Source organism: Camelus ferus, chromosome 2, assembly GCF_009834535.1.
Source record: "Camelus ferus isolate YT-003-E chromosome 2, BCGSAC_Cfer_1.0, whole genome shotgun sequence".
NCBI lineage: Eukaryota > Metazoa > Chordata > Mammalia > Artiodactyla > Camelidae > Camelus > Camelus ferus.
Window position 1 is genome coordinate 15603471 of NC_045697.1, and position 144179 is coordinate 15747649.

The following is a 144179-nucleotide window of genomic DNA, read 5'->3' on the forward strand; positions in this document are numbered from 1 at the left end:
CATTGTATAGTTTTTAATGCTAAAAGTTCTTAATTCGTAAATGGTGCTAAGGAGAAGAGCCAGATGGCTACTCCTGTGCTTCTGCAACAAGCACCTCGGGTGTCTGCAGCATGTTGGGTCAGTTGTGCCCAGAGAAGGACCCTAAGTAACCTGTGTGGGTGTGATCAGGCACAAGGTCAAATAACTGCCCAAAAAGTCTGCCCAGGAAGCTTCTGCAGTTAACCAGAAAGAATTTCTGTATTGCAGCTCCTTTAAAAAGTGGGAGGAGAAATCTGTTACACTAAGCACAAAGAAAGCAAAATAAAACCTGGCTTTCCCATGAAGGTTATGTTGTTTTTTAACAAACAAAAAAAGGAGATGAGCAACTCCCTGCATTCTGCATTAATTCATTCTAGTTACACTCTGATAACAGAGCTTCAAAAGCAGCTGTGTTTTGGGGGGGGGGGTTCCCCTCAGGTATATATCAGATTTCTCAAGTTCTCCACAGTCTCCCTTTTGAGGTATCTACCAATTCTCAAGATTCTAAAGCTTAGTTCCTGCCCACTTGTGTGAAATTCTGGGATTAAGTTCTTGCTTTTTGCTTGAAATTTCTTTGCTCTGTTAAACTTCTCAGAAACAACCAACAATTTACGTTTTTTATTGTTGCTTTTGAAGCAAAGAAATGCGTCGCTTTGATTAAATAAAAGATAAAGGTAAATTTTTTTTCTAAAAAAAGAAAATTTGAAAGGTCAATGGGATATCAGTTCATTAACTGTGACAAATAACCACAGCGATGTAAGGTAGTCACACAAGGAAAAACTGGGTGTGAGTATAAAGGAACTCTCCATACTATCCTTGCAATGTGTATTAATCTAAAAGTATTTTATCAAAACATATCTTTTTGACAAATCTCAATGGGTACGAAGAGCAGAGAGATGAGAGGTAAGAACTGTGAGACTTTTGAGGTTACCTAGTCCAACCAGCCGCTAAGCACCGAAATCTTTTCATCAGCATCACCCAGAAATGTTCATCCAAGCTAAACGCACTTGAATTGTTTTAGGCAGAAATACCTCTAAGCCAGTAAGGACATTTTTCGAGACCCCTTAAAGAAAGTTCTCCTCTTTACCCAGTCAAAGCTGTCTCTCTGCAGATTCCATTCAGGAGCTCTCCTGGGGGTCCAGCCAGGTCACTAGGTCAGGGGCAGGGGCTCCTCTTACTGGTACTCTCCGCTCAGTACCTGATGAATATGAAACCAATCTTAGCCCTTGTCCTAGTTTTCCAGTTACCATAACAGAATGCCACAGATAGGTGGCTGCAACAATATCAACGTATTTTCTCACAGCTCTGGAGGCTGAGGTTCAAGATCAAGGTGTTGGCAGGTTTGGTTTCTCTTGAGGCCTCTCTCCTTGGCTTGTGATGTCCACCTCCTGGCTGTGTCCTCACATGGCCTCTTTTCTGTGTACACGCCCCACAGAGTCTCTTCTTACAAGGACACCAGTGCTGTTGGATTAGAGCCCCGTTCTGTGACCTCACTTCACGTTAATTACCTTTTTAAAGGCCTGTTTCCAAACGCAGTCACATTGCGGGTTAGGGCTTCAACGCACCAATTTGGAGGGACACAATTCAGTTAACCTTCCTTTTAAGCATTAAAGCCATTTAAATGTTGGGAAACTGCATGAGATATCACAGGATACCGGTTAGGGGTGTGGACCCGGGGTTATTCTGCCCGATTCAAATCCCAGCTCCAGTCCTCGTCAGCAACACGGCTGACCTTGGGCAGCCACTTAACCTCATGGAGTCCTCACTGTCTCACACGGAAATGAGGATAATAATGCTAACTACTTAACTGGTATTGTAAGGCTTCCACTCACAATTCATGTAAAGCACTTCACGCAGTATCTAGCACATGGTAGGGCTTTGTTTAACACTCACCATGATGATCATCCCTCTTGAATCTCCTCTGGAGTAAGAAATCCTTACTTTCTATTCGATGTGGTTTGAGCCCCGTCAGCCTAAACTGTGTGTCCTCCAAGTGACCATCTAGGTGTGTCCTTGCACACGGGTCAGACGAAGCCTATTACGTCCTAGCATGAGAACCTAAGAGCTCATTTACTCTCTCCGCACTCAGACCACAACACCTTCATGTTAATTTGTCCAGTAAAACCCTCGAGTTTTGTTGACTCCTGAGTCTTTTTCTTTGGAGATTCCTGCTAAACCAGGTCTCATTCTCACCTATTTTGGAAGGTCCATTCCCTGTAACAAAACTCATAATTATACATTTAAATTTTACCTTGTTAGCATCTCATCTTCAGCTCATTTGTTTTGTGTTCACAAGTCATTTCACTTCTTATCAATAATACACCCTAGATTTTTCTCTAGATCCATCCGAGTTTGTCAATTTGCATAGAGGAACATCTCTGTACCAGTGACCCTGCAAATATCCGTGTGAACAAAGCTTGAACCACAGCTTACCTGAGTCCTGGCAGAACACCATCCTGGAATGTAGAGAGGATTGGAGGCCTCTAAGGAGCTGCTATGAAGCCATCTCCCACTCACTCATCTCCCTGAAAGGTTGCTATGAGATCGATTCTCATCATCTCCTGGGTTCTGATGAAGCACAGGCAACTTAGCAATGGGGTATCCCACAACTAGTGCTGCAATCATTGCCCCCTCCTGCTTTGATATCATCCTGTTCAGTGTGTGGTACACGGACTTGGGAACCAGCCCATCGACTCACTCTTCTTCCTGCTGTCTGTAAGTAATAGACTGCCTAAACCTAAAAGTGCCTCATTGTATCTTGACGAGTTGATCAGTGAGGTCTTGGCTGTGCCTTGTCTTCTAAGTCTGGGTGAGCTTGACGGTGTGTAGAAGTTTCCTTTTTAAAAAATTAGAAATAAACCTATCCATCTCTGATTCTTCCTGAATTCTCTATTCCTTGGAATCTCTCAAACAGCAGTTTGATAGTTTCATTCTTAATTGCATTCGATAGAATGTGTTGCAAGTCGCTGCAGCCAGGAAGCAATAATTTATAGCAGCTGTTTGTCGCTAGTTGCTTTCTTATCTTTTCATCCATTTGAACTTCTTTTGACTCTCAACTAAGTTCATTTCACACTGGGTAGCCTTTGTTGCCTATGTAACCTTCACCCGCCATTATCCCATTGGACAAATACTTTAACTCTGGAGATTCCCAACCTCTGACTTCCAGATAAGTTTTTTTACACTGAAGCACACATTCATTCTTTTGTTCAAACACTTACCAAGTGGTGACTAATAAGGGGCACTAAGACACTAAGTAAGGATTAATGCTGATCTAAGGTCCTTAATAGGTGTCAGTTCTTTATACATGTGAACCTTTTTGATCCTCACACAGGCTTATTTGGTATGTTCCATTATTATTGGGTCCATTATAGAGATAAGTAAAATGACACTCCCAAAGGTCAAATACTTTCTAGTTGTCAAATCTGATTCTCAGGGTTCGCACCATGATTCTGGAAAAACTTATACTAACAATTTATTCATTCCAAATATTTACAAATACTGGAGCTTCCTGTTTCTTAAACCAAATTTTGCATGAGTGCAACCTCATGTTTATCTAGGGAAAAAAGTCCTGGATGCCTCAGAGTAATAGCTCTTCTCATTTCCTTCTGTTGTTGGAGAAACCCACACTCCCACATGCACTCTTGTTTATGGATATTTGTATTCATTAGCTTTCGCTATGTAACAAGTCACCCAAAACTTTATTATTCATGGTTCTTTAGGTTTGCTGGGGAGTTCCTCTGTTCTGTGCTGGCACTGATGGGGTCGGGTGGTCTAGGGTGGCCTCATTCATGTATCTCATGGTTGGTAGGCTACTGGTATGGCAGGGGCTCCAACTGGGAAAGCCTGCCTCTGGTCCAAATGATCTCTCCTCCTCCTATACTAGCCCATCCTTCTCTCCATGGTGGCCAGGGTTCCAAAGAGAAGCAAGAACAAGTAGACTTCTGCTTGTGTCACTTTTGCTAATTTCCCATTGGCCAAAGCAGGTCACATGATTAAGCTTAACTTCAAGAGGTAAAGACTCCTTTTTAAAAATAACATAAAGATGGAATTTCCTTTCAAAATGGCAGACTAAGCTGACATAGCAAATCTCCCCTTCCACCTCAAATAATTAGATACATTTTTTAAAATGTCTCTTTCATGAAGATTCCAGTCCCAGACAGTTTTAGAAAGGGGTTTAACAAATGTTCAAAGATCATCTGGTGGAACTTGTTTCTGTTCCTGATTCTGATTTTGATCATTCTTGGATGACTGTGTCCTTAATACTAAAAGCACAGAAAGTGGGTTTTAATATTATGGTCAGTTCATTAAGAGCATGAGATGTCAGGAGTGGGTATGACAGGAAAGGTAAAATCTGATACACTCATTAGCTTTTTTAATGTTTATATTTGTTTAGTATCTTCAGTAACATGCGCTCTCTTAACTCTAAGGATTCTACTCGCTCCATCCAAAAACTCCAGTCTTTTATATTTTCACTTATTAGCGGTCCAATATTGTTAGAATTCGTGAAAACACAATTTCCAAACTAAAGATAAAAAGAAATTAAATCTCTCACAGGCTTTCTTTGATTTCTCTAAATGAATGAATAATTCCAAATTAATGTCCCTTCGGGGTTTTTAAATGAGGCTAAAGAAAAGAGAGAAGAAATTTATACCAATTCAAATTAGACAAATTTATCTAGAAAAACAAGTTTCTAAAGCCATGTAAACCAAGAATTACTGGGTCCCCAAAATACAACCAAGTCCAGCCTTTTTAAAATGATGAAAATCAACATTATTACAAGGTACATGGACAACAGAAAAAAATATTTTGCCAAATTCAGAAGAGAATAATGAAATTGCACAGATCCTCAACAACCATGCTCCTCTGACCAATCTAATGGTACTATTTTCTATGACTTTGTCTCATTAACTGAAAAATATTAATAGCTACTGAGACCTCCATTTCTACATTAAGACCCATAGCTTTATCGCAATTAGCGCCTGTAATTTTTTTTTAAGAGTTGATAAAATTTCCATTATAAATAGGAAATGCATTTTGGGCAAACAGTTTGATATACCTTGGTTACCTCTGGAGGAAATTAAAAAAGCATTATTTGTTGATACTGTCATTGTTCAATTAGTATCTTAAAATGTATGCTGCAGAAATAACTACATTTCCTTTGCATATGAACTCTCATTAGATCTTTAACCATGGTCATTTGTGGTCCTTTGTCATTCACAGTTACTGTTTTACACTAATTCTTCTCTGAAAGCATTTATAATTAGCTACACATGAGAATGCTTCATAATGGCATCACTTCAATAACTTTAAGACCATACCAAGGGACTAAAAGCTTCCAGAACTGATGAAGAAAGTGATGGATTCCTGTAACTCCCAGCCCAAGATCAAGCAGAATATTATTTACATGAGACTAAATGAACTGATAAGGATGATTAGAATTTTTACAATATAACTTCTTGTTTGAAAAAAAAAAATCTAATGGAGTGGGGTCTTCAATTTTTGCTAAGCTAGAATTACTGGGACCAGACCTGCCCACCATCATAAAGAACTAGAAAAATGGACAAAATATGTGAAACAACTGTTTCTGGACTTTGGAGAAATGCAGCAAAGAACTAGGACTCCCCAAGAGAGAAACAATCAAAGTGAGCACCACAGTCACCCCAGCTTTCTGTCTGGAAGTACAGACGTGCTGGAAGGAAGCACAAGTAGAGCATGGGATTGCCACTGAGTTCATGGAGGGAAGACTGGAATTCAGGGAAGCTGAAGTGGTTGGAATTTGTGGGAAAGAACCAGAGATGAGGACACCATACAAAGAGCGAGCTACAGGAATCTGCACAGGAATCTGCTCCAGACTCTAACTGAACACTACACACATAGGGTGAATCAGGAAAGAACAACTGAGAAATTATCAGAGCTCATGTTAGACTGAGAGATGTCTGAGTTTAATGGCCAGTGTGGACATGCCGCTTTGCCCCTTGAGAGCAGTGCCCACTGTGAATAGAGACCTGAGAATATCACTGCTAAGGGGTAGGGGTTAACTAGTCTTACAGCAACAGCTACCCAACAGAAGCCTTTACAAACAAGCCTTCAAAGAATCGAACAAACCCACAAGTAATTTAACTAACTTTCAGGGGAAAAAAAAGCTCCTTAAGACAAAAGAATCAAATACTCAAAGCAAAGAATCACAATGCGCAGGCTTCAGTTAAAATTAGTAGACCAAGAAGCTGAAAAATGTGGTCCAATAACTAGAAAAAAAAATCAGTCAGTAGAAAAAAATCACTAGAAATTACTTAAATGATGGAATTACAGAGACTTAAAAGAGGTATTATAAATATCAATATTTTTTTAAAAAACATGCACATAATGAGAAATTACAAAGAAGGACTAAATAAAATCATGGAGATATAATATTCAATATCTGAAATGAATAACTCACTGGATGAACTTAAGAGAGATTAGAAATCTTAGAAGATCAGTGAACTTGAAAATACAGCAATAGAAATTATCCAAACTGAAGAACAGGGAAAAAAAAACAGACAAAAAAATGAACAAAACTTCAATGATTTGGAGGCAACTGTGGGCTAAATTATGTGTAACACAAAAAAATTTCAAAGGAATAGGCTGTGGATTTTGTAAATTTTGTGAAAATAAACACACAGATCCAAGAAATATATACACATTGAAAACCACACCAAACACATGACATTTCTGAAAATCAATGATTTTTGAGGAAAATCTTAAAAGTAATCAGAAAGAAAAATATTTTACAATAAATTAATTCATCAAAGGACATAACAATCTTAAGTTTGTATGTACCTAATTATAGAATTTCAAATACATGGAAAGCAAAATGACAGAAAGGAAAGAAGTAGACAAATCCAAAATTATGGCTACAGACTTCAACATCCCTCTCTCAGCAAGTGACAGAATAATTAGAGAGAAACCAGTAATATAGACATCTCAAACACCACCATCAATCTAACCTAGTTTACATTTATAGAATGCTCTCTCCAGCAACAGTAGAATGCACATTCTTTACACATGCTCATAAAACATTCAACAAGATAGATCACATGCCGAGTATAAGTTAATTTTTTAAGGACTAAAGACATACGAAGTGTGTTCTTTGATGACAAAGGAATTAAATGGAGTCAATAAAAATAAAGATAACTGGAAAAATCTCCCAACGTCAAAGAATAAATGACGAGGAAAGTTTAAAATTATTTTTAAATGACTAAAAATGAAAAAAAAATGTAATGAACAAGCTAAAGCAGAATTTAGAAGAAAATGTATAGCTCTAAAAGCTTACACTGGGAAAGAAGAAAAATCTAGTATCAATGGACAAAATTTCCATCTTAAGAACAGAGGGGAATAGTCTCAACTTGATGAAGGCATCTATAAAAGTTCTATACTTAACCCAGATTTAATGGTGAAAGACGAAACGCTTTTTCCTTAATATTGGAAATGAGGCAAGAAAAAGAAAACATATGCAAATTAGGATGAAAACTGTCTTTATGTACAGCCAACATGATCAGGTAGATAGAAAATTCTAAAGAATCTCAAAAAAGTTACTATAAAAGTAAATTTAGCAAGTTTGCAGGAATATAGTTTTTCTATATACTATCAATAAACAATTAGGAAGTGTTCCTTCTTTCCTTTCTTGTTAACCCTGTCTTGCTTTGTTCCACTGCCAGTTCTCAACTGTTAATTTGTTAACCAGCCTTAACATGTACTATATGCGGAACAAAACCCTCAGTTAACCACAGCTCAGGAAACGCCTGACATTATGGCGGTAGATTACAAAAATGGCCACAAACTCTTCCCAACTTGTATGTACGCTCCTTTGAAATACAGACATTGTAGCTCTTCCCATCAAGGGACAGAAGCTATTCTTCACCCCTTGAATTTGGGCTTGGCCACGCGACTGACTTTAGGGGATGGGACATTAGTAAATGCATCAGAAGGAAAGGCTTAGGAAGTGCTTCTGCATTAGAGTTTACTTTCTCTTCATGCTCTTTGGAACTCTGGGACCACTCTATGAAGAATCCAAAGTTAGTGCACTGACCATCCCAGCTGAGGCCCTCCTACACCAGCCAGCCACACATACAGCTGCCAGCTGACCACAGAGATAAGCCAACCTGTCTCAAACCAGAGGAAATGCCCACTCAACCCATAGAATTCTGAAAAATAGTGCTTGTTAAGCCACTACATTCTGAGGTGGTTTGTTACACAGTAATAGCTACCTGATACATGTTACTTCTGTTTTCATTTCATTAGTAAAAACAAATCACACACCCACAGCTCACTTCAACTACCAGCACATGCAGCAGGTTTGGGAAGAGAGATCCTAATGGATGGTAATTATACCTCAATGGTCAGTTTGTAAAAATCACATTTATTCTTTAGAGATGTATGTGGATATGTTTAGAAGTACAAATCATATGTCTAAGTTTGACATGAAATAGTCTTCATAGATTGGGCAGAAGGGAGGAGGGTGAAGAAAAAGGGGAAAACAGATAAAGGAAGTGACATATTGAAGGCATCTGAGTACAGGAGAGGGACAGAGGGCGTATTCATCTGCTTGGGCTGCTGTAGTAACACACCACGGACTGGGGGGCTTCATGTGTCTTCTCACAGTTCTGGAGGCTGGAAGTCTGAGACCAGGATGCCAGCATGGTTGATTTCTGGTGACAGCTATCTTATGGGCCTGCAGGTGTCCATCTTCTGTGTCCTCCCACGACCTTCCTCAGTATGTGCATGTGTATGTGGTGGTGGTGAGGGGAGAGATTGCTTTCTCTTCTGATCCTAAGGGGTAAGACTTCATCCTTATGGCCTCAGTTAGCCTTAATTACCTCCCCAAAACCCTATTTTCAAATGCAGTCACACTGGGGGTTAGGGCTTCAACATATGAATTTGGCAGGGATGGAGGAGACACAATTCAACCCACTGCAGAGGGGAATTCACTCTTATTTCTAATTTTTTACATGTTTGGAAGCGTCCATAAAATTTAAAAGATTTAACAGTATTTTGTTCCCTATCGTCTGCTTAGACTTTATTTAGAGAGACATAAATACTCCCTGAAAGAAGATTCTGGAAGGTTCTACAGTCCCTTTGTACCATTGAAAATTCTTGACGAAGTGGTTAGAAAGTCCAGCGCAAGATAATCAAGCTGTGAATTTGCTTTGACATCCAGTCTTCTGCTCTCTTCCAGGTGGTTCTAATGACAATGGTTCCAAGCCGGCAACAGGAAAGGGAGGAGACTGGCTTCTCCATGTCTGCCCCTTATCTCCCCCATCTACCTGCTGGGGGCTGCTTTAGCTTCTATCAGAAGTGACATGCTGGGGGAAGGGCTGAGAATGTATTTACTTGATTGGAACTGTCGTAAGTTGGCCTTGAGCTCCCTGGGTCTTACTCTGCTGCAGCTTTGTTGACAGACAGATGCACATGGTCACCTGGAATTCCTTCCTTAGTGACGGGAAGTCAGTGGCATATTGCAGACTCCTCCTGCTGGGACCTCCTTGCTCCTACAGAGGGCACTACTGGGTAAGCCTAGTGAAAACCTCTTTCCTCTGAGGTGCATGTCTCCTCCGTGGGAAGTGCTCACGCATCTTCTCCCCACATTCTGTGCCCGCTGCCCTCACAGCAGCAGCACTGTCTGAACTCTGTCACCAAAGCATCAGCCGGTGTATTAGTTTCCGATCACCACAGGAACAACTTATCACACATTTATGACTTCACAGTTCTGGATATCAGTAATGTCCAACATCAGTTTCACTGGGCTAATCAAGGTGCTGGTGGGGCTGCTTTACTACTGAAGGTTCTCAAGAGAGAGATCTCGTTTCTTGCCTTTTCCAGCTTCTGGAGGCTGCCTGCATTTCTTGGCTCATGCCACGCTGTTTCCATCACCACATCTCTGACCCTGGTGCCTTCCTTTCAAAAGGATCCTTTTGGTTACACTGGGCTCACCTGGATTATCTGGGATAACTTTTCCACCTCAATTTCCTCAGCTCAACCACATCTGCAAAGACCTGTTTGCCAAGTAAGGTGGTAACATGTTCACTGGTTCAGGGGATTAGGATGTAGACATCTTTGGGGGGGGGGCCCACAGTTCTGCTGTCTTCTACATTTCTTGGGGGTAGGGGTGAGCTGGACCCTAATTCATTATGCCTCAACTTCAAAGGACACATAAGTAACATTGTAACTGACTAAACTTCAATTGAAAAACAAAACACACACATAAGCAGTCTTTCCAGGTTTCCTCATGGAAATCCCTCCCACTAGGCTGGAGGTAAAGAAGGGAGTCCACCCCACTCCTTACCAAGAATGACAACAGGTCCTCCGAAGATCTCTTCTCCAGTCTCTTCACAAACGTCTACCTGACCTTTTCTTTGGTCCGTAAGCCCTAGACTTGTGGAACACGGTCGTTCACAGTTCTTCAGTAAACCTGACATGTGATGCTTTTCCTCAGTTTGGTGTCCTGATGTTCACCAGATTGGCATCTTAGCTGAAACTGAGGCAGAGAACGTTCGAGTCTAACGTCCTATACGGGACTACTGCCCTAAAGCAGAAACATGAAATTACAACTAGATCTTCATGAATTGTTAAATTCTGAAAGCTTGTCTTATTCTGTGACAGAATGTATTTGATGAGTCAAAAGGAACTTCAGTATTCAAAGGTGAATATTAAATGAGCAACATTCTATAGAATGCAAAAATATTTTTAGAAGAGTGTTTTTGCTTCTGAATAGCTTTTCAGTCAGTTATACTGTTCCTTCTTGAATTAAGAACTATCACTCAACCAATCTTCTGTTCATATGAAAAAGAGTAACTTTAACTGGAGAGCAAATCTCACCTGCAAAATATTAAATGTGGTATGTGAGGTTGGCGTACTGTTTTGCCTGAAGAAATTTATTTTTTCATTTTTAAACCTCTTTCTATTAGCGTCATGGCTAAACTCATTTATAAGATCCACAAAATAATGGTGCCAATATTATGTTCACATTATTATGCATTTTTACTCAAATGATGAAAACGAATTAACATTTATCCAAAAGTGGAATTGCAGCTTTTGCTTGTCAGATCTAGAGTATTTCTTTCATCAAACATCCCATCAAAAGAGATGTCTCATCTTTGGGAACATACCAAAAAATGAGATGGAGGTTCTATTGCTATATCAGCTTGAACTCTTTTGGGGTGTCTGTCAACAGAAATCAACTATAGCTTCAAAAAGGAAAAAAAAAAAAGCTGGTGGGAAGGAACTCAGTGATAGAGGATTCAGTGACAGAACGTACATCAGAGAACTCACAGGTAGGGAACACAGCTAGACTCTAAGGTAATTCTAAACCCAGGCACTCTAAAGCATCTGGGCCTCTCTTTTTGGTCTCCACCCTCTAGTTTTCTGCATCATTCTTTCTGGCTGCAGGATTACGTGGCAGAATACATGGCAGCCAAAGGATCCTCAGTCTTCTAATTATCAATCAAGTGGCTGGAAAAGACGTCTTAATTCAAATTCCCAGGGAAGAGACTGCCTGCTCTGGCTTGGGCCATGCACTTGTTCCTGGAATAATTAACTATGGCCAGATCACGCTGCACCAAGATGGTATCAACATAAGGTGAGATGAGGGGTGCAAGAAAGACAACAATAGCAGGTCATTCCAATAGCATTTGGATAGAATGATGCAAAATACCGAAGAGATGGTTCACATCTGTGCACATGAATCCTGTAGGTCATGGGAAGTGTGTACTTTCCACACTGTCATGTCTGCTTCTGCGTCTGCAGAAGTGGCACCTAGCAGGGCCATGTTTTATGCTACCACCTCTGGTTGGCAATAACCATAGAAGGATGAAGGCAATAAAGATGTCAACACTAAACCTGCATGGTTATAAACTTGCAGAGGCAACAAGCCAGAACTCAAGCCATGGCTGACATACTCCCTTGTTCTCTCTCCCTGCATGTGGGTGGGATTTATTCTCCTGTGGGTGTAGCACACTGAAGGGCTCAGCTTTATGTGGGTCATCTTGGCTGCAAACCCCTGTCCTCTAGGCACCAGGCTTTGTGTCCTGTCCCTATATGATGTCAAGAGCCAGTCCTTTAGTCAACAAAACCAGCCGGACCTGCCAGGCCTGTCATGGCATCAGGCTGCCAATTTAACCCTGAAGGCAGTAAAATGTATGGAAACCTCATATAAACACGACTTATCAAATTGTTTGCATTCAATGTTAGGGACTCTTAAGTTGTAGTGAAAAACCCATGTATCTGACTCAAACTAGTCTTTCAAAGTTTCCTTTCGTTGTTGATTATAAAATTCTGAAGTTACAGGATTTTCTTCAATTTTTCCTAAGGCTAAACTGTGTCGGGGAGTATCCTACGTGAGATGATCTAAATGTCTTCGGAAACATGGTTAGAATTGCTCTACAGCAAGATCCTCTTAGTGTCCTGTCTGTACTCAGGGACACTCATGGAATGTATCCTCAGAAGGAGCACGTTCAGGCATCTTTACCCCCATGGAATTCACGCCCACAAAGTCCTAGTGGCATGGAAGGAAAACCACCAAAACAGGAGTCATGAAATTTAAGCAGGTAAGGGGATCCTTGGTGGGAGGGTTAAAAACAGAAGCAATGAATAAACTTCAAACAGTATAGTAAGTAGTTTCTCACCTCACTCTAGGACGGACAGAAATAGCATATGATTTCCTTCAAAATAAATAAAAAAGGTTTATATATATACCTTACAAGGTTTAGATGGATAACTACGGTCTTCATTGTTTCCAAACAACGTGCACAGAGAAACGTACAGCTCTCGATGTGTATTACATAAAAAGAAAAGGTTAATCCCATTTTAAAAGGCTACAGAAGGGACAGCAATGTAAACCCCCCAAAACATGGGAAGGAGTAAAGAACGAAGAGCAAAAGACAACAGCAGTAGACAGCAAGCACACAATGAAGAAAAGGGACGATGCCAACGCTGATTTTCTGAAAAGGTTAATACAAGTGACAAACCTCTGGGAATACTGAATTTTTTTAAATGGAGAAAACACAAAACAGCATTATCAGGAATTCTGCCAGACCAAAATGTTCTGGAGATTGACTGCACAACTGTGTATGTATTTAACCTTTAGGAAATGAGCCTTCCACTCCAATCATTTTTAAATAGGAATATTAAGGACGTAGTTCAGCAGAATGGGCACTGAATTTCCATATATTCATTGAACTCTTTTCAAAAGTGACAATCACATAATTTGCAAACGGACATAAAACCTAGCATTTTTGTTGGGAGCCCATAATGGATCAGTACTTAAAAGTAAGAGTTTTTAAAAATGTAATGAAGATGAGGTGGGAATTAAGCTCACTATTGTCTATACCAGGAACTTATCCGTGCGGTAGTCTGGTTACTTGTTCACCAAACCGTCTACCTTTCCTCCCTGGACACATAACTAGACTACATTTCCTAGATTCCTTGCAGTTAGGTGTGGCCCAAACTGTGTTTCGGCCAGTGGATTGTGAGTAGAAGTAATTTACACCATCTCCGGGCCTGATCCATACAACGCTCCCTTGAGCTTACCCTCCATCCCCCGAGGAAGTACCTAGAGAAGGGCGGAGTCACGGAACAGCAGGAAGCTGGGTGAGAACCCCTGGGGAGAGCTGCCATGCCAGGAATACACCCACCAGACCATCCCTCCAGCAAGAATCCTGTACTGTGTTGAGCCTCTAAAAGGTTGCATTTTTATAAAAGTTAAGTAAGAATCCTGTACTGTGTTGAGCCTCTAAAAGGTTGCATTTTTATAAAAGTTAAGTTTACCCAGACTCAACATGAAAGTTTAAAAACAAAAACAAACAAAAAACTAAGCAGTAAAAATTGTTCATCATGGTTAACTACCGAATTGACATTTTTACTCAGTTTCATAAAGGAACAGACTCTGACAACAAAAACGCCTGTTTAGTACTGGAGCTCATTCCTTTCACGTGCAGCACACACTTTCACGAGACACGGTACGCATGATGACACCTGGCCTGGCAGGCAAGCATAGCTTGCATATGTGCTTGCTCATTCGAACGCTCTAAATTTATCTGTACAAGCAAAACTTCATCAATATTATATGCCAAGACAGAATGAACACAATGATTGCAAAACTGAAAACGTGATTAGCTGGACTCTTTATATTGTTGGAATAACTCAGTTAAGGAATGTATCTGCAGGGCCCTCTGAAAATATTTTGAACTTTCTGAATAGACTTGGGATGCTCTGATCAGAGTCTTCATCAGTATCTTCTCAAACTAGGTGGCGGTAGCAGACAATGGAATTCAACACACTCTTTTTCTACACACTCTGTTTTATAAATATGACACGGTTAGAAGGACAATACGTGTTTCAAACAGAATAAAGCATAAGTCTGTGGAAAAAAAAGTTTAACAAGATTCTGGCTAGGAGTTAACTCTAAGCATTCCAACTCTACAAGAGCAAAGGTAGCGGTCCATTGCAGACTACATAAATGAGGGTTTCTTAAATAATACGGTCCTCTCCTTCAGTATCCACCTGAGTCATTGATATCCCTGGTTAAAAGATGCTGAAAAAAAGCTATCACCAAAGGCTGCCTGGGACTTCATCACACACAGAGCTGGGTACACCAAGGAAGACAGAAAGGACTCCTAAACCTACAATGATTACTCCACATGTATTTCTCAGTTGATGCCTCCAGTGTTCCAATATTACCACTGGCTAGGAGCCGCTAATGGCCAATGTAAGACATGGTTCTACACGGGAGACCCACAGGTAGGCGGGGAAGAAGATTTAAGACAATACCAAAACTAAAAAAATAGAACCTTTTTACTGACTGCAATCTCATCTTGGTCTAAAACCAAGCAACATTATAGTCAGATTTTTATTATTGACAGATTTATAAACAGTTACAAATTTCTCTTGAAGAGTTTGCCATACTTATACAAATAAATCTACTGGTTTTATTATCACTTATATTTCAGTGGGGAGAAAAAAAGTGAGTTGATCCATATGACAGTATTAATATAAATTTAGGGAAAATATGGCAAAATTAGCAGAAGTGATGAAATGACTTAAGTCCAGGAAACATCATAATACTTATAAATAATCAAGTTCTCTCTCAAGCTAAGAGCATTGAAGTGAATATTAAAATAATTAAATGATTTGGGGAATCTGGAAACACAGAATTAACATTTGTTTTAAGGGGGGAGGGTACAGCTCAAGTGGTAGAGCACATGCTTAGCATGCACAAGGTCCTGGGTTCAATCCCCGTACCCCCTCTAAAAATAAATAAATAAGTAAACCTAATTACCCCCCCAAATAAATAAATAGACATTAAAAATAAATAAATAATAAAATTAAAAAAACATTTGTTTTAAATTTCAGATTGCTGTTGTATGCATCACTTTCCTTGATGATTTAATTTAATTCCTGCATTAAATGCATTCAATTAATTTTTTTTTTTACTTCCTCATCTTTTATGGCCTCAATCAACTTCAGTCTGGGTATCTGAACTCAACGCCTGAAACATGCAGACCTAAATGCTTAAACACCTATGTCTCAATAATGAACACAATCTAAACGTTAGCATCTACACAGAAATTGCCATCTGTTTATAAGATTATATTTATTCCTATAAATAGACTGGACATGGATGTAGAATATAAGTTACATGTGCAAAAAAGCCTGGGATTTAGAAATAAGCTGCCACCTACTAATGACCTGAAATAGTGACAAATGTTTACACATGTATATAAATCTAGTCAGAAAAATACTCATAAACCTAATTTCTATTTGTTACCTGAAAAATAGGTTAGCCTGTAACACTAGCACAAAACATCAAATTATATATATATAAAATGTGTACAGTACACACATTACATATAACAGCTTGATTTTAAAAAACTTTCATGGAATAAAATAAATCATGTGTGTTTCCTTAAGTAGAATATAACCAGTTATACCTCATTATGAAATTAAAATTCAGATAACTGGGATGAGAATAAAGTTTGGGAAAATTAGAGGTAACAGTCACTGAAGAGCACAGGTGCTTACCTTTGGAGAAGCAACACACGTACAAAGCACACTGGCCGTGGCGCCAGCTAACACGGTCCTGGTCCCAGATGCGCCATCACCTGCTGGTGTGTTCAGGTTCAGCAAGTCAGAAACTCTTTGAGCCTCAGTTGCCATAATTTTTTAAATGAGGAAAATGAATGAGCTGATTTTTAAGAAAACTGGAACATATCCTAAAAATTTATGATTCTATGAGAAATAGAGAAACCTCAACTAGCAACAAGTCACACGTTATAAAAGACAGACATGGGGAAGATGCAATGTTTTATTCACTTCCTAGACACAACATCAAGTTTCAATTCAATCAAATGCTAAGAAGGTAATTCATCACCTATGCTTTATGTTTCAAAACACTGAGGATATTTTCAGTGGATCTTCATTTTATTCCAAATATTTGATTTTATTCCACTCCCCCATTCTCCCAGTCCCAGGTTTCTCTTCTTTCTGTTACCTGTAAGGAGCTATATTTAAATTAATAAATGCTTACTGAATGGTGAACATTTTCAGGAAGGGAAATCCCTCACTTCCTGTGGAGCTAGGAAAAAGTAGAAGAACAAAGTTCTTTTCCTACGTAGAGTTGACCTATGGGTCAAAGAAAACATATTAAATATGGGAATGATGTATTGCAAAAACACAGAGCAAAATTTAATAGCAATTTAAAAATAAGAGTTACTTACTTCATATCTTACTAGCTTATATCTTGGTCATTTCTAAACATCCTTCTCCACAAACACTTACTAGGAGACCCTGGGCCAGGTGGTACTTTAATGCATACATGGCAAACCTTTCTACTTACTTGCCTTGTTTCCCCAACTGTGCAGAATGCCTTTAAAACCAACACCTAACAGAAGGCTTAAATAGAACTACCAGTTTTATTATTGCAAAGTGAAATAATTTATTTCTAAAGCACTAACCCAGTGAAAAGTGGACATTTACACTATCCTGGGTGATCAGCTGGTGTCGTCTGAGAAGTACTCGATGTTAAGGAGTAAATCTCAGGTTTTGAGGTTTATCAAGCTTTACTCCAGCATTTCTTGAATCTGATCTCACTCAAACCTTGAGACTACTGCCTGAAACAGATCTAAACTAAGCCGTACCCATCTTTTCCGGCATTGTCTTGTGTATCAGAGGAAACTGAATGCACAAAGCAGTCAGGGCAGACCCAATCTAACTGTCCCAGAAAAGACCCAGTGAGACTGGAGACAGGAGACAGGTGAGGACTGCAGTGCATCGACGACCAGTGATTACTTTTGGATCTGACCTGCTTTTGCCCCTAGAATAGAATTTTAAAATTAGTACTTTAGCATGAATCTTGAGCAATTTTGCCTGTTTAATAACAAAGCAACAGCCAACAATAGCAAAGAATCCCCCCAAAATAAAGGAATGTGAAACTTACATGAACTCTTCATTTACATTCATATATGTGAAGGGGATTAAGAGGTACAGACTTCCAGTTATAAAGTAAGTCATGGGGATATAATGTACAGCATAGGGAACAGAATTAGTAATATTTTAAGACCCGTGTATGAAGACAGATGGTAACTAGACTTACCGTGGTGATCACTTCATAATGTATAAAAATATCAAATCACTATGTGGCACACCTGAAACTAACAAAGTATTGTAAGTCAAATATACTTCTATTTAAAAAGAAATAACATATGGGCTGGAAAAAAAAAAAAAAGAATGAATAAGAAAACTAAACCCAAATATAAACCACTGAAAAGCCACTCAAAAATAGTATTAGTGAGACAAAAGTGGTATGGCAAAAAGCAGTGCAATTTAGGAAAAGCTTTTTAGGCATTTCCATTTTCAAAAAAAGAGTTCTGTGAGATCGTCTTAAAAATGCGTAGCACTTAAAACCATATTTATAAAATACATCCATCCATAAGCCCTTTGGTGTATATGCCATAATCAGTGGAGCTAATCATGTAAAAAACTGGTAACTGATTTACGTATAATTCTCATTAAGCTGTCCCAATGCACAAACTTCATTAAAACAGAATCAAATGCTTCTATTGTAAAGTATAAAAATGTAACATTGACATAATGACAAACATCTGTTTATTGTATTAAATACAAGCCTGAAATGTTAAGTAGACGTTACAGATTCTGAGAAAATTACATTTCGGATTCCAAAAATGTCCTGCTGGTGCTTTGACCACTTAAAACAATGCTTTAGAGGTTTTTTTTTTTCTTTTTTCTAAATTCATAAAAAAGCAACACTTAGGGGATATACAATACACAGAATCCCAAACTTAGAAGTTTATTCAAAATTCCTTTGAATCCCTAAGGCGGCTGTAAACTGTTTTCACACGTTCATAGCTGAAAGGAATGTGACTATCAGTTTGCATGGACTTCTGCCTTGCAAGCCCACCAGCGCTACACAGTCGTTTCGTGTTTCCATAATCCAGTCCTGACATTGCCAGTGCTATCCGTACCCAGCAGGGGTCCGTCCTGACCGTTGCTTTTGACTGGTCCGTTCTGAATGGCCAAGTTGAGGCCATAAGACTTCTTTTGACCTTCCAGCTCAACCACAGTTGGCTTCCTTGATGCATCTTTTTTACTGCTAGTGGAAACGGGCTTGTCAAAATTCCTGCCGCTTTTGGGAAGTGTGCTACCAGCATCACTGCTGTCTTGCTGGGGTGGGTTGCACTGTCTCTCTCTGTAGGCTAAATAAGCCCTTCGGCTCCGGGAGTGTCCTTCTCCGCTGGCCGGCCGGCTTTTGGGCAAGCCGTTCTGCACGCTGCCTTCCACGCTGGTGGGGACGTCGTAGGCGTACTCCCGCAGGACCGTCAGGCGGCTGGCCCGGTGCGCTTTGCTTCTGTTTTTATGGTGGCGGCTTGGGTGCACGTTCGTTCGAAACTGCACTTCTAGGGGCGCCACGTGCATTTTAATATCATTGTCCATCGAGTGTTCCGTCAGACTGTTGTCCAGCTGAGGCGTGGCGTTCAAGGGCAGGGAGTTGGTTTGGCACTGAGCAGCAGCCGCCTGCAGGTTCGTTAATTTGCAGCCCTGGGAGGAGTTTTTGAAGCTCGACGCACTCTTGTTGGTGCAGGAAGACTCCGCGCTGCTGTTGGTGCACTTGGGAGCCTCCCCGCTCGGCCCACTGGAGCTGGGGGGCTGCACGTTGACCTGGACTGAGTACGAGCTGCGGCCCGGGCAGCAAGTCATGATCCACGCGAGCCGGACGTCCTCCCGACTGACACAGTGGTGAACCACGACGAACGCACTGAGGCTCAGACACGTGGCTCCAAAGAAGAAGCTGAAAACCAGGTCCAAAGGGTAATACAGAGAGACAGCCAAGGCCCCAAACATCCACAAAGCCACATATAAGAGCAAAGTAAGGCTGGCCCCCAAGAGTTGAGCATGGAAAGTGTGCTCATTTTCCAAGGCTGATGTCGAAATCAGGGACAGGGACATGGAGTCCTGATGACTGACTTCGCCATTCTCATTGGCGGCCAGCCTCTGCTGCTCCTCCGTGGGCTCCTTCAGCTCGTATTTCCGCTCAGGGTGTCTTTTCAACTGAATAAATATGCTCAGAAAGTACATACAGTTTACGAAAGTGATGAAGCTGGCAGGGCCGTAGAAGGCTCCCAAGGAGGGTTCCCACGCCATCCAGCAACTAGGAAGAGAAAACGGGGAACCAGCTCAGACGCAACACATGTCAGCAAAGTGCTTAAGAAACTGCAGGAAACTTTAGTGCCTGGGAAACAGTTTAAAGAGAAGCAACTGACTCAGGTACACAGAGAACGTTAAATACTCACTAGGGCGCGTTTGGCCGACTGCCGTAATTCTTGATGTTCGCGGCCGCTGTAATGCCGCAGACTATGATAGGTATCCCGCCGCCGATCAGGTAAAACCTAGGAGGAATGACGGAAATAACAGTTCATCGTTCCAATTTATTAAGGTGTACACGTTGCAGTCTCTCAGTACTGCAAAAGCTATTTATTCCTGAAAGATTCATTACTATTCCTATTCCAATAGCAGAACAAAGGTTAACTTTTGGAGGCTTCTTTGCTAACTATAACATTTAAAACAATTTTTAAACTTACGTTGGATTTCTTTTTTAAAGCATAAAGTCTACTGAGTTTCTGAGTTTAGGAAAGCTGATCAGCTTCTGCCACCTTGTGGACAGGCGAAGGAACAGCTTCTGCAAGTAGGGGTTTTAGTTTAAACTTTGTTTCTGCTCAGGGAGGAGGGAAATGGGCTTCTTGCAGATGTAGCTGATAAACCAGAAAAGCAGTCCATTACAAAAACGACTTTAAGATCTCACTGTGCCACAGCTCAGACTAAATATGCAATGGTGTTACTTATGTATTAATGTCCGGCTACACCTGCATATTCCGGGATGTCCTACCGCTGTGCTGTGTCTGTTTACCCTCAGGAACTGGGGGCTGGGCGGGGGGTGGGGGTGGGGTACCCGGATCCCAGCAGCTCCCTGCACTGCCCAGGCCCTTTCTGACCCCCTTCCCACAGACCAGCAGTGGGGTGGGACCTGAGGGAGACAGAGTGGTGGCTGGTCCTATGGGAAAAAAAAAAACAACAAAACTTTTTTTTTTTTTTTTTTTTTGGCTGCAGCTTCTTTGAGGTCTCTGAAGAGGAAAGGGGAACTTTCTACCCTGGCTAGTTACTACGGGGTAGAGTCCATCTTAATTCTGCATTTGCCAGTTTCAGAGACAAAGTCCAAGTGCTGAATTGGCTGGATAAAGGCAATATTCATAACACACCTTTACACACATTTTTTTCTTAAGTCCTGTTCACAGGTACTAAAATCCTTTAATATGATATTATTGCTTTAAAAGACAGCTAATGACCCTATAACACCACAGGCCTGTCTTGTATCTCACAGATTAACGGGAGGCCAACATACGTGACGCTTCCCTTCCTCCTGCTAGACTAATTCGTAGCTGCGTCCAACCTGGAAAGGTATCATTTCACCCAAATTCATCTTGGGCTCCGCACTCCTCCGTCACTCCTCCCCGGTCCCTCCTCCGGGACTGCCTGTTATTAGCCCTTATTTTTCAGCTTTCATCTACTTCCCCACTGCTTCTGACTTTCAGCCTACAAATATGTTCCCATTCTCCCCATCTTCTGAAGCCTTCCTTCAACTACCACCTACTTTCCTTCCCCTTCGGTGACAAACTCCTGGAAACACCAGCACCATCACCTGCCTCGCCTTTACCAGATTATTGTGAGGTGAGGCTGCTTCCAGCTCCCATGCTCTCTGGGGCCAGCAAAGACTCAAGGAAGGGCCCCTGCCAACCCTCCAGGTATCCCTGATGCTGAGGGTTCCTTAAGCTCAGGGACATGGAGGAGGGAGGGCGCCCTAAAGGGCAAACCTGCACTGTCTAAAGCGGGTCACTGGGAACTGCATACGGTCTGGAGCCCAAGCTGACTTTCACTAATTTTGTGGTTTTAATCATCACCTAACAGAAAGGAACAGCTGCACGAGGCTTGGATTTCCAAGTCTCTAGGCCAAACCATCTCTTGGTTCCTTTCATACCACTGACAGAGGCGTCATATCTCCTGTAATCTGACAGTGGCCGAGTGCTCCAGGGAACCACTCTCCACTGAATCTCTAATGTTCTCTTTCAAACCTCTTTATTTGCTATGGCCCATCTATGCGACTCTGGTATGGCCCACGGATCACTCTTAACTAACTTCCCCCTGGGAGAGCTTGTTCATTATCATGGCTTCAACGAACACATGTGAAAAAGTCTCCTGTCTCGTCCAGAGTACAGGTAGCTCGCCCTCTCTGCTGAGCATCAGGCTCCCAACATGTAAACTTTCCACAACAAAGTACTGGTGAGCCTGCCTCCCCTGTGCTTACTTGCCCGGAGCCCACCCCGCCCCATCTTCTTTTCCTCTATGCTTTTCTCAGTGGATAGAAGCATCGTCTGCAGAGGGGCCCTAGCTAACTAGAGCAGACGGTCTGCAGCCGCCTTCGAATTCTCTCCCATGTCTCTTAAAGCCAGCAGGTCATCCACCGGGGAGAAACTGTCTCAAGTCTCTGACCCTGTATCCCCTCTATTCTTTATGCCCCTGTTCTACTTTCATTCCTCACAGGGGACCATCAATGACCCCCACAGAATTATTCTTATATGCCCCCTACTCTTGGGTATTCCAATTTATAGCTCACATTTTTTTAATTGACGTATAGTCGACTTACAATGTTGTGTCAATTTCTGGTGTACAGAATAGTGATTCAGTTATACATATATATATATATATTCCTTTTCATATTCTTTGTCATTATAGGCTATTACAAAGTACTGAATATAGTTCCCTGTGCTGTACAGTCGGACCTTCTTATGTATCTGTTTTCTATATATACAGCCCACATTATAATGCAGCCTCCCAAGGCCCAAAAATCACCTTTCACCCTTAATTCCTGCTACTCTTACTCTTAGGTTGTAGCCACAGCCAAAATGTATTTCTCCAAGTGCACTCAGCTCAGCACATAACCCCGTCCCTGGAGTACTACCTCTGCCCTTTACACTTGTCATCAAGCAGTTCCTAGGAACCCCCCATCGCCCCCCCAGAATGGATGACTCCTCCACTGTTGCTTTCACACAACGCACCTGCACAACAGCTCGTACCCAGCTGCAGTCAGCTCTTCATACCCTGGCTTGTAAAGCCCTCAAGGACGCAGGTCTGCCTTCAGTCCCTGCCCTAGTGCCAGGTACACACCCAGCGTTCAACACAGAGACACTGATCATTTCTACTCATCCAGCACAATTATCCACTGACGATTGTTAAAATTATAATGCTAGGAACAGCGTGACCCCAAAACTGTTTTGTCTTTTGTAGAGAATAACTACACTGAGCAGATTAGTATCTATCACATGACCTCAAGGAAATTACAGTTATTTTCAGAGCCTATTCTATGGCCAGCACCATCTTAGCTGCTTTATACACTAAGTCACTTATTCCCCACCACAACTGTATGAAGGAGAATCATTCCCGCTTTGTAGATGAGTCAGGCACCAAGAGGATACAAAACTTCAAGAACACTATCAGCCGGCAGGGTGCACAGCCAGTGTTCAAAACCAGGCGGCCCGGTTTACAAGCCCATTCTTTTATTTTCTAAAATTCCCTCAGCAATTTTCTGTTACGATCATGCTTCATTCAATGTAATATCTGACGAACGTTTAACATAAGACAGTACATGACGGTATCAGATACCTGAGCATCGGTCTTGGTGGAGGTGGCAGTTCATCAGGATCCTGGCATCTCTTAGCTTTTTTAGTGACTTGTTTATAGATATTTCGAGCTGTCACTCCCACCCATAGTACTGTAGCAAGGGTGGAATAATGAAGAATTATTCCAACCTAGAAAGAAGATTGAAGAATATGTAAACTAAGAGGGGGAAAAACAATTACCTTTAACAGTCATCAAGTGTAGCAGCTGCCAGTAAGCTTTATCAGAAAGACTGGGAAGTTACTTTCAAAAATCTGATTCAAAAACAGTATGGAGTATTCTCATGATCAACCCCTCTGCCTGCTAATGAAACACAGAAAGCAATCTAACAGGTGTGCAAACAGGCAAGCAGGTCCTCTAACAGACTAGCCGACAGCTGGATCCAGGAGGCCCACGGACTACAACTTACACCGAGATGACTCAATACACCACAGAATTCGCTTTGAAAAATAATAAACCAAAGGCATGTTTCTCCAAGATGCTATGCTATAAATTAGAGTTGAGTTCCTCCTTTTAAGGAGGAATGTAGAGGTCAAGGGTGACTGGGGTGTGAAAGTCACAGCACACAGAGGATAGGCTTTAGAGTCAAAGACCTGAACAGTTCTAATTCAGAGCTTTCACATACTGAAATGGTAAGCGAGTCACATAACAGATTGGTGATTAAATGAGTGAGCTAAAGAGTCAACAATTTTGCCTGGTTTTAAAATCAGAATCCACCCCTTGTGATACCTGAGCAAACCTGCATAGCAACTCAGGCACTGCCTTCCTCATGTGTAAACTGAGAAGAATGTGAAACCATTGTTGAGGTTTTCAGTAAGATCGTCTATATAAAGCATTTAGCACATTGCCTGGTACATGATAAGCAATTAATTGAAAAATACAGCAACACTTTTATTATTACTTATTAGGAGTATGGTTTTAAGGAAACAGTGTCAACCTTTTTGAAATTAATGTTCCTCATTTGCCTAGTGGATTATCAACCATCTCCTGTGGTTTCTGTAGGGACTGAATGGACACAATACTTGGGACATAATAAGTGCTCGATTAACGACGGTTAATTGCAACACACGTAAATGGTCACACCGAGTTTCCTCCTGGAGGGGTGATGGGGGCATGTTTATCACGTGATTTCTGTTTGAAGCAACACCAGTTAAAGATAAAATTCCAGATGAAGGCAAGCAGTGGGCAAAGAGACGTTTAAAATTTATTTTAAGAAAAAATAAATACCTGTGTGTCATCAAGGGAATAATTTAGCTTTCTTATCTAATTACTATCTTCTTATTGTTTCTTATACAATTATCACAGGTAAACTCCTATTAATAAAAATGTCCAAGAAAAAAGAAATATTCTAAAAGGATGGCTCTCCAATCTCAAAAAAATGAAATGGACTGACATTATCAAACGTAGGTCAGTCACAGAAGCATTCAGACTGCTGCCAGAGGTTCATCTTAATGAGAGCCAATCTGCAGTTCAACTTAGTGACATGAAGGCGCAGGGATTACTTTGCAGGGCAGAAAGCTAGGGTGGTCACGGTCCCTGCAATGACTGGAAGCGCTAGGAGGGTGGCTCCAGCCTGGCCAAGCCAGAGCAGTCAGAGTTTTCTTCTTAGGAAGAAAAGTGGCTCCTTGGTTCCCGCTAGGTTTTGCTGACTGCACTAGAAAAGCAAAATTTACAGATGTTTAAGTGGAACAAAAAGCATAAAATAACCCTTTGAACTATCCGGTGTCACACCGAATACTGTAAATAAAAATAGTATAATTGGATTTGGTGCACAGAAACCAAAACATTCAAAACAAATCACTGTTACTGACTCAAAATGGCAGGCTCTGCGGTTCCTGGAGTTCTAACGCAGAGGTCAAAAGTCAGAGGTCAAAAGAACAAGACGGGGTTGCAAATGAGTTTAAAAACAGAAGCTGAAAATTCTCTGAACACAGGAGGTGCAAGGTGGAGAATTTTCTTGTTTTGGATCCAAGTAAAATTCAACCTTTAGATTCTGAAGTGTTTTCCATGGCATTTCAAAGCTCGCAGAGAAGTATTCACACTTGAAAGACACCGAACCCCTCTAGTTAGACAATTATTACCAATAGTGGAATTTTAGGAGACTGATGTCACCTGGTAACAGTCACACAGGCAAGTCACCAAATATTCCACAAGAGCCAGAATAAAGGAGGCCCTGAGGTCTAGGAGTGAGGGTGCTCCTGTATTTTGGAATGAGGTTCTTCCTATTTTATTCTCCATCAGACACTTGGGCTATACATGAAATACAGCCTCACTGTCACAATGTCTTCCAAATAAATCAGAAATACATGTGGGAAGTTTGTAAATAAGTAAGATAATTCCTAAGGCAAGTAAATGATTTATTAAATGCAACGATTATAACTTAAGAAAGTCACCTTACCTTAGGACATCAATTTCCAAAGCTGCAAAATGGATTCAAAATAATGATCCTAAAGAGTTGTACTTACATGTTAACCTAACCATACACAGTCACATACCAGAGACTAGACATCATGACAATTGGATTTTTAACCACCAGTAAACCTACAATAGTGCAGCATTCACATCAAAGTGTTCAAAAAATCTTTAACACTCGCATAATCATATATGCATACAAAAACCATACAAGAGCTTCCACTGCTGAATGCCTGTGATGGACCCCAAAATGGATAACACAATTTTGTATGTGCTTCCATTTTAGCCTCTTAGCATCACCATCTGGCTAGTGTTACAGTAGAGGAGACTTAAGCTGAAAGAGGTCCACCAGAGGTCACATGGTCAGTGGCAGGGCTGCAGCTCAAACCCAAAGCCTGTGACCCTTCTATTATGCCCTGCTGGTCCTCACTAAACAGCAAAGCACCGTCACTAGGGAGGGCTGGAGAGGAACACTCAAGAGTCAAAAGAGACTGGCATTTGAATCATGCCTCTGCCACCCAAAAGCCCGAGTGATTTGGGGCAAGTTATTTCAACTCTCTAAGACTCAATTTCTGTACTTATAAAATATATGAGTAAGAAATACCTCCTGGGGTTAATATGAAAGTTAACACACTTGCAGTAGTTGGCAAGTGGAAAGCTCTTCATATCCATGGATTGAACCTTTCCCAATGCATCTCATGTGCCCCTGCAGCAGTCCCCTGGATAACAGAGGACACCTGAGAAGGTCACCGGGCACTACATTTAATAGATTCAATCACGGAGTGGTAGAGCAACAAGGTAGCTTAAGTAAGATGAGCCAAATCCCATCACTGCGTAGCTAAGGAAACCAAGACCCAGAAAATTAACAATCAATTACTTGGCAGCACATCGTGCTAGATGTGCTAGAATCCAGATCCCTTCCAACCTTGAGTCAACGTCCCTTCTCCTCTGTCACCCAGCTTCTCAATTCTCCTCTGGCTCCTTTTGCAAAAGGGAGTGAAAGGCTACAGAATGCAGCCATGGTACCACCTGGAATGGACAACGTAACAAGCAGAGTGGGCAGGACCTGGCTGGTGGGGTCTTTAATAACCTCCACCAGTCACTGCAGGGTGGGAACCTGCTCACACTCTTCCTAAAATACGTGAGCCCTAACAGTGAGGTCATGTCACACCGATCATGTGCACTTAAAAGACTGCATGTAAAATATGCACGCTTCAAGGTTCAGTTTTAGAGATGGAAGAACAGCCCATCCCATTATTTACAGAAGAAACAGTAAGCCCCTAGTAGGTTAAATGGCTGGTCATACGGGCTGTTCCGGCAGACCCCGCTGGCTGCTAACTGAATTAAGTAAGAAGCAAGTTATGTCTGAGTCAGAGATAACAAGAATGATGTTATGTCTTCCATAGGGGAAGGAAAGAACATGGTCAAAAAAAAAAAAAAAAAAACCAGAAGAAAACAACATACAAAAAACATCTAGAGACCTGCCCGCCCCGCTCTCTGGGCAAATCTTTAACTAACAGATACTCGTTCTAGAGGCCCTGAAAACTCAGTGCAATGCCTGTCCTTTTCATTCTAGAAATGGCATAAAATACCATTCAGGATGATGAAAGGCAGTCATCTTTACTATGGCCTCTTTCTATTCATTTCCTTAGTGAAATAAATTTATGTGCCTACTCTAAGGAATCAATGAATATTTTTAGACAGAATTGAGACGATTACTACCATTGTGTCCTGGGTATGCTCTTAATAGTCTACGCTCAAAAAATGGCTCCAGGGTTGAATGATTTCTGCTATTTGCAACAGAGGCCTTTTTTGTTCATTTACCCAATATTTGCTGAGCACCTACTACGTGTCAGGCCTTCTACTGATCCCTGGATAAACATCGGTGAATCAGATCAACATAATTCCTGTCCCTGTGCAGAGTCCAGGGACAATGAATAGTAAATGACAGTCAATTACAAAGTTCTGAAGGTACCATGGAATTTTAATAAGCACCACAGGATAATGAGGGGAGGGGAGGCGAGGGGAGGAACTGTTTCTCTGAAACCATAACAGTAAACTGAGACCATGTGAAGAAGGGGCGAAAGGCTGAGAAAAGAGAAGCAGTATCTTGTGTGCATCTGTCAAGCTGATTTTGTAGACTCCAAACCAGTTTGTTTTCAGATGTATAGTAACGGCCTAAATATTCTGCACAGTTAAGAGGTAACTGTGTCAATAACAGTAGCAGAAATAGCTAACATCGTTGGGCGCCTACTGTATGCCAGGTACCCTGGAGTCATTTAATCCTCTCAACAATTCTTAAATACACACACACGTATTTTTAACTGGATCTCCTGAATACAGTATTGGATTGATCCTCAGCCTTAGGTTAATGACATACTGTAATGATTGGCCCAAGCACAGCCTGTCTTTATTTAGTTATTTAATAAGTTTTTGTTAACAATAAGTGTCCAAGAATCTATCGGTAAGACAGAAGACCTTGACAAAAACCTTCATCAAACTTTAAGATCCCCATCAGCCAAGATAATCATCATCCTATCTCCTGCACTGATCATCTCTCTGCTTTCCTTTTTTACAGTTTTATTGCACCTGTATATTTTTGTGAAAAGTGTGCTGCTTCATTTCAGTTACGTTTATCTTTATGAAAAAAGCTAGCGGGGCAGGGTGGGGGGGTGAATGTAATTTACAAGACTTATTTTTTTCACTTATATTCCTGGGACTGACTCGTACCACTGTGAATGCCTTGTTGTAATTCATTAATTTTGACTCTTGTATAATGCCACAGTTTACTCATTCACTCTCTCAGTGATGGGCATCTGGGTTGCTTCCAGGTTTCTGCTACTGTGCGGAGTGCTGCTGTGAATATTCATAGGCACATGTCTGCTCCAGATGGGTAAGCTTGCTCCAAGCCCATGAGCAGGGCTGTGGGTCCCAGGGTATGTGAATGTTCAACTTTAGAAGGTAAAGCCTTGCAGAACCATCCACTTACATTCCCACCCACTATGTATAAACCATGTGGCTCCATATGTCCTTCAATACTTGGCATTGCCAGGCTTAATTTTTGCTGCCAGAAAAGGCATAAAATGGTAACTCTCTTAACCTGCATGTCCATGACCACCAACGCTGAGCATCTCGTCAGGGGTCTACTGGCCCCCTGGGTTTCCTCTGCTATGAAATGCTTGTCACCCTCACCACCAGAAGAAATTCTGGGCTGTCTGAGGCATTCTCACTGATTCTCACAGGTTTTAATCTATTTGTTTATTCTAATGCTCTGTCAGTGGTATGTATTGAGAATAGCTTCTTCTAACTTGGAACTTGTCTTTTCATTTCCTTAGCAATCTTAATTTTTTAAAAAAGATCTTACCTTTAGTTTAGTCAAATATATCTCCTTCCTTTTCTAGCCAGTGCCTTTTAGTGTCATATTTGAGAAATCCCTCCTTATCCCAAGGATTATGATATTTTCTAATAAAAATTTTAACACTTTGGTTTGGACATCTGTTTAATCTACCCAGAGTTGACTGTTTTAATATGGCATGTGGTAGAGATCCATTTTAATCTTTTTCCAAATGGATTTTCCCCAGTTCCCTTAGCTGTACAGTGGTCTCTCTCCACCCAGAGGATGAGACGTGCGACCTTGGGTCTTACACCAAATCTCTGCAAGGGTCTGCTTCCCAGCAAGCTATTCTGTTGTGTTGGTTGATTTACCTATCCCTACACCAAATGCCACACTTTTAATTACAACAGCTTCCAAAGTTTGGATGATTAGAAATCTTCCCATTCTACCATTTTTCAGAAGCATTCTAGCTATCTTCGGCCCTTCTTTGCTTTCATATAAATTTAAAGGCCATTTTATTGTGTTTCATGAAAAATTCCCTTACCTACAGATTAATTTAGGAGGAACTGGCCACCCTTCTGATTTTAATTCTTCCTATCCTTGGACCCAGTGTATCTTGCCACTTTATTTAGGTCTTCTTTAAGACATATTAAATTTTTACCTGCAAATCGTGAACATTTTAAAATTATTTCTAAGTACTGGGTATTCTCTGATACTACATAAATGAGATCTTTGCATTCATTATTTTTTCTCATAGTTGCACTTCTGCATACTAGCAGCAAACTTCTGCATCTTAAACTACATTCTAAACAATGTTACATTCACTTTTGCTAAACTCTCCTACTGTTTCTAACAGCTTATCTGTCAATTACTTCAGGTTTTAATATAATAATCACATCACCTGACAACTCAATTATTATTCCCAGTTTACAGGTAAGAAAACTGAGACACAGAACTGTTAAATATTGAAATCAAGATCTTGAAAGGATGATCGTCTTCCCATGTTCACTGCAGTGTTATCCTAGCCAAAGGCTGGGAACAACGAATGAAGAAAATGTGGTGTACACACACAACAGAGTATTTATTCAGCCATAAATAAAAGAAGGAAATCCTGTCACATATTACAACGCGGATGACCCGTGAGGATATTACGCTAAATAAATACGTCAGTCGCAGAAGGACAAACACTGCATGATTCCACTTATACGAGGTATTTAAGGAGTCGGGCTCACAGAAGCAGAGGAATGGAGGCTGCTGGGGGCTGGGGCAGAGGGAGATGATGGGAGAGGGTGTGGCTTCAGTCATGTGAGATGAAAATGTTCCAGAGATCTGCTGTGCAACAGTATACTAGAGTTAACAACCATACCACACACTTAAAACTTGGTGAAGAAGGTAGATTTCTTGTTATGTGTTCTTTTGCAATTAAAAAAAGTTAAATAAGTTGCCCATAAAAACACATTAAACAAGACCGAGAGCCAAACCCATGCAGTCTGAACTCTTAAATTACTACGTGACACTGCTTGCTGTGTGCGTGAGGAAAACAACATGCAAGTGAAGAAATAAACCTTTACATATTCCCTATTCATACATGGAATAGTATTTGGTTTTTTTGTAGTGCAAGAATACTGTTCACTAAGGCTACACATGCAGTAACTTATCTGAAATTAAATAGTTGACATTTTTAATTCATATTTACCACAAAGTTTCTCATTTTTATTTCTTACAGTTAAATTTTTTTCTAATTCCTATTGTTTTTATAAAAGGATAAAAAAGTTTTTAATATCCTACTGTCAGAAAATGTCACTTCTCTTTCAGCCACAGTAAAGATTTCATAAATTTTTAAAAATTAATTATAATAGACATAACAAGTAGCACAAAATTCCCAAAAATAAAAAAAAAGCCCTATTAAGTCATATATTCAGTTGTGAAATGATAATTCAAAACTTGAAATATACTGGGTAAAGTGTTTAAGTGACATTCAGTTTAAATTTAATTAGCTAAAGAAAAAACTTTAAAGAAACGTTGCTTCCTTTATAGCGAATGAAACATATGAAATTACTTTCTATCAATGTATTTTTTTTTTCATTCCAGTTCTTCACTTTGACTTACTGCTTGGCAGACGCTGGCATTTCTAGTTTGGGTTATTCCTCCCACAAAGACCACACAGGTCAGGAAAATATGAAAGCACAAGTTCACAAGCATGTGCCAGCCTTTGAGACTGATTCTAATCAAGCTGTTAAAAGAAAAAGAGAAAAAATTAATATGCAGGTTAGTAAGTATGAAGCTGGACACTACAATATTCATCTCCACATTAACATTTCCAACTCATAAAAGGCCAAATGTAAACGTTCACACATTTGATTTTAGAAACACACTATCGGACACACACACAGAGAACGTTTGAGAAATCACTCAACTCAATGTAGTTTCTTAACATTTAACTTTATACAGTAAAAAAGACAAGTTAAAAGGAATGACTGGATGCACTAAAGGCAAAACAAATTCTCCATAATAAGAAATATGTGAGCTTTTGTTAGTTACAATGTCTTATGACAGATGGATTACTTGTTTGCTTTCTGGGAGGTTCTGTAAGATGCCAGTCTATATTTTTCCTGACCTACTAGGATAACGTGGTCTAAATGCCCAACATATTTCTCCCTGGTCTTTCACAGTGAAATGCTGAAGTCTGTCTTTTTTATATCAAAATCTCTGTTTCTTAACTAAATGCCAAGAAATGTCATGTATGTCCAGCTTACAGAGGAAAATACATTCTAGCAAAACCTCTTGTACAGTGAGTTTCTGCTTAGCAAATGCTTTCAGTTCATTATTTCTTACCATAAAACAAAAGTTTCTCTAGCTTTCTTTGCCTCCAATTAACAAAAATCATATTCCACACTTAAATGCCACAAACTTTCTTTAATGCTGTCTATAAAAGAATATTACACACAACAGGCACAAATTCATGAAACAGGAATAACACCACAGTCTAGTTCTGGAAAACACCTCTGCAGGTAACAAGGCTCCACTTTACCTCACCCCCGGTGCCCCAGCCCCAGCCGCCAACACACACTCCCTAGATTCTTCCCCAGAAACAAAGCCAGCAAATTGAATGAATGCTGTAGAAGGTGAATTCACCATCACACATACTAATTATTTACATCTTTTAAAAAAATATTTTTTAATATTTTATTTAGTTTTTGCTTGGGTTTTTTGTTTGTTTTTGTTTTGGGGAAGGTAATTAGGTCTATTTACTTACTTATTTTAATGCAGGTACTGGGGACTGAACCCAGGACCTCCCTCGTGCATGCTAAGCATGTGCTCTACCACTGAGCTATACCCTCCTGCCATCTACATCTTGAATTGCATGGAATGAAGAAGGCTTGTAGGCATTATGAAGTAATCGTCCTTACTTTGGAAGGGTAGCATGGTCTTAAACTCAGTTCCACCCTAATTAAATGTGACATAAACTCCTCCGACTCCAAGTCCACAGATCTCCATTTGCAAAGTTTTATTTCTCACCTGTGATGGAATATGTAACTGACAAGGACTACGGAGAGGCTCAAAAGAAGAATGACGGCAGTGGTGTAAACCACAGGGTGCAGGAGACTGGCTGCCTGCGTGTAGAGATCAGACCCCGTCAAATCCTGGGGGGGAAAAGAAAGCGTTATTCTAGGAGCATGTTTCTGGACATGTAACTACCAAGAGTTTCTTGGTAACTAAAACACACTGATAAACAGAGCTCTGGCCCTTAACACCTCTTCCTTTCGAAGACTGTGTTTCATGCTATTTTCCTCACACAAGACTGCCTTCCTAACTTCCACTGTGTTAACTACTTACACACTGTGTACACACACACACACACAGTTTCACTGTGGACCATCTGCTTTACAAATGTGAATACTGCCTCTCCCATGAGGGTAACAGAGAGAGAGCAGCAGTGATTTAGAACAGCAACCATGGACTTCACCCTTTTTAATGCTGTTTCACCCCACTTACCACTTGGCACGCTCTCCAGCTGATAAGGCTCAAGACAGCAGCATCTCCACGTCAATAAACCCTAAACAGACCTCTCTAGCTGCCTGTGGTCAAGCCCAACAAATACGAATGGACCACACGCTGGGCAAGGCTCAGGGACATAATGGTAAACTGTGGTTCTTGTCCTTGAAAGCTGCGAGTCACAGGGCACTCAGACGCACAATCAGACCACAACGACATGTGATGAACACAAGGGCAGCCCGGTGATGTGAGCAACGAGGTCAAAGATGAGTAACAGCAAATAGTAACAGCCAGTCACTCACAGAGGTTAACCATAATCCTGGCACTGTGCCAGCACCTTACACGGAGGAACCCTATGAGCCAGGTATTATTAGCCCCATTTCATGGCCTGAAAAACTGAGGCACAAAGACATTAAGTGCCGGAAGGACTAGCTCCAAAAGAGCTTGGCTGCCAAGGCTGTGCCTCCAAAAACGAGGCAGACAGTGCTTCCTAAAATGAAAACAGTGGACATCTGTAGGCTTCCTTCCTTCCTAACGAAGGAGCCAAGTGGGCTGGGCAGACACCTCACCTGGGCCGCAGCCGCCATGCCAGACAAGCACGGTTTAGGAGTCACGGCTACAGGCTTACCAGGTCCTATCACTGAACTGTCTTTCTAAACCGATTCTGAAAGCTACACAGTGACAGCTAGATGTGGGAAGGCGTTCACAGCGATGTGTGTCTAGTCAGGAAGCTCTTGAGACAATTCCTGAAACTTGAAACACTAGATGGAAGGAAGGAGGAAGTGGACGGGGGACAGACAGACGAGGACACGGGACACGGCCTCAACAGAGGATGGAAGGAGGCAGCACATGTTCCCACAGAAGGATCAGAGGTTGACAATGTATGCTGACAGGTCTACAAAGACCACATCGGGATGCCCTGACAAGCCCCTCACCAGAACCAGTGATGAATGGAGGCCTGGAGCGCGACAAGACTCAGACCTAACTCTGTTCCAGCCCGAGTGCTCACCACGCTGTGACGGGTCCCACACCTGCAATGCACCTACTTACCCAGTAAATGTTAGCTGGGTGCCCACCGTGGCCAGGCGCTATGCCAAGCACTGGATATTGAAGGGAATGCAGGGCCCCTCAAGCGCTGACAGCCTATAAACCGAGATCCAGAAGGGAAAATACAAGACAAGAGCCTACCACCCTCAATTCTGAACCACCTGCCGGGTGAGATGAGACACCCACGGCATTTGTCTGTGGTACACAGCTTCAACGTACTTGCACTCGGCTAAAAGTCAGAATGTTAGAGAGAAAATTCAAAAACTACCGGGGCCATGAGAAACAGTGGACACTCACTGGAGTGGACACATTTCCCCTTGTTTCTATGAAAAGTTACTCTTCCAATGCAGAGTCAATAGCTGAGGATAAACTTTCAGTGTCTAGGATGTGGTCTCTTGACTCTTTCCCTTCCTCTAGGAAATGTTCCAGAACACATCGCCACCTGCTTACAAGCTGTGTGGTTTGGGACAGTCACCTCACTGTACGCTGGAGACACCACAATCATCTCATCTGGCAGGGTTTGGGGACGGAGCAGAAGGGTGTCCCCACGCTTTCCACAGGCCTTTGCAAAGAATAACGAAACACAGGTAGCTGGATGTCATCTAATAAAACATCAAAGTGCCAACTCTGCTCTCAAAGTATGTCCTCTAAAATATTCACGTTTAAAGGAATCAGTTTTTTTCAAAAACCAAATAAATGCGACAGAGTATGAGAGAGAAGCTGGGTGTTGAAACAGAGGGCACTGACTCTAACGATTCCAAGTCAGGACTGGAGAAAGGAGCAAGGACTACTGACTGTTCACACAGGGCACTGCTTCCTGGGGGCATCTGTGGTTGTCACAACAAACTGACCTTCCCCAAAATGAAAGAGAACCCCTGCTGAGAAAAGCCTGGGAAGGTGCGAGGAGCCAGAGAGCAAACAGTTTAAGCTTCGCTGGCCAGGAGCAAAATTGAGGCTGTTACGCAGGCACTTACTAACCACTTAAAACGGAACCATTAAATCATTTAAAAATCACCCTTAGCTTTCCAGCATTCAAAACATCAAACAAATAAATAATCAGCAGCTGCCTGGAACTGGCCTGTGGGTCAGGTGTTTGCCAGGGTTAGCAGACCGCCCCCCTTTTTAATAAAGGAAATAAATTCAGTTAAGGAAAACCTCCTAAAAAAAAGTTTCTTCTGTATAGCTCAGGGACTCTGTTTAGTATCTTGTAATAACCTCTAATGGGAAAAAAAATATGTAAATGAATATATGCATGGCTGGGACATTGTGCTGTACACCAGAGATTGACACATTGTAACTGATGGTACTTCAATTTTAAAATAAAATAAATAAAATAAAATAAAATAAAATAAAATAAAATAAAATAAAATAAAATAAAATAAAATAAAAATTCTATTGAATACTTGAAAAAAAAAAAAAGAATGACCTTCTATCTTGATAACAAAATACAAGAGAATATAAGACTATTTAAGACAATTGAGAAGATCAGGATAAGAAAGAAGTTAAGAGAAGTTAAAGACTGAAACAAAAGAGGCAAAGCTGAAATCTGAATAAAAATTATTTTCAATTATATTAGTAAACAAACAGAGGCTTTGTGATACTATAACAAAAACACAGGTGAAGGGGTCAAAAGGTACAGGTTTCCAGTTATAAAATAAATAAAGTCCTGGCAATACAATGTGCTTTATTAATAATATTATACTGTGTATCTGAAGAAAGTTTTCATCACAAGAGAAAAAAATGGTAAGTGTGTTTGGTGATAGATGTTAACTAGATTTACTGTGGTGAACATTTTGCAATATACACATACACAAATATCGAACCATCACATTCTATGCCTGAATTAATACAATGTATGACACTCATACCTCTATTAAAAACAAAACCTACCCATACAGGGAGAGAAGGTGACATCTCAAAAGCCCTCAAACCCTATAATTTCACTGCTACCCATAATTCTGGCTTTCACTCTCTCTTTTTATAAATCAAATCACTTAGATTCAAAAAAAATTACTAAATAAATTGTCCATAAATGGCCACTAGGAGACATCCGTGAGAAAAAAAGTAAAAGTGTCATTCACGTTTGCAATATAGTAGTAAGAAAGGAAATGTCCCTGCCTGTGGCGCTTACTTGACCACGGGCTATCACTTAATGGTGATCTTAGTCACTCTTTCACATGGCGCAAAGTTTAAGAAAATACTAAGCTAGAAAATGAAAGTAAAGTTTTCCACCAATGCAGAGAACATCAGAACACCCGAAAGTATGTTAAAAAATTACAGAGATAATTGTTACTAAGAAACCAAATAAATGAAAGAAGTGTTTGAAATTCTTTGTTTACTTGACAGAGGTTCATATATTTGCAAGAGTTATTTCTAGCCTGAGAATTACTAAATAGAAAAATCACTGGTAGTTTTAAATAATCCATTATTATTGTATCAATAATAATTATAACTCAGTAATTGTTTAAACTCACCAGGATCTGAATAATGGAAGGAAGTCCAGAGAAAAACACCTCAGGGAGCCCTCTGTTTGTCAGAGTACAAAGTATTATAAAGAGTTTGCCAATAAAATAAAATTTTTAAATAGATCTTAAATCAAGAATGTAAAACAAAACAAAACAAAGCAAAACAAAACAAAACAAAAACCCAAGACATAAAAAACAAGTTGATGTCTATGTTGGTTTTCATTTTTCCCCTAAGAAACAAAGAATAATTTCAAGAATTTGCTCCTCCTACCACATATCATACACAAAAGTCAAGTCCAGTCACATCACAGCATCACGGACCTAAATATGAAAGGTAAAACACATTTAAAGCTTCTTAAAGAAAACAAAGGAGAATCTCTTAATGATCTTAGGGTAAGCAAAGATTTTTCTTTTGTTTTTTTCTTTTTTTAAAATTGAAGTATAGTTGATTTACAATGTTGTGCTAGCTTCTGGTGTATAGCATGGTGATTCACTTATACATATACATTCTTTTTCATATTCTCATTATATGCCATTGCAAGATACTGAATATAGTTCCCTGTGCTATACAGTAGGAACTTGTTGTTGCAAAGATTTCTTTAAAAGGACATAAATAACACTATTTTAAAAAATTAGAAAAATTAGGAACTCTGTTCATAAAAAGGCAACATTAAGAGCAAAAGGAAAAAGGCTTGGCTTTAGACTGAATGTTTGTACCCCCCTCATCAAAATTCCTGAAATCAAATCTCCAATGTAATATTTGGAGGTGATATCTTTGAGAGGTGATTAGGTTCTGAGGGTGGAGTCTTTGTGAACAGGATTAGTGTCCTTTTATAAAAGAGACACCACAGAGCTGCCCTGCCCCTTCCATCAGGAGAGGGCACAGAGAGAAGGCAGCACCTATGAAGCAGGAAACTGCTCCTCACTGGACACCAGGGCTGCCAGCACCTCGATCGTGGACTTCCCAGCCTCCAAAACTGTGAGAAATAAAGGCCTGTTTGTAAACCATTTAGTCTGTGGCATTCTGTTACAGCAGCTTGAACTGATTAAAACAGGCATGAATTGGGAGAAGATATTTGCAAAACATAAATCCAACAGAGAGCTCCTATTCAGAACTCTTATCTAGAATTCCCATAAATCAATGAGAAAACAATGGACAACCAAATACAAAACAGGCAAGATTTGAGCAGTAACTTCACCAAAGGGCACACCCAAAGTGCCAAAAAGGAAATGAAAGGAAGGCAAATCAAAGCCACAATGATACGTCAGAGTACAGCCACAGGAAGACCAAAATTTAAGACTGACAATACCAAGCATCAGCAAGGAAGTGGAGCAACGAAAACTCATTACTGGTGAGGCTATAAATCAAAAAAAAAAAAAAAACAAAAAAAAACAAAACAAAACAAAAAAAACCACTCTGGTCAACTGTATTGCATTATCTACCAAAACACACAGATGCCTACAACCCAGCAGTTCCACTCCTGAACACACATGTCCATCAAAACACATGTGCATGAGTATTCATTGTAGCTTTTTCTTCATATCCAGAACCTTCCAACAACCCAAATACCCATCAACAGTAGAATGAACAAATTTTGATATATTTGCACAATGGACTACTATGCAGCAATAAAAAAGAATAAACTGCTACTACACGCAAAAACAAAGATAAATTTCACAGATGCAGTGACAGGAAAGAAATCCGACACAAAATAGTGCATGCTACACAATTCCAACTATATAGAATTAACGAGCAGACAAAACTTTTTATGGTGATAGACATCAAAGGGTATCTCTTGGGACAATGGTGGGAATTAACTAGAAAGAAACATACCAGAGCTTCTGAGTGCTCAAGTAAAAATATTGATCTTAAAGGCAGCTAAATATGTGTATTCATAGCTATATATACTTATGATCTGTGCACATCACTCAATAGCTCAATTTAATGAAAAAGGGGAAAAGCGCCGGTCCCCCTCAGATCATCAATTCTACTTCAGAGAAGTTATCCTGCAGATTTTCCATTAAATGTGCAAAATAATTTTGTACAAACTACTGGAAATGAAACAGAAGAATGCCCTAATAAATTATGGTGAGGACATAAAATAATATTCAGAGGTGAAAAAGAATAAGAAAGCTTTCTGGCATTGATACAGAAGTTTTCAGGAAGGAGATTTAGCAGTAGAGAGATTAAGAAGACATTTCTGGAGTCCAAATTCAAATAATTCCAATTCCAACACTAACTACCTTTGTAAATGTGGTCATGGTGCTTAAGCTCTCTATGCCCTGGTTTCTCCATCTGTCAACAGGGGGTTATAATAATAGCACTGTACTTCACGAGGTTGTTATGATGAACAAATGCATTAACGCACGTCAAGACTTCAGAGCCACCACCATCACCACCATCATACCATCCTAAGAATATCACCTTATGTTGATGAGCATAATTTATATGTCATCAGCAGAAGATATATCACTCCATGGAAAAAAGCATGGTTTAGAACAATGTTTGTAGCATGTAGCCTTTGTGTAAAAATGGAAGAAAAGGGAACCATTTATTCATTCTGTTGTAACATACATGAAAGTCTCTTCAATAATACATGAGAAACTAATATTAGTGGTTACCTATTTTGTGAAGCATGATTGATAGGATGGAGCGGTGGGAGTTCAAGTTTTCCACTGTATTCTAGTGTCAGAAATAATGGAAACATTAGACCCATGAGAATGTAGTACTTACTTAAGAATTTTATAAATAAAAATATTGCTAGCATTCATGTTCAATTATAATGTATATGAAACCAAAGTTTGCTTTCATTCAGCATGTTTCATATAAACAAAATTCAAAAGCAATTCTAGAGATGTAAAAACAAACGTGTGCTCCGGTTTCATGTATTTCTAAGTGGATACAGTAACAAAAGGGGAATCAAGGTATTTTATCTTCACCACGATTATCAATTAAAGTAGTAAGTGCTATCGTAAATAGTTTGGCCCTACTCATTACCTACTTGCTATTCAGTTTTTTGTTTCCTACTAACCCCAGCTCCTAGGAAGCCCTCTGCCCCAATTGGCTATTTCTGATCACACAATTCAAACAAAACCACTGTCTGCTTCACTTTTTTTCTGGGTCCCATGGAGAACTCAGAATATAAATGGTTATAGCAGGATGTTTACTGAGCCAAACTATGGAATCAATTCAAGATTTACAAATATAATCTTTCTAGTATTATTTTTTAAATACAAAATTCTTTAAAACCAGAGCAGAAAAAGTTCTATGGGCTAGCTGCCAAAGTAGGAACTTATACTTGCTATAAATTCCTGCCTATCTTAAGGCAGTTTTCAAGAACAATAGGATTTTTCTCTATTATTCAAAATAGTGCCAAGTAAGGGGAAAAAAAGATGTTGACTTTCGATTTTTTAAATTTCTTCTATCTTAGACATGACTTTATTTAAGGGTAAGTATGATTTCATTAACTTTGTCATCTTGCTTCACTAGCAACCCTAAAAATTCCACATATTAACCTTATTGTAATTTTGTCAACAATTTCAGACACATGTCACCTTGCTGCCTCTAGGTGGCACAGTTATATTTAAGAAAAGTGAAAGGATAATCTTTGAAAATAGAAAAAAACTTGGTGCTGTATTTTAGCTTTAAAGAATTGTGTATTACATTTTTAAAAAGATTAGAAGTATGAAAGATAAAAGAATAGCTTATTCCTTCAAGAAAAGGATTATACTAATTTAAATTTTGGGGAAGAACAGCTAGGAAGTTCGGAAATAGTTGTTTAAACTGGTATTAAATTAAATAAAAATAAAAGTTTCACCTGGTGCAATATCATGTCCTTAACAGTGAAGCTTATAAAATGCCTTTTTTGTGTGTTTCTATTTCATTTCTCTTGCCCAACTTTTTCTAGTTAACTATTATAAAAATTTCAGATAATGCTGCATCTCTTTTATTTCTCCCTCAGTACTTCATCGTTACATGTTATTTTATAATCAAAACCCGAATGAGAAAGCACTTCCAAACTGAAACAGGAAAGGCTTCATATTTTAATTACCGCTTCAGGCTTTCTTTGAAAGGTGAGTACAAAACAGTAAAATGTGAACTTACAGAAACCATACTCAGACCTACAGAAATCAAACATCTATTTGTGAAGAGAATGGTAAACGATCCAAAAGGCTAAACGACTTACACCAACAGCAGAATCTCAACTAGCGCAGATCTGCCCACTGTCAGCCCGGGCCGACTGACACACAGCAATCCTTCCGCCCTGCCAGACCATCTACTTACTCCCCCCGTCGGGTGCAGCCAGGGAAGGTATCCCAGGTTGGGGGGCAAAGAGAAAACCAAAACACAGGGTAGAGAAAAATCTATTCTAATTCACGCCTGCTTCAAGATCATCTAGTGACAAATGCTCTTTTGTCTTTTTAAGAAAAGAATAATTCACTTAAAGTAAAATATATCATGTCTCAAGATTATTTGGTTCTTTGATAAAATATTGTCTAGGTAGCATACTCAGAGCCGGAGGCAGAAATAAAAACGTAGGCGTCCTCACTCCTGGGCTAGCCTCAAGCCGTTTCTGGGAAGTGTCTTTCCTATCCATCAGTAATTCCTTCCACTATACTCCAAATGCACACATACATACTCTGGAATGTAAGTGTCTTATAATAACCACAATATGAAATAAAAACTAGCACGGTTAATTTCATAATTATCAACTCAGCAATAAGATTCACTTAAAATCACTAATTAAAAAATTCTGTTCCTATACATTAATAACTAGTTATTTTACCAAAGATTAATAGACATGAACAATAGTAAATAACGAAAAACATTCACTTGATTAGCATTAAAGCTGAAAAAGACATTTGCGCAATACCATTGCTTGCAGCGACTAGACTGAAATTATCTCCATTACTCTAAATTCAAATAAGGAGTCTAAAAATTATGACATGTAGTGGGAAAAGGCATTATATGACAAAGAAGGAAAATCTCTCACTATTCATCCTGTATATTTGGACAAATGAGTCACTCTTCCTCGGTTGAGAGTTGGACTGTATATACTCCCAAGATGTTCCCAGATTTTAAGGTCAAGGTTTAGTTGAACTGATTCACTTATAAAGTTTACTGGAAATTCCTATACCAAATTGAATCCCATACATTCACTTTGTAATAACTCAATTTCCCTTTAAAATCAGAATTACACCAAATGTCACCTCCTACTTAATTAAAGGGAGCAATTTATGTTAAAAGTTTTTTTTTTAATCTTCATTTGAGCTTAACTATGCATAGGGAAAAAATTAAAATACTTAGTGTTTATGCATAAATTTAACAACGGCCATACCATCAAAACCGCGTAGTTACTGAGGGAGTAGCACTGCATGGTAGTGATATTTTCATCCGAATAGAGTATATGGCACCCATCTGACTTCCAGCCTCCTTGTCCGTTCAGCAAATCGAAGTCCCACTGGGCGGCCACAGCATCTGCTCCGTGCGCAATTCGACGTAGCGTCACATTAACAGGGATGTGGTGGGTATCGACGTTCACACCATCTGGAGAAGATGGGAGATAAAAATATTTCTGAAACAAACTTCAGAAACAATTAAATGTCAACGTCGACACTAATGAGTACTCTGAGAATATCTTCCTCACCACTGACTCGTTAAAACGAGAAGGAACAAAAATAAGCATTTTTAGGAACAGTGACTTATAAAGTCGTACTGTCCAGCGGCGGCGGGATGACATATGCCACGTACAGACCTATTTTGGTGAGGATCACGGGGGTAACCACTGTGCGCCGTTTCCCATCATCAGCCAACTTCGTCGAGTTCCCGGTGGCCGGGAAAAGCTTCCCGTTGCGGAAAGCGATGAGCTGAAGCTTACAGAGGGAGTCATCGCTGGGTCTGACTTCTCTCTTGTGCTTTGGTAAGAAGAGGGAAGGCGGCAGCTGAATAGAAGCTTCCACAATCGTGTTCTGAAAATGTATGCACAGAACAGACACAAGGAAGAGTCTCTGTGTTAGTAGGTAAAAACCACAGATGTTTTTAGATAGGAATGTTTCTAACTGTATGCTGAAGACATCTTTTTAAATGCATATATATGAAATGTAATAGTTACAACAATGTGTCAGGTAAGGGGAATGTCTTAACATCATGTAGCAGCACAGAACAAAAGAAGTACAAAGTAAAGAGAAATGCAAACTCTGTTTCAAAGAGTTAAAGTCATAAACAAGGGATAGTTTCAAACTGTAAAGTGAATTTTCCCCTGATAACATGTAGAGCTGAAGCAGGTAGCATTAAACAGAACAGGGATGTCAGCGGTCACTCTTTACATGAATTTTACAATGACAAAACATGGTAAATGAGCACACAGGGAGCAGATCGCAAATGTGAGTATCATTAATTTGGGCTTATGAAACTTTAAGGTGATTTATGATGGATTCCTACTGTCAAACAACAGAAAAAATTATACAAACATAATAAAAGTTCAGATTCTGCAAACTCTTAGCAGACAACTGAGACTAAGAAACACATTAGGTTTAGAAAAATGTAACAAAGAGGAACAATGGAAAATGCAGGCTGGGCACCGAATGCTCTTCAGATTTCTTTAGTAGGGATTTTTAAATTATAAATTATTCAGCATTCAATAAAAAATAAATGATACACCAAGGAGGCAAATGATTATCTAAAAAAATTTCTATTTTTAAGAACTTATCACAAAACCTCTCTCTTGGCACCAACCTCTGCACAATTTGATGTTCATGATGCTGACAGCATTTCTTAAAAAAAATCTGATGTTATTTCAATTCAAGTAACACCTTGGTTTCTAAATGTCAAGTCAAAAAAATCCTAAGTATGCCATATAATTTGGCAAAAATCTGTTTCAAATTCACTTTCTAACACTCTGTACATCACAACCTATAACCTGGCCACACTGAGTTTACAACTTTTTGAGATCTCCTTTTTTTTTTTTAATGTCACCATGCACATGCCAGTTATCTCCAGATGAAACAATCCACTCTTCTTATGTCTGGTAAACTCTTAAACTGGTCAGATTTGATTTTTCGTAAGTTAATTACGCTGGCAATGCAAATGATTGGTCGGGATGAGGAAGGTTGGCAGCTGAGGACTTTGCAGAGTCCTGTGCACAGGGCTTTTGGGGGATGACTAATTACATGACCCCTGGGGATACTACTTTTACAGGTAGGTGGTCCCTCTTCTGGATTCACGCTGCACTCTGCACGTGGCTCTGTCATGACGGATCTCTGCAGCATCACCATGTAATTCACTGCCTGCTCCACTAACTAGAGTAGGGGAATTTCTCAGGACAGCTAATCTCATTTCTTTTTGGACCTCCTAAGTTAATAACAGTTCCTGGCACTAGTATTTGATAAAAGTATCCCATTACTTATGAAATTAATGAAAATCTGTGTAGTATTTTTTTAAGGTTCTATTGAAGCAAATGATTGACTTTAGAATTTGTCTTTAACTGCTGTGCTTAGAACAGTGTTGTAACACAGCGATAGCCATGAGTATCTGTTGACAGTATTTTGGAAGTTTGAATATTGACAGCTTGAATATTACTTTCAAATTGAAGATGCCAGGAAAATATTCAGTAGAACTATTCCACCTAAAAAAACACATAAAAAGGTCCCTATTATTCTTGTAAATATAACCTGATAGGAAAACAAAATTTATTAGAAATTCTTTCACTAATACAGTAAATTTCTATTAAGTATATAAATTTCTCCTAAGTATATAAGGATGCATGCAACACAGGAAAGACATCAATAGATCGATTAACTAGAAGGTCAAAATCCTGATGAAATATTACATACTGGACATTTATAAAAACTTAAGTATTTTAAAAATTCATAAAATAATGTTGTTGTGAACACAAAATAACTTAAAAATAAAGCATAATTCTCTGAGAAAGTATCACTTATAACAAACTGAATTCATTTTTTAAAAAAGGAGTCAAACTATACTTTCTAAAAGAGAGCTGAAAAGGAAATGACAACTATTAATTTCTACAAGTTCAAAATTTTCTCTACACAAATTTAAACTTGTAAAACCATCCCAACAACAAATAAGAAAACTCGGGTTTATGGACAGATTGCTGAGAGATGAGAGCTATGTGTTCAAGGCTGTTACATACTCATGACTTCTAAACTATCCTCCAAAGTCTGATAAAGAAAATTACTAAATAATAATCACAGGTCTCCTACGGTGGCCTAGGGGTGCTGGAAAAGCCAACCTCACCTGTATCAATAATTTAATTTTTATAGTAAAAATGTAACATATGCATATTTAATCTCTTTAAAAGAAGTGCTGATCATTCATTAGAGAAAGGTTATGAATCTAACAACAACAAAAAAATCACCAAGGAACATATTTGTTTCATTCATTGTGTCTATATTTTTTGCCACTTGGCCTGAAGGCAAGAACACAGAGGTTATAATTTCACTTAACCATGTATTTATTTTTAAATGTATGGATTACAGCAACAGAAATAGGTATAGACATATGAATCATAGTTAATAAATTAGAAAAGTCTCTCTTAAAACCCTTCGGGAAATACTTGTTTCTGGTGTCTCGTATGTATTACTGAAGATCGTATGTCACCCACGGGGGGAAGGAACGTGGGGTCTGAAACCAGGAATCAGGATTTGGGTTCCCGCGTCACCATGGAGTAGCTGCTTCACCCTGTGTGACTTTGTCTACCCCCTGAGTCCACCCCGTCACGTGCATCTAACGATCTTCCTAACAAATGGTCTGAGGACCAAATGGGATCAAGACTAAGACAAGCACAATAAGGCTATGGAACTGTGGGTGGCATTTTTATTACTATTTCAGGGAGACCCCATGTTACTGCGCTTCACAGATAACTGCTTCTTTAGGTTTTGGTTTTAACAAACTGAAGGTTTGTGGCAACTCTACATGGCTAGCACTTTTTAGCAATAAAGTGTGTTTTATTTAAGGAGTGCACATTGTTTTCTAGGCACAATGCTATCTCACAGTTACCAGATTACAGTGTAGTGTAAATGTGACTTCTATATGCACTGGGAAACCGAAAACTCAGTGACTCACTTATTACAACACTTGCTTTATTGTGGTTATGTGGAACAGAACCCGCAGCATCTCCGAGGTCGGCCTGCATTGCTGCGGTGCGGCAGGTGGTTACCTGGAGGCTGGGCAGAGAGGAAACTGCCTAAACTGACTGACTGACCAGCCTTCATGTAGAACCTCACCATGTTTTGACTTCTACAGTTCAGCTTTAGTTTTAACCTCGATTCTAAATACTGACAAATTATAAACATGTGAAATTAATGTCATCGTGGAATTCATAAATTTATTTGCTAAATTCATATATATATTTCCGTATTTACTTGACATAAAACTAAGGAGAAAATGGTTAAGTACCATAAGGGATGTTAAAATCCAGTGGAAATACTTGAGTTAACACCATTTCTTATGGAACAATCTGGACTTCTGACACTACGTAATTAATACTTCAAATTTTTCTGAAATCCTAATTTGAAGTCTATAGAATTCAAACACTAAAATCAGAACCTGTCACTAAATCACTAAAAGAGCCACCTAATTTAAAACAGTAATTTTTTTCATGCTTTCTTGGCTATCTACTCACTTGATTTTTAAACAGACTGATGTTATGATACATCCCAGTTATTTTCTTGTGTATAATTAATTATTAACTACATACCATCTCTTGATTATCTCGCTGCTGAACTTAACAGGGATTATGTTTGCTTTTAGAATTTTTTTTAACTTTCTTTGCTAATTAAGTTTGGCTTACTCAACAGCATTTATTGGATGTTTCACTGCTCTATGCATGGCACTGTGTAGAATCTGGAAATATACAATGAAATAAGACATGGTCCCTGCCTTCAAACATTCAAAATCTAATAAGGGAGAGACAACAATAGTAAAACAACAATAAGAGATAAAATGCATTAAGTGCTTACTCTGTAGCAGACACTGTTGTAAATGTAATGTGTCACATTAAACCCTCTCAATGACCCTTTGAGTTTAATACCATTTCATGACTCCTCTATAATGGAAAGGACTGACACATTCCGAGAGGTTAAGGAACTAGCTCAAGTTTGCACAGCTTTTAAGTTGGGGAGCAGAACATGAACACATTCTTAGTAACCACAGCCTCTGGCCTCTTAACTATAGCTCAACTCACCAGCATATCAGCTTCTAATTATTCTGGAAAATGAACACAGCCCTATGGGACTAATAGGCAATGATGAATTCTGTCTGAGGAAGAGAAGGAAGCTGTCAGCTGAACGCAGTCTTAGAAGAGAAGCAGGGATCTCACCAAGCACGGGTGAGGCTGAGGGCACAGAAAAGGGCAGAAGTGAAGGCAGGAAGCGTAAAGATGCACACAGCCGGCCTGGAAAATAAAAGGACTTCCATTGGGCAAAGCCCTAGATGGGATGAGAGAAATGCAGGATGTATAGAGGAAACCGGATTTCAAATTCCAGTCAAGAAAATTTTAAAAAACCAATTCTCTCTGGCCACGTTAACAGCTGAATTCAGAACACCAAGAGCTGCTAAAAGCTCTCAGTAGTTAATTGAAAATAGGTAATATTTTGTGATGCTATCAAATCTGAATTACGGTACCAAGAGTGGAAGGAAGCATTGGTTAAGAAAAAAATTAGACTAGGTGCTGTAAGAGTCAGATGACGGATGATTCAACCCCAACTGGCCAGGCACTGGAACTCACCGGTGACTCAAGCACCAGCTCTGACCTCAGGCAACCCTCAGCCCAGCGCAGGAGTTCTAAGACAACCCTCTGGCTCCTGTGTGTAACACTCAAGGACAGGCAGATGAGCAGAGGGTTACGGGAAAGTGAGGGAGAGAAGTGACGATGAGGATGGGAGAGGCAAGGACTGACCGGTGGTATCAGGTAAGATTCCTGGAGGTGACCTTTCTGCTGGGTGTTATCATCAAACCAAGGAGCTGGGGAGGGGAGGGGAGGGAAGGGGAGGAGCAGGGATTCCAGGAGAAGAATTAGCATGAGCCTGGCCTAACAAGGCCAGTGGTCGAAAGAGACACCAAAGGAAGTTTTGTTACTAGAGGGCGGCAGTGGGGAGAGGGCAGGTAAACGGTAACCACCACATGATGAAGGTCACTGACAGCCAGCCTCCAGACACCAAGCATCTACCACCGGATGGGCAAGGTCAGTGTCCACGTTGGGTAGATCCACGGATAACGTTCACAATCTGAACAGCCTCCCCAGAGGAAAGGCTCCGGCAGGTCCTCTGCTCTGCAGGTACCAGCCCTTCTGCTGAAGGGTGGAGAGCTGGGGGATGATCCTAGGAGAAGGCCCAGGAGGTCAGCTGAGGAGGCACTCAGGGGACAGGGGCAGCAACTATTCACTAAGCGCTAAGGAAGCACTTCAGCATTTTACTAACTGGCATGGTTGCACTGCTGCGTGTTGGCTGAATGCGAGCCCTGGGCAAACCAATCCGTATGGGAAAGGATGGATTTTTAAGAAGAGCCTGGAGACAGAGAGACTATATATAGGAGCTCCAAAGATTTGAGCAATAAAAATGGAGGTCCAATCCGGCTGTGATAGTCATAAAGACAGAACAACCGAGACTCAAGAAATTGTGCAGAAAGCAGCTCAGGTAAGGCTCCTACTGCTGAGAACTGCCTTTTTAGGGGTTTAAGTTCATATGCTAGCATATTCTCCCATCCAAGGGAAATGCAATCAATTATGAGACGTTCAAGATGTCCAATTGGTATATTCAAGGCATTTTTTTTAAAAGTAGAGGCAAAAAGAGTAAAAATTGCCAGTTTAAAATCTAGAAGGTAAAGAAAATTTTCTGTTAAAATGCTAATGCATTTTGCACTGACAACATCAAAAATTTTAACTACTTCTGTGCCACAAAGGAGATGCTCCTTTTCCCCTAGGTTTTAAGCATGTCCATCTATGAAGCATGAATAATGGTGTGATGTGTCCTTGGTTTCTGGCCACGAGACGACCTTAAAATGATAGAACAGTATGAAACTGACAAATCTGGGAGCGCTCCTTTAAAGCTTCCTACTTTATTTAGCAGGTAGAAACTCTCCTTACCCTGAGGGGGTAGGTTGTGAAATTGATGAAATGTTGGGTTTCATCATTTTTAATCCCTTTCTACCAACTATGATCATCGAAGACAGAAGCGTTCATCAATTTTAAGTGCTCCTCAAAGACACGCACCTCCCTCTCTCATGGGCTTGTGTGTGATGCTGTTTTGATGCCTTCTGTGGTATGGTTTTACCAATAAAAAACTTGCTGAGGAAAGGAGCAGGCATTAAGGAGTAAGTAGCATTGCTAAGTGCATCAAATACTCTCATAGAGCCAAGAGTAATAGATAAATCTTTCCAGCGTTCCTCTGAATATATGGTATCTAGTAAATATATTATCATTAGACATTTTGACACAGCTGGGATTATCTTGGGCAGTGGGGGAAGTTGGACGATTTCTAAATTTGGCAAACTGGTTTGGAGGTCAGTAGGATCAAGTATGGAGAAGTCACTAGGGTCAAGTATGACAAAATACATGAATTCTTCATGTATTCGTTCACTCATTCATTACTTACTGAGCGTCCACAGTGTTCCAGCACACCTAACACCTATTTGACTGATTACTATGTGGCCATTAAAATGACTGGAATACTGTTGGTGATGTAATTCAGGGACAACCCAGAAACAAAGAAAGTACTGTGAAATGAAAAACCACAGAGAACACAGTTACACATGGCCACACAAAGTGAAATGATAAAACGTGGTTCCATCAGGGTGCTGAAATTGTACTTTTAACATTTGCTTCGATGTAGTTTAATGAAATGCATCTAAACCCCAAATTTTAAAAGTGCCTTTAATTTTGCTTGCCGCCACAAAACACAAACTGGTGAACACACATCACATGTTTGCACTTCTGTGCCCCAAATCTTCATATACAGCTTGCCTGGTTAAATGTCTGGACTGTCCCATTAGGCCCAGAGCCAAGGGCACAGAAGACTTACAGGAGGTCTACAAAAATGTTTTCATGTCTTTAAAATCAGCAACATAAAAAATGAACTTTAAAGTCAAAGAACATGTCTTAACATGTAATATTCATCTTTTTTACCACTGCAGTCATAAGATATAACTTTGATGTATTTGTGTAGAGAAAGGGGTCCAGAGCAAAAAATTCCTAGGCCCAGGACAGTCACGATGCATCCCTTTCTGGTCTGAATTTCTTTCAAACAACAGCGAAGGCAATACCAATACCACCCCCCTAATAACTTTTCATAACGTTTATTTTTGCAAAACAAAATATTTTGAATACAGTCATCCCCCTACCCACAGAGGACTGATTCCAGGACCCCCTTGGATACCAAAATCTGTGGATGTTCAAGTCTCCTACGTAACATGGTGTAGTTTTTGCATAAAACCTAGGCACATGCTCCTGTACATTCATTTTCAGTCACCTCTAGGTTATTTACAATACCTAATACAAGGTAAATTCTATGTAAACTGTTGTAAAGACGATGCAAATCCTATGTAAATAGTTGGCAGCGTGAAGCAAATTACGTTTTGCTTTTTGGAACTTTCTAGAATTTTTTTTTTTTAACTGAGTATCTTTCAGCCATGGTTGGCTGAATCGACAGATGTGGAACCTGCAAATACAGAGGGCCGAGGCTGTGTTCTAATCTAACTGTAAAGTCTTAAATGATTACAGAATGCAACATACCTTCAACGCCAGGCTTGAAAAAGTATTTGAAACATTGCACTTAAAGCTCAGTTGTTTATCCAGGTTTCCATCCAGATCCCGCCTCCCGTAGTCAGAAAGGCCTGTGCGGTCAGCAGCTGCCACTTTCTGGAACACGGTACACGTCATCCCAGTGAAGCCAGTAGCCTTGATGACATAAGCTTCCAGAGCAATATTGGGTGAATACTTCAAAAGTCAATCAAACAGGAGTTATAAAAAGATTTATAATACGGGGAAAAAGCACTTTCAAAGAGTTTCAAACACAAAACACTATACCTAAGCTAGAAGAGAAAGCTCAGGTTTTGTTCAGTAAAAACTGTGTAGGTAACTAACAGAATAAAAAAAAGACGCTGGAAATAAAAGGATGTCCTAAAATGGAAAGACACCGATGAAGAGGAAAAGAACAAGTCATGAAGTACGGAGGATCAGATACAAATGATTAGAAGACTCTGAAGAGTGCTTTGCAGTAAACTTTAAGCTGAACGTGGAAGTATCTTATTAAAAAAAAAAACACAAAACACAGCTAGAGAAATCCGTGGAACCCCTCAATGATCATAATAAAGAGGATCGGGGTTGGGAAATACACTGAAAAGTTGCCCCGTTCAATGCTTCACACCATATTCAGTTTTTCCTTTCACAAGGCCATCAAGTTAACTCATAGTATTGAGTTTCACCGATAAAATCTTTATAGAGACTCACTCCAAAGCTGCTTCCTCTAAAAAGGAAGGGAGGTGTTGGTCCAAAGAGTAATAAATGAACAGATTTTAAAAGCAAATTAAGTCAGAAAAGTTACCTGAGAAAGACAGCACCTGCCCCAACAATTGTTTTAAATGCAAGCGTGAGACTGAACTCAGGGGGTCCACCAGAACTTCCGGCCCGTCGATACAAATAGCCAGTGCGCCCACATCTAGGGGCTGCTGCACCCCTCCCATCTTTCAGAACCACAATGGACGGGGCACGGGAGGTGACATGCTGCCCAGTCTCTTTCACATCCAGCAAGAGAACAGGATTTGCTATAAAATCTTGGGACAAGATGGTATCTCCTCTTCCTTAAGGATGATAAATTCTATGCCCACTATATAGCAAGGCACCATTCTCAGTACCCTATGTGGACAGAGCCCTCTTTTTAAATTTTCTTTAAAGCATAGGACTTTCATGCAAGGTGTCTAAAATCTATTAGGAAGATAAAAAATTTAAAACAGAACAAGGCAGAATTTTCCAAGTACCATATGTACAGTAGAAAAGAATTTGTGATTCTCCCAATTTTTAAGACTCAGAAATCTTTACATTAACTTTTGCCCAACAGATGACACACTCTGCAAAATCACTGAATGCAATTATACTTAAAAATTATATTCGAAATTTTTTATTAGTCAAAGATATGTAATTACTACAAACACGTGACTCTTTAGTTAAGAGAAAGAAAACTGCCCTCCTGAGGTGGCTTTGAAACTGTATCATAAGTAGAGTTTCCCAGAAACTTTTTTTATATTTTGAAACAGTGTGTAAATTACCCACGACGCCCTTTAATATATACATCCTTGGGTTCTCAGAACAACCAAGGAAATTCTATGCACTGAGGAATAAGCAAGGGTGAGGCATGGGATTGAAAAGGGGCCTGAATGACCAGGGAGGCCCAGGTGTGGCCCTAAAACTAGCAAGCTCACTTCAAGGAAGGTCACGGGTCTGAGGGGCAACTACCCTGAACTATGCTGTCCAGACAGGAGCCATGCTGGGCCTCCATTTTTATCATTCAGGAAAGTAATCCCAAACTGAACTGAGCAAAAGGAGCAATAAAACACAGTTATTATCAAAAAGGACCCACTGGTCCAGGGGAAGACGGTAATCTTGAATTGTGTAAAATCACAGGAGGAGGTCTAGAACATTATTAGATGAACCCACTAAAATAGTTAGAAAGTGAAACTCAGGGGCCAGATCAGAATATGACTGCTACAAGAGAACAAAGCTTTATTTATCTTATTTACCACATGTTAAAACAAAAAAAAGCTAGCAATACACCAAGAAATTTAGAATGGTTCAATTTAGCACAAATAAAATATGATATGATGTAACACAGTAATTATTAAGCATAAATAACTCATTATGCCAAGAGTGGGATCGCCTGGAAAATGCCAATAGGTTCACAAGGGCTGGGAGAATCCCAGTTCTCTTCTGAAACTGAAACCTGGACAAGCAATCAAGCACTGTCTCAAAATTTCCTTCGGGGCCCAGAACACAATAGTGGCCAGGGAAAACGGCGGGTAGATGCCAGCAGGGCAATTCTGCAGTGTTCTCATTTGTGTTGTAGAAAGTTTCAAAGGAGGAGATGGTGGTAACTGTTCAAATTACAAATTAAGAAAGCATTTTCCAGTTACCAAGCAAACAGATTATTCAGACACAAAATTGCTTTATAAAATGTTTTGAGAAGAGGAAATTCTCTAATAATCAGAAGTAACAAAACACCCCATCGTGGGGAGGAGACCTATCTCTTTTGAGTTACAGTTCCCTCGACTGAGTTTTTCCCTTAGAATGGTGGGATAACGTCACACTTACTGTTGAATACACATGAGCTCCATTAGCGAGTCGGTACGTGGCGATGCGCTGTAGGCACTGGACGATCCTACTGCAGGCCCTCGCCTCCCTCTGGGCCAGCCCCAGGACGCGCTCGTCAGCCAGCATGATGTTACTTGCGATGTCAACCATCACGTCACCAAGCTGGCAGGTGTGCAGGAGACAAAAGGAAGATCTTTAAAGCCAATACAGGCAGCTTTACAACAAAATCCTAGTGAGACACCAGGATTGGCCTTCAGTCTAAATTTTCCCATGAAAACCCAATAGGCACTTGACTTGTTTTTCATTAAAACATCTCCAGATACGAAGAGCACAGTCAAATTATGACCAGTTGGTAACATTTAGCTCAAAGCAGTGCACTTAAGTAACCACCAAATTACTGGTGAGAAGACTGACGTGTAGTACTCAAACCGATGGGGGCGTGGGGGGAGGCAATTATATGAATCAGGGGAACGGAAGAGACATCACGTGATTCCCAGCATAAAAAGATCTCAGCTGTGATGGAAAAACACTTATAAACATATCTTTTTGCCTAAGTCTTACTTAATATTATTATTGAGAAATATACACGGGCTACACCTTCGGTACACCGTCATGGTCAAATCCCTAGGCATGTCCAAGTACTGAGAGTTCCCTGTACGCACTGGGCCATCACATGTGTCTGTGTACGTACAGTTCCCTCTACCTTGAATGAGCTTCTTCCCATCCTCCCAACTCAACGAATGCTTTAAGACCCGGAACCATGAAATAAATGGACCCTAAGAAGTGCTCACTTTCCCCCCTACCTTTTTATTTATTTCATTTACTGAATTCTTTTCAGTAGCTCAGTTCATCACTTACAGATGTAAACATCTGTCAGGCAACACCAGTGGCATGTCGATTTGCCACTGCTGATGGTGACTTGTCTGTCCTATATCAGAGAAGTGCGCCCGACAGTCCAGGCTGATGAGACATGTGGTTGTTGAGAGGGTCTGCTATTGAGCAAGCTATTCCTGAGAGGGAGAGCCACGGCAGAAAGAACACAAGCATTCCAGAGGCATCTTTTAAATCAGAGGATTTACAAGCTGGCTGGTTCTCTAACCAAGAAGTAAGCATCAAAGCCCCAAAGCCAAGCCAGAGAGCCAAGGCTGTTTCAGCAGATGCCTTTTGATCATCCCAGAAGATCCAGGCTGAGCTTTTTCACCCTGTCCTGCCTCCAACACTCTTCCCAGGGTGTATAATTATGAGGGCTGAGGAGGGTTTGGAAAAAGTTCAGTCCATTGCACCCATGGTTCTCTTCAGGAAGAAGACAAGCCTGCGGAAATCCACCAAATCCCAGCCCCGGAGCCGTGGAGTGAAGCAACCACAGGATGTGAGGGGAAAACACACAACTGCACATCCTGACCACGAGCAGGGGTGGCCATGGACCCTCGCATCTTCCTTTATTTCAAAAATGGGGATGATAACCCCTGCCTTTTCTGAATGTTTCAACAATTGGCTTGCACTAATAACTATAAGGTTCCTGAAACCATGCCTGAACACGGCAGGCACTCAAAGCATAGCTCTTTTCGTTATTTTATTGCTCCCCCCACTTCTTTTTTTTTTTAAACCATTTCAATCCCAAAATAAGCCTCTCTTTGAGGATGACAGGCTCTAAAAGAAGTGTTAAGAGAAGTACATTTTTAAAGTCTTTATTTCACATATAAACAGGATCAAGGAATCCAGCAAAACTGCCTCTTCCCCCTCTGTCAAGCCCCACCACCTCATCCAATTAAAATACAGTTAACTGGCTACATACTGCCCTCACCATCGTGTGTCACAATTCTGTCCTTATTTTAACTCCAATGTAAACATATGGAGGGCAGGGACAGCACAATATGCTACTTATATTCATACCTTTTTTCATTAGTGTAACTCCTCCTATAAAAGCCAACAGCTATACAGTATCTATTTACTAACTAAATATTTATTGAGAACCAAGGTGAGCCAGACACCGTCCCAAGTGAAAAAAAACATAAAAGATCATATTTCAGGACTTTGTGTTGAGTAAAGAAAATATGTAACCAATAAGTAAATACTTTTTTCTTTAAAGTGACTAGGTTGTGATACCTGCAATAAAAAAGTCATATATAACAGATAATAATGGAATTTAATCCAAACACCCTATTTTAATAGACTCACATATTCTCAAGACGCATTGCACCCAAACCCAAGACATTAACAAGACCAACTGACAAAGAATTAGGAAGAGCCTATAATCAAACTTTGTAGAATCCTGTGTCTGCTCATTTGACACAATTCATGCAAACATCAGCACCCTAGAACACATTCCTAAAAACAAATAGGTAAGGGGATAAATTTCATTTTAACAGAAGCCCTTATGTGATAGAAAAGAACAAATCTGACTCCACATTAGATTTGTTCCTTTGGCTGTAACTTTGTGCTTTGTTTCCCAGGCTTAGTCTTGTTGGTTCTGAACCTTTTGTAAAAGAATGTTGCCTAGAGCCTGAAACACACAGGAGAGCCCGTTCTCAAGGCTCTGACTTTTAAGGGCATTAACATTTTCCCATTCACATAAAGATAAAAGTTGCAGAGGAGAAAACAACACTTGTTTTGTTGGAGGTTTACAGGGACACCGTGACCCGACCCACGTGGACAGCTGCAAGAACAAAGGATTCCGACACCAAGAAGTGCGCAACAAGCACAGCCCCTCCCCTTTTTAGTAGCATAAAAGGAGCCTGAATCCTAACTGGGGGGCAGATGGTTCTCTAGGACATTAGTCAGCCATCTTCTCGGTCTGCCGGCTTTCCGAATAAAGTCGCTATTCCTTGCCCCAACACCTCGTCTCCTGATTTACTGGCCTATGGTGTGGCGAGCAGAACGAGTTCAGACTAGGTAGCAGTTACCTCTCAGTTACGGAGGCAGGCAGTGACCCCTGAAGGTGTCAATCAGCCACTTAGACACCAACTAGAATAATGACTGCCACCTCTTAACGGGAATCCAGAGCAGCTGGAATCATCCGGTTACATTTTCATCTCTTATTCTTACTGATCGTTATCTCAAGTTTATGTACAAAAACAAACAGGTGAAAGACTGATGCAGTAAGACATGCTCTAAGGTATCAGAAAAGAAATGACCACTGGTTGCAAAAAGCTTAAAAGATAAACTACAGGAAGATACCGATTCTACTCTTAAGGCACTACTGAAATATTTATGAAGCGTTTAAAAAAAATAGTTTCATAATATTTTTTGAAGTTTTATATGTACGGACTTTATGAAGACCCAACATAAGACCTGACTGACACATCACCTCTGCTGAAAAACTATGGTTATTTTTTGATAAAAGAATTATTGCTATGGGTCACTAGAGAATGCCAGTAATGGAATTTCACATGTGTTAATAACCGTAAAGAAAAGAAGTGTCTCTAAGAAGGGAGAGAGCTAGCAAGAGTGATTGTCTTAGCTGAGAACAAGCTATTTTTCTCATTATTTCATTACAAATGGCTAAGAACCAAGGAAAGGGATTTGTGGCCAAAATATTCCCTAGAGTAGCTGATCGTGAAATATTACATGCTTCTGTGGCCTGGTTACGGAAGTTGTTCTGAATCCTTCACAGTGGCCAAAAAAAAAAAAAAAAAAAAAAGGACACAAAAAGGATAACAGTGCATGAAAAATTACACTGGTTAAAAACGTATTCCTGAAATTTGACACACAAATATGGTTTAATAACTGCAACCAGCCTTAGGAAGCACCGTATTTCTCTCTGACTGCACACCCTGAAGGCCAGTCCAGCCACAGAAGGGTCAGAAGGAGTGATGTACCTGCTCCTGCATCAGTCACACTGAACACTGAGCGATCAAATGAAAACACACGTGAATGCACTTTATCCGAGATAAAACGGGAAAGAAACAAAAATACCACGTTAACAACAATGAAACCGTTAAATGTCATCTGTTGTAAGAGACAAAATATTTCATGTTCTTTTCAATATTTATGTTTGGAATTCAGGTCAAAATTAGATCAAAATCATCTGTAAATTTCATGAATTTCTGATGTTAGTTTATGAAATACACAAGATAATACATCAATTAAACTTGATATTTAATTTTAATGTAATAGGAGTATAATACAACACTGCAGGCAGAATACTTATGTGCCCTGGAGTTAAATACACCTGGGATAAGGTTTCTCCCCTCCCTTACAAGTTAGATGTCCATGGCAAATAATTTTCTCCAAGACTCAGTTTGCCCACTTATAAAATGAGACCAAGAACTCTATGAGAAGGTGCTCCAAATGTCTCACTTCATGGTAAATTATGGGGCAAAAAAATCAGAAGGCAAATATCTTAAGTAATTCATGCAGTTTTTGAGAAAAGCCAAGAGCTCTAGGCCCCTCCCCACCTTTATGTTTTCAAGCACAAATCATCAGAGGGTACCCCTGGCAATTCTAATCACCAGAAAAGCAAAAAAACCAAAACCAAACAAACAAAAAAAACCCCTGAAAACCTCAGGCTGAGAACTAATTTCAAAGTGACCCCCTTACCCTGGTGTTGTCCCTCAGCCCTTAGCAGAAGCACAAAAATATCACATTTCTTGGTGACATAATAGACCATGCTCACAAAGACCCTGCATCACTAACATTAACCAACGTTCTTCTGCAGGTCCTCCCCAATGCAGAACTAAGAAAAAAGGATATATTTCACACAGGAACAAACCAACTGTTATTTACTGGTGACATAATTGTCTGTCTGGAAAATCCCACATAACCAACTGCAAAATTATGTGAATGAATTCCATAAGGTAACCAGACTCAAGGTCCACATTTTTTAAAAAAACTATAATCAAAGAAAACTGCATATGGACTAGGTATTTAACTGTTATTAAGCACTTAGAGCTCATTTGGGTGATATAACAGTATCATGGTCCTATTTTAAAGTTCCTCATAATTTAAAAAAATTACAGATGAAATATGACATCTAAAATTTGCTATTCAATGTTCCAGCATTGAAAAAGAGAGACAGAAAGACAGACAGACTTTCAGAAAGAGAGAGAGAGGAGGAGGGAGGGACAGTAGACAAAGGAAATAATAGGACAGGACAGATGAAACAAGACTGGGAAATCCTGAAAACTGCTGAAAGCTGGTGAAAGATGTAACACAGGTATTACTAGTAACATTTCTTCCCCTATGCTTTTGGAATTTTCCAATTAAAAAAAAAAAGTTTTTGAAAAGTTTTTAAAAAGTTAAACCCAAAGAGAACTTTTTTTTAAAAAGCAAGAGAAGGATAGAAAATGAAGATACTACCGTGGTTCTCAAAGCCTGTGCCAAAGACACGCTGCCTAGTTATCACCTGGAACTTGGCAGAAATGCAAATTCTCAGACCCCAACACAGACCGACTGAATCCGAAACATGGGAGGGTGGGCAATCAATCTAACAAAACTTCCAGGTGACCCTGATGTACACAAGTTTGAGAAAATCACGTTCTAGAAAGGATACAATAACCAGAAGCTGAGTATTTAAAAAGTGAAACAATAAGCTGACAAGTAAGATCAAGGAAGAAAAACATTAAGAATACTGAAAATAAAAAACGTAACTGTCAATACAGAAGTCATTATGTTTTAAAACAAGCAAATAGAAGAATTTTACATTAAAAAAAAAACCAAAAAACCACTGTAGATAACAATGTAGTAAACTAGCCTGAAAGGTGCATGCCTCACTCACATATTTAAAACCAAAGCACAGTAAGGAGACTGGAACACATAACCAACTCTAATCTTCATATACTTTCTCATCTTCTGAAATGAATATATGACTATCGTTTTCATAAGAGAAATCACTATCACAAACATGGAACAACACTTAAGGTGCCTGACCAACAACCTTCAGCTTTTTTTTTTTAAAGACCCCAGTAAACACATCACTTAGATCTGGCAGTTTGATGCCTTTCAGCACCCACCCTAAGACAACAGAGTACTAGCTTGTGTTGGCTAGATTCAATCACAGGTTATCTTAGTTATGAAAAAAATCCACAGCAGAGTAACTTTTTGGACGTAATAAAACTCAATTTAATTATTTGTCCTATTAAGCTATACCCATTTTAGGATACCTAAGTATAATTTTATGCAGTGGTAGTTAACTTAAAATGAAGCCCTTAAGTCTCAAGACGTCTTGATACAGCAATAAACAGTGAAAGCTGCAGCCTGCAGTTCAAGTTTCCAAAGAAGTAGAGATGTCTAGTACTGCATTGTAGGTGATACTCCATTTATATCTCAATTGTTCAATCCCAAATAACTTTCCTCTGTTTCTCCAATTTATACCTAATAAGTTGCCATCATTTGTTTCCAAAGATAATTAAAACTTCATCTCCTATATCAGCCAGTGAAAGTGACCACAATCTCCTTCAAACTAAGTTTTTAGGTTAGTAACTAAATTACTCAGGTGATTTTTTGTTTTCTTTTTAAGGACCTCTTCCTTAGCTTCTGAGATCATAAGAATGTTACATTTCCTAGTTCTGTAACAGTATACCCTAGCTTTGCAACGATTGTGCAACAGTTTCATCTCTATTTTCTCACTTGTGCACACAAACTTTGCAGGTTCAACAGGGCAAGTATCATCCTCCAGTTTAATGAAAAAGAGCCTGTGATTAATAACTCATGAACCATGTCCACTTCCAGTCCGCAACAAGATGCTCCCCCCTCAGAATATACCAAAGCGGCAGACCACTCCTCCCACACGGCGGCAAACATGGTGAAACGCATGGGCACCACACTTCTGGGCACCACACTGCTCCTCCCGAGCCGAGATGTGTGCAGAAGTCCCTCACACAAAACAGAGCAGCATGGGAATAAAAACGAATTACATGATGGCAAAACCTTTTTCAGTGTCGACATTCCAAACGTCATTCCAATTACTCCAGTGACCTGAAACATCCACCTTCCATGGATGACTCCTAATCATGTGGGCACCTAACCTGTGATTATAAATCAACAAGGGACAGCAGCATTACCACACAGCCGGGATTCAGACAGCCTCTCCCAGGGCTAGAAAAATTCATCATGGGAAGCAGGCTGTGGCCCAAAGACACAATCAAGCAGGAAGACAGTTCATTAGAAATTGTGGTCTGAAGTTCAGATATCATCAGCTGCTCCGCTGACCTGAATCCCATACGTATATACACACAGCTGATTTTCTTTCTTTCAACAGCTACATCTTATCAAGTAAAGTACCTAACGTACAGGGCTGCAGTTTTAAAACTTATCACCAAAATGTAAGATATTAATAGATATTATACAAAAAAAAATCCCTTGGTTTAATGGTTTAGGAAAACAAGGCATATTATTTACCTTTTAGCACATTAATGTATCTGAGATGTCTCACATAAAGAAATATATTAGACTTTGTTTAATCCAGTCTTTCCCCCAGTTACATACTGAGTACTTTTGAAATAACCATGACCGGGCAACACTGTGCTGGAAAGTAAATGTGATAGAGCAGAAAACTTCTGGGTTAGACACCCAAGGTGCTCGGGTTCTGTTTTCAGCCCTCCACTAACCCAACGAATAACCTTAGGTTAAATCGCTTCATTCTCTCTTTGGGCTTCAGTTTAAGACCTGATCTAGGTTTCTTCTGACTTCTAAAGTTCATTTTTTTATGTAGCTGATTTTATCACAAGGGAAAACTGTCTACATAAAGCCCTCACATAGCTTGAAAATTAAAAGTTTAATAAGAACACAGTAATCTGCACTGAAAAGCTTATTCAAAACATTATTTGCTGCCTCATTCATTCTGAAAACTGTGGTTGTCAATGTTTTCCCCTAAAGAGTATCACGTGGATAAGCATAGCAGAATTTAATGTGGCCCCTTGTCGAAGTCACTAAATGTTGGTAACTTGTATATGTTAATCATTTGGAAATTTTTTTTAAAAATTCCTAAAATAGTCATTTCCCTAGGACACTCCAAAAGCAATTAGGCAATTGAACATAAGATCTGGGTGGCTAAACTCTCATTAAGAAGGATGAGCATATGGTAGTATGCAGAAGAGAAGTCCCAAGCAGTCTGAGGGAAGGCGTGAGCGAACCCTGGGGTATTGGGAGAATTTAATTAAAAATGTGCATGAATGCAATTTGGAAAAAAAAAATGTGGATGCAGTAAGTCACACTCCTGTGGGCTGGCTCCGCCTTATCACAATCTCCGAGAACTGAGAGTTCACCCCCACTCCTCCCAACAACAAATCACTCTACTAGACGGAGCAGAGGTTTCCTTCTCATGACAACTTCGGAAATGAAAAGATACACTAATTTCAAATACAGCAAACATAAACCGCTTTTAACATACAGAGTCAACCCTCACGTGACCATCGACTGACCCCCCCCACCCCCACCCCGCGCCACAAATCTGAACCAGAAAATACCTCTTTTGATTTTTCCTCTTTGGTAAATCTTCCAAATTTTTCTATCATTTCAGCCACAAAGATAACATCCATCTTGTCAGAAAAGTTGGCTGCTTCCACAGTGTAAGCCAGTAATTGTCGGGCGGTGGCCACAGCATTGGTAAGGTTGAGGGGCATCTATGTGAAAAAGAGGCAGAAAGAAGCACTTGGCAAAGTGATCGGCAAAACTGGGACATCTTACTTCCATTTCAGAACATGGCAAGAAATGCAAACTCCATCATTTACTCACCATGACCTTCTTAAAATGCTTTTCCAGAACTGAGAAAATGGGAACTTTACTGGAAACTAACCTGAAGGAATTTTTGTTTAACTTGGATTGAAATATAACAATACATAAAAACACATCGGGTAAACACACTGCGCTGGCTCTTCCTCTCTACCTATCCGAATTCTAGACATACTCAATTCCAATTCCTTAGTACCGCCTTCCCTGAATATTCCAGCTGGGAGGGATCAATATCTCCCCTGGAGCTTCTGCCACACGCGAGAACGAACCACTTTTTTACCACTTATCTGTACTGCCATGCAGTGCCAGTAATGTTTTACATTTGTTTCTATGTTGACTTAAACACGACTCAGCACCAACCATTACAAAAAGGGCATGTCAGGCGCAAAGAAGCATTCAAAGATGGGTAACACAGAAACCACCTGCTAACTGCTTATAATCTAGGGTTTAAAGAAGACACACAGAAGCAGAGATAAGAAAAGGCACGTGAACAGTACAACAAGGGATCACTGGTGACAGAGCCCTTATAAAAAAAAACTCAAGAGGAGGCTTCCCCAGTGCACTTGAAGGATGGCTGGGATTTTGTCTGGGACACAGATGATGAAACTATTCAAAGACAGAAAGTCTGGCAGTGACTAGAAAGAAAGAGTCATGCCACAGAGGGCCTGGAATATTGGTTAAAAAGAGCGGGTCTGGTCCCAAAGGCACAGTCAACTGAAGTATAAACACCAAATCCTCATGCTTTACTAGTATTAAAAAAATCTTATCTGATGTGAATACCATGTCTTATTGGCAACCTCAGCACATCCGAAGACGTTCGAGTTACCTGATTGAACATGTAAAGAACTCTAGTGACGTCGTTGGCGTACTGGCAGCGAGAATAGTCGTCATCTGCCCAAAAGCCCCCTCTGTCACACCGGCGCCAGGCCTTCCTCTCGTCCTGCGCGTTCCCGGGATAGATCCCACTGCCGTGGGTGTTCCGCGCACACTGCACATACGCGGTGATGCCTGCCAGCGTCCGGGGCCACCTAGAGGGACGACGACAAGAGGGCATAAGGAAACCCACACGGACACAGTAGCAGCAGAGGAGAAGCAAGGGTCAGGGCACGTCACTCACGCATAATCAGAGAAAACCAAGGAGAAGAAACAAACTCCTTTAACAATAAAGGCCAAAAGTATTTTTCAAAAAGTTAAAATGACTAAGCCATTTTAAGCTATCAGCCGAGTATATTTTAATACCATAACGGAATATTTTCATAATCTATTCTAAGTATGAATTGACAGGGAAATTGTATCTTTATCCAGTGGGGTTAAAAAAAAAAACAGTGCAACAAATGGTTTTGTGTCTCTTTCTACCTCCTGTTACTATATTACTGGCTTATGTAACCATTCGGCATATAAGGTCAGAACCTTGTCCAATATAAGCAGAATTTGCCTTTTCCAGAAGCAGAGTTACTATACGTGCAGAAAAGAGTTAACCACAGCAGGTCCCAGGTGGCTATCCTTACAGAGGCCTGCTTGCAATGCTGGCCCCTCAGTGGCATCTAGGAATCTGGGACTTGGGGTGTGCCCAGTTAACTGGTACGGGCGAGTCACTGTACCGAGACTGTTTAGACAAGCAATATGGTTCATGCTGAACACCTGCTTTACCCCTGGGGGTCTGAAATGCTGATATGATGTAGGCAGAGGATGTCTGTATGAACAGCTCCCAGTAAGAACTTTGGGTGCTGAGTCTCCAAAGGGCTTCCCTAGGCACAAATGCTCCATAGAGGTTGCTGCCTTTTCAAGGCTGAAGGAGGAGCAGGCTCTGTGTGATCCTCTTGGGAGGGAGACACAATCAAGAACCTTGAACTTGGATCTCTCCAGAACCCACCTGTGTCTTTTCCCCTTATGATCCAGCTATGTGTATTACTATATCGCTGTAACTACAAATATATGCTAAGTCCCGTGAGCCCTTTCAGGAGCCTCTGCACTTGGGGTGGTCCTGCACACATCCAATACCACATACAACTGAATTTACCTGGGAGAAGCCCAGATAAATTGTATAGTCACTGTGCAAGTGACAATGCCAACCTGCTGGATGAAGCAGCACTAACTGGATTGGGAGAAATCTTTGTAATTTTGGTTCCATTTCTCCAAAACTAGGAATGAAAATGAACATATTTAATAAAAGTTATAGCTGACTCATAACATTTGAACTGCTAGATTATAGTGTCAGCCACATGAAAATAGAATGCATTATCAAAAACTATATAAATAGATCAAGCAACACAAAACTAAACCTTATTAATGCAGTGGAAGTTTAACTGTATAATATCCTAAGGAGAGTCAAAAGATAAATAATTCATTCATCGGTTAAATAAATCAGATTCTCCTTCTATTTTTAAAAACAGAAAATACCCCAAAACTACAAGTAAAAACAGTAAGTTCACCATAAGCAAAAAACATACTATGATTATTTAATAAAGGTGTTAACATAATAAAATGAACAATTATTCATTTCACTTTAAAGTAGACAATAAAAATATTATAGATTAACAGTTAATCCACATAAAAGACTTATCCACTGGCAATAATAAATTGATTTCCATAGACTCATATCAAGGAGAATTTTTAAAAGAAGAAGGAGAGGACAAAAGACAAAAAAAAAAAAAAAAATCAATGATGAACTAGCTGAGCTAAAGTTGTTATTGCTTCTCCACCTTGGACTTGAAAGATGAACACCAAAGGGTTTTTTTTTTTCTTATCCTGCACAATTGGGCTTAGAGCTACCAGGCAGTAATACCACCAGTCAGACAGTGTAAACTGGGTATCCCGTAATCTTTCCACTACTTTAAAGAGCTACCAATTTCCCTTCATTTATATCAACTATTAAGTCATTACTAAAACTCTGAACATGAAGAACTTTAGCTAAATAATATATTTAAAGATAGTGTTTAACAGCACCTTTGAAGTTAAGGGGAATCTATGCTAAAAGGCGTTACCTCTCACAAACTCTAAACTCTCAACTAAAAAAAAAAAAAAAAAAAAAAAATCGTAGTATTTAACTCATTCTGCTGATCTTAAGTGTCCGGCGCCAATGGCTCCCCAACTTTCAGGCCACCCAGCAGCTCTCATTTCCCAAAGCCCCCTTATTTAACTACCAGAAGAACCAGATGGGGGAGGAAGACTGGACATGTTTCTGCTAATTGTGATGTCTACTCAACTGTCCAAGGTGAAAAGTGAACTGGCACTACAAATCCTTCCACAGGTCACCCAAAAAAGCCCTCGAAAAAACAGGAAATGCCATTAGCCTGTCTCAGTTTCACACTGTTTTAGTAGAATTTCCAAAGTGTTTCCCCAAAGTAGTGGTTCTTAGCTTTTACAACAAAATCACTTGATAAAAATCTACACTTCTGGGTTCATTTTCAGAGACTCATGAATCAACAGATCTGAGATAAAGTTAAGGCACCTGTATTTATTTTTAATCTCCAAAATGATTCTGAAATCACTGTTCTAAAGGGTAGTCTTTAGATATATAAGGGTACCTATGTGAATAAACATACATTTCTTAGATTCTCTTACTGAGGACAGGAGGCAAATTATATATGTCCATGCCTTTGAGAATAAAAAGACGTGGGGCCAATCAGCCCCTTTCAGCACACGCCATGTCACTGACCTGAAATCCCCTTTATTATTTACCACCCTCTCAGGAGGACAGTACTGTGCAGAGCTTTCTAAGACCACAATATCGACCGTCCTGGTATTGTTCCCGCGTTTGGTCTGGACGTGACAGCCCCAATTTCCAGTCGATCCAGCCTGAATATTAGAAATGGTCAAGGCACTGCATGAAGAAAGAGTTCAAAGAGAGAGAAAAGATGGTTAGGCACGAAGGGAGACAACATGGGCTTCGACCATTCATTTAGCAAACGTGTCTGAGCGTGTGCTGTGGGCCAAGAGCTTGCTAGATAAAAACGAGCAAAAGCATGACCCTCCATTTAAGTACTTCAGCGTCAAGTCAAGACAGGCAGGTAAAGAGAGACCTGAAATACCATGGTCAGAGCTGTGGCAAGAGTGAACGAGGGGCACTGGGACTTCTCCAGAGAACCGGAGAGCAGGACACCGGAGGAAGGGGGACCAAGTGCCAAGGCAGAAACATCACGGCACTTCCCCCAGCAAAACTAATGGAGACGTTTCCAACTTACACCTAGCTTTTCGGATTCTAGGGAAAACATTCAAGCATGAAGGAGATTAACGTTATGAAGTGCATAACTCATATTTAAGATGAAATATTTTGTGGAAAGGGGGTTATGCTAGTAACAACCTGTTAGGTCCCTCAAAAGATTTAGTAAATTGCCAATTAATGCTTTAACCAAAGTAGTTTTCCACTTCAACTTATAGCACAGCTGTGTTTCTAAATAGCTGTCAGAAAATTCAGCTTTCAAGATGAAACCGTAATTCTCCAATAGGAAACCTAGTAATTAAAGAGCAAATGTCAGAACCTTCAATTAACCTTTATTATCCTGACATGATCTACTATACTTTGCTTTTATGAAGATACAAATAAGAAATCATTAGACATAAAGCATCCATCATTTTAATTAGCGTATAAAATTATGTCTTGAGGTCAATATACATATTTCCAGGTTCCTAAATCATTAATGGCTACACAACAATGTTCTGATAAAAGACTCTGAGGCACTGCGATTCTGAATCAAAGAAAGTGTTCATCACTTTCACGAAGGCAGTAAACAAACTAATACATTGTAATAAATATGTTCAAGATAAAATGACAAGAAGAGTTTGACATTAGATTTAAATTACCAGAAAGACTGTCAAACATTCTACTTTATATGACTCTACTGAACTAGGAAGAAGTAGATAAATAAATTTTGACAATAAAAAGCATTTTCCAATCCAGGTCCTCACACTTTCAGGACCTTCCCTGACTAGATAAACTTTTCACGGTGCCTCAGGCCTAAAAATACCTATGGTGGGTCCACTGACTAAATGAAATCCCCAAACTGTGTATACATGTCCTAATGACTTATTAACCAAAAAATAACACACATCAATGTAAAAATAAATACTTCATTCTTAACCATGACTACTTCTTAATGGGTTGTGTGTGCCTGTTGGGCACTCCAAAACTAATCAAGCATTGGGTACAGATCAGACGACGATATCCGTATTTCTTGCTTCACACTGATTTTCACAGTGCTCTGAACCACGGTAATTGCCAAAGTCCCATCAGCGTAAAGTACGGCACCAGCAAAAAGGATGTAGCATGATCTAACATCAACACCCTAACTGCCCAGAGCTGGGAGCTGTATGTTATCTGACCAATGTCAGTATCACACTCAAACACTTAAAGTACCCAACGCACCTCTGTGTACTCCCAGTGGTGCCCTGGGGCACGTTAGCATATCCTTTGGGAAAAATAATCCTAATATATTTTGCAAATTTTTTTTAAAGATAACTTTTAGCAATACCTTCAATATCTAAAACCAATGAGCAAAATAAAAATTTTTCAGGAATCTCCAACACAACATACTCGAAGATTTAAGAAGAAAAGACGTTGCTCAGTTTTACCTTTTAGGAAAACTACAAACTTTGATTCTTACTAATGTAGGATCAGTGACATAAAGAGACCAATGAAGAAACATGAGAAATATGTGGTCAACCAATTCAATAACCATGTATTTCCTTCTTCTACAACTTCTTTATTTTGGGGGGCTAACTCTGGTTAAAGAACTTCTCAGCTTTCCATATGAAAGATGTTCACTTTTGTTAAGTGTCCCCACCAACAACAACAAAACATATTAGTCAAAGTTGCGATCCTTAGAATTTTTTGTCATGCTAAAAAAATACAGGCTAAAAATGACTTACAGAAATAAATTTATAAAGTAAATTTAGTAACCTTACAGTTACAAAATTTAAGAGTTCTAAATTGAAGCTCTTTTATTCAGAAAAAGGCTCTATTGTATTTTCAAAGCTTTATTGTTGTGTTATATGGCATTTATTGTCTCCTTAGGCAATAAATTGCTTAAAGTGTACAATCTGGTAAGTTTTGACACTGTATACACTTGTGAAATTATCACCACAGTAAAAATAATGTAACAATTAGAATCTTCTCACTGGGGCTTAAATGTTTTAAGTGCAAAAAGCATATAAAAATCTCTCCTAACAATCTTGTCCCCTAAGAAAGGAACTCTGCTTCTGATAACAGCAGAACAACTCCTATCAAACCGCCCTCCCTGCAGTTAACAATTAGAAGCTGTGGACAAACTACAACATGACAACTATCCAAACACACGGAGAGTGTGATCCAAAGCAAGCAGGAACTAAAGAGGAGCTGACACTAAGAAGTGATTGGCACTGGGGAGTAACCGGGGAATTTTTTTTGATGGCTTTTGCCCAAGGGCAGGAACTATTCAAATAGAAACTCACAGTCTTACTGGTTGAAAAATCAGAGGACAGAGGTAGAAAGGAACCTGGCTGGAAGCCTAAACTTCTGCATATAAAATTCACCCAGCTCTCTAACTGACCCCTGAACTACATGCAGACAGGGCAAACACCAAGCAGACTTCAGCTGCTGCCTACTACAGACAAGCCAGATCTAGTAGTTAGAGTTTAACCAAGCTAACTGCTTGATGAAACAAAAATCACCTCTCCTGAGGAGACTATAACAGAATCCAGAGTTAGGAGTCAGTAAACTTTTTCTTCAGAAGGCAGCTAGTAAATATTTCAGCCTTTGCAGACGAAGAAGCACCACTGAGAACACTATGTAGGTATTTATATAACCATTTGAAATCTAACCATTTAAAACTGTAAAGAGAACATTTATAGGCCAGATTTGGCCCGTAAGCTGTTCTTTGCCAACTTCTCTACAGCAAGTCATTCACAATGTCTAGGATACAGTCCAACATTAGCAGACATAGAAACATTTTTCTATATAGGAAAATATAAACCATACTCATAAGAAAATGATCAGGGTGATTGATCCCATGATCACCCAGATACTGGAATAAGCAGGCAAGGATTTAAGGAGTACCTATTATAAATGTTCAAAGACATAAATGAAAATATGCTTATAATAAACAGATAAGAAATCTCAAAAGAGAACGAGAAATTATAAAATAGAATAATCAACCCCCCAAATTTCCAGGAACAAGTCTTAACTCAGAGAACTTTCCATTTCTTGGTAAATTTTTTCATGGTACTTCTGTGAATTTGCTGTACTACTTCCCCAAGGTGCCCCAGCAGAGAGCTGGGAAACTACGGGTTTATTCTTAAATATTCCAGCTGAGGTATATCTTTAAGAAATTGGTAAGAAGGAAAGAGAGAGAGACAGCCAGAAAAAGGTATGGAGACATACACAGAGGCAGAGAGAAGGAAAGAGATAATTCAATGCCTATAAATTAATATTTTACCAAAATTAAATATGGTGAATGATAATATCATACATAATATTTTAATCCTGTTCTTTGTACTTTAAGTTCATTTGAATTAACCATTTTAGTGCTCACACCAATCACGAAGTTGACAAACAGGTATTATTATATTCTTTTATACCAGTGGTATGAATAAAGGAAGTATCTTAAATTGTAACATTAATCACAGAACAGTGAAAATCAGGTGATTTTCTAAAAGTGAAATTCTGAGCTTATTAAGTGGTAGGAAGTTGTTAGAAATTAAGTTTGGCACTAAATGTTTATATTTTTTCCTCCTAAATCTTTAAACAAAGTCTCCAGTTGTTAACAGAGTTTCCCTTTTATCCTGTGGCTTTTTCCTTACAAAACTGGATATAAAAGATAGCTATTTAATTTTAGAAAATAAGCAACAACCAGGAAAAGGAATGTAAGATGTCTGTTTTTTAAATGCAAGAAGATAAAATATTAATTCAAACTGCAGCTAAATATTACAATTCTGGGATGATAAATAAAATCCACAGAGACAACTCCTCGTCTAAAAAAGGTTTACCTTGCAATCAACGAGCAGTTGTGAATCATGTTCTTTTCAACAAAGATACCTTGAGATTCATCAGTTTCAACTATTCGCCCATCCTGATACCATAACACCTGCATGTCTTGATCAATATATGAAGCCATGCACTGGAAAGGAAGGCTGTCTCCTTCAAACACAACTTGACGATGAGATGGAGTCATGTAGAAAGATGGTAATTCAAGGGGAGGATCTAGAGGCAGTTAAACAAAGACTCGGTCAACAAACGTAATACTATATTCACACTCTAGAATTAAAAGTTACAAGAATTCTAATTACAATTTTTTAAGTGGAAAGAACCAGCATTACCAGCATCTACAAAACTGTTGCTGAACTAAGTGGGTCCAAGATGAAAACAAAATTGAGTAAAACTGAAACGAAACCATTTCATATCATTTCTGACACTTAGCTGTCCCCTTCTGGCGGTATCATAAGACTATCAGATGATCACAGAAACAACACTTGAAGAACAAATTATAAAATGATACTTAAATCTGGAGAAAGGAACTGGTGATATGTAAATGCTGAACTATTTACATATTACGTTTTGGAGGCTTTTTTTATTCCAGCTGACTTAACTGTTGGCAGCACTAAATATTATCAGCTCCATGAAGACTGACAGTTGTCACTGGTGCCAGTGTATAAAGAGAATTCTAAAGGTGGTCAGGAGAAACACGGCAGCAAAGTGAACAGAGTTAACGCTTTCTCGGTTTTTCCTTCTACCTTACCGCATGTCAGCAACTCCTGCTTCACACCTGTGACCGGCTGGGCCTGCAGAGACTTAGGGTAAACACACCGTGTGTCCCGCACTGTGATGTTTCTCTCCTTCACCCAGCGATGCATCCACAGTATGTTACAATCACACAACAGATACTCAGTCTGAAACTCTCTGCAGCATACAAAATACAACGTAGAGGTTATGGTGAATGAATTAACCAGCATTTTCGCCTTACACTGGTTTTCCCTTTGTGGGGCAAGCGTATTGCTGCTCACCCTCACCATGCTAGGGCACGTCCTGCACCATCAGCTGGTTATGTCTCCTTTTCAATGAGATGATGTGGCATGTCTGACTCCAGGACTCTTCCCCATTGATCCTGGGACTGACTCTGCTTTCAATCAAAGTTGGTATGTGAACAAATCTGTTTCTCATCCCTCTTCTATGCCACAAACTCCTGATGCCCAGGGTACGGGAATACCAAATCTCCACCCTTTTTGTCTATCAAACGTCTACCTATTCATCATAAAGTCCGTGCCACTAACAGTGGATCCTGAAGCCTTCCCAGTTTTTCCAGCCTTACTGCCATGTTCTTGGCTTAAATGCCTGCAAGCTCTATTAACTGTGGCAACATAAAGAAACATATGACTGTTTTGCATGGTTATAGTCTGTCTGTCTGAGTAGAGAATAAATTCCTTAGGGTGGGGACTATTTCTGACACTTCTACTATGCACCAAGGGATAACCATAAATGTTAACTAACTTAAGGGACATAGACTCAATCAAAATATAAACATAAGAACACCTTACACTTGATATGAAAGAAAATAGAGAATTATCTTTACATGAGGCAGGAGGTTTTAAGATGTGGCATTCAGATGTAAGAAACAGTGAGGATATTTCTTGAATACTTGCTTTACGAAGCACTAGCTATTCATGTGCCACGTTACCCTAAATCCAGCTAATAAAAATAAATACAGACGCTGTCCTCTGTCAACCTGGAGGGCATTACGTAATAGGAGGAACAAAATGTAAATACAACCAAAATAGAATGCAATGCATTCTATATAAATAAATAAACCAAGTGCAAAGAGTATATATAACCACGTGTGCTTCTAACACAGACTGTGCACATCTAACACAGGCTCCATCTCATCAGCTTGGGCAAAAAAAGGTCGAGTGGGGATCCCAGTGGGACACAACAAGGAGAAAATAAAATTCAAAACCAATACCAGGAGGATGACTGACTGACTCCTCGTCCCTAAGCACCACCTTCTGGTCAGTTTCCAGCACTATCCATCATAAACACTAGCAATTTTGCCCAATTTGGGGATGAAAATAGTTCCTATGTTCCTGCTACCCAAAGTCTCAAAAGCCAGATAATTTCTTACAGTCTTTACTTCCTAAACTTCACAGAAACGGCTGACTTGAGCCCACTAGATATGCCAAAGGGAGACGTTTTCACTAAAAAGCAGCCTTCTGGATAACAATGGTAGATGCACCAAAAAGACCAGAAAGAGTCTGATGCAGTGTGACTCTAGACGTGAGTATATTGCATCTGCCACTGATGGTGAGGAGCCAGACAAACGCCTAACCTATCAACTACATCCCAGTGAGAACTGCTCAAGGAGACTGAAATGATAGATTTAGAAAAGGAAAAGTGAGGAGGCAGGGAGGGAAGGGGAAAATGAAAGAGGAGGGGAAGGGAGGAGAGGAAAGAAGTCAGCATACATCAAACAGAGGCATCTGGCAGAGAAGACATTTTTCACTGGAAAAGGAGACTCAAGCCCATAAGTTATACTCAATAAAAATTTGAAAAACATTATCCTTAACTGTAATTCCAATAGGAATTAGTGTAACTTATACTCAGAAATAGATTAAAGTTTATCTGAGAATACAGTTACCTTCAAAAGGAACTCATACAATCTCTTACATAACAAAACCGTGTCTTGAGGTCGGGTTAGGGGTGGGGAGCATATTAGCCAATTGTAAAGCTAAAGAGAACTGTGTAAATACGACCTTACACTGACTTCATATAGCAGGCATTCTACATCGGCATGCCTAGAAATGTCAGTAATAAGTTATGAATTCAGTTTGGGGAAGGGGTTACAGGATTAAAATTAAGTCCCTAAAGCATAACATAGTCTTAACTATAAATTCTTCACAAGGAGAATGCTTTGGTGATTTAATTAGGCAAACAAAATATTTTCTAGCTTGTAAACACAGTCGAAGAGAAAGAATTTCCAATTGATTTACTCTAAATATAAATCAAGGAGAGACAGTATTCTAAGGAGAAAACGGTTGTCCCAGCCTGAGAAGCATCATTAAGGGTTACAGTATGTTTCTCAGTGTGCATGCAAGCTCTCCAGGGAGATTCTAATTTTTGCAGAATCACAAGATTTTCCCCATGAGGTCTCTTAAGCCACATAATAACTGTTTTTAATTTTCAAAAACTAAGATAATATTTATCAAAACAAGAGGAAAAAAATCTTACTTACAAAGACCGTAATGAACCAAGATAATCAAAAGTTCCTTGAGATAATGAAGAAAACAAATTCCCTGAAAGGTTTCTGGAAAAAAAGGAAATCATTTCACTTTAAGAGATACTAACAATTTATATATCATTTTATACTTTTTCTTATATCCTAAAATGTCCTACCATTAAACACTGTTATAAAAAATTTATGTAAGTTGTTTGAAATCTTATGAAGAGAAACAACCAGTAAATATTTTCTCCAGAGTTGAAGGAAATTGTTCTTAACTTTATTTAAAGCAGTAAACAAAATTATCTAAAGTTGCTGCCAGGTAAGGATTTTTCTATAAAGTATCATGTGAAACTCTAAAGTTACCTTCCTGAATTCGATCTTTAGTCATGCTCTGATTGCAACTAGAATTACCCTACATGTGTTCACTGCATCATTTATTTTTATTTTTTTAACTTTTTTTTATTGAGTAACAGTCATTTTACAATGTTGTGTCAAATTCCAGTGTCACTCCATCACTTAAGAAAGCAAAAATTAAAAAACAAGGAAAAGGATGGTCTGAATGACCAGCAGCACCCAACAGTAACCCGATAAGATATGTAGGCAGTGAAATGAGTCCAGCATTTAAAATCAAAGACTTGGGATATAATTCAGCGTTGGCCTTGGGCAAATTACTTACCTTCTCTCATTTCCCCTTGTATCATGGCTTTAATCAATATCTAAACCCATGCAGAGTTTTGTATGAGTTAAACCCTGAACACTACACTACCATTTGAGTAGTCTGTCACACCCACTGTGATATGATCAAATCATTTTTTGTGATTTTCTTCCATGCCTGACTATAAGCTCCAGGAGGAGAGGCACTTGTGTGTCTTATTTACTGGGGATACCTCTGGTAGCTAATAACAAGCTGGGGTATACAGTAGGTTCTCAATCATTGTAGCTGATTATTCAGGATGTGGACTCCACCTTTATAGCTTCTCACACTAAAACAGGGCCAAGGGCTCCCGGAAGACGGCAGCATGATCCAAGCACCACTGTGTCTGCTGTAGGATCAACAGTGGATATAGATATCATTTGGACCTAGAATTCTCAAGGAAGAAGTCCTGAGACCTGCAAGGAGGCCTGCCTCTCCTCCAGAGCTGGAGCAAAATCCTTCAAAGTGCGGAAGAAAGCGACAGGCAGGTGGATGGACTCCCCGGTGCAGAGAGGCGGAGAACTGATCTGGGAGAGGTCAGTCAGCTGTTCCTCTGACACCTGGAGCAACATATTCCTTGGTGGGAAGACTTACTACACAACTACCAATTCCTCACAAATTAATATATAATGAACTTCAGAAAGGACATCTCTGGATTCATTTTTATCTGTCTTGGGATTTTTTTTTTTTGATAGAGTGCAAAAAGGGTGCAAAAAATAATTATGAACTTCATGAAAGAATTGCCTAGGAACTTAATAAACAAAAGGAACACTTTGCAAATTAAAACAACCGTGAAAGCAATGCCCTTTTCTTTTTTGGCCTATCAGAATGAAACCTGAATGTGGATTTTGAAAAGGGTACTGCTGATGGAGTGTAAACCATAGTAACACTGTAAGAAAGTAACCAAGACACAATTAAAATGAACAACCGTACTTGTAAGAAGCTATCCTATGTGGAATTATATGATTACCGGGATTTGTTTAAAATAATGTAGGCAGGAAGACAAGAGATGTGGGGTATAACTAAAACAAGACCAGCTATGACTGCTAAGTGTTGAAACTAAGTGATGGCTACATGGAGATTCCTTAAATACACGTATCTCTAACTTATTTTTTAGATGTTTGAAAGAGTCTGTAAATAATAAGTTGTAAATAAATATCTATCCTACATATTTAGGATTATATAAACAAAATAACTGCATCTTACAAGGACCATTCGATTCTAATTATTAGGTAACTTTATTTTCATTATTAGGCATTATTATTTTCTTCCCCTTGGAAATCACAGAAGAAATCACACTGGAGACAGCCGTGCCTTCCTCCCCGTAAGTCCCAACACAGGCCAACTTCTCTTCCAGCGCTGGAACACATTGCTACTTGTTTGGCTGAATACCAAACGAAGTAATTGGCTTCGGCTGATGGCCATAAAAACTTACACATATTTTAAAACATTAAAATCACATTCCAATTTTGAGATGCTTACACAGAAAAAGCACAGAGGAACTGAGCGTGACTACAGACACAGCCAAGTCCCTGCTCTCATGTCCTGACACAGTTCACTGAATGCCGTGGCCGGTGAATCAGCCACCCACTCCCACTCATGGTGTTTCTTACTCTCTCAGTTTCTCTTCCTTTACTTACTTTTTGCTAAACAGACATATCTGTATTCCTGTGAGTTAAATGTGCGCTGTGAAGCATCTGTGTACACAAGGGGTGTTTTCCAGGGCAAATGTGTTAAAAGAGGGGAAATGAATCAAACTATCTCCTTCAAGAGAGTGAATAATTGACTCAATTATGACCTGTTCTAGACTTTGAATATTCTGTAGCTATTTACAAGCATGAACTAAATCGTTATGTATTCTCTTGAAAAGGTATTAATGGCATGTCGGTATTTTTTAAGTAAATTGTTGAGTAGAGCACATTTTTAAGGCCCCGAGTGGATGCCTTTACATTTGTGGAGGTAATAGAACATCTGAGAATTTACACCAGGCAGAATTAGTACCTGCTGTCTCAGAAGGATGTGTCTGAAGTGATGAAAGGGAGATTTAGCTTTCCCTTCATCTCTCTATATGGTTTTATTACTTAATAGCACAAACAGTTTTTAATTGTAAAAAGGAGGTTCTTATAAACATCACTCAACTATTATTTCTGATAGAAAAATATTAAAGGTATTATTCCTAGGGGAAAAATATAGGGTTATAACTGATCAAAATTCATAAAGGAAAAAAAAGGGAAAGCTTTGGTTTCTTGACCTCCTGACAGTTTCTGGGTAAATTAACGTCCTAAGTGTAGGACAGAGACTTCACTGAAGCCCACGACTGGTCCTCATCTCTGCTCCACCAGTTACTTCTGGAGTTAGGGTGGTTTGGGGTGGGGGCCTCTGGAAGTACGGCTTCACTTTGCAGAACTTTCCCATCAATAAAGGCAGAGATCAATACACGGCGTTAATCAATTTTACCCACCACACACTGCCTCCTCTGACATATTTTTGATGTTATTTTTGAATTCTGACACTAAGCCTCCAAAGCCAAGACTTGTTTCAAGATGATGAGAAGTCTGGTTGCAAACGCCACAGGTTGTCTGCAAGGTGCAGGCCCAGGGTGGGGGCAGGGAGGTGGGGAGACTCGATTCCAGCCTCCGTGGCTAAGAGACCAAGTCAGTCCAAGATCCCAAGTTCCAGGGTAACCCAGGGAGTTCAGCTAAAGAGCTGGCAGAGGAAGGAGCTATCCCCTCTAAACACACACTATTTTGGGTGGGAATTAGAATTGGGAGCTCTCTGAGTTCTAATCTAAGAAATGTACTGCATGTCCCACTACTAATCAGATTCTCTTTTCCACTCGTTAGATTGTGAAAATGCTCTTCTCTGTGTCTGAAATACAAATGGCTACCAGTCTTCAGAATCAGCATACAGCCTGGCTCAGGGAGCCCAGAAATCTGGGGACTGCAGAAGCCCACACAGAACACCTACCCAAAGTTTCCTGAGCCACAACTCCAGAACTATGTCAACCCAAATTATCAAAAGCAACTCAATTGCAGTGCATTCCTGAATGTTAAGAGGCTACCTTAACTGTCAACTTTTCTTAGATCAGTATTTAAAGAATACATATACGTCAGGTATAGTTCTGTATACGCCATAGACTGTTGCATTAAAAAAAGTCACAATCATCTATTATTACACGGGTTACGAAACCATCTCAAATCTCAAAGTAGGAAACCTGGTAGTGCTCTTTGTGTTTCAATGATTCACCTGGATATATATCCATTGTGTTCCATGACCTGTAAAGTCTCACAACAGGTATCAGAGAATTGGTAAAAACGTAGGAGGAGACAATTCAAGCTCTAAAACTTCCAAAAATGTTAGCTTTAGAGGCAGGAGGCAAAAAAAAAAAAAAAACAAAACCTAAGAAAATAGTAACTTGCCTTATTGTAAGCACTGGCCCACACAACTCTTTTCCTAAAGAACATCTGCTATTGGGTCAAAAATCCCTAGGCCAAAGCTATAAATCCACTGGAACTAAAGTCAGGAAAATGGTAGACTCCAGGCTCTATTTTTCTTTACTTGATTCATAGCTATCCAAAAATGTAACAATTTTTTTCCTTCACAAATGCCCCATTTTGCCAATTCTTATGCATCCCTCAAAACCAAAAATACAGAAGTCTCAATAAAAGCACTGAAATAAAATTGTTTGCAATCCAGTTATAAAAAAGAAAAATGCAACTGATTTTAATTAATTTCCAGTTATGAGTAAAGCTATATACCAAGTCAATCTTTTGTTTAAAAACATAAACGTGGCCATCTATCTTTCCCCCCAAGTTAAAGGGCACACTGAAAAATACAAGTGCGCTAAGAAGCAGGAGTACTTTGCCCTGTTCTGCCAGGTGATTTGGAGTCCCTCCCTTCCTGTACAGAGGAAATAATCTCACAATTTAAGCCCCTGTAGCTTTTTCAAAGTTAACTTAAACGAAACAGAAGAAACATTCTAAAAAGCTACAAAGATAAAGAACCAGGCATAGATGATCTCTATACTAGACCTTCTGCCCCTAAATCCTGCATTTCAACCTGCATCCTATTTCCAAATTGCTCTCCTCTACGTCATCTTACTCATAAGACTACTGGCTTTCCCCTCGAAACTGGCCTCGCTCTTATGTCTACCTCCACGCATCATCTGCTCAATGTCTCTTCCTTTCTAATGACCTAAATCTTTGCAATCTTCTGGACCATCAGCTCAAGTATCACCTCTTCCAAGATGTTTTCCCAAACTGGCAAAGCTTCTGATCATGTCTCTCAATATGGACATGTTCTCTAGGGCACTGCATGAGTATGCATGTGTTCTGGGGTAGGGGATGTAATGCAATATTATGTTCTCATGACACTGTATCTCCATGCTTAAATTTCCAGCTCCTTATCCCCTACCACTTCTATCATCTCTACAGTTGCTACTTAAATACTGAACACATAGGTGTTCATAAGTACTTGGATACTCGTCCAAATGCTTCTTTATAATATGAAAGAAAGAGGTACTTACAGCCTAACCAGATTGGTGAGTCCTCGGAATATGTCTGCATTCAGACACCCTATTCGATTGTTTGTCAGATCCCTAAGGAGAAAGGGAAAAGTATCTTCAATTAGTGCTCTTCATTGACGAAGGTTTCATATGTTCAACATTCAAGAATGGCACCCAGGTATCATACAAGACCCTTTTTTTTAAGCATCTCTGAAATATTCACCTACTTCAAGTGCATCACTGAGAAAAGAAATAATCCTTGCTTTCACTTGCCTCTGGCTCATACAGACTAAATGCAGTTTAATTACAGGGCCCCCTATATTTCAAGCATTTACTCCTGTAAAGTGACTCAACATAAAACCAGGGTAGTAAAAACAAGACTCTATCTATCTTACTGTCTGTGATAAAATTCCTTAGATGGTCTACACAGTTAGTCACGCTGGGGAAGTTAGCAAACAGATCCTGATCTCAGCCAACATCCCACAGACAATGGGTAAAAGGGCAAGTTATCAAAATGCTGCAACTTTTATTTCCTCAAGAACATCTGAAATTTAATGCTTCCTAACTTCACTCCTAAATACTCAGAAGTTTTGACTGTAATGAAAAAACAACTGAGTTAGCTTTTACTTTACAGATCTGTCATCTAGTCTCCAAGCCAAATTACTTTATAACAATATCTAGGTAATGGCCCATTTTCCCCAATCACTCCTAACTTCTTATAATTCCTAAGAAATTTTTTCTTCTCCTCAATTCATGCAACTTTTCCCCTTTTATCTATGTGATAAGTTTAGTAGGTGTTTTGTTCTACCTTTCTACACTATTTTTCACTGGCACAGTGGGGGCGGGCTTCACTTCAGAAACAGGGGCTGGTGGCTTGCTCCTCCCTGGGCACCAAGGCTGAAGGTCTGTGTCTGAACACACACATGCCAACACACACACTATTTTTCTTCACACCAAGCACAGTGTTACATTTCCATCATGAGGACCACATTTTAATTGGGAGATAATTGACAATTTCTGTAACCTTCAAGTGAGAGAGCACGGCTTCCATCATTTTTCAAGAGTGGATTTGGTAAACTATACGGAAGAAAGCCCTAAAACAATGAATCTTAATTTTTCTCAGTTGTTAGATTTGTAATTATTGATCACTTTGAATTTCAACACAAGAATCAGAACAAGCTTTCTAAACCAAACTTTAATATTTTTATCACATATTCTTTAACTTCCAAATTATTTTCTGTACTAGAGAAGCACATTTTTTTTTTTTGGACTTCAAAAAAAAACTTTATTCCAAACAGAAGTACCAAAAGCAGCATGTTAATTCTGAAACATTGAACAGATATCATTTAAACTCATACAGTTATAATAAACTCAAAACATCAAACAAAAACAGCTTTGTGGAGAAGCACATATTCTTGAATTTCACTCCGAGTCACTCTTTAGAGAACAGATTTGTACCATTCATTTCTAAAAAGACTGTCGGATTCTAAATTGTACATTTGGTAATGGTAAAAAAAAAAAAAAATTAGTCTGATAGAAATTACCAAGAGTCCACATTTGAATCCGGCACCTACTCATCAAGTATTTCCTTGAGCTATTTCAAAAGCTAGTTTAGGTAATCCTGGTGTGCAAAAATTTCACAGCTTTGCCTTCCCTTTCTTACAGCAACTTTAGATTAAAAAAAAAAATCTTAAGCTATACAAGTCTTTATCTGCACTCTCTGTGCTCCAGCACCAGCTCCTCAGAATATTAAAGCTAAGTATTTAATCATGCAGGACTTTTTTTTTCTATTCCAGCTGATTTTCCTTCTATTTCTGGGTTTTACTGTTTAAGAAAATTAGGCATCATCTTGTGAAGTGCTGCTTAAACAAGCATTTCTGGTCTCTATTCATTATCTTGTCTCAGTTCTGAGCTTTAAATGATGTAATTATCATTGGTTCTTTGGGAAACAATTTCATTACAGCTATACCTATTTAAAATGGTATTTAGGTATTGATAATGGGTTTTCATTTGAATTGAGAATCAGCTTGAATTTGTTGATAAAGCAAAAGAGAAACTAAATGGGTCTAGGTTTTACCTACTTCTGGTACTTTATTCTTCAGAAAGCCACTTAATCTTCCTGATTCAAATTATCTATAAAATAAAGGCAAAGGCATGGTATGCTCACAAAAACACTTTACGTGTGGCTGTTGAGTGAGACGAACAATTGAAATGAATGATTTAAAGCCTCGTAAGAAAAAGTGCCTGTATCCAGAAACAATTAGCAAACATTACTCCCACAAAGTATCTTTATATCTCACTGAGTTTACATATAGGACCCTCTCAGATTGCAAGCATACCGTAAGTTCAATTACAAGTTAGCCATTTGGAATTAAGAATGAATTTTCGGGGGGTGGGGGTAGGGACAGACTGGGATTTCAAAATTTGTAGATACTGATAGGCATATGCAGAATAGATAAACAAGATTATACTGTATAGCACAGGGAAATATGTACAAGATCTTGTGGTAGCTCACTGTGAAAAAAAAAATGTGACAATGAATGTATGTATGTTCATGTATAACTGAAAAATTGTGCTCTACACTGGAATTTGACACAACACTGTAAAATGACTATAATTCAATAAAAAATGTTAAAAATAAAAATAAAAAAATTAAAAATAATTTTTAAAAAATCTGTGTAAACCAAAAAAGAAAAAAAAATGAATTTTCTAGTGGGAAGAACATTATAAATGACAATTACCTTCCTTGGCAAGAACACAGGAGACTAATGCAATGAAAAAAATGCTAAGGCAACATCTGGGACCATAGCAGTAATTACATTAAGTGCTACTGAACAAAATATTTATTGATTTATTTACTTTGGATAGCAGTACTCAAAAAATTATTTACTGAATGATGAAGAACTAGATGGAGAACCTAAGACAGTCTGCAGTGTCCCTGAGACATCCTGAATTTTTGTGTAGCTGAAATGATGCTGATCTCTGTCTTCTCAGTTCGATTATGTTGCTACTACCTTTAATGAATCCTAAACCCAGCTTGATCCACTGCAACTCTGATGCCACAAGTATGATCACATCAACTCTACACTGAAGAAGTTCTGCCAGTCCCCTCCTTGACTAAAGAACAGATTCGGAATTCTTCAACGTGGCAGGAAGTGATCAAAAGCCTAGTTCTTCCCTGACCAGCCTTATCTCCCAACATTCTTCTCCCACTTTCTACTTGACGCTCTGGCCAAAGACCTAAACTACTGTCCCACGAGACCTGTTCTTTCATACCTACTCCACTCTGCTTAGAACGCTCTGTTATTCTTCAGTATGTATTCACCTCTCAGGAGCAAGGTCCAATCTAAAGACTGGTTGCTCTCATGGCAAGCCATCCCCTCTCAGGTGGTCCTTCCTCTCCTGGTGGATTCCTATCATTATTATTGGGTGCATTTTCACTATCTATTTGCCCCCAAGAGTCTGAGCTCTTCCAGAGAAGCCAGAGTATAGTAAGCAGCCAGCACTTAATAAATACATTTAGAAGGAGTAAAAGGTGGTGTCACAGTCCACATGGCCTGAGCATACGGTTCCCTCTCAGACAGGAGCAGTCCCTCACGGCACCCATGACAAGAGCACAGTAAGGGGAGCAGGGCTGTTTAGCTTCAGAGGTCATAAAAACTGGGCTTTTAAGTTCTGAAATAATAGATAGACATGCACCCCAATGTTCATAGCAGCGTTATATACAATAGCCAAGACACGGAAACAACCTAAATGTCCATCGACAGCTGACTGGATAAAGAAGTTGTGATATATTTATACAATGGAATACTACTTAGCCATAAAAAGAATAAAATAATGTCATTTGCTGCAACATGGATGGACTTGAAAAATGTCATTCTAAGTGAAGTAAGCCAAAAAGAGAGAAAAATACCACATGATATCACTTACATGCGGAATGGAAAGAAAGAAAAGAAAGGAAAGAAAGAAAGAAAGGAAAGGAAGGAAGGAAGGAAGGAAGAAAGAAAAAGAAAGAAAAAGAAAGAAAGAAAGAAAAAGAAAGAAAGAAGGAAAGAAAGAAAGAAAGGAAGAAAGAAAGGAAGAAAGAAAGAAAGAAATCAAACTTACTTATAAAACAGAAACAGACTCACAGACATAGAAAACAAACTTATAGTTACCAGAGGAGGGGAAGATGTGGGAAGGGATAAATTGGGAACTCAAGATTTGCAGATACTAATACATACATAATACATAAACAACAAGTTTATTCTATATAGCACAGGGAACTGTATAAAATATTGTAGCAACCTATAATGAAGAATATGAAAAGGAATATATATATGTACATGTATGACTGAAACATTAATGTTGTACACCAGAAAGTGACACAACATTGTCAACTGACTATACTTCAATTAAAAAAAAAAAAGAAAAAATGAAAAATGAAAAAAAAATTGTTTAAATACACAGATAAGACAGGAAAATGGCAAGATTTTAAATCATTCATAGAAAGGGGCCTCAATTTTTAGGGTATTTATAATACATAGTGTGAACGTATTCATAACTTGGAAATCATCTATAGATTATGACAGCTGGCAAAGCCAACAGTACTGATGTTATTAACATAAGAGGGTTGCAACCATCTACTACTAAGCAAATCAAATTACTCTACAATAAACTGCCTTCTAAGCCATTTACATTAAATATTCTATTTTTCTACCATGGACCTGGCTAGATAAACTTCTGATAGTTATTAGAAAGCCAATTTTTTATCAGTGTTAAATTTTAAAGTAGGTTAACAGTTGCTCATAAGGAATAGTGCAAACTCATAAGCCAGGAATTCAAATACTTACAATCTTTTTAGTGATGACAGTCCCCAAAAGGCACCTGGATCTATACTACTAATAAGATTGTTTCGGAGGTCCCTGTTAAAAATTAAATAAAAGTTATCTGCATGTCAACACTGTAAGAAATATTTAGGTATACTACACTTACCTGCTATATAGAAAACAACACAGTAATAATGGGAGACTGGAGCCAAAAGGTTAAGCCAAAATCACCCCAGCAGTTAAGTGGCAGAGCAAGAATTCAAAATCAAGAAATCTGGTTCCAAAGTCACTTGTTTTGGTCAATATAAGAATACAGGTATGAAACAACAAGGTCCTACTGTACAGCACAGGGAACTATATTCAGTACCTTCTAATTGCCTTCTTTAATAGCCATTCTTTAATGAAAAAGAATATAAAAATTAATATATATGCGTACAACTGAATCACCATGCTGTACACCAGAAATTAACACACTGTAAACTGACTATACTTCAATTAAAAAAAGTAAAATAAAGATATGTCAAAAAAGATATGTATCCTAGTATTATTCCAATTCAAAGTTATGACTAAGCTACAATCTTATAGATTATTTCTACAATCTCTTCCTTAGTTTGCTACACTTTTACTTATCAAAAAAAATCACACAGTGTAACTGACTATAGATACATTATAACTGACTATACATCGATAAAAAATAATAAAACATCAATGACCAACTGGAAAAAAAATCAGACTATTTGTGACAGGCATAATGAAATTGAATTTTTTAAACCATTTTCAAAAATACACACTCAAAAATTCATGGCACTTGGTTGTTCTTATTTTTTCCTCCCTGAGCTTCTACAGCTAGGTTTTCTATATAACAACAACATGATAATTCACTTTATAGCTCAAAGCAAAGATCCACCAGCCCCCTATGCAATGGCATCTGATAGTGGTCACAACTGACAGCAGCCCCCTTTATCCACCAGGGATATATTCCAAGATCCCCAGTGGATGCCTGAAATGGAAAATAGTACCAAACCCTATACGTACTGTTTTTTTTCCCATACATATGTACCTATGATAAAGTGTAATCTATAAATGAGGCACAGTAAGAGACCATCAACAGTAACTAATTAAACAGAACAATTGTAACAATATACTGTAATAAAAGTTATATAAAATTGGTCTCTCTCAAAATATCTTATTGTACAAATGTAATGCCTTTTCCATCTTAACTAAGCACTTATCACCCACCGTGGCCATAACTTTTGCAGTCCGAGGTACGACAGCAAAACTAGCACGGATTTTTTCATTTTTCGCAATTTCACGGAGAGAAGATTCATTCATACCATGGGTCTTAGCAACCTCAGCACACAATTTTCTTTCTATCCTTATTAAGAACTTTCACCTTTTTATTAAAGGAGGCACCTCACACAGCTTCTCTTTAGCATATCTGAATTGCCGGCATCTTGTCTGGTGCTTTGGGGCCATAATGAAGTAAAATGAGGGTGACTTGAACACAAGCACTTCACTCCCTGGACAGTCGATCTGATAACTGGCTTGGCTACTAAGTGACTAACAGGCAGAATACGCTGGACAAAGGGCTGACTCATGTCCTGGCTGGGCTGACGTCAGATTCCCTCACACTATTCAGAATGGTGTGTAATTTTAAATGTATCAATTTTTCACTTCTGGAATATTCCATTTAATATTTTCCGACTGCCGCTGACCATGGGTAAATGAAACCGTGGACAGGGTGGCAGGATGACTGTGTTCTCATTCTTCCCGTGTGCAGCCCTTCCATGTTAGCACACCACCACTGGGGGCAGCAGTGAGCACCACAGTCAGGTCCCTCCATCAGCGGGGATTGGGGCCACCTGCGAAGAGGCTGCTGTCCTCTGGGCACCTGGGCTCAGCTGAGGACTCTCAAGTTGCCCCATGCCAAGTGTCCAGCTGACCTCTGTAGAGAGCTGACCATCAGCCACAAGAGCGCTTAGAAGCACAACAGGGGCTCACTTTCCACATTCCTGGCCCACACTTCAGCTCTGCTAGACACCCAGGGTGGGCCCGTGTGTCAGGACTCACTCACAACATCGCCCACTGAAGGCCTGAGTGGGCTCTGGTCATTTCTCAGAGAGCCTCAGGTCAGACTCTGAACAGAAACTGCTTCCAGCTTCCCTTCTCCTGGGAGTCCTTCCTGAACAGGGGAAACATTGCCCCTTCCACGTGTGAGCTTGTGGAGCCAATCCTCTTAATTATCCATCATTATTCTCATAATTATTCGGCTTAGGGATACACCAAGTTGGTAAAACAACAGAGAAACGCAGAGCAGCGCAATACAAGCCCGAGGTAGCAGGTACCTCACAGGGTCCTTTCGTAGCTCACTTACTTTAGCTGAGAATTACAAGGCCCTCCTGAAAGTAGATCCTGGACCAGTGGGGCGCCTGTTACCACAACATGAGGGGACACGTCTCTGGGGTCTTTTATAACTGCTGCCCCATCACGGGCATTCTAGTCCGTGAGAAGCAACCTGAATTACTGAAGAGAAAAATCCTCAGTTCACTTTCTCAAGCATCCAACTTGCCTACTTGTGCTTAAGAAAAGGACCCAGAGGAAGCCTTACTGCCGTGAGCACAGGTCCACACGCGTTTCCTCCCATCGAGTTGGGGAGGCGGGTTCAATTCTACTGACCACCGGCTAATGAAAACGAGCTGCTTGCTGTTCGGCCTGCTCTGCCACATGCTATTTTTTCTCACAGCTCAGTTTGTCAAAATAGACAAGCTGCAACGTTGGGGTTGGTTTCTGGACAGTTTCCTGGCAATTTCACAAGAACATCCTGATGAAACTGGCCCTCTGCTCATCACAGTGCCCGTCAGTCACTGCCTGGAAACCCAGCCCTCCTGATGTCCCACTGACACGGGCTTCCCACACCATCCACGCCGCTTCACACAGGCCGACAGAGGCTGATCAGAAATTCTCGTCTCTGGAGGTGCAGCCACTGAATCCTGTGCACGTAAACGTCACACCTGCCAGCAAATCCTGTTCTGCCTTCTTCATGTCTCGCTCTCGTCCTAATATGTCAGGCATTCTTCCATTAACTAGTGGTGGAATTCCACTCCCCACTCCCCAAATAGTCAGGTTCTTCTACATAAAACTGAACCCCCTGGTACCTTGCAATTCTTTAAACAAAGGAAATGATCATTAAACACGGTATAAAGTCTATGCTCCGATTATCATGACTAAATAGGTATTTCATTGATCAGAACTCAGATTTTATATTCCACACAGAAGATGTGTGTGGGGCCTTTGGGAAGTGATCAGGTCATGAGAGCAGAGACTTAATGGATGAGGTTAATGCCCCTGTAAAAGAGACCCCAGAGAGCCCCGCCTCCCCACCCCTTCCACCATGTAAATGAGGTTGCAGCAAAAACACTGCCAACTAGGTGGGCCCTCACCAGACACCAAATCTGCCAGAGCCTTGACTTAGCACTTCCCAGCCTCCAGAACTGTGAGAAATAAATGTCCCTTGTTTATAAGCCACTCAGCTTATAGTATCTTGTTATAGCAGCCAGAATGGGCTTGACAGATGATAAATGCATGAAAAAGTCAACCGTGGCTGAGAGGCAGAATTACGTTACCTGACCTTTACTATAAAAATCTTTTTAGTAAATTATAGTTAACAAAATCATTAGGATATTCATAGCCAGACAGTGTAGAGACTGCTGCATCTCATTCATAACCACTTACATTTCTCAGTAAAGATAGAGGGTCATGATGTCTGCAACTGACCTTCAAATGATGTAGCAAACATGTGTATGTGTAAGCTTATTCCAATATAAAGAAGAAATAATGGCAAATTGCTACAAATTATTAGGTAAGTAAATTGTTTTTTCCATTTTTCTGTATGCTGAAATTTTTAATAAAAATTATTTTTGTTCCCAACTTTTTTAAGTCCCAGGAATTACAACTAATCACCAGGCCCAATTTATTAGTTCCCATCTCCTCTCCCCAAGTGACCCCAATCCTATCCCTCAAAGAGATAAGATGATTTAAGGAGAAAATTCAATGTGTCTTTGATCGATACTACATAAGCAAAAAAAGTTTTGCAAAAAGAAATATATAATGTCAGTTCCATTTTTTAAAAACATATGTTTCCCTTTTCAGATTTTAAACAGAATCTACAAGAAGTGATTTAGCTAAAACAGTACATAAATTTGTGGTCAATGATGTACTGCATGTGTTTCTACAAAATACCTCTCATGAATAACCGAGGACTGTAATATGATTTAAAGATACACTTTTCCTTCAGTAATAAAAAATCCTTGACATATTATATAATATTTAATAATAGCCATATTAATCAGGCATTGCCAAAAGATATTTATAGTCAGATTCTCTCATTTAATATCCCCTCCGCCTTCCCTTCACCAACCCAAAGCTTCCCTAGTGAGCATGAGTCTAATGTCAGGATATATAGCTAAATCTGAATATGCTGCCTCATTAAAATACAAATGAACTGCTTAAACAAAATTAAAGGACTATCTTAACAGTTGATGAAAAGGGCTAAGTTCTTCAGGAAAGAATGCAAAGTCTATCAGCTAAGATGCTCTTCAACTGCAAGTATCAGAAATCTTTACTTCAAAGGGCTTTAACAATAAAGAAAGTAGTCTCAGGCATTAGACAAAATTGAGACGCTTAAGTGGGTGGTTCCATCCATCTCTCAGATCCACCCTCTCAGATCCACCTTTCTCAGAATGCCAAATCTGCCTTCAGGCTGACCCTTAATCACGCTATGACATCCCAGGTTCAAAAATCACCTCAAAGCACAACGTCATGAAAAAGAACGGACACTCTCTTCGTATCTCCTGAGGAGCTAAGAAATCTTTCTCTGAGCCTCACAGCTAACTACTGCCCAGTCTCTTCTTGGCAATAACCCTGTCAATAGCTAAAGAGATACTGGGGTGACCGAGACCCACCATTTGGAGAGGAAAGAAGATTGAGAAATCAAACACATTAACCACGATGCAATTCTAGTGTCAGGAATTAGAGCATGTAATAGGGGAGGTGCATCACTAAATACTGACAAATACATAACACAAGCCAAGAACGACAATAAAAAATGAAGAGGGAGGAAGGATAAATGGGTGGATGGATTCATGAACAAGGCCGAGGACTGGAAACCCCATGTCTGGCTTCCTGAACAATGCCTAAGAGACAGCAACTTTTAAAGGCTATTTGTTAGATAAAGGATCCTCCCCTTATTTATCCAAGCAGTAACATGTGATGCTCAGCCCAAACCCACCTCTTCTCCTTCTCACACTACACTTGCTCTGAGGCAGCCTTATCACCACCCAGTCTCTAGGCTCAAAATTGTATCTCTAGCCCAAACTGACCACTCCTTTGAGCTCCCTATTGCACACACAGCTGTCTAACTCAACATCTACATCTGGACGTCTCACAGCCACCTCAAAAATCAACACAGTCCAAGTTCAATACAGTATCAGAAACTCTCATCTGTGCTTCATCAACAGCCCCCCGCCTCCACCCCCAGCCAGTGATACTGACGCACATCAAGTTGGATAACTGCCCATCCAGGCAAGGACACTCTGGTTTCCTAGACAGAAGTTACGGATTTTAATCTTAGATGTGGCACATACATATGCAATGGAATACTACTCTGTCAGAAAAAATGAAATTTTGCCATTTGCAGCAACATGGATGGATTTGGAAGGTATTATGCTAGTGAAATAAGTCAGACAGAGAAAGACAAATACTGTATGATGTCACTTATATGTAGAATGTGAAAAATACAACAAATTAGTCAATATAACAACAACAACAAAAACAGACTCATGGGTAAAGAGAACAAACCAATGGTTGCCACTGGGGAGAGGGGAGGCGGAGGGGCAAGATGGGGTGTGGGAGTAGGAGGTACAAACTGCTGGGTATAAGACAGGCTCACAGATGCATGTACAACACAGGGAACAGAGCCAATATCTTGGAATAACTGTCAGTGGAGGGTGACCTTTAAAAGTTATATAAAAATAAACAGACAAACCATCTTAGATTTAACAAAACTCCCTACTTCTCCTTGTCCCAGCACCTCATAACAGTAGCCAGAGTGCCTTCTGCTCACAGGTCCTTACGATGACCTGCTGCCTGCCTGCCTCATTCCGGCCTCCTTGCTGTTTCTCAAACACAAGGAGCATGAGTCACAGCACAGGCTTTGCGCCTGCTACCCCCTCTGCCTGTAATGTTCTCCCCCTAGATAACTCGCTCAAGGCTCAACCATCTGCTCTAAGTCTTTGCAGGATCACCATACAAAGCTCACATACACACGCAGTGTGGACACCCCCAAACCCCACTCCCTGCTAGACATTTTCTTTATCCAGAGTACGGTCATCCCTCAGTCGCACAGGAGGATGGTTCCAGGACTCCCAACAAATACCAAAATCCAGATGCTCAAGTTATTTACTTGAAATGTCCCAGTACCCTGGGTCCTCTATACCCACTGTACAGAGGGTGGAACCGGCAGAGGGGTGGAGTGAAGGGGCTGTACGGCTGTACTTGTGCTATAAACTTGCCTGCTATGTTTATTGTGTTTCTCCCCATTACAACATAAGCTCCATGAAGACAGGACCTTTGTTGTGTTCATTAATAAATCCCAAGCCTAGGACAGCATGGGCAATTAATAATTACCTGCTGAACAAATTTAAATTAGCTACTCAGCAAAGCCTTAATAACAGTTGAGGCAATATTTGTTGCCTTGATATTAGGCCAATTATCTTTCTAATGGTTTTAATTAATGTGACACAATAAATCTACATCAGTTACCTGCCCCATGCACTTCTAAAAGAACACAAAACTAATCTTTTAAAAAGGTGGACCATAACTAGGAAACTGGTTTCCAAAATGTCATAAAGATTTAGGTATTATATCCTAAAAATAAAAATTCCAAATCCTAAATTAAAGAAAAATTAAATCTAAATATTCCAATTTAAAAAAAAGCACACACACTCTGCTACTTTCTTATAAGGGACAAAAGCAAATACAAATGATGGAAAACAAGGCAGCTCCCCAATGAGAACCAAACATTTAGGAGAACAAATTGGTAAGCCTAAGGAAAAAGGATCCTTGGAGGGGTGGAGGGTATAGCTCAGTGGGAGAACACGTGCTTGGCGTACACAAGGTCTTGGGTTCAATCCCCAGTGCCTCCGTCAAGGGGGGAAAAGAAAGAAAGAACAAGGATCCATTCTAGATGGAGTCTGTAGGAGTGTGTGCACCCAGATCTGTTTTATTTTGTCAAACAATAGATTCAGAAAAAGAGAGAAAGAGAAAAATTAATCCTGTTAAGAAGTTTATTTTTCAACTCAGAAGAACTGGAGGCAGCCTGGCCTACAGATTTCCTCAATCTCTGGGGCATGTTTGCTGGCCAGCTCAAGCCAGCCCTTACCATTCTGCCTGGTCCCCATTTTCCACTATTAAGCCTACCCCGTATTCTGCATGGCCTGGCTACAGTTATTTTAAGTCCAGGGCTCTAAAGTTTGAATAATTCCTTGATCTACCACTCACTTTTTACACCCATTCCGCTGTATTTTGAAGTTGTTTGCTTTGTTCATTTCCGCTTTCAGGAATCTCTGACTAGCCAAAGCTGGGCTGCAAACATCTAGCTGGTCGTGTCTCTTAGGTGGAATTCTTCCAGACAGGGTGCCAATGCAAGTGGCTTTATTTGGGAGGGGACCTCGGGACGCATCAGTGGGAAAGTGGGGAAGGGCGACCAGACAGATAAGGGGACTGACTAAGGGGGATCTGTTGAGGCGATCTCCACGGTGGTCAGCTGGGACTCAGCCCCCGGGGACCTGTGGAAGGCAGCCTAAAACTCGCTCCGGGGCGCCCCTCCTGAGAGGTGAGGGAGTCGGGGTGGGGACCCGCCATCTGCTCTCAGTCACCGTCTGAGGGCTGCCGAGGCCAGGCTGGGGGAGCGGGGTGGCCTTCATTCCAGTGCTGGAGCAGAGAAAGCTCTCATGTTTCACATTTGGGAGATTTAAGGAAAGACACACAGGAAAGGCGAGTGTGGAAGGAATACCGTCTGCTACGCTGTTTTCAAGTAATTTTGAAAAATTTGAAAATGATGTCATTTAAAACAACATTAAGTCATTTATTTGGCTAGCTATGTCTTGAGCTGGGTTCCCCACAAGCAGCCCAGGTCACTTCTCAGGCACCCACTGGCCACCAGCAGGCTCCTGGAGAAAGAGCCCTGTCCCCGCTGACAAACCCAGGGGCTGTTCTGCTGCTCCCCTGGGAAACTGCACCAGACGGTCCTCACCCTTACGCCTCAACGGCTACATGGCCAGTTCTTCTCCTTCTGTATCATGCTGGGTCTTGAAAAATTTGATTTTGGTTCCCTAGGAAAGAGGCCTCAGATGCTCCTTGTCCTTGGATCAAGAACCTTATATGGGCTCTAAATGGTCTTCTCCCTGTTTCCCCCTCATCCCGTGCAGGGATGGGAAGGCGGGCAAAGACGGAGCCCGTTGCTGGGGACCCACCATCTTGTAAGCTCTTCCTACGCTGCCTCTGACTCTGCAGTGAGCCCACAGAATGTGCATCTAGGTGGGCAGGAATCCTCTTTTCTTTTTTTTTTTCAAACCTCCTTTCTACACTTGGACTAGGACTTTAGGAACTCACTCGTCAAAAAAAAACCTGAGTGCTTTTCTTCTGTTTTTCCATCCCTTCTCCTGAGGCAGAGTAATTAGAGAACAGGCGGGGAAAACACACATTGGTTCATCAAAATGCTACAGCAGGCACAGGAATCGTGTCCCTCCCCAAATTCCCACGTTGAAGTCCTCGCCTCCAACACCCCAAAACGTGACTGTATTTGGAGCCAGAGGCTTTCAAGAGGTAATTAAGTTAAAATGAAGTCATATGGGTGGGCCTTAATCCAGTAGGACCAGTGTCCTTATAAGAAGAGGAGATTAGGACACAGACACACAGATTCAGTGAAGACACCAGGGGAAGACAAATGGCAATCCTATAAGCCAAGGAGAGAAGCCTGAAACAGATCCTTCTCTCACATTCCTCGGAAGACACCAGCCCTGCCAGAGCCCTGACCCTGAACTTCTAGCCTCCAGAAGGGCGAGGAAACGAACGTTTGTTATGTAAGCCAGCCAGTCTGTGGTCCTCTTTATGGCAGCCCTAGCAGACCAGCACAACCCCTGGACTCACACAGACTGTGCCTGAGACAGACAGCGTCCCACATGGTCCTCAACTCCCTGCAGTCCTGGAAGAGAAGCCACCTGGGTACAGCATGGATGGTATGAGATCCAGAAGCCAATGAGAGCCCACGAGGAGACCTTTTCGTGACGAAGATCACAGAAGAGTACAATCCAGAGTCGACACAAGGAAGAGAGATCCTCCGGGTTCAGTCACAGGACGAGGACAGCAGTGCCCGGAGGCAGAGCAGGTCAGATAGCGTGGTAACCAGGGAGGGAGGGAAGATGAGACGCACGATGAAAACAGAAGCAGGAGCTGAGAGACTATTCAAGGAGCCGGCATGGGAAGCACTAAACCTACAGAAGCTTTAAAATGAGCCAACCAAATCAGAGTGCGGCAGCATGGTAGAACTACAAACGCGAGAAAGCAGTGCTAGGCCCGAGGGGAAGGAAAGCCCCGGCCCCCTCCACCCCTTCCTCTCCAACACCCCACTTCCATGCCCAGGAGGGAGAATGGGGCAGTGCCAGCGAAGGGCTAGAGGCCGTTAACCAGCCCTTGGCAGTGAGCTCCCAGCAAAAGGGTCAAGCAACTGGTTATGTGATCTCTTGGGTCCACCTGTGCTCTGAGAATGAAGTGAAGCAAAGGCCAGGGACGTTTCCACACGAGGCCGCTGGGACCTTTCCAGCCTCTGGTCCCAGCAGGAACCCGGGGGAGTAAGGCTCATGCCCCCAGAGGAGGGCGCTACCGAGAAGGTGCGTCCTCTGTGACGCCTGCCCCCTCTCCTTCCTTCTCGGGGCCAAGTCCTCCAAGACTGCAGTAAGAGCCTCGCCGTTTCATCCCTTTTCCTTCTTTGTGACACGTGCTGTTCTCCTGCGAAGACAGTGTGGGAGGCAGCTCCCTCCGGGCGTGCACGGCCTCCCTCACGCTGCAGGAGTCAGGCCGAGATTCAGGTCTGGGCTTTGAAGTGGACTTAGAAACTGCTGAGCTTAGGGCCTGCTTAGGTGAAGATGTTCCCCAACAGAGGAGGCCCAGTCCCAAGGTCATCAGTGGGGTTTTAGGCTGAAGCCCCTATCAATACAGTCGTCTTTCAAAGTCCCCTGTGTGTGTGGATATATTATGTACTTGCACATATACACACTCTGTACCTGTATGTGTGTGTCTCTCTCTAGTCCTACAAAAGAGAGGTGGTGTTCTGGGATTCAGGTCTAAACAGGCCCCTGGCTTAAGAACAACGCAGCATCTTAGTGTCATCTAACATGTTTGTGGCAACCTCATATGTTACTAACACGTACAGGGATTTATTTTCAACAAACGGCTGAAAATCAGGTCAAAGACAAAGGAAATCAAAAAGAAAACGTAAAAGGACACTAACTCCCACCACGGCACAGAACGTTAGCCATGCTGTCCACACTTTTGATGAATGTGAACCACCATGGCAATCCTAGTGCCCAAGCAGCTCGTGTTTCTAAACACAGCAGATGCCATTCAACCCCTTGGAGTGCTTGTCATCCTTCCTTTGGAAAGTGAACCCCCTAGTGATCCTGCAATTATTCTGAGCACCTCCTCTAGGCCTGACAATGTACTCCATCCTAAGGATACCCGTCAGGCAGGATGACTTTTCCTACAAGGAACAGAACCCCGAATGGGAACGGGCTGCCTCAGTCAACTACAAAAGTCCAGAGGGGGTCGTGCCTCATCCAGGTCCTCCCAGGGGCCTACCCCACTCTCCTTCCTCAGTGTGTCAGCTCCCGTCCAAGCCAGAGGCAGGGTGGCTTCTGTATCAGAAGTGCAACTATCTTTTCTGATGACGGGAGAGGCAATTCCTCTCCCCAAAGCCCCAAGCAAGTCTCGACTCAGTTAAATGGAGTCAAATGCCCATGCCTGAACCAGTGACCATGGAATGTGTGGACAGTCCTATCAAGGTAAGGTCTGGCAATGAGGTGTAGCCAGCAACCTAGACAGTGCAGAACACAACAGGAATACTTGAATGAAAACAGGAAAATAAATCTGAGAGTTAAGCACTGCTGTGCCAAGATCATTTTGTGTGTGTGTGTGTGTGTGTGTGTGTGTGTGTGTGTATGCATATATATGTGCATATATATGTGTGGGTATACATATAAATATGAAAATGTGAATGTACTGCTGTATGTGCAAATGCATATATATAATCTTACTTAAAGACATTTGATCCCAACGAAAAGAACGGAGACATGTACAAAAGGATGAAGAACTCCACATGCTATATGCTTAAATAACACCTCTGTGATCAAAGCAATCAAGTCCTGTGGGAGTTGAACTGTGGGAGAAGATGCTAAGTGAAATGGTCAAGGAAAGGCCACAGAAGAGTAGAGAAAGCAAAGCAGAGCAAAGGGAAATAAGGAAATGAGGAAATTCTGTCATTCAACAGAAACGAAGATATGCGCTGTGTGGGCTGGCTCCCTGATGTATCTGAAATGTTATCCTCAATGCCTGAGTAATATGGGAAGTGGAAACAGGATCTTAGAACAGCATTCAGAATATAGCCAAATTAAATATCCAGCGTGTAAAATTCACCAAGGCAAAAAGTAAGTGCTACTTGTCACCCATCTGATCAGAAGCAGAACCAGACCTCACTGCTAAGCAAAACAAAACTATCACATTCAAAGACGGCTGAATAAAATACCAAAGTTTATCTAGAAGTTTCCCCCGGACATGTTTTTTAAATTCTACTTGACTATCTTATAAGGCATACACATTTCACAACAGAATTTCAAAACAGCATTGAGGTTTTAAAAGCCACTCGTCACCAAAGTATGGAGCATGGCCTGTTTTGTAAATGAAGTCACATCCACACTGACTCTTTTACATATTGTCTACGGCTGCTTTCTCAAGACAACATAATTGAGTCACTATGACAAAGACCATATGGCCCACAAAGCCTAAATTATTTCATATCTAGTCCTTTACATAAAAGTCTGCTGATCTCTGCTTTAAAAAATTATTTTTTTAAATTCAACTCTTGAGATGTTTCACAATAAAACATTGGGAAAAATCAATTTTTATTTTGAAAAGTTGGGAGTTTATTAAAAGACTTACAATGAAAATTCATTAAATAAAATAACAGTAAGAGATGATAACAAAAGAATACTCACAATCTTTCAAGGAGACTTAACCCAGAAAATGAGCCATTCTTCAGCTCGGATATTTTATTGTTACTCAGAATCCTAAAAAAGACAAAAAAAAAAAAAAAAAGTAAGTTACCTAATATATGTACACCGTTGATATCAAAGTAATTTAGCTTGTTATGTTTATTCCTATGAGGTATTCTAAGATGTCATTTATTACCCTAAGAATTTTTGAGATGCCCGACGAAAAAGGGAGCTTCTTTCTCTGAGAAACAACCCGAAACAGCTAACTCACACATCTTGTCACATCTTAAATCGTTCCTGTCACACTGAACCAAAATTTTTGAAATTAAAAGGGAGAGAAGTCAACACAAAATAGCTCTAAGTTCTGTGTCAGAATAAGAAAATGCCATGTACATTTATGTAATTAATCAACTTACATAAGTTGAATATTTAAAAACTAGAAACTTAACAGAAAAAGTGCAAAACAAGTACCTTACAAAAAACTGACTTTTAAAGAAATACAGTATCTTCTAGATACCATTTCAATAATGCTGAATACTATTTGTAATTTACACAAATCTCTATGTGTGAAAATATGCTTTTTGCACACACAGACACAGTATTACTGAGGTGGGAAGCCCCATAAAGACCAGCAGGACCCCGATGCAGGACCACTACTTTCCCACCGGCACCATCTGGTTCCCTGGCCTGGCAGCATTATCTCGCTTTTGTGCTTCTGTAAAACGGCTTGCTTCTAGGAAACTGGAACTTACCCCTAAGATTCTATTAGTTCTCAAAGCTCACTTCTGATTGGTCCATTTGTAACACCTACTCTGCATATGGCATGAACCTAGCTCACTCCTGATTGGTCCATTTGTAACACCTCATTTGCATAAAGCTTACTCCTGATTGGTCCATTTCTAACACCTACTCTGCATATGATGTTGCAAAATGTTGCAAAGACTTGACTGGTAGCCTATAAAAGCTTGTGTAAACCTACAAACCGGGTCCAGAGCTTGGAGTGTTAACTCCTCTGGGCCTGTTGGTGTAATAAACCTGAGTTCTCCAACCCTCCAAGTGTTGCCTGGTCTCTCGCCTGGATCCAGGTTGCTGTAACACTGTGCTGTAACACACTTTGCTGTAACATTACAATATTGTATCTCATGTTATCAGGATGACATTCTTAAAAAAAAATGAACTGGAAACAAACAAAAATGATTTTTAGAAAGTCCTAGTCAAGTTACCCACATTAAGACTTGCCTAAGAGACCATGGATACTAGATCTTGCTTTCTCTCTAGGCTTTGTAACTATGCTCCTTTTGCAGCTTGAATGCCAATAAAAAAATTTCCACACAGAAGGCAAAAATGCTACAGTTCCCTAATTTGGGGGAATGAGGAGATCAAGACAAGGTAAATGAAAAAACCAAGGCATAGAAGAGTTAAATGAATGGCCCTAGATTACACTAGCAAATAGCAGAGCCAGATGTGAACGCAGGCCCTCTCCACTCCAACCCCCTATTTCTCAACACACACCAGCACTAGTCAAGAGACACACTTACTGGCAATTTAGATAGAATATTCTCCATCACACAGGGTATTGCACAAGTTCAGGGGCCCTCTTCACACTGGGTACAAGGCTGAGTGCTGCTCCCCTGCCCCCACTGGGAGGGTGCAACACTGTATATACAAATGTTACCAGAGGATACCCCTGCGTCATAAGATTTCAGGTATTCATTATCATTCTGTCCACTCACATCTCTCTTTTTTAAAAAGTCCATTATGTGTATGAAAACAATCAAGAAGTAGACATTGATTGATTTTCTTTGGCTATAAGTGGATTTTTTTTTTTAATCCCGCTAATATAGATTAACATTTCACAGCATTTTTGCCGGATGAATAGGACCTTCTAAAGTCAAGCATCCTTGTGCTTGGAGCCCAGCTCTCATTACTTTTAAGTTACACTGATATTGGGCAAGTCCCCCCACCTCTCTATGACAGAGCTCCTCATTCATAAAACGGGAACAAGAGCATACAACATCAGCAGGAGAGCACAAATGCCTAACGCGCTCAGTGAGTATTAAGCTCTGAAGTTCTATTCTAGGATACACATCTTCCCTCATTTTAATGTTTCTAAAGGCAACGTGTATCTTGCAATCAAAGTATATTACTCTGCAGTATTTTGTCTCTCCTCCAAGCTGTTGCTAAGGCAAGGATGAGTCTTCAACTATCGGGACCAAGAAAACATGGTGATCAAGAACATTCCAATTAAAATATCATTTTCTCTAGTCAAAATTGCAAAAGGTTTTTTTTAAAAGTGAGGCAGTAGACAGAGGCAAAAGCAAACCTCGACTTGGACATGGCCGCAAAGGTCACTAGAACCGTATTTCCCAAGCAGCCTAGCAGTCTGCAATCCAGAGCCACCAGCCTTGCTTTCCTAAGTTAACAAGTTACCAAATCTGACAAGAAATATATTCAATGACCTTATTTAAGCATGATTTATAACAGACAAAAATTGGAAGCTACTATAGAGGTCAGTTTTTGTAAGGTACGCCGAACAACAAAATTTTATACATCTATTAAAAAAGGATGCTTTGAAAGAAAATGTGATAAAGGAAAATGCTTACAATCAGTTAAAAAGCCAACAGTAAAACTGATACCATTGACTGAAAAGAATCTATGCAGAGACAAAAAAAAAAAAAGACTTAGAAGAAATACATCATAATGATCACTATCTTAGTAATGAGGTTTCTATGTCTCTATTCTTTTTTTTTCTTTAATTTTTTTCCTTAACGGAAGCACTGGTGATTGAACCCAGGACCTCATGCATACCAAGTATGTGCTCTACCACTGAGCTATACCCATCACACTCTCTTTCCTTCTTTATAATCTTGCAGTATCTTTTCAAATATTTAGAATAAGATTCACTTTTAAAATATACTTTCTGATAATAAACAAGAATTTTAACTACTAAGTATAGCTTGAAATTGAGTTAATTGTGATATAATTATATCTTAGAAATAGACAATGAAGTAAAGAATATCTTATTTATACTTTAAGACACTTATTTACATCCAAAGATTTATGTAGTGACTGTAACTTAACAGACACCAAAAGTAGCTCAAAGAATAGTACTGATATCTAGAGCCCAAGGTTTTCACTGAGACCCCACCAGAAACAAATGATTTAATTTGTGACAGTCACTTCACTTTTCTAGGCAGACTTCTGTTTCATTATTTTTAAGACGGAAAAGATGAGACCAGAATGACCACCAAGACCCTTCTAGCTTCTTTTAATTTTCTATAATTATTCATGCTTTAATGAGCAAAGCTGACAAACTTTACGATGGAGAATTTACAACCAATAAACCAAAAATAAGGAAATAAAGGAAGACTACACAAGCTACCAAGCTCCATGACATTATCTCGTTTTTGAATAAAGAATGAAACCCAAATAGGGAAGTAGCTTGGGGAAAAACTGCCAGGCTGGTGACTGAATTACATTCATTGAGACTCAGTATTGCTTCAGCAAAAGGACTGTCATTTGCTCAGTCATAAAGGCTTTAGTACAATAAATGATAAATTTTATTGAGGCGAGTAAAAGGGAAGGCATTTCATCACACTTAAAAAGTTATAACTGTAACCTTAAAAATACAGTTTACAACTTCATGTTAATATATTCAGTCTACATATTACTTGATGTGTTTAAGTTAGATTTTGTGCAAGAAAACAGGATCAGTATGAATAAATCTACTCTGCAGACAGCTTTTATACTCAATTTTGAGACGTGGGCACTGTGGAACTAGCAAATGCATAATATCATGTATCATCATAAACCGAAAACCCATTCATAATCAATATTTTTGCTGACATCTTTGAAATTTCCAACTTTCTAGGAGGTAACTAAATGAAAAATGTAAAACCTGACCAAAGTCATAAAGCTCATATATACCCATTTCTGTTCCATACTAATGACGTTACCACCCCATGATCTATAGACAATGCTTAGGAATGCTGTTAGGGGCTCATGCCCCTTGAATTTAAACATGAGAAGAGTCTGATGTCCACTGCTACCATTTAGCACAGTACCAAGTTAGTTCAGCACATCATTTATGCTGAAACATGGAAAAAGGAGTAAGACTTAATGTAGACATGTTTAAAAAAAATCGAAAGTTTATGGAGCAGAAAGAAATAAAAATTTAGCATTACGACTTCTCAGTTGTTTGCCATTCCAGCTCCCAGAACGGAATGCTGTTAACACCACCCACACCCTGCGAGGCAGAAGGCCTTCTGAGAGGAACTGAAAATATATTTCAAGAGTATTAAATATTCAGAGCAAACTTAGGAACATAATTCTTGAAGTCACTATCATTTCCTGAAGGAAAAAAAAGTCAGATAAACAATCAAATAAGGTTATAGTGGGATGAATGGTGCCCCTTAAAAAGATATGTTCCCCCAGAACCTATAAATGTGACCTTAACTAGAAAAAGGTGTGTGTGATAGAAAGGTTTTGAGATGAGATCCTCCTGGATTAGGGTGGGCTCTACACCCACGTGTCCTAGAAGAGAAGGGAATCCTCAGAGGATCAGGTGAAAACAAGGACAGTCTCAGAAAAAGAAAGAGAAAATGGAAAGCAGGCAGATTTAGAACCATGACTAGAGGGGAGGGTATAGCTCAGGGGTAGAGAACTTGCCTAGAAAGCATGGGGTCCTGGGTTCAATCCCCAGTACCTCCATTAAAATAACTAAATCAATGAATAAACCTAATTACCTGCCCCCACAAAAAGAAGCATAATAACCAAAGATCTTCCAGAACTAGCGAAAGGCGCAAATGGGACTAAAGTTTTAAAATGTTGTGTATTTTAAAAGCTTCTTTTTGATTTTTTTAAATCCACCACAATGTTAAAAGATAAACAACAAATATTTACAACGAATATCAAAGACAAAGGACTAATTTCCCAAATATATCAAGAGCTCTTAATAAAAAAAAAATCCAGCAAAGGCCACGAACAGATAGTTCAACAAAAGTAAACACTAACGGATCATAATCACATGAAGGGATATACAACTTCAGTCACAAGAGAAATGTAAGTTACTAAAATAAGACACCATAAATCACTTACCAGAATCAGGGAAAATGTGGTAACACATTTTCTATTCAGAGAGAAACAGCCACTCATATTTTGCTGTCAATTAGTACAATCACTGTGGAAGGCAAAAGTACAAGTGCAGGTATAATATCTGATCCAGTAATTCTCCTTCTGGAAGTTTCTCCGAAAGACGTACTTGTACTTGTGCAGAATATAGTACATGTTACATAATTATATATTTATATAACACAACTATCCATTGCATTATTGTTTATAAGAGCTAATTACCGGATGTTTAGATTGGTTCCAGGAATACAGGTTTGAGTCAAGTCATCCATAAAACGGTACCATGCAGAATGGGGGGGAGAGGAAGCTCTTCAGGTATTCACACAGCAGGACCAGAGGCATACTGAGGGAATGCATTTACGTATTAAAAGTGTCTATCCCTTGACACTTCTGATTTGCTCAAATAATACCGCAAACTGATTCTGTACTGTATTTCTCACGTAGAATAAAGCCTGTTATTGCTACATCTTTATCGGGTACAAAAAAAAAATAAGACAGTACAGCGAGGCTATGCTTTTGAGTCACTAACCTCAACGGGCACACGGCCTAAATCTTTAGGGCCACCCATTAGAAGCGACAACCAGAAACGTCAGCCCCTCAGAAGTGAATGTTTAGTGCTTCGCTTCATTTATCCCACTAATGAAAACTGGTTCCTCCCCCATGTTCCCTGGGGGCAGCCAAATCCCACCCACCACCTGTCCTCCTGACAGCCCACGGGCTCTAACAATGGTTTTTATGTTCCTTGATGGTTGATAGAAAACCAAAAGAATAATATTTTATGACACATGAAAAGTCTATGAAATTCAAATTTCAACATTCCTGAAGTTTCACTGGAACACAACCATGCCCATTTGTTCCCACATTGTCTACGACGGCTTTGATGCTCTGAGGGCAGACGTGAGCAGTGCCAACGCAGACTGTCTGGCCGAGGAAGTCTAAAATATTTACTATCTGGCTCTTTATAGAAAAAGTTGGCTGACTCCTATTTTACTATACTCTGCCCTAGCCTGTTCTCTGTTTTCAGACAAATGAAAATCAAGTGCTAATTTCTAAATTAATTCTTCCCAGCAAGAAAGAGCTAAGAGTTATCTAGAGGGTTTCAGAACACCCTGTCGGTTTGAATCATCTTTATTTTAAAATCACATTTAATTCCGCATGCCGTCAGCAATGACACACATCAGCAAGTCCCAAGTATTACCAGGCTGTTTGCCAATGTGCCCTTCTGTTCATGGGATGCATTCATTCATTCCTGCAGAAAAAATTCTGGATGATATGCTTCAGTCCGTGTGTGTCAAAAAAAATGTGCCCTCACTCTGTCTGCTATATTTTGTTTTAACAGCACTTTTCATTATCTGAAATTACTGTGGTATTTGTCTATTTACCGTGTCTCCCATGACCAGGTAGAAACCATAAAGTGTGGAGATCTTTTCCATCTTGACTGCCACCGCATTGCCACAAAAAAAGAACGTGGTGGTGAATGTGTGAGCCGTTCTTCATGTGATAGACACTCGTTCACTGCTCACAAGAACACTGTGAAACTGGTACTACTATTTTCTCTAAAACAATAACAACAAAAATTTACAAGTTCGGTAACTTGCCCAGGTTCACACTGGAACCAGGTAGTGAGTGAGGATTCAAACAGCACCTGATGCATGAGTGACCCTTGTGGCTGCGGAGGTGCACCACCACGCCACTCACATCTCCCTTCCGGAAAGACCCTGCGCAGGAGAGCAGGGAGCTGAACGCTCCAGCTGCAGCTGTCCAGAGGACCAGCCTCAGTTTCCAAACAGAGGCCACCCACTTTCCAGAGAATGCCAGCCCATGACTGAGCACAGCAGGGATGAGGGGGTTCTCCTTTCCCGGACAGGACAGACTCCCCGATGGTCTGTCTCTGCACCAGAGCTTCCTGCTGGGCTGGCCAAGACTTTCATACAGCTTTGCCGCAGTCTGAGGCCTGTCCTACCCTCAGCGTCCTTCCTCCACCCCCCTCTTTCACAGGCACCACACCTGCATCCCAACCGAAATGCTCTCCACATTCCCTTCTGCTTTGTCTCCCTGTATTTTTCACAGCTGTTTCCCCAAATAAACATCTTACTAACTCCACTCTGGTATGTGCTTCCCAGACGATCCAGCTGACAAGATGCCCACATATCTGTTCAACAAACGAATGAAATAAAAATACGGCTGGGTTGAAGGTTCTATGTTCAAAGATCCCTCCCTCAGGAATTAATGATACAGCATCTCCAGTGTCCTGGCATCCAGTGGTTCACATGAGAAGTATAAATCTCAGTTCCACACTCATTTCTTCTTTCTGAGCCTTGTAGGGGGGCAACAAAAAAGAAGCTGGGGGGAATCAAAAAATTTACCAGAATATGTCTAGTTTTCTTCACTATTGTAATAAAACTTAAGATATTTTTTCCACATTTTAACCCTTCTAAAATTAGGACCATCTTAAAATGGATCTCAAAAGACACATCCAGCTGCTAAGAAAAGGAATAAGTCATGAATTTGTCAGTAGTTGTCACTGCTGGCAAATACACAAACTGTGGATGAATGTTAAATCTGGATCCTTAATTACGGCTTAATGTTTATACATTAAGGTTTCACTATGATACAGCACTGAAATAAAAAGTTGTGTAATAGAAGACTGCATATTATATGGCAGTCAGCGGAATTAAAAGCAGTAGAAATGTTAAATCTCTCAGAATTTAACATTTAGGAGAGGCTGGTGGGATTCATTCATGTGTCATGGAGAATTAGCACTGAAGCAGCTCCCATCTCTCATAAGCTGCCAGCTAATTTATAAGAGAGGCTGTTAAACTTCCAGTGACACGTGATGAAATGGGGGGGGGATAGGGGATTGTTAGGTTAACCAAGTAAAAAGTAAAAACAAAACCCTAATATTCTTTATAGAGATCCAAATCATATTGCCAAGACTAAAGATGCAAAAGAAAAACTCAAATTCACTTTTATAAAAAGCTCAGTGGTTTATATGCATCACGCTGTTAAATGTCTTAAAATACATTTATCGTATACACACAGAAAAACTGATAAAGGGGTAAAATGTTATTAATAGCAAAATCTGGCAAATCCTGGTATAAAATATACGAGAGTTCCACCCATTATTCTTATTCTTTTAACTGTCATGTAAGTTTGAAACTATATTCCAATAAAAAGCTTTGTATTACAATGACACTCTGCCTAACGAGAATGGTCAAGTGATTCAGAAGAACTCTAAAGGAGAAGGCTGGGTGTTGACTTAAGAGGAAGTGATATTTCATGGAGTGGGAAAAATAAATGTGCATTATTAGAGACACCAGCGCCCTCACTGAAAAGCTGTTTGGAAACAGGCATCTGACCCTTGATGGCATTGAAGAATCAAACACCCGGATTTTTCCTTCTCCATCCACTTCTTAGTTGGATACTAGGTCTCCACCATCTCTTAATTATGCTTCAAAATTCTTAAACCGTTTGCTTTCAATTTTGGAAGAACTCCTCGGCTCCATTTTCTAGACCACGAATTTTCTCGGTCCGTAGCGTTCCCATTTTGCTGTGGACCCCAAGCTCAAAGAGCCCTTAGCCGGCACGGTCCACCAGACTGCCTCCTCTGCTCACCAGCTCCTTCCCCTCGCCAGCCCCTGCTTTGGGGATTTGCTGTGCTCTTGGGTCTGAGACCAGGAATGAGCTGTTTCCTGTATTATCTTTCCTTCATCATTCTGTGGATCTCCTCTCGCACGCTGACGACCCACGGCTGCCTGCTCATACTGACAGACGGGGGTCCGGACTGATGAAAAAGGTTTCTCTTGCCCACATGAAAATGATGGGGAGTGGGTAGGAAAGGGAGGCGAACAAAGTGCCCTTATTTTGAGGTACAGAAGCCCCACATCCTCAGAAGGTAGGGACACGAGAGAAACCTCCAGTCCCCGACAACTTCTCCTTCCGGCTACAGTCGCCCACCGGTATTCTGCCCGGCAAGTCCCCCAACTTATTTAAAACTAAGCTAAGGGCTTTGTCGCAGAGGCAGCCCCTACCACCAAGCCCTCTGAGCCCAACTCAAGGGAAGCGGAGCTGCAGCAGCTGTTCCAGGGCTATTGGTCACGGCGAAGCATTCTCTCACCCGCCCCCTGCCTCTCCCTATAGTTTCAATTCTTGGGACTCTTCCAGGACCCTGTTAAGAAAATGCATTAGTTGAGTTATCCCTGCTCTTGTCTCTATGGAGTTGTAAGTTCCTTTGCTGGGCAGTTTCCCCAACAACCTGATCCCATCTGTTTTATTTATTCCACAGCATCCTCCATGCTTCTGGAACACGGCAGCACCTTTGTCATTTTCCAGCCCCATTAGTTACGGGTCTGTTCATATTTTTATGTTTCTTCTGTCGTTTTTCCGCAGAAATTTGGAAGGGAAGGAGAAAAAGTAAACAAGTGTGGTTCAATGTATATCCACTGAGGGGGTTGCAAAGGAGCCATTTCCTAAAAGTGGAGGCCTCCTTCCTCTCCTGCCTCCCCTCTGGATGCTGAATGCCTGGGGGGCCGGGTTTGGTGTCTAGCCCACCCCATCCCTCATGCAGGGAGGCTAGCCTTTCCCTTTACGAAGTTGCCAAAACCCAGAGAAAAGTCTCAAACCACCTCTCACTTAACAGGATGATGACGTCTAACCACAAGGGTGCCTGCTGAAACAGAATGTGTCATAGGTCAACCCAAGTTAAAGCTGCAGGCTCCCTGTAAAACAATCAGGTGTCCCTGAGCACACCCACTCCTAAGTGCTGTAGTCATCCTGGCCCAACATCCAACCCCCAAACGCAAAACAAGGGATGCACGCTGGGCCTGCCGGCAGGAAGTTGTGGTTCTGTTCTCTGGCCTGGGACTATAAAAACAACAAAATCCAACTGACAACATTTTAAAGCTCTTAACTGGCTTTATTCAATAATGCATGGATTTGGTGAATTGGGGGAGAGTTCAGTATACTTAGCCTGCCTTCGTGAAGCTGTAAGCGAGAGTACTTCCAACTTCAATCTCTGCACAGTGTACAATTTTTTTAAATTAGACAGCAAGCCAAAGATATCAACAGCTAACACACTATTACATGGTCACAATATAATTTGTCACCAGACACTTGATGCTTACATTCGCATTAATAATTACACCAAGACAACAGGTGTCAACCTGGGCATATGGTCACCCTTAGCTACTCAAATTGTTCATTAAATAATCATTCAAGTTCCCAGGCATTTTTATCAAAGACCTGACTTTTTTTTTTTTTTAGAAGGTCTGCTTTTTTGTATAATTATTTCAGATTCTTTATTCAGTAGCTTTATAAATAAAAAGGAAATTATCTATTTTTCTGCTTTAGAATTAGTTCACATATAATCAAATAGCATTTGGTTAAGAAAAGCTAAATTTTTTTTAATGTCATACTATCTTTTGAAAACACCTAAAAATGAAAAATTGTTTATTAAAGAACACTTCATGTTATCTAATGAACACATCAGCTCAATGAGAAAAGGGAGCCCCTTTTTCAAGGTGTCTGTAAGATCATAAAAAAAACTCGACACAATATTTATGAATACAATTAAAGCAAGTTTGTTTTTTTAATCAAATAGAGAGCTTTCTCCTGGGACCATACCGAGGTTCTTCTAGGATTTTGAGTCTGATTTTTAAGCTGATATTCATGACAAACCTACTACGCATTGAGAATATATCTGAACACCTACTATGTGCTGAGAGTGCCATTAAAGGACACAAAAATAGACCTTAAGAACTAATACAACAGACGGCTCTCAGTACTGAAGTGCTACAAGACGGGTGCATAACTGATTCCAAGGGAGCACAGAGTTTTAAATGTTGCTAAAATAAGGGTGATGAAGGGAAACATTTCTAATCTTTGTTGTTAAAAAAAAAATGAATAGGAATTTAAAGGGCAGACAAGAAGGGGAAATCCTTTAAACAGAGATAATCTCTCAAAGGTCTGTATTAGTTTTCTTTTGCTGCATAACAAAGTACCACAACCTGAGTGCTTTAAATCAACATCAATTCACACCATTCTGCAGGTCAGAAATCCAGGCACCGAGTGAGCGGGTCCTCTGCTCAGGGTGCCAGCTGGCTGCAGAGAACTTGGATACCAATAGTGGGGAAGCTCCTAAGTTCACGAATGGGGTGGACAGAGGAAGGGAGTGAGTGAGCAGACACATCACCTGTGAGGTATTCCTGCCAGAGTCACGCTGGAATCTGAGCAGTGAAAAGTGGTATCCTGTGATTTTACTTTGCATTCCCCATTGTGAATTTGTGCTCCCTTTCTGTGAAGGTCTGGAATGCCCTTTGACCATTACAACACACCGGTTTTAAGTCTGAGTTCTCAAGCCAGACTGTCGGCTCAAACCCTGGTTCCATCACTTACTGCCCGGGTGACCTCAGGGAAATTAATGAGCTCTCTGCCCCACCTGCTCAGGCACAAAAGAGGGATCATAATAATAATGGCCTCATCAGGGAACTACAACAATCAACTAACACTTAAGCCACTTACAACAGGACCTGGCACATTCAGCAAACATTACCTATTACTGTTGGCCCGTATTTCTAATAGATCACCTGTCTTTTCTCACCAAGTCGTAGGAGGTTCTTACTACATGGGAACCAGCATTTTCCAATACAATCTCCCCCAAATCCTTAGGCAGCTGGTCCAAGTGCTAGGTGCCAGTGCTATCAAAAGATACTCAGCACATTCTGGAAATTATCACCGAAGAGTGAAATCATTATTTCTGACAAGGATTGTGCTTACTACTAAGCACAGAATTGAAATAATCCTACTGGTAAGAAATCTCCTGAGACCTTTGTAAATGTAGGTGACTGAGCCACTCTTTTAAAGTATATTGCACAGAGAAGAACCCTGATATGAACAAAAAGCCACGTAACCCTAAGATTGTAAGAAACCAAACAATTAATCCAGTGATTAACAGAATTTCGGGCTTCCAGGGCTGTTGGCATACAGCAGCCCGTGTGCCCCCGCCTCCCCATCCCATGCCAGGTCAGGAGTCAGTTCTGGTACTTTCCTGACAAGCTCAGGCAACACTCCTGTGGCTCCTCCCCATTCATAGGTGCCATCATTCAAGAAATCTATTTGCCACGCTGGTTCTATTGCAGAAATTCTCTCATAGGCAGTTACTACCTCAATGTATTTTTTAACAGCTGATGGAGGAATCATGACCAGGAACTGGCCTGCCCACTAGAGTGTGTTATGTGTAGAGAGTCAACAGGGAAGTGCTGTGAAACAGAATCAGCCAGAACAGTGGCACCAAGGATTTGTAATAAACATGTGGTCAGATGGTCAAAGCAGTCAAGGGTGGGGGAGCACGCAGGCAGCCGAAATGATTGCACAACACAGAATCCGTAGGGTATCCGTAAGGTCTGCAAATAGACGGGAAAATGCACTGTGTTTGTATGTGTAAAGTCATGAAAGGCAACTTCACTTTGCTAAAAAAAAAAAAAAAAAGTCTATGTTCCTAAACTTTATGAACACCCTGTACATTCCTGTGATAACTCAGATAAGCAGGCTGGTGGCCTCACTGAGCTGGGGTCTAATACTCTATACTCTTGGGACAGAGGAAAGAACGGGCTATTCAAAGAGACAACCAGGGTTTAGTACAAGAGCTCATCAAGGGGTCAGATCTCACAGAGGAACTCAGGGACCAAAAAAAAAAAAAAAAAAAAAAAATCCAGTTAACAAGATGAAAGCACAAGGTCCTGCGGATGCTGGGATGAGCCCTAGGGAATGAGGGCATGGCCCAGCCAGTAACTGAGGGGCAGTTAGCCTAAGATGGGTGGGAAGAGGTCTGCGGGCTGGAGAACCAGGCAGGCCAGGTGCTAAGGACTGAACAGACCCAACACCCACCCAGCAAACAGCCCTGGCACTTAGTTACTATTATATTGCGATGAGTGCCCTCTAATACAACAATCTGAGCTTCATTAAATGTGCATATAAGCTCTGGATTTTTAAAAATTATCTCAGTAACCTTGAATTTCAGCAGCTAAAAAAAACCTTAAAGATAATTTAATGCAAAGCCCTATTTTACTCTTCAGGAAAGCGAGAGCCATAAAAATTATGATTTGCCAAGGGTCACCATTCTACTTGGCAGCAAAGCTGATGTGAGCCTCTGTATCCATTCAGACTCGTTGCTATTTCCCCTGTATCCTCCTTTCCAGGTCATCTGTATCAAATAAGGGGTAGGAATGCCAGTTCCCTGCCTACCCAGACTCAGCTTTGACAGGCAGGTGTCAGTGGTCCCTAAAAAGAGCTTTATGGGTTCTTTCCACTTCCCATGCAGACCTACCAAAAACGCAACTGCGCCCTATGATGTCCTTATTCCTTTCATCTTAATATGGCAGCTATGACTGAGAAAGGTCATTGATTACTCCAGGACCAAAATTTCAATCTCAAGAATGCAGGTAAGAGGACTCCGGAATAATCAATACCACACTGAGGTCCTAAGTATGACGCCCGGGTCACCTGGTAACAGCAAAACAAGATGTTAAACTTCCTCCCTGAGTTAGCTGAACAGCAAAACAAGTACCAGGTTAAGATTCCAAGTTCCTTTGTTTCCACATCCGTCAGCCAGCTCTAAAGAAATGGTTTAAACAAGTCCCCTGTATCTTTTGTTCTTCAAAGTCTTACCCCCACCCCTACTGCCAAAATGAGTATTCACGTTGTGACTTTTATGGACCTAGTAACAGTGAGACTTACAGGCCTAAAGGCCACAGTCCTGGGCCAGAAGCCTCAAGTGTGCAACTGGAGAGAACCAATTTACCTGTCCACACTCAGTTGGCACACCTGAAAAATGGAGACACCACCAACCTGGAGAAGTTGCTTTAACAACTGAGACACGTATGCAGAGCACTTGGCACAGTATGGCACATGATATATGTCACAACGCTGGTTGCCATCAGAACTTGTAGATCAGTTAAGGGCACTTATATACAGTTGACCACTGAACAACATGGGGGTTAGGGCCCTCCACCAAGTCGAGAATCTCAGCATAATTTATAGTCAGCCTTCAGCATACAAGTTAATCCAGATCTACGATTCACCAACCTCAGTCTATAGCATTTACCACTGATAAAATTTCATGCATAAGTGCACCCCTGCACATGACTCAAATCCATGTTGTTCAAGGGTCAACTCTATCAAGTTGTGAAGGCTTTATGGACACCTTAGTTTGTACTACTCATGGTAGTTTAAGATAATTACCAAACTAGTTTTAGCAGAAAGTCGAACAAGCATTAGAAAGAAAGTTTTTAACTATGTACATTAGCCAACTCAATCATGGACCCTTTAAGGTTACATCAGAAGTAGAAACAGCAGATTTACCAAATTAACTTCAGCAGAAAGCTAAGGAGTGTTTTGTGAAACCCCACTCTCTTCAAAGAACAATGAGAAGACCAGGATCTTCACGTTGACTTTACTATCGACACCCCAACAGAAAAATGAACACTTTCCTTTCCACTTACAAGCTGCTACCATCCACTCTCACTCTATGTACTAAGACTTGGTGTAGAAGGTCTTCACAATTCCTCTCTCATCTCTGCTGCATGCAGTGACAATAAGGCACCTGCAGTTTTAAGTTTCTTTCAACACTAAAATGAAAAATGATGGAAACACTAACACAAGGACCTGAGAACATAAAGCTTAAAAAGGGGAAGTCTGACAAAATTCTTACATCATGGCCCCCGTCTATGGTTGCTAAAAGCTATTTTAGCTAAGTTGATGGACAAGTTTTTCAACTTTATCCCTGAGGGAAGAACTTAAATACCTTTTTTTTCCCCAGCAAGGAGCTATGAAAAATCAAGTCATAGTAGACAGTTAACTAGGGTTCTCTAAGTCGGCAATAATCTCAAGTAGACAATCTGTGTTTATCCTGGTTCAGAGTGGACGACACCCATTCCTTAGCGCTTTGCCTTAAAAAGCACACCACGCCCCTGGAGGCACTGTTCTTCATGGTCTATTTTGGCAGGAGATCATGCAGCCAAGCTAGCCATTTCCTCACAGGAGTTTCTGAGCCCAAACCATGTGAAACTGCCTAAATTGAGTAATTAAGTGAACATGATAACTGATGTGGTGACCACCAAGCTGAAGGACCAGAAGACAACCACACATGCAGTGGAGGAATGGAAGATCTTTGAATCCAGGCAGATTCCAGGCAAGGCACAGTGCAAAAACCAGACAACAATGGACTGAAACTGAAATAAGAGATAAGGAAATGCAGAGGATGGATTCACACTACTTTCTAAGAAGCTTAATTGTGAAGGAAGAGCAGCTGCTCCCAAGTGCTGCTGCTACAGGGTGGTTTGGGGAAGGGGAGTTTTTTTGTTTTTGTTTTTGTTTTTAAACAGAGGCTAAATACACCAAGGAGAAATATCACAAATTAGGGGAGAAACTTAAAACACTGAAAAGATAAGTGACAGTTTCTCAAAAAGTAGGAGGGAAGTGGATCAAGAAATGAGGAAGAAAAAAACAAATTAATCTGGGAAAGAGAGAGACACTTTTCACTACCAAATGCAGAGTGGGAATTTAGGCCTTCACCTTGTAGACTGGATATTCTTCTTTGAAGGCTCTCAAAGCTTATCGATGATACAGCCACCATCCCATGTTAAAAATAATGCAAGATTCTTCCCCTAGCCCTACTTGAGGGGAAAAAAAAATAATGGGGAAAATGGGACTTCTTTGTACAAAGATTTACTGAGTGTTCATGTGATAAACACTGAGGATACAGACATAAATATCACCATCAAGAGTTCACAATCTGGTGCAGCCACTATGGAAAACAGTGTGGAGGTTCCTCAGAAAACTAAAAATAGAACTACCATATGATCCAGAAACTCCACTGCTAGGTATATACCTGAAGAAAACAGAAATATATCTGAAGAAAACGAAAGCACTAATTCAAAAAGATGCATACACCTCAATGTTCATAGCAGCACTATTTACAATAGCCTAGATATGAAAGCAACCTAAGTGCCCATCAACAGATGAATGAACAAAGAAAATGTAGTACATATTTACAATGGAATATTACTCAGACATAAAAAAGAAATTTTGCCTTTGCAATAAGGTGGATGGACCTACAAAGTATTATGCTTAGAGAAATGTCAGACAGAGAAAGACAAATACTCGGTCATCACTTAATATGTGGATATAAAAAACAAAACAAAGGAATGTAAATAAAACAAAAAGAGACTCTCAGATACAGAGAACAAACTAATGGCTATGGGTAGGGAGAGGGAATGGGGAGATGGGCAAGATAAGGTTAGGGGATTGGGAGATACAAACTACTGTGTAAAAAATAAGTAAGCAACAAGGATATATGACACATCACAGAGAAATATAGCCATTCTTTTGTTATAGATTATACTCCATTTAAAGTTATAAAAATATTGAATTACTGTGTTGTATATCCAACTAAATCAACTATACTTCAATTTAAAAAAAAAATTTACAATCTGGTAAGAGAGTGAGGACTATCAATTAAATAATTCCAAACAGTATGACAGCTGCAGTAATGTAAGCAAACATGAGGTGGGATGCGGTCACAAGAAATGGGGGAGTCAGCCTAGCACTGATTGCCAAGGTGGACTCCAAGTTCCATGGTACCTGAAAGACTTTATCTCTGAATCCTTAGCACTCAGCACTGTGCTTACAATATTAATAGTGCCTCAATCGACGTGCGTAGGGAAGAAAAGTTGTGCTGAGTATTGGGAAATACGGCTCCAGAGGAAAAGAAGACCTTGAATTCAAAGATAAAAACCTTATCCTTGACCCACAGGAATTCAGGCCAACTTTCGAGTCTATTCATTAAAATCACCTTGCTCCTTCTCTCCCTCTGTTGCGCTCACCTGGCAATGAAGCCAACTGGCTAATCCCACCCGTTCTCATCTCTAAACTGAAAGCGGCGGGAGAGAAATCACTGTGCCAGCCATCTCCCTTTGGATTTGATCACAAGCAAAAATGGACACAACTCCACCCCGGTGACATTCCGCAATCCCCAGGATGGTCACTCACCCGCTCCCCCTTTTCAGAAGGGCTTCACTCCTCTTTACCTCGCCCTTCACACCACCTACGCACCCCCCCCCCCCCGACTCTGCCTCCAGGTCCTTGAGAAAATAAAAGCCATGGGGCAGGAAGGCCATCTTCACCCCACCTGTCTGCCTGTCTGCCCACGCTCCCTCCTGTCACCACGTGGGGATGGAATGTCCCTGCTGTCAAAAGCCAGCCCCCTCACGGGGCTTCAGCTCCCATCCCATCTTGCCTTCTAGCATCCATTTCTCCCTCCCCCCAACTATCCCCAACCATATTCAGGTGTGACTAATAGTCTCTTCCCTTCACAGCAAACTTCCTCCTCATCAGGGTGCTGTTACCGCCATCCTCACCCTGTTCCCTGCTCAATCCACCCCAACCTGCCTTCTGTGGCCTCTGGTCCCTGGAGGGTACCGAAGTGGCAGGCTGTCAGGTCCAGCTTGGTCTTACTGTTCCTGATTCCCAGCATCTCTCAACTGAGGCGCCCACTCCTGTCTTCAGACCTGAACTTCTCTTGGCTTTATGACGACCAGATACTGCCCAGCTGCTGCCCCCACCTCACCAGAAGCTTCCTCCTTCTCAGGCTCCGCCACTGCTCCAGGGAGCTTCGGTCTGGCCCCCTCCTCCTCCCATCGGTATACTCTTCCCTCCCTGACCTCGGCCAGACCCATGTTTTAAATACTGTGGACAGACTAGTGGTTCCAAAAACCCTCTCTCCACTGCAGTAGGGCCAGTCTATCACCACCCATCACTGTAACTCTGGAATGCCCTCTCCCCCGACTCAACCCCATCTTTTCCTCCCCTCAGGCCATGCTCAAGTCCTAACTTCTTCAGGAAAATTTAAAAATCTTCCAATGCACCCCCAGCCCCACTGCTCTTTTCAGACTTCCTAAAGTATTTAAATAATCAGCAGTACAGGATTTATTACTTAGTTACAGAATTCTGTAACTGTTCCCTAGATGTCTGCTTCGCTTTGGTGCAAATCTCTCCAACCAGGTTTAGGTTTCGGAACCATACAAGCACTTCTTTTTGTGTACTTGGCGCTGAGCTGGTAATATCCAATTATCAGTTCTCTGCTATCAGCAATATTTTATAAAGTAAAAACCAAAACTCATACATATTTTAGTTTGTTAAATAGTCTGAGAAAAATCTGGACTTTGTCCCAAAGTTACTTAACAAATCAAAAAATCATTTTTAAAACCCCTTTATCTGGAATCACCATACAGCATCGTGGGGTAAACACTAACATCTGGAAAAGCAGGACTAAACCTGTGAAACTTTCTACCACTGATGTCCTCAGAATTTTTAAAACTTCATATTGAGCATTTCATGTAAAACACAGGAATAGAGTAAATGTATTTCCAAGGAAAACATTAAATGCAGTTCAATATTTGTGCATAAAAATAATAAATGGAATTTAATCCTTTAATACAAAAGGCTACATGAGATTCAAGGACCAAGGGTGGTCAAGCTGTGGGTTTCTGCCAGACCTCTCTAGAAACATGGCTATGGAAATACGTGCTGTTCACTAAAATAGTTGAAGGATCTAAGCTTTAAGCTACATTGAAGTCCAGTTCATCTACTAAGTACAAAGAGGCTTATTTTTCATTATTAAAGAAAAAGGAAAAAGAAAAAAAAGAAAAGAAAACACGTGGCCACACCTAAAGAATTAAAACTCAAACCACCAGACAGCCTGACTGTCCTTGACCTGCCCACATAGCCCTGTCCCCACTCCAGGCACTGGACACATGCCCTTGACTCTCCAGCCACATTAACTACATCGCAAGGCAATCATCTTCATGCCCATGGGCTTGCTGGGGGCTCCCAGCTTCCATCCCCTGACTTCTTCACCACTTTCTTTACCATTATCTTTCTCATTCTTCTCAAATTGGCTCTGGACCCTCCTCTGATCCTCGATGCCACCAACTATGCCCCCAAAGAGGCTGTGGTTGCCCTCCTCTGGGTTCCTGTTGCTATTTGTGCCTCTGATACTTGAGCGTTTACCATACTGTTCTGAGATGTATTCACGAATCCTTCTCCCCAAATACCTGTTAGTTCCTGGAGAAGACAGACCATGTTTTTAACCTATATTCTGTAGTGAAAACTGAGTGTCTCCCCAAACTGTATGTCCAAGTTCTAAACCCTAGTATCTCTGAAACTGACCTTGTTTGGAAAGAGTGTCTTTGCAGATGTAACTAAATTACAAATCTTTAGATGAGATCATCCTGGACTTCGGGTGGATCCTAAACTCAATGACTGGTGTCCTCTACAAGAAAGGAGAGTATTTGAAACACATACAGGGAAGGCCATGTGAAGACAGAGGCGGAGACTGGAGATGGGCTGCCACAAGCCAAGAATGTCAGAAGCAGAAAAAAGGAAGGATTCTGCCTTTACAGGGAGCGTGGCCCTGCTGAAACCCTTGATTTCAGACTTCTTGCCTCCAGAATTGTGAGAGAAATCTGTTGCTTGAAGCCATCAGATTCGTGGTCATTTGCCACAGTCCTAGGAAACTAATACCCAGTCCAAACCTCAGCGTGCTGCCTACGACCTCGGAACCACTCAACAAAAACTGGGTTGAACTAAGACGGAAGATGAAAGCAAGGGTTCAGGATGAGAAAGCATCTGAATCACAGGGCAGGAATCTGAGACATGGGCCCTCCTCATGCCTTCACTATGGGAACTTGGGCAAATCTCTTATCCATCATGACCCTCTGCAAAATGAGGAAACTGGCCCAGAACACCCTCCAGCAGGACTGATATCCTTCAACTCACTTCATCTAGAACATTAGCTTTACTTGATCCTTAAATTATAATTTCTTCTCCTTCACTAAATAAATTTCATCAATTTTACTTTTATCTAAAGAGCTTTTAGGTGCAAAAAAAACTGGATTAAAATGACATTTCAAAGGCACTTAAAATTTAAATAGCTCTTGAAAATTCAGAGATAGTTTGATAATATGCTGAAAAGTAATTTTCTACAATATCAACTCTTCCCTCTCCATAAAATCAACAATTTACAAATAGTTGGTTTAATCCAGCTAGAACTGTTGACAATTCAGAAAAACTCGACCTAAACTTGAATCAGCTGAACCGCCACTGGTCCAGAACCCAAATGTATGATGACTAATTTCTTCAGAGTTACAAGGGATATTGCCAACACAAAGGTTGTCTCCACTTGACTCCAGGCTGTAATTAAGGTCCCATACCCAAAATTTCCACTTCAAAGAACCTGGCTAAGAAATAAATACAGCTGCTGCCACTACCAAATGGTCAAGTGCTGGTAAAGGAGTCAAAGGAAACAAAAACTCTTTTACCATTTTCAGGCCTCCATAAACAGAAACACATAATTTTCCTGTGTCAAACCTTTCCTAATTCAAACAAATGGAAATAAAGAACAAAGGTGTTAGTAATTAAATGTATACTTATTTACCATTAAGTCCTGCTTAATTAGGGTTAAATTAAAAACCATATTTTAAGTTTTTTCACGGGTCATGCTGCCCCCCTGACTTTCATGTTTTCATAGCGGCAGCCTTGATTCTTTTTTAGGAAACCAACCAAAACATCACAGAGGAACACGGCGCCGAGGGGCTCATATTTCAGATCGACAAAATATCCACTAGAAACACTCTCAAACTTTTCCAAACCAATTCATCTTTCAGAGAATAAAATCAAGAGTCACTGGGGCCAAAGATTTAGCTACAGTTGGCAGAACCACGCTTGCAAAACTGGACGGTGAATCGTAGCAGAGTTAGAAGACCAAAAACTTTTTCTTCCAGGTGGAAACTCAATCCGCAAATTAAGTCCCTTGAGTTGGACGGCTCAACAAACTCCCAGTTTCCAATTCCGAGGTTCCCGAGTTTTAAAGACGAGCGCTCACACACAAGAACACAGGGCTAGGAGGTGCACGACTTCGTCTCAAATGTATTTCTGCCCCTTAAAAATAACTCGATTTTAAAAGGTGCTCTATAACTGTCATACAACTAAGAGTGCAAAAGCAAAGGAAACAGCCTTGGGGAATCGGGGATCCCACACAGGGCCGTTCAAGGTCCTCGTGTAGTATTCTGCAAACTAGCGCCTAAGTAACTTAACGTGCACGAAGCTGAAGCACCGGTGCTTCTAGCAGAGCACTGTTTCTGGACGCCCAAGCACGGGATGAATGAGCTTTAACTCCGCCGAGAGCATGTTTACTTGCATCCTCACGTGGCACCGCGCTGCGACCGCAACGCTGCGCCGGGACCGCACCAGGAAACCCTAAAACTTTTACTTTGCAAACTGGTGGAGCTGGGAGGGGGCTCGAGGGCACACTCGCTGGCCCGCCCCAGAAGTGCGCCCAGGCCGAGCCCACCGGGTCTTCCCCCACCACCATCCCCCGCCTGCAGCTTCCTTCCCACAAAGGCGCGGGGATGCCGGCGGGACCCTCTTCCAAGCGGCGCACAGGGAGAAGCGGCGCGACGGGAAAGCGCCAGGAGGGAGGAAGGGGGACCGGGCGCGAGGGCAGAGTGGCGCCCCGCGTGCTACTCACAGGGTGACCGTGCGGTTGGGCAGCGTGTCCGGGGGCAGGACCTGCGCGAGCTCCAAGCTGCTGCACACCACCTTGCCCTCGGCGGTGCCCGCCGCCCTGCCGGCCCCTCGGGGCCGCCCGTCGTGCTTGCAGCCCGGGGGCAGCGCCGCGGCCCCGCCGCCTCCTCCCAGCAGCGCGAGCAGCGCCAGCAGCGCCAGCGGCAGCAGCAGAGGCGGCGGCGCGCGGCCCCGCGGGCGCCCGGGCGGCTCCATGCTGCGGGCCGGGGCCTGCGGGCCGAGGGCGGAGCGCTGGCCTAGCGGGCCGCCCCGGCGCCCGGGCGGACGGGAGCGCGGTGCGGGCCCGGCGGCGCCCGGAGCCTCATGGCGGCCAGAGGACGCGCCCTCTTCGGCGCCGACATGCTCCTTTGTCCGCTGTGGCTGCGCTCGGCCACCAGGGAGTCGCGGGGTCACGGCCGCGCAGGTCCCAGCGCCGGTCTACGGACAGGCGGGAGCACCGCCTCCTCCTCCTCCGTCGCCGCCGCCGCCGCCTCCCCCGGCCACTGCCCGCGGCGGTTCCTCCCAGCCCGCCGCTGCCGCCCGCCCCCGCCCCTTCCCTTCCCTTCCCCTCCTCCTCCTCCTCCTCCTCCTCCTCCACTTCGGCGTCTCCTCTCCCCTCGCTGCCCGTGGCTCCGGGAAAGAGGCGCGCGCTCCCGGCCCTGCGCCGCCCGCCAGCCCAGGGGCCCGACCCCCGACCCCTTGCGCGCCCCGCCTCCGGGCAGGAGTTGTGGGGACCGCGGGGGTACGGTAACTCGTGCGGAGGGCGGAAGAAAGTTCTAGTCCAAACTCCAGCCACGGTGGCCACTATCCCGCACGCCAACCGCCCTCCAGACAAAGCCGTACTATGCGCCCCTGAGAGCCGCCCTAAGAGCCCTGGCCCCGGGCTTGGAGTGCGGGAGAAGAGCAGGGCTGAATTTCCTCGGAGAAAGGAAAGGAGAGGCAGAATGCCCCGGACCAGCTACCTTGAGAGGACGCGCCCTCTTTCCCACCTCTCTCCCCGGCAGGGTTATCGCGCCTCCTCTTGGCACACCGTTCTCTGATTTGTCCCTAATACAGCAGAACTAGGGACAGGTTCCTCTCCAGGAGAGAGGACTCTCCATAGCTGTTTCTGGCCTTCAGCGACTCCAGCTATGATCTCTGCAAAAGATGCACGGGGCTTGGATGGACCGGCAGGCTTTGGAGAAAGAAATTTCCCTCTGGGGTCCAAAGATACCCCAGATGTAACCAGTTAGAGCAATCGTGAGCAAACCAGCCAAGAAACCCCAGGTGAATGTATTATTCTATGTAAGGCTGCCAGCCCCAACATAACATTTGCAAGACCAGGGCTCACATACCCAATGTTTAAATATTTACAAGGAATATATCAAACTTGCAAATAAAATATATTCTATGCTCCCACCTTGAGAAATAGAACACCAGGTTTGTGGACAGAGCTCTCCGATACCTTGGAGTTCCACCCCATACATGGCAGGGAGGGAAGAGGCAGACCCCAGCCCTTGGTGTCCACACTTTCATCACTTTTGCTTCTAGTGCCAGCTCCATTCATGAACAAGGGGGGTTTCCTGCTCATGTGTGGACACCCCAGCCCCTTGGTTGGACACACTCAACCAAGCTCCGTGCACACCCTGAAACAGCCACGCCTTGGCAGCCCCTCAGTCTTAGGAGTGTACACACGGGTGGTTTGGTCCTCCCTTGGGAGGACAGCTCTGGGAAGAGGCCTGCTCAGGCCCTGGAATTAGCCTTGGGAATTTTCAATCAGCGAATTCCAGGGTCCTGGGCTCCTTAGCCAAGGTCTAGAAGTACAAAGGGGATGCAAGCTCTTGGGGACACATCCCTTGGCCCTTGGGGAGGAGAGCTAGGATGGTGCCCTCTAAAATGCAGAGCCAGGACAGGGTTTTTCTTGCCTAAGTCTAAGGTCATTACTGCCTAGGGCCCCTACAGAGTCTATCTTAGGGACCAATTCCTAGGATCCTCTTTATATGACTAGAACTGTCTCAGTAGTAAATAAATTTCCTCTCCTTAACATACACTATTGCGTTAAATTGAGTAGCACTTCATATGACCAACATTTTTTGAAATTGAACTATGTGAATCCAGCCATGTGCATAGTACATTCTGTGATAGAAATGTTCTGGATCTGCGCTATCCAGTATGGTGGCCACAGAGGGCTCTTTGACACTTGACATGTAGCTAGTGTGAGGTTAGAAGATACTTTCTCATTTTATTTAATTTTAATTAATTTAAATTCAAACTTAGTCCAAGGTGCCTAGTGGCTACCCCACTGAACAGTGCAGTTCTTGACACTGATGGATAGAAAAAGTAGGAGATGAATTATCATCACCATTAAATAGCTTTATAAATGAGCTTAAGTGGATGAAACTGATCATATTTCTCTTGAATTTCTTTAAAGAATTCTTATTCCCTAACAAAATCATCATCATCATCATGATGTTTTCTTTATAAAGATAAAAACTTCTTACTAGAGCAAAATAGTTTATTAGCCATATGACTATTTTCATAGCTACAAACTGTAATGTGAACTCAGAATCTGAATATTTTCACATACCTTGTTTCAGCCTATAGTTGAAATGAATATGCATGTCTACTTTGAAATTTGTTTACCACAAGTACTAACATCAGCTTGATTACGTAACCTCTTTTTACTTCACTGTAGTTGAGAACATTTTATGAAGTACACAATCATCAAAGAGACAAGTAGTACAATGAATCCAAGAATAAATATGGAGGAAGTGTTTTATTACATGGATAATTTCAGCCATTCTTGCACAGAAATCACTCATTCTATCTTTGAAAATAAGAATCATTACAGATCACAAAATAGTAATATGGTATATTAAGGTGGAAAGGGCTTGGGAAAGTGTATCTTTCAACCCTGTAGTCCTTGGCATGCAGACAACCTTGAGTTATCATCATTCCGTACCGGCATGGGCTCATAAGGACACAGCAAGTGGTCCTTTCCCCACTTAACAAAGATCTCTGAGGATGATACTGTCTGAAACTTAACATCGTTTACCTTCAGTCACACCAAAAGCTTCACTTTAATTAAGCTACCCCAGCCTGACAGCCTCTTGTCAGACAGGTCTATCCACTGCTGATCCCCCCTCAGGCATCAAGAACATCATTTGAAGTTATAGGTCTTAATAAGTCCTTTCCAAGTTCTGTGTTTGTGAGTATCACACTTTAGAACATCCTATAGGAACTGTTTGAGAAACCACTCATTAACCATATTCCTGTACACATAGTCCTGTAAAGCTGTATTGCATCAACTGTTGCTTTAAGGATGGTAGATGGACCACATTCCAAGGCTTCTATTCTGCGAATTCTGTCTTGCTGTTATGTAAGGCTTGTAGGAGACACCAGAGGAACACTCAAAGATGCTTTGTTTTTCCTCCTCATATAGACACTGTATTAAATATGTTTAAGCTTAAATATATATGTAATAAACATGTGGATGTATATACATATATACCATCCTATTTATTAAGTTTATTTTCCATGCCTGTCTTCTTCCCTCTCTACCAGACTATGAGCTCCTAATTTCCCCTAATTTAATCTTAAATTACTCCCTTCCACCTTCAGTCACTCCCTATTATATTACTCTAGAATCTAGAACCGTCATCTAGACTGACTGACATAACATGTCTTGTCCAAACCTGAAAATGGCTACCATTTTTAAATTTGTTTATAGTTTCATGTTGTTAGCCTCCCCCATTACAGTAACAGTTGTATGACACTTTAAGCAGTTTTTTGGGGTTTTTTTTGGCAGACACTTAGTTGCTGCCAGAGAGCCATCCCCCAATTTTTTCTCCCTTAGAAGCCAGCATCTCTGGCAACTGCCAGTGGTCACAATCTGGTTCTAGCCAAAAACAATCAAAGGCTGCTGTCCAATATGGTGGACGTTAGAAGCTTTGGGATAGAAATTTTTTGTGTGTGATAAAAGGAGACTTAAAAGATTTCTCTCACCACCCTCATCCTTCTTGCTTTGGAAATGGTATTGTGAGGACATGATACCTGGGGCTGAAGCAGGTATTTGGAGACATCAAGGCAAAAAGCCTAAAGGGAAATTCCAAAATAAAAGGAGGAAATGGAAAGACAAAAACCATTTGTGTCCCTGAGGTCATACTTGAACTGCCAATCAAGCCTCTGGACTTATTTTTATTGACTATGAATATTCTCTGGTTTAAGCCACTGTCATTATGGTTTTCTAGTGCCCACAGCAGTGTCTGACCCAGAGAAGAAAGTCCAAAGTACTTGCTGATTCTCATAGTTTAAATCTTACTCATTTTTATGTTCCAAACATCCAGTATAGTTCTTCATATGTATTAGCTGCTGAGTATTGAGAAGAGTGACTAATGTTCAGTCTTCTAGAATCAAGTGGAAATGTATAATGTCATGATTAAACTGACAACAGGAAAGAACAGCAATTTTTAGCACTTGAAATGTCTCAGTGACACCTCTATAAACCCGGTTAATAAACAGACATTCTCTGTTTATTTTTGCATCATTTAATGTTAATCTATTAATTGTGACAGCTGTAGTTTATATTTTTAGTCATTACACAGCATGTGCTAGAATGCATGCTTGGTCATTACCTAGGACCCAGATAGAAACAGCAATAGTATCTCAAATAACCCCCTAGCCTTTTTAGACAGCATTGGCTCCTGTTCTGGTTTACTACTTACTAGAAATAGTGGCCTTCGGCAAGTCATTAAATCTCATCTTTCTAAATGAGACTCTGAACTGGAACCAGCTTTAAAGTGCTATGATTTTACACTCCTGAACCATGAATCCTTCTTTTGTTTGTCTGCTGCAGCCAGACTATTATTGGAATGTATCCTTGTGACAGTTAAATACCCTTTTTAGATGACCAAATATCTTTCTGAAATGGTATATTCTCTACCCACTGCAGTGTAATTACCATCAGTTGTAAATATGAAGAAGAAATATGAGGCAAAAACTGGCCAGCAGTGCCACGTGGGGAATTACTCTGATGTAACAGTAGTCTCCAAGTACATGACCCAGCAGGTGAGCACAGAGGTGTTGGAACAGGAAGGTTCACAGTGCAAATTAAGATGCTCAAACCACAGTTCATTACATCCATTTAAAACACACAGGGAAGAGTGAGAAGCAGGGAAAGAACTGGGGTAGGTGAACCCACCAGGGATAGGATGCAAACAGATGTAAGATCTACCACTGGAACATACACAATATTCATGTGCACTGAGTTAGTCCATCTGTCTGTCTCTCTTCCAACTCAGACACATCAACATTCCCCAGTGTTGGGGTTTACAGAGAACAGAATTGAAATTTAACCAAGGCGATGTAAGACATCTGGGACTGACATCCCACTTGTGCTGTCAGAGACATACAGGGCACTTGTGCGTGGCCACAACTATATCTTGGCTGTGGACTTTATTTGTGCTTCTTGGACAGAAGGCACATGGGACCAGATTTGATGTCACCAATGGATAGCTGTTTTTCAACCCAATGTATAGAGTGCCTCATAAGCCTTATGCATATTTCATGAATCATAAATATTTATTTTTCCATCCTTTTCTAAATAAGTGATTTTTCTCTTTTGTCTCATATTTTTATCTGTTCACCAAACACATATTCTACCTTCTTTTTCTACGTCTACCATGTCACTCTGGCCATTGGCTTCTCTACTTAGTGTCCTTTTTTCCTTCCTTTTTTCTATTATTTTTATAGCAGAATTAAATATTTTAAAATAACGCAGACAACATAGTACATAACAGAGGAAACAACAGACTTTGGGGAAATTTAGAAATATAGTCCACACCGGAGATGTAGATAGCTTCCCCAAATAGCACATTTCCTGAGTATTTATCTCCCAAATATAATATATATAAAACCTATCTTGTATCACTATCTACATTATTAAAATGTTACTCCTATGGGCTAATGTAATGATTAAAATCTATCAACCAACTAGTAATTATTAATGATAGGCACAGTGGCAGATATGCCAATCATGAAGTTTCCATCTAAATTTTTTTTTTAAAGCAGTAGCTTTCTTCCTCCTTAGTGTCAGTTAACATATTAAAACCCATTTGTTGAGCTGAACAGAATGGGAAGGTACATTTGAGATTATGCATTTCTTAAGAAAGAAACTACTACTTTGAATCAACCTCTGAATCTGTATGTTAATAACACATTGAGTATCTTGTTTTTTGGAATTTTGTGATATATTTTAAAACACATTCCTATATCACTTGGAAGCCTCAAACATAATGAAGTCAAATAATTTGGTTATATAAACTTAGTCAAACTTTGAAATTTTAATTTAGATATATTGATTATTTTATTCATTATATTATATGTATTTCAAGTAATAGGGCTATTTTAGTTTATATGTTAATAAACCAAAAGTCATGTATATTTTTATATAACTTTATAGAATGCTAAAATACACAGGAAAGTGCTAAAGTATAGAGGATAAGGCATTGGGTTTTTTTTTAAGTAGAGAGATTTGGATTAATATATTAATTCTACCTTAGGCAACTTACTCAACTTCTTGGTGCCTAGGTTTCTTCACTTGTTAGATGGTTTAATTTAAATTTAATTTAAAATTTAATTTAAATTATTACGATCACATTGAAAGTTCCTAGCACATGACCTGAGCATAATAGGTGCCTACCGAAGGTTATTTGAACGTGAATCTAGCCCCTTGCCTCATACTCCAGATGAAGAAGATGAAATCTAAAGGGCAGTTGAATGGAATCTATCTATGGTCACATCCTTGGTTCATGTGAAAGCCTGAACCAGAGAGCTGGGAAAACATTGTGGGGTAATTGGTTTCCCTTATAACCCTGTAATCAGCCTTTCTTATAAACCTGGTTATGAGTTATGATTTAAACCAATCACTTTCTGAGTATGTTTCCTCACCTGCAGAACTGAGGGACTAATAATCCACCCCCGCCACACACACACATTCTAGTTTTATTGGAAAGGTCAGGAAGTCATGTGTGGAAGAAGTCACTGGGAAAAACGTTCTAGGTCCATGATAACGTATCATTATAAACATTATAAGCTACAGAGCATTTCATCTTTATTAACACTATATTACAATTATATATATATATATATATCTCAGCTCCTTTCATCTCTACATCTCTAAATTCCTCTGAAATAGGTGGCATGAACATTCTTAGACACTGCTTCTTCTGGGAGGACACGATGGAGAATTGAGGCACTCACAGAAAATTCAGGAGAATGCAAGCTGATGTTCTCCATCCTGCCTGACTTTCAGAGTTCTGTTTGGCTAGGTAATTACCTCAATCAACCCCACTCCTTTGCAAGTGAACAACCATCACCATGCAGATTAATATACACACATTCTAAGTTCAGTTCAGTATAACCCAGATGCTTCTCTAGGTACATCCATGAAGGGAAAGCTTTTCTCTTGTTTATTATTGTATCTCAGCACCCTGAACAGTGCCTGGCAGGCAATTGGCACTCCATAAATATTTGTTGACTGACGAATGAATGAATGATGAAAAGAATGGATATTTCTCCATTCATTAATTTGTCTTTTCATGACTGCCAGATAACAGTAACTTACTTGCTATATACGGTAACTCAAGCAAAACTTACCTTTATGAACTCAACTTACAGCTCAATTGACTGTGCATTGAAATTTCTCACATTTTCATTTACCCCTTTAGATTATTTGAATATTTGATGCTATCATTGCTAGATTATAACTGATAAAACCCCAACAGTCTGACTCCAAAGTCTCTCCCCGTCAGGAAACTTACTCATCTATTTGAGGCCTATTTGGCTCTAAAAGCTCTGTATATTAAATTCTAAACACACTTAATTAGCTTCTCTGATCTTCATTATATAAAACTTGGTCCCTTCTGATGGGAATATATATAATTAAAAAAAAAAAACCTCTCTGGCAACTAATAGTGCAAGATATAGATAGTCTTAGGAAGACAGTGAGATTCTACCTGGTGCTGTGTCTCACTTTGAGCCTCTCAGGGGTTACTTGTCACTCAGTTGGCTAAGAATATTTTCTGCTTTTATTTCTTTTTTTGTGTGTATTCACCCCCCTTCCTGTCCTCCTTGCAGTCGAACTCTGAAAGGTTCAGGAAGTGAAGAGTCCAGCATTCATAGATCCTGCCCCGTAACACCATGAAATTCTATCAAAGCCATTCCTGTATTAGTCAAAACTATTTCAGCTGAAAGTGACAGAAACACAACTCCAACTAGTTTAAACACCAGAAGAAATATATTGACTCATATAAATAGAAAGTTGCTTCAGGCATAGCTGGATCTTGAAGCTGAAGCAACGTCCCCAGGCTTCCCTTTCCATCTCTTAGTACTTTGTTGGCTTTGTTCTCTGGCAAGAATTCCTCTGCCCGTAATTGGAGAGCCACTAGCAGCTTCATCTTTATGTTGCTTTCACATTGCAAAACCCCAGCAAAAAATAAAATCAATAACAAAGCAAAAACAACAGCCTCCCCACCCCCGCCCCAGTATTCCCAGTGAGAGAGATGACTGGCCCACCTTGTATCACACATCCCTGAAGGAAGGGTGGCGGCAATGAAGTCCTCTGACTGGCCTGACCTAGATTGAAAATACACCTTCTAGAACAGGTGTAGGATTGGCTGAGTTCTCCAAACACATTCTTCACAGTAGAAAGGACTGTCCACCAATGTTATCTTTACACCTCGTAATACAGTCCTCCCTCAGTATCCAAGGGGAATTGGTTCCATTGGTTCTAAGACCCCCATGTCATACCAAAATCTGAGACACTCAAGCTCCTTATGTAAAATGGTGTAATATTTGCATATAACCTGAGCACACCCTCCTATATACTTTAAATAATCTCTAGATTACTTACTATAACTAATACAGTATGATTGATATATAAATAGTTATTAATACAACATAAATGGTATGTTGTACCAAAAAGAATTGCCAAAAATTCAAGTTTTGCTTTTTGGAACTTTCTGGACTTTTTTTTCAAATAGTTTTGGTCCATGTTCAACCAAATCTGTGGATGCAAAACCGTGGTTATGGAGTGCCAGCTGTGTATTACAGAGACAAAGGGATAGGAAGAAAAAGTCACAAAATGTTAATCATGGTTATCTCTAGGATGGTAGGCTTACATGTGCATGTTAGTGCCTTCTTTACATTTTTCTTTATAGTGTTATTTTACATTTTAATAAATGTATATGAATTATTAGTATAATTTTTAAATTATTTTTTTAAAAGAACTTACTCATTATATCAAATAAATGAATGAATACTATTACTGAGTCTACTGTGCCCGCAAAGCACTCTTCTGAGCGCTACAAATTAAATAAATAAAATAGGCTGAGTCACTACCTTTGAAACCAAAGGTCATCATCAGTTACATCCATTAAACTATAACGTGTAATAAACAATACACTGTAACCTGCCTTTACTGATCAAACTTACTTTGTTTTTTTTACAAAACTTGCGTATCTTCCAAGCGTCAAGTAGCCTAAACAATAAGACGTTTGCCCAACTTATTTTTTCAGAAACTTGGCGTCAGCCGCGTGCAGCACAAGCTCCCGAGCCAGTTAAGACTGGTTAGGACCACTGACCCTCCAGCTGGGCATGCGCGCGTCTTCGCGGCTCCGTCCCCTTTTGACGTCAGAAGCGCCAAAGCTCCGCCCTCAGAAGGCGCGAAAGCCACCGTTTTCCGAATGCGAGTCCCACGGAGAAGCACGCAGCTTAGCTGCACCTGCACGGAGTGGTGGGCTGCTCAGCTTTTTCTTAACTCTTATCACCTTTCCCCTCCTCCGCACACTTCTCCTTATCCTGAAAATACCTGAGACTCTCTCGCCTTCGGGAAGGAGGATTTGAGACGTGCTTTCTGTTTTCTCGGCTGGCCGCCGCCTGCACGAACCGTTTGCTCTGCTGCGAACGTTGGCGTCTCAGCGTTTGGCTGCTGAATGATGGGCAAAAGGAACTTCGCTAACACCTTCAAGGTATTTGCTGTCAGAGCGGGAGGAAAGCCACATACTCATTTAATTAATTACTGTTGTAAAGGTCCTTAAATTCCTTCAGCAAAGGATAGCTGCTATTTAAAAGTTACCAGGTACTAGTAAGTCACTGCTTATAGCCAAATTTCTCTCTTCTGTAACAGCGAGATCAAAGGTTTATATATAAAAAACATAATCATGAAATTGTCTTAAAATTATATTTATATGCATACATAATCATAGATGTATATGTGTGTGTACACATACATACCATATCAAGACACCTCAAATTGATAAATTTTCTCATAAAATTATAAGTTCTGCCTGAACAAATACCATAAAAAAATCAAAAGTCAAGTTGCTAAAATACTTTGCAACATATGGTAGAGGAATAATTTATTTATTATATTGAAAAAACATAAATCAGTGAGAAACCCTTCAACTACTTAAGAAAAACAGGCGAAATATATGAATAGCAAGCTCACAGAAAGAAAAAAGGTGCGCAATGTGAGAGGATATTCAGCCTTACAAATAACTAAAGAAATGCAAGCAAACAAACCAACCCACCAACAAAAACTGAAATACTAGTTTTCACCCATCAAATTGGAAAAAGTTAAAGTTACGTAAGATTTGGTGACTTGCAGGTGTAAAGTCAACATTTCTCCTACATGGTTGGAGGCAATACAAATAAGATACAACTTTTTTTTTTTTTTTGCCCTTGTCCTCCCAGCGTATTGATATATAATTGACACATAACATTGTTTAAGGTGTCCACATGTTGATTTGATACATTTTTAAATGGTGAAATGATTGTTACTATAGTATTAACTACCACCTCCACCTTGTCATATTGTTACCATTTCTTTTCTTTTTCTTAGTGAGAACGTTAAAGATTTACTCACTTAGCAATTTTCAAGGGCACAATACATTAGTATTAGTTATAATCATCATACTCTAAATTAGAGATACAACTTTTTTGGTGCTTTTTTTTTTTGTAATGGCAAAAAAGTGGAAATAACATGTCTATTAGCAAGTTGAGTAAAAAGAGAATGGGTTCAATAAATGGTAGTAAACTAAAAATGGGGTGAGGCACTTCACCTCAAGCGAAGATTTGAGAAAAGTGTAAAAGGATCTCTGTGTGCGCATCTGTGATCTCCTAGTTAAGTGAAAAGTGAGAGATTGTTGATCTCCATTTCTGTAAATAGTGTGTATGTATGCATGTATGTGTATCTGTACCGTGAATACATGCGGTATTTCTAGAAGGATATGAAGGATCTGTTAATAATAGTTAACCTTACCTCTGGGAGAAGGACTGGTGGTGAGCAGACTTACATTTCATCGTGTACCTGTTTTCATTATTTGATTAAAATTCTGTACCTGTATTTACTTTTGAATAAAAAGCCAAAACAGTTTTTAAAATAGACTGAGAGCAAAAATTGTAAATATATTTTTCAACTTTTTGCTATCAGTAGACAGCAAATCAAATCATCAGATTATGTCCTATTTGTTCTTGAAGGAATCCTCTTAATTTTGTAAGTGTAAAAAATATGACTATGTAAGTGTAAAAACTATAAAGTAAGCAGGTACTCATTGCCCTAAGGGAGGCCTTTTTCTTTCTTTCTTTTTTTTTTTTATGTGTTGACCAAAATGGCTCTTTTTAATATTCCTTCAAATATAGATCAAGTCACTGAGGAGAAAGGTGAGTAAATCTGCATGGGGACAAAAGAGATTTCAGGGAACAAAGGGATGGCGGCTCTGAAGATCAGGACTCTTCCAGGGCTAGTGGCTTTTTGTCACTGATGGACTTACGTAGTCTTGAGGGAATTCTGTTGTAAGTAATCTTTAGCTTAACTCGGGGACTGAGGCCTGCCTGCAGAAGACTCCTGCAGCTGGAAAGAAAAATGGAACCTTTGGGGAAATTTCAAAGACCAATTTGGCAGGGACTCAAATGGAGGGGAACAGTGCCAACCAATGAGACAGGTGAGGGAGGGAAAGGTAAGATCTGGCAGGGGCTGTGGCTTTGTCCATTGAGAGTGTTGTTTTTCACCTTAGTAACAGTTGGAAGCCATTGAAGGGTTTAAAGCAGAGGAAAGACACAGTACAAGTTGTAGTTTTATATGCTGCTTTTGGCTCCTACACCTCGTGGAGTGGAGGACTGAAGAAGAAGAGATTCTGGGAAATAATTAGGTGTCTATAGCCAGTGATGAGAGATTATTCCAGTAGCTTAAGCCAAGAATGTGGGATGGAGATAAAGAGAAGTGGGTATATATGAATGATAGAGTATTTAAGAAAACCACAGAGCTCATTTTTGTGTTTGTTTGATTGGGGACATGAGGGAGAGGGGGGATGTCAGCAATGCCTCCCAGGTTTTGCTTTGCCTGAGGGCATCAGGGTGCCATTCACCAAGACAGGGAAGCCTGGAGGAGGAGCAGCTTGCAGGAGAGGATCATGAGTGCTATTGGGACATGCTGAGACAGGTTTATTTTAAGCATTCAAGTGGTGCTGTTGAATGTGCACTGTTACAGTCAGGTTTTCAACACGGGCTGGAGACTAATTTTTTTTTTTTTAAGTCAGAGCATATAAATTGTACTTGAAAAATAAATGAGGATGAAATTTCCTAAGTGGAAAAGTTAGAGTGAGAAAAGAATAAATGAGCTAACATCTGTCCTAAAGAAAGTCAACTTTTAAACATTGGGAGAGGAGAAGGCAGTAGCGGAGAAGGAATAAGAGAAGGAGTGGGAAGCAAGAAAGTAGTGTCTACTGAAAGAAAAAAAGCACAACCTTAAAGTTGAGAATTATACTTTATTTGGGGGCATTACTGAGAACTATAACCCGGGAAGGCATTCTCTCAGATAGCTCTGAGGGAGTGTTCCAAAGAGGTAGGGGAGGAGCCAGGATATATAGGAGTTTTGCTGGGAAAACAAACGGATATGTAGTTAAACACTGAAGATTACTGCTAATCATTAAACAGCTATTAAGTTCATGAATTTAGGGCTTTTCTGTATATGGGAAGATGCAAGAGTCTGGGCTCTTTGAGATTATTCCTTGATATGCATCTTAACTATCTAAGTCCGATCCTGGTTTTCACCATCCTGAATGCCCCTCAGGGCACACCGTAGTGGGGTGGCTGCAGTGGCTGATGGCTTGATGGCTGCTGTAACATCCTTTGTTTACCGAAGTGGCAGGTGACATTCTTTGACCACAGTAAAATAAAGCCCCAGTGGGCCATTTCAGAAACTAATAATGCAATAATAAGTGACTGGTGATTAAATCCACATGATCATTTAATTTCTTCTTGTCCTCCGAAGTTAATGAGATCATTTAGTGACAAATAAGATTTGAAGAAAACTTATCAAGAACAGTATCTACTATTTTAAATTAACCTTCTTAAATTGCCTTCCAGAACACCGAAGGAAAAAAGACTAAAAGCACAAAGTCACCTGTCCTACACAACACACCCAGCAGCACTCCATCCTCCACTCCCAGCCCCTCCACTGAGCTAAGAGAATTGCCATTGGTGGCACAGCTTTTCATGAGATTGCCCTGAGTTTTAACTAATGACTATGGAAATTCCAGCTGACTTCTTTTCAGCTGTTGAAAGAATCAAGGGAATGCTTATTTTCTATTCTTTGTGTCTCTACTCAGTTTTTAGGAGACAGAGCTAAAAATTCCATGCCAGATGGTGTCTCTAAGGATTCTGTTGTCATCAAGTCAAAGTGGAAGAATCCTTTATCAATCAATCATTGAATTGGGGCCATCTTTTGCCAGTTTATGTCTTTCAAAGATAAATGTCTAGTCCAGTCCTTTACATAGTCTCCAGCAAAAATTTGCCCTTTGGGCAAAAATAGGTAAAACAATTAGGGCTGACTTCCAGAGGGAGTTTTTCTTTGTCTTCAGCACTCTAGAGCAGAGGTCAGCCAACGTTTTCTGTAAGGGCCAGATGGTGAGTATTTCAGCCTGTGCTAGTCTGTTACAACTACTATGGTGACAGTAGTGATAAATAATAATAATAATAATTATATAATAATATAAATAATAATAATAATAATAATACATAATTAAAGAGCACCACTGTCTTCCAATTAAACTTTATTTGTGGATGCTGAAATTGGAATTTCATGTAATTTTCATGTGTCATGAAGTGTTAGTTTTCTTTTTTTCCACCCATTTAAAAATGCAAAAACCATCTTAGCTTATGGGCCTTATAAAAGTAGATGGTGGGTTTGACCTGTGCTCTAGATGAGGACCATTGCAGCAGGACTTGACCTGAAACATCACCACCTCCTTCCCTCCTCGTAATAATTAATTCAGGAAATTCAACTCCAGTTGTTGGAAATGAAAATGTTAAACTCTGGGGACAAAAAAGAAAAAAAAAAGGCAAGTATTGGAGTCTAGTTCTTCCAACATTCTTATTTAAGGCAGTCTTAGTAGTCTGTAAAATCCGGGGAAGGCCATTTGCTTGGGGTTGATAAGACATAGTGGTGACAGGTCAGATAAGGCTCCCAACTACAAATTCTCACCACTCAAGCTGAGGTTGAATCAGAACTATTGTCAGTAAGGATGGTGTCTGTCAATCTGTGTCTTGCAAAAAGTAGCTGATTGTTGCAGCAGATGTTTGAAATGTAATTATAAGCGCTTAGAGCCATTTTGGAATGGAGTCTAACCCCAGAAGTTCTTTTGGTATCAGCCTGCAAAATCAACATGAATTCTTGAAGTGCATTTTGAATGCTTCTGGAGCCGTTAACCTGAAGGGACCTTGGGCAAATATAAGGTCAAGTAGGCCAGAATGTGGTGCCCCTTTTTTTATAGTCTTTCTATTGTCTGTACTTGTTCCAGGCTACCTGACATAAATTTAAGCAAGAAGGTCATGCAAATTCCTTCTGAACATTTTACACCCAAAATGATCTGATGACCCCTTTTCAGAAAATCAGTATTATTTCTCTATAAAATTCATCCTTTATGTAAAAATAACTCATACTGATGGCTTGAGGTCAAGTCTTTATTTCCTATCCCCACTCTTTACCTTATTTGAGATATAGACTGAAGTGGGATCTTCTACAAAAGTGATTCTGAAATAGGATCAGCCAAAAGACAAACATTTAGAGGCCTTCAGACTTTGATGACAAGGGCATGATAAAAAAAATCTATAATTTCTAGGCTTTCTAAGAAAATTTCTCAAAATGGAACCTCAGACTAGTAGCCGAACTCCTGAAGCTAAACAAAACTCCTTGGTGGACAACATGCTAAGAGAGCTGCTTCCCAAGAAAACTTCCTTAACCACGTGGACTTCCCCTTGCTCAGCCCTCTTTAGAGGCCAAAACTCTGTTTAGGGAATTGAAGGCATAGTAGCTGCTAGCTGTGGAAGCTGAAAAGGCTAATTGGAAACAGGATGGATTTTTATCCATTCAAATTGATACAGGAAAATGGGGCATGAGAGGATGGCCATGTCCCAGGCCCCACCGAGTCCCTGGGATGCACCCCATCAAGCGAGGGGCCTTGGCTTCGTGCAGGAAAGAATTCAAGAGTGAGCCATAGTAGAGTGAAGGTAGATTTGTTCAGAGATACGTACTTCATAGAGTGCAGGCCACCTCAGAAGGCAAGAGACGGTGACATAGGGGCCCAAGATATACTCAATATACACATTCCTTTGGCAGGATGCAGGCCATCTTACTCAGAAGGGAGAGCAGCCGCAAGATGCGGGGTTGTTAGTTTTTATTGGTTTGGTAACTTCATATGCTAACAAGTGGAAAGATTATTCCAACTACTTTGGGGAAGGGGCTGAGATACCCAGGAATTGGGTCACCACCATTTTTTTACCTTTTATGGTCACCCTCAGAACTGCCATGGTGCCTCTGGGTGTGTCATTTCCCATGCTAATGTATTACAGTGAGCGTTTAATGAAGCTCAAGGTCTACTGGGAGTTGAATATTCTGCCATCTTGGTGCTAATTGCTGTGTCATTGTTTCAGTGGTGTGCCCTGCCTCCTTCAATTCTGTCTCAAAATAAGCTTTAGGGACACAGGCTTGGTCTCTTTTCGTCCCTCACCTGAACTTTCTTCCATAGCCACGGTGAGATTACACAGCATGGCCAAGGAAATCTTAACAGTCTCCTGCACAAATGGTGATGAGATTGCATCAGCCCTCACATTGAGCAGATCATCTCAACTTGCACCATCCACCAGAAACACAAATTTGGTAAACATGTAAAGGAGAGGCAAAGATGAGAGCCAGCGCCCTCTGGCAAGTTTCTCCTTTGGTAAATGGATTGTATTCAATTCTCAAAGTTTCACAGATAGGAATATATTCTAAACCACAGTCTGCATGTTTTCGGGGTGGCTAGAAGTTTTCTCCTGCAAACAGGGTATTACCACCACTGCAGCTAGGTGTTACCACTTGGTCATTCTCTTCTCCTTGGAGAGTCTCCTCTCTAGCAGTAGAGACACTCAGTTCACTGGCAAGTTTTTCAGGAAATTCAACAAATAATTCCACTCTCACAAAAATTGTACTCACCTTATCATTCTCAATCCTTTAGAAAAACAAAATATGCCAATTAGTCAAATTAATCAAATTCCCGGAGGACCTCAAATTGCCTTGGCTCCTTTAGCCTGATAATCATTTGCTCTTCCCCTGCAGGTACTTGTGAAATAATTACAGTAGGCCAGTGAAGATCTCTTACCCATCCTGGACCTTGGGAGACTCTTATCAGATTCAATCCAACATACCATTGACCCTTGAACAACACAGGTTTGAGCTGTGAAGGACCACTTAAACGTGAAACAAATTTTTTTCAGTGAATACCTAGATTTCAGTACTACATGGTTGGTTGAATCCATGGATGTGAAACGTTGATATGGAGAGCTGACTGTAAAGTTATATGGGGGTTTTTGACTGCATGGAGGGTCGATGCCCTTAATTCCCACATTGTTCAAGGGTCAACTGTACTTAAATACTGCCAAGGTCTTATTAAATACCCTCATAGTTGGGGGAGGGTATAGCTCAGTGGTAGAGTGCATGCCCAGTATGCACGAGGTCCTGGATTCAATCCCCAGTACTGTCATTAAAAGTAAATAAATAAGTACCCTAATTACTCCTCCCCTCAAATTAAAATAAATAAATAAGTAACTTAAAAAAAATAGAAGAAAAAATACACTCATACTTTTCACCAGCAGATCAATACTGTCTTTCCCCCAGACATCCCACCCCAGCCCTTATATGACCTTCAGGTTGGAAATCTAGTCTTCTAGAAAGGATAGCCCTGACAGATTGATTCTGAATGACTGATTCTGAATCCAGATGGAAGGGACCCAGCTTTGTTCTCCTAGTTACCAGTGCTGCTGCAAAACTACAAGATGTACAACCTTGGGTTCATGTTGCACAATTAAAGTATGTAAGCCTTTTATCAGAGATAAATGTAGTGCTGTGTTTTTCTTACAGCTGATCCTGAAAAGGTAGAGTTGTGAAGCTTGGAGATGTCGAAAGAAGCATTAACTGTTTGGGGAATTAAGCTTCAGTTAGTGCCTGCTGAGAAGTTGAGGTTGATGATGTGGGGGTGGATGAAATGCCAATATGGATCATTAAGGGAAAAGTCTCCCTGGGATGTGTTGAGGGGAATGACAATTGGGTGTCCATCTTGTGATCAGGTGAGGGGTGGGTCTAGCGTGTATGAGTAGTTTGGAAAAAACCTAGCAAATTGAACAAGGGAGTTCGTCCTTCCTGCAGTGAGGATGCGAAGGAGGGAAAGGGCAGAAAAAAGAGGGGCAAAGTCATTATAAGGTGTTGGATAAGGGAGCAGTTGGATCAGAGGCTGATGGAAAGGAAGAAATAATATGACAGAGCAAACAAAGCAAAAAGAAGACAGATTACGCAGAGAGATCCTGGAGGATCTTGTTCTAGCCTTGGGTAGAAACTGACCCTTTTGTGATGCCTGTTCTGTGGGTCTTGGGAAAGCATTCTACTTGGTACTGTTGCCTGCTTCATGGGGCTCTTGAAAGAACCTCAGTTTCAAGTCTTATGTTAGAGTGGATTTCTTGTTTGTTTTCTGAGGGGGAAGTAATTAGGTTTCTTCATTGATTTCCGCTTGGAAGAGGTACCAGGGATTGAACCTGGGACCTCTTGGGTACTGAGCATGGGCTCTACCACTTAAGCTATACTTTTCCCTGTTAGAGTGGGTTTCTATGGAGAGTAAGGATATCATTTTTTCCTCCAACTCTTTTCACCTAGCCTTACAAACCTTAAATCTAAGCAAGACTCTGCCTTCTGGAGAGAGACATCCATGGTTAACTCCAGATATAATTCCTACAGCCCCAAACTACCTGTCTTCCCCCAATCCCTACCACAGGTTATTACTATTTATTGTCATCAATAAGCCTCCATCTTCCTGCCTACACCCATTTTCCCTTGGTCTCTGGAGACCTTATATGGGCCTTCCTCTTACTGAAAATCACTTGCCCACCTGTTGACCATGTGTCCTCCTGGAGACTTAAATAATTACTTCCAAATGAGGGCAATTACAGGATATTAAGGAAAACTAGGGGAAGTCATCAATTAATTCTCTCTTTATGTGTGCTCTGAGGGTCATTATATACCCACTATGAGAATTACATAATTTGAAAAGGTGGTTAGAAATCTCTCTGTAACCCATAAAGAAGTAAATAAATGATATAATTTCTGCCTTAGAAGCACAGCAAATAAGCTTAAACTCACTGACCAGTGTTGTTATGACAATCACATAGGTCTTGACTTCCTCCCAACTGGTTTGGGAGGTATCTGCATCATAGCCAATACTTCTTGCTGCACCTGGGTTAACATCACAGACCAAGTAGTGTAGTCAATCACTAAACTCAATGATAAGCCTGCTTGGCTCTTTAAGGTTGATCCAAATGGCCTATGGGACATGATCTCCTGGTTAGGAAATGGAAAGATAGGATCTTGGCTTTGAAATATGTTGCAAAGATTACCAACCCCTGTGCTTTTAATCTTATGCCTTGTAGTGGGGCAATGCATCTTGTCCAGAGTCCTAAATACTATCATGCAGCCATCATCTTGAAATATGATTCAACAATGTGTCATGATCCATCAGACTTAAGAACAGCTCAGCTTAACAACAGACTTAACAACATGTGTTAGAGTGTATGTCCATGCAAAAGCTGAATTTGAGTTGATAGCTTCACATACCAAGATCGAATTTGGACTGACAATGGTGTAAATCTGGACATTCTCCATCTTCTTGTTTCCAGATGTAATTATTTAAGGACAACCTATGGTTGTCTTCAACAAGAGGGAAAGGAAGTATGACAAGGCCAAACACACAGCTTTTCCCCATTGCCTAAACCTGCTAACAAGGCCAGACACAGACCCTTCCCCTTTTGCCCCTCACTAACTTCACATTCTTTGTCTCATGAGTGATTAGCTAAGATTAAAAATACATGGGGAAGAGTATGGCTCAAATGGCAGTGTGTGCTTAGCATGCACAAGGTCCTGGGTTCAATACCCAGTACCTCCATTTAAAAAAATTAATTAATAAAAAAAATTAAAACAAAAACATGTCCTCTGAAACTAGCTAGACACAGAGATAAACATTTCCCTGTTCAGCTGACCGACTTCCCTTTAGTGCAGAACAACTCCAACTGTAAATCACCCATCTGTAACTTGTCTACTACTCCCTTTAAAAGTCTAGGGCAAAACCGCCCCGATAAGAAACTCTGATCTTCAGATCTGAATGTTCTCCCTATTTCAATAGTATGAATGAAATTAATCTTGCTGGTCCAGTTTTTATCTTTGACAGGTCTTAGGCAGGTGGGAAGGAACATTTCATCTTTCTTTGGCTTTTGTCCCCAAAGAATCTAGTTATGTGTTAGCGTATATTTCCAGGTACTCAGGAGAAAATGACCTTTGTTCCATGGAGGCAAATCTGGGGCTAGGAAGGGACTAGCAATGAGTCAAGGACAAATTTCTACAAGGAAGCCCCAGGAGGAGATAGATTATATAGTGTAATATTGATTATTTTGTAGCAAGTTACTTTTGCTATGTGTATCCCTGTTAGTATCTTCAGGCCCTTAGCACTCAGTAAATTATTTTTAATTTTTCAACCTGGTTTTAGCTGCATTATGGAGAATTAAAGGATGAGTCCTGTGTATCATTGTGGAAGAAAATGTCAAAGAAAGAGCAGCATTCTCTTTAAGTAGCAGGGGAAATTAATATGAGATGCTATTTCTCTAAGAACAATACCAAAGTCTCTGAGATCTGACTCTCCCCATCAGATAGTCTTCCTAAGTTGTTGATTTGGGCTGAGCTGGGTTTGGATTTTATTACAAGTCAAAATGGTTTTCTTACATAAGAAAAGAACAGAGTTGGTGGCCCCTTACGTGGAATTTTTTTTTGTTTCATTTTGTTTTGTTTTGTTTTGTTTTTTTGTATTTTAGGAAAGTCAAGACCAGGCATCCAATCAGTAAGGAAAAGTCAGTGGTTTGGAAACATGCTCTGACTATTAAGGAGACTGACAGGTTGTACAAGATAAATGTGGAACAGATGGTCAGATAATTGGGAAGCTATGGCCTATTGACAGAGGAAGATTGTCAACGCTAACAGCTGGGTTGGTCAGGTAAAGCAGTGGAAACGGGCTGCTGTGGGAGACATTCACAATAACCAGTATCTTCACTGGAGTCTGTAGAGTGAGATGGTTTGGGAATTGGTAAGAGTCTCACTTCAGGAGTTAATTCTCCCATGATTTAAGAGACTGAATCCTCCAGGTGAATTGGATTCTAAGCTGAAATGCTAACAACCTAAGGAAAGCTTGGAATTTTCTTTTTACTTCAAGGGTAGGTGAAATATATTGCATGAGCCTTGAGTAAGGGTGAACAGTAGCCATATTGATATTATCGCTAAAGGAAGTGAAATTTTCTTTGGATTTTCCCACTTAGATAACTGATATGGCACAATGATTTAGGACCTCTTGAATGCCTCTGTAATTCATCATCTGTCAATACCAGAAATATGGTGTAGAAATATGAGCTTAAAGTTAACAAGTAGAAGCAGTAAACTCTAAGCTTTAAACTGCTGCTCTTAGGGAGAATGTTTAATAGTGTTAATAACAATGACATCTCAGAAATGCTTTATAATACAGAGGAAGGAAAAAAAAACATTTCTGAGTTCTAAGACTAGGAGCAAGCATTAGATGGAAAGAATTAGATGAAGGATCCAACCTTTTACTATAGTTGATGATGCGTCTCCATTAACCATCTGAAATTTGAGCAAGTACAGATGCAGAGACTGGAAGTTCTTGCTCCGTACTGATTGTTCTGCACAACTGGCAAGAAGTCTCTGATGAAGGATATTGAGAATTAAGTAGGGCCACACCTTTGTAAACACAAGAAAGAAGATTGGCAGAACTCCAAAATGAAGAAGAAAGATATCTAATGAATCATATTCAGAGTCTCTTTACAGGCATCTTAACCACGAACCTGGGAGACTAACTAAACACTATATAGACGACATTATGTTAAACCAAATATGTATATAGAGAGATTATCTATCTGTCTCTCATTATATACCTTATCTACCTATCTAAAACTTATATGAAGACGCCTTTTCTAATTTGAAGATGAAAGTGATGAAGGTTGAGAACTGAAACTACCAATTCTTACCCCCAGCTTGGATGTTGAGGAGTTAAAAATGCTTGTTCTCCTCACTCCCCACAGCAGTTTACTTTAATATGACTTTACTATTCCACTGCCTTCATTGGCATGGCTTTCAAAAGACCCATCAATTATTCAATAAAAAGCATCAACAGAGTTTGCACTCAAAGATTTTTATAATGTCTTGCCTCAAAAATCCTTGCCTGTTTGTTTCAACAATCCTGAACTGTTCTGTCTTACTTCTTACATAATTCTTATCAGACCTAAACTAAAAAACTAAATGTCCAATTCTCAATTCTCAACTGATTAATTCTGATTTTATTCCTCTAATGAGACATTACTAAAATGTTGCAGAGGCTTGTTCTCCATTTATATGGTAGGCAATATACTTAGCTTTGTCCTACCCACAAGTTGTATTTGGGGATATTTGACGAGCCAATCTTCAAGAAGTTCTTTTTTTAGTTGTTTTGCATAGAATAAAATTACACTTTTAGCTTTTAAGAACATGTATAAATGACTGATTTGTGCTGGCCTTTTTAAACAATGAATTATAACTTCTCCCCATACACTTAAAAGGCAGCTTCCAACAGCAACAGCTGTATTATCATTGTAATCTTGAGAAATAGATGATGAATGGTCTCAGTAACCTTGGTATAGGATCTTACAAGAATATATGACAGGCAGTATATTTATTATTTTTGTTGGCACCCCAAGATCAGAGTTGACTTCTTTCTTGCCCTGATGTTCATTTATTACGTGGGCTCTCTTTTATTCCTGATTCTCTGGAGGTTCACTGTTGGGTGAATGACTGAGATCACCTGATGCCACAATGTGTAAAATGCCATGACAGTTCCTGAACTCTTCCTCATGGAGTTTGGATTGCATGTCCTCTTGAAGTGGCCCTTGTTTCAACAGAAAATGTAGTTGTGCCTCCAAGCAGAGAATTAGTATAAGTATCTGAATTTGAGCAGAACTACAGCGCTGAGATGCTAAGAGCACATGATTCCTGTGTGCTGGTATTCTACTAGTATGGTTTCCTTATCTCTGTGTTAAAAACCACTTTTAGCATTTATGGCTGAAATGATATGATGTCTGCAATTTGTGTCAAATGGTCTGGTGGGGGTTGGGGTATAGGATTTGTAGACGAAATAAAATTAGCCTTGAAGATGATAATTTCAAAGCTAAGTGATAGATACATGAGATTTTAGTGTACTTTTTCTCGACTTTTGTATATATTTGAAAATTTCCATAATATAAAGTAGACAAAACTCTACCTGCCATTTAGAAGCTATTCCTAACAGGTATACTGATTAGGAATTGTCTTAGTGTGTTCAAAAGGTCAAATCTGGTACCATCAAGAGATACCACTTCAGGGATTGAATTGGGATTGGAGAACAACGCTGAGGCTCTAACGAGAAAAAGAAAAAGTGAAAACATTATAGGGCTATTGAATATTTTTGTTACATTAAAATTTCAAAATAAAAGAATACACTTCAAAGTCTCCCAGCTTTTATCTTGTCACCCAGTGTTAAGTGTTGAGTCATTTTCATGGCATGAGATGGGAACCCTCACGATGTTCAATTGAAAGAACATTGCTCAATGGTTCACACTAGAGTAGAGGTCCGCAAACTTTTTTATAAAGGTTCTGATAGTAAATATTTTCCACTTTGCATATGGTTTCTGTCACAATTGCTTAACTCTGCCATTGTCGTACAAAAATAGTCATAGACAATCTGTGAACAAATGGACGTGCCTGAATGTGGACTGCGGGCTGTCATTTGCCAACTCTCTGATCAATACATGACCTCAGGAATTAGACATGTCTGAGTTTATTTCCTTATTTTTCTACTTGTTAACTGTGTGGCCTTGGGCAAATCACTTAACCATTGATTGACTTCTACTTTCCTGACTTATTAATGCGGTATTTTAGTGTCTGCTTCATATGACTGTTGAGAAGAATTAGATGGTACACTCAAAGCACTTAACAGTGTCTAGGGTTCCTTTAAGTGCTAAGGAACTATCATGTACTGTTAATCAATCCTCTTGGTATCACAGAATTTATTTCTCATCTAGTTAACATACATTTAATCATTTTCAGAATGCAGTAGATTTCAGTCATTTAAGGAAATGAAATCCAAGTGTGAAATATCTAAGAATTATTCTAACTAGTTTTTTCATCTTTGTTGTCATCATCTTGTTGAGGTTCTAGTTGGCTGATAAGTAATACTCTATTCTCCATCCCCAACCCCCAGTTTTCTCCTCAATGACAGAGATACAAGAGTCAGACTTACATGGAGATCAGAATACCAGCTTTATTGTTGATAAAACTGAACTGAAGAATATGCTTTAATCTGTGGCCACCAGGACCTTCTAATACCCTCCTACATTAGGTCATTGTGCCCACTCAGTGATAAGCAGTGTTGAACAACCATGTGCCTCCCCTTTGCAGGAACCAAACCTGCCCCAGTAAGCTTTCTGCTTGGCAGAAGAGGCCACCAGAATGCAAGTGCCCTTCAAATAGGCTGGTTGCAAAAAAGAAAAGGATCTGATCTGGACAAGCCCACTTCCTTCTCCCATGTACATGAATAAGGTAAATGAGAAGCGGGAGAGAGGCCAAGAATGTTGCTATAGCTGCAGTCTCTCTCCAGGGAAATACAGAACCACAGAAATGGAGGATTTCCACTAACACGTAACACAAAGTCACCTATGCAAGGTGCTACAATTAGCCTGCAAGATCTTCATAACAGCTCTTTGAGGCAGTATTATGAGGCAGTGAACAAGACTCAGAGAGAGAGAGTGAAACAGGTTCCCCAAGAGCTGCAGTACTAGAGTGGTAGAGCCAGCATTCAAATCCATGTTCAGCTCCCTGCCTCCAAAGCTCAGAGAGCTCTTTCTAGCAAATCTGGACCTTCTGAAAAGAAAACAACCAGCCAACCAAGAGCAAAGCAATAATATGAATTAGTTCAGCTTCTACCTTGAGTTTGTACACTCTTATTGCTGTATACCTGTCACCACATTTGTTCTAGATGTTTCAAATGGACATGCTTATTAATCCACTTGTGGATTTTGCCTGCAATCTACATCTGCCCCTTAAAAAAATACATACATATGTATATACATACATATATTTACGATTATTTAAAAGACAGAGCAACGCAGCCCTTCAATTTTCTGGCTTCTACCCCTTTCTTCATATAAAATAGTGGTGCTGAGATTCCATCTACAAATTCCTTCAGCTTCCAAGGATGTAATTTGCTTGGTCTTAGAGACTTAAATTCACTTAAAGTGGCTGTGTGCCCTTTTTTGCTATCTTCTTAACTATCTTGAGCTATAATTCCTTTTTCAAAATTAGAGCTTTCTAAGTTGAAGGAGACCAAATAGAAATATTATAGTGTTCTATCACCTGTTAACAGTTATATTCTTTAAACAGTATACCATCCCATCATTTTTTTCTTGCCCCTAACAGTTGAAAAATCCCTTTCTGTCATCCTAAATGCCCTGAGATACCCTGATTCACTTAGTCTTTTACCTTGCTGAGTGTTCTTAGAGGTTCTTCTTACTACTTTATAGTCACCTTCCAGTCTTAAAACATTACATCCTAAGGAGATGCAATGGTAATTCTACACAGGGCTGTGTATCGTGTCTTTTGAGCCACTTTCAGTATGTGGTATTTGTATTGAAGGGCAATTTGTATCAAATTGTTAGGCTCCATAAAAAAATGAGTAAGATTTTCTGACATTTTGATAAAATGCTGTTTCCTTAAATAGCCAGACATTTTGATGTTCTATCAAAACAACCAACAAGATTGCCTTGCATGATTTGTTTTTATACTTTTAATTCGGTTGCTTTCCCAACTGCTACAAATTCTTTCCACGTTAAATCTGTTGTTCTGCTAGATAATGTTAGTTTTAGCAGAGAGTAGTTATCAAAATTTTGGTGCATTTTAGGGAATTTGGTTTGGATTGCCCTTCAAGTGCAAAATTGATGCTACTGACCCGCCATTAGTAGGACACGAAATTTGAGTTATTTCCCCTGTGTTGGTGATGGATGGTGCTGCCGGAGCCGCTGGCACTCCCTTTCGCATTACCCATTGTGACTAATCGCATGCATTTGCAAGATGATTAGCCAAGGTTAGGGGTACAGTCTGTGATTATGAAACAGATTTTTTTTCTTTATGTGAAAAATTACTAGCTTATCATAGCATTAAATTATAATTTTGCTCCATATCCTAACCAGTGGTTGGTTGTTAATAGCAATTTATATTCTTATGGCTATTATGTGTTGTTTGCTACACATTTCCTGAGTACAGCCCTGTCCCATCCTCATTTTCCTCCCATTAAATGCTTACAGCTTTCAAATGTACCAATTCTACTGCAAAAGGACCAGAAACTCATTTGTTCGACAAACTGAGTGCTTACTATGTATTAAGCTCTGTTCTAGTGCTGGCGATATAGCAGTGAATATATCAGTCCTTTCCTTCCTGGAGCTTTTATTTTAGTAAGGAGGAGAAGGGCAATACACTAATATACAAGTAAAAGTACAGGTCACATGTTATAAATAGGGAGACAAATAAAATATGGAGGAGAAGTAGGACGTGCCAGGGAAGGAAACCTTATAGGGTCATCGAGGAGACTTGAGCGGTAAGGAGACTTTTGAGCAGAGACTGAAAATAAAGGAGAAAACCACGCGGATATTTGAGGAAAAGTCTTCTAAGCAGATGAAACAGCAAGTGCAAATACTCTGAAAAGAGGAGGATGTTTGCATGCTCAGAAACAGCCAGGAGACCAGTGTGAAGCCAAGACATGAGAGAAAGACTCACAGGAGATAAAGTCAGACAACTAAGAAGGGGGCTGATTACGTAGGATCATATTGGCAATTGCAAGATTTTGGCTTTTACTCCAAGTTAGATTGGAAGCCACTGGATGATTTTAAGTGGAGGTGTGCCTTGATCTGACTTACAACAGTCAGTTTCACTGCTATTTCAGAATAGGCTTTAGCAAGATGTGTTAGTTATCTATTGCTATGTAACAAATTGTCTCAAAATTTAGCAAGTTAAAATATCACACATTTGTTGTCACATAGATTCTATGGGTCAGGAATTTAGGCACAGCTTAGCTGGGGCCTGTGCTTTAGGGTCTCCCAGTGCTTGCAGTCAAGGTGTTGGCCAGGGCCTCAGTAACCTCAAGGTTAACTAGGTTGGGATCTGCCTCCAAATTCACTCATTGATTGTCAGGAGAGTTCAGTTCCTTCTGGGCTGTTGGAATGAGTGCCTTGGTTAATTGCTGGCTGATGGCCAGAGGCCGTTGTCTGTTCTTTGCTAGGTAGTCCTCTCCATCAGAGCAAGCATGCAGAGCCAGAGACAGAAATCTCAGCAAGGTGAAAGTCAGAGTCTTTTGTAACATCCCATTGCTTTTACTGTGTTTGGTTCACTAAGAGCAGCCGTAAGGTCCAGCACACATTCGAGAGGAGAGTATTACCTGAAGGCATGGCTACCAGGAAGTGGGGTCACTGGGAGCCATGCCAGCAACAGCAATCACAGGAGGCTAGGACAGACACAAGGAGATCAGTTAGGATGCTACTAGTGTATTGTTAATGGCTATCGATACTTCTGTTGGCAATTTATGGTGTCGGGTGCTAAATTGTTCCCCAAACCCTGCTTCCTATGCAGATTCTGGATATATTTTGAAGTTCAGATGAATGATATTTACTGAGACATTGGATATGGAATGTGAGAGAAAGGTGAATCAAGGATGAC

The 144179-nt window shown here is 40.4% G+C and overlaps 1 protein-coding gene and 1 non-coding gene across 5 annotated transcripts; one reads left to right on the top strand and one right to left on the bottom strand.

The window, feature by feature from the left end:
- Window positions 1-18133: 18133 nt before the first annotated feature.
- ADGRA3 (adhesion G protein-coupled receptor A3) lies at window positions 18134-117307 on the bottom strand. Of its 4 annotated transcripts, none has more exons than XM_032494804.1 (19): window positions 116757-117307; window positions 95048-95119; window positions 82746-82817; window positions 77935-78006; window positions 72728-72799; window positions 70244-70404; window positions 69495-69708; window positions 65191-65355; window positions 62359-62560; window positions 61268-61423; window positions 52863-53024; window positions 50292-50495; window positions 42300-42513; window positions 41883-42091; window positions 32555-32679; window positions 31145-31268; window positions 23275-23420; window positions 19854-19949; window positions 18134-19711 (listed from the first exon to the last, which is right to left on the bottom strand). In XM_032494804.1, the coding sequence occupies exons 1-19, from the start codon at window positions 117005-117007 to the stop codon at window positions 18469-18471; spliced, it is 3960 nt and encodes a 1319-aa protein (XP_032350695.1). In that variant the 5' UTR covers window positions 117008-117307; the 3' UTR covers window positions 18134-18468. The 4 variants fall into 4 exon arrangements, with proteins under 4 accessions (XP_032350695.1, XP_032350699.1, XP_032350707.1 ...); XM_032494808.1 differs by lacking the exon at window positions 116757-117307 and adding an exon at window positions 100397-100461; XM_032494816.1 differs by lacking the exons at window positions 95048-95119; window positions 116757-117307 and adding an exon at window positions 84115-84265.
- Window positions 99683-99754, top strand: TRNAS-AGA. The gene has a single exon. It is a non-coding gene; the product is annotated as a tRNA-Ser (tRNA).
- Window positions 117308-144179: the final 26872 nt, after the last annotated feature.

Bases quoted from the DNA above. Each gene is read 5' to 3' on its own strand.
- ADGRA3 (XM_032494804.1), bottom strand. From the start codon at position 117,007: ATGGAGCCGCCCGGGCGCCCGCGGGGCCGCGCGCCGCCGCCTCTGCTG. The intron at 95,120-116,756 runs GTGAGTAGCACG...TGTCTTTTTTAG, and splicing joins CCCAACCGCACGGTCACCCT to GATTCTGAGTAACAATAAAA. The intron at 31,269-32,554 runs GTGAGAAATAAA...TTCTTTTAACAG, and splicing joins AGTTACATATTCCATCACAG to CTTGATTAGAATCAGTCTCA.